Source organism: Carya illinoinensis, chromosome 13 (genome assembly GCF_018687715.1).
Source record: "Carya illinoinensis cultivar Pawnee chromosome 13, C.illinoinensisPawnee_v1, whole genome shotgun sequence".
In the NCBI taxonomy this organism is placed as follows: Eukaryota; Viridiplantae; Streptophyta; class Magnoliopsida; order Fagales; family Juglandaceae; genus Carya; species Carya illinoinensis.
The window spans coordinates 12,161,670-12,287,248 of NC_056764.1; the positions used below are offsets into that span (position 1 = coordinate 12,161,670).

Below are 125,579 nucleotides of genomic sequence, written 5' to 3' on the forward strand. Positions count from 1 at the left end.
TTATAATCACATGAAACTTGAAACCTTAGGTTCAACAATCTCCCCCTTTTTTATGATGACAAATACTTGATAGAACTTGAAACCTGTATTAATACTTAAGCTCCCCCTGAAAATATGCGTTAGTTTTTCAAGCAAAAGTATAAATATAATTTCAAGCATATATAACAAGTTTAGTAATTTAAACAATGTTAATGTTCTAGTCTAAAACCTCTCCGCCTTTTGGCATCATTAAAAAGGATCGGCAGTAAGTAAATGGACTGAAGAAAACGATGCGTTTAATAGTCACTGTAGATAGTTAAAAAAAGGAGCCATCCGTGACCCGACAAATGCTGCAAAGTCTTGAGGCCTAACTCTATGAATTTAGTGCGGCTGGAGATTTAAACAATCGCCTGATGTTGTTGACAAACATGATTGAAGGCTCTGAGTTGCTATAAAAAAATGATCATTTTCATCTATCGGATGCCAAAAAAAAATAGTCGCTTCTTGACCTGAGTTCTGTTTTCCCACAACGATAGAATGGTTGAGCAATTCTCTTCCACTAATGTTCCAGACTTGAATCAGGAATCCTTGACGCATCAATCATCAATCTTCTCTCCTGAGGCCGTCAATATCATGATAGGAGCAGTGAACCGTTTTTCTAGTAAGGCTGATTCTGAGATTATTGCAGAATCAAGAATGCTCAGTAGTCAATATGCTGCCTCTGTTACGATCATGTCCCGGAGGTTAATGGCGAGGGTGAGTGAGATTGATCATCTTAACATGCAAATATTTGAGTTACGACAGAAGCTTGCTAATAAGGATAGTGAGAATAAAAGGCTAAAGCAAGAAAACCAAGAGTTGAAAAAATTTGCAGATTGGTATGCTTATGATCTGCAACCACGAATAAAGGAGCTGGAACGAGAAAGGGTTCAGATACAAGGTCAACATCGGCAGATAACAGCAGAGGTTCATCGTTTACTAGAAAAATAGGGACAATCTACTGTTAATCTCGCTGGCTTAGTAAGAAAACTTTTGACAATGTGTGTCCAGCATATCTTGTATTTCTTTTGACTAAATAAGATTTGAAGAGACAATAGTTTGTCTTATTCTTTATGCTATCTCTATCAAATCAATCCTGAAGTTCATCCAATCCGCATCAAGTTTTCATCTCATCTCTATAACTTATCTGCATTCCTTCAACATTCTCGTTTTAAGCCTTCTATTCTTTTCTCAATGGCTCATTCTTCTAACATTTCTCTAGATCCATCCATGAGGCATTCTGCATCTCAACCTCCTGTCCTTTCTGCAGCTGCCATTGGTGCCATGTTGCAGCAAGAAAATAATAATCTGACTAACAAGTCAGATTCTGATGCTATTTATGACTTGGTGAGTCTTGGGACTCGCTACTCTTCCTCTATTGTTGCTTTTTCTCAGCGGCTACAAGTCAAAAATCACGAAGTTGAAAAGCTCAAAGAACAAATTGTTGTACTTCAACGAATTGTTCAAGAGTCTCACACAAGGGAATGAATCATTCGGCAGAAGAATAAACAGTTGAAATCTTTATTAGATTCTTCATTCTGCTTGCCGGTTCTCATGGATAAGAATGACATGATATTGTATGAAGAGAATGAGCGTCTCAAACATGAGGCTAAGAATCTCAAGTTTATGTAAAAGTGTTTAAAAAATCTATCTCTATTTTTATTGACTCTGGTCTATCTTTTAAGAGATATTCATATCATGCATCATACATATTTCTCTTCTGATCATACATAATCTATCTTCTGGTAAAAGTTTTGTGAAAATATCTGCTAACTGATCTTGTGTGTTTGTGAACTCTACTATTATATCGCATTTCTGCACATGATCTCGAAGAAAATGACACATTATTTCAATATGCTTAGTTCTAGAATGTTGTATTGGGTTCTTTGAAAGATTTATAGCACTTGTATTATCACATTTGATTGGAATGTGATTATACATGAGTTTAAAATCTTCAAGTTGTTGCTTCATGTAGAGAACTTGAGCACAACAACTACCCGCAGCAACATATTCTTCCTCAGCAGTAGATAGTGCAACAGAATTTTGTTTTTTACTAAACCAGGAAACTAGTGCATGACCTAAGAAATGACATGCTCCACTAGTGCTTTTTCGATCTATTTTACAGCCAGCATAATCTGCATCTATGTAGCTGATTAGATCGAAAGATGTGTGCACAGGGTACCATAACCCTAGGTTATTTGTACCACTAAGATATGTAAGAATGCGCTTAACTACAATTAAATGTGATTCTTTTGGAGATGATTGAAAGCGTGCACATAAGCACATACTAAACATAATATCTGGTCTACTGGCTGTTAAATATAATAAGCTACTAATCATACCTCGATATATTTTCGAGTCAACTGGCTTATCGGATTCATCTTTATCAAGTTTAGTTGATGGGCTCATTGGTGTTCCAATTTCCTTAGCATTTTTTATCCCAAACTTCTTCAGTAATTCCTTAATATATTTTGATTGATTGATGAATGTCCCACTTTTTGCTTGCTTAATTTGCAATCCGAGAAAGAATGTAAGTTCTCCCATCATGATCATCTCAAATTCTTCCTGCATAGTCTTAGCAAAAACTTGACACATATTTTCATTAGTAGCACCGAATATTATATCATCAACATAAATCTGAATCAAAAGAATATCATCATTTTCATATTTAATTAAAAGAGTTGTGTCGATTTTTCCTCTTGAAAAACCTTTTTCAATCAAGAAACCACTGAGTCTCTCGTACCAAGCTCTAGGAGCTTGTTTAAGTCCATATAGTGCTTTTGTGAGTTTGAAAACATGATTTGGGGAAATATGATTTTCAAAACCTGGAGGTTGCTCAACATATACCTCTTCATTTATAAAACCATTTAAGAAAGCACTTTTAACATCCATTTGAAAAAGTTTGAAATCTTTATAACAAGCATATGCAAGTAGCATTCGAATAGCTTCTAATCTTGCGACAGTTGCATATGTCTCATCATAATCGATTCCTTCTTCTTGATTAAAACCTTGGGTTACAAGTCGAGCCTTATTTCTAGTAATGACTACGGACTCATCTTTCTTGTTTCTAAAAACCCATTTTGTTCCAATAATAGTATGATTTTTGGGTATAGGAACAAGTGTCCAAACATCATTTCTTTCAAATTGATTCAACTCTTCTTGCATAGCTAGAATTTAAGATTCATCAAGAAGTGCGTCATCAATATTTTTGGGTTCAATTTGAGATAGAAAAGCAGTATGATTGCAAATATTTCTAAGAGATGATCGAGTACTTACACCTTGTGAAGGTTCTCCCAAAATTTGTTCCGCTGGATGATCTTTCACAAATTTTCACTGTTTGGTGCATCTTGTATTAAATTTTGATGATCTTTCCTGATGGCTCCATGTTGAACTTCCTCTATTGTTTTCTCTTTGTTGAGATTGAGACTTTCCGTATTATTTATACCTCCTGTTTCTTCATCAATAGATTTCTTGGAGAGTGGAGAATTAGATTCATCAAATACTACATGCATAGATTCTTGTACAGTCAAAGTCTTTTTATTGAATACTCTATAAGCTTTACTATTAGTAGAATACCTGAGAAAGATACCTTCATCAGATTTTGCATCAAACTTGCCTAAATTATCCCTGTCATTCAAAATAAAATATTTGTATCCAAATACATGAAAGTAACCAATGTTGGGCTTTTTCTCATTCCAAAGCTCATAGGGGGTTTTATCTAACTTAGACCTTAGCATAACTCTATTTATAACATAACATGCAGTACTTACTGCTTCGGCCCAAAAATAACTAGGCAAGTTGTTCTCATTGAGCATTGTTCTTGACATCTCTTGAAAATATCTATTTTTCCTCTCTACTACCCCATTTTGTTGAGGAGTTCGAGAAGCAGAAAAATTATGCACAAAACCGTTTTCATCACAAAATGTTTCAATATTTTTATTAACAAACTCTTTTCCCCTATCACTTCGGATACTTGAAATAGTATAGCTCTTTTCATTTTGAATTCTCTTACATAACTTGGTAAAAGCATTATGTGCCTCATCTTTATGAGCAAGAAAGATGACCCAAGTATATTTAGAGAAATCATCAACAATAACAAATGCATAATATTTTCCTCCTAGACTTGCAACTCTATTTGGTCCAAAAAGATCCATGTGTATCAGTTGCAATGGTCTAGTAGTGGAAATATATTTCTTAGTTTTAAAAGAAGTTTTTGTTTATTTATCAAATTGACATGCATCACAAATTTTGTCTTTCAGAAAATTTGTTTTTGGTAAACCTCTCACAAGATCATTTTTTGAAAGTTTGGAAATAAGTTCCATATTGGCATAACCTAATCTTCTATGCCATAGCCAACTAGTTTCATTTTGAACTGAAAATCAAATAACATGTTGTGAGGTAATTTCTTCAAAATCGATTGTATAAACATTATTGTTTCTAAAAGCAATAAAACAAATATTACAATCATAATCATTCAAAATAATGCATTTATCCATTTTGAAAGTAACTGTAAATCCTTTATCACATAATTAACTTATACTCAAAAGATTATGTTTTAAACCTTCAACAAGTAGAACATCTTCAATTATGAGAGAAGATTCATTACCAATTTTACATATTCTCATGATCTTCCCTTTCGAGTTGTCTCCAAATGTCACGTGTCCTTCTTCTTTAGATCTAAGATCAAAGAACTTAGTCTTGTCTCCCGTCATGTGTCTTGAACATCCACTATCTAAAAACCACTTGTTTTCGCTTGTGGATGACTTCATGCATACCTATAAAAACAATTAAAATGATTTTTCTTGGTACCCAAGTTCTTTGGGTCCTTTATTTATTAGTATTAGAAGAAACAAGATTTTTAGGTACCCATATGGCCCTAACAGTCATTGTATGATTTCTTCTAATAGGACAAGTATGATAATTATGACCATTTATATTACAGAAATTGCAAATAGCATGTGACATATATGAAGAACTTGAATGATTATAATAATATCTTTTTTTGACAAAATTATTTTTATGAAAATAATTTTGATTATTGGTCTTTGATATAGAAGGATTATCAAAGAAATTTTTATAAGGTTTGTATTTTTGTTTTGGCATATATCTCAAGTCTGCCTTGTCAAAAACATATCTTTGACTACCAAGAAGTTTTTCAAAATTTGTTTTTCCATTCGTAAAGTTTTCAACAATATTTTCTAAATCGGTTTTCTTCTTATTCAATTCAAGATTTTCATCTTTCAAAATGATATTTTCTTTTCTTAAAATATCAATTTCATTTGTTAAAGAAAAATTTTTCTTTTTCAAAGCAGTATATTTGATACCCAATTTTTCAAATTCCTCATAAACCTCTTCTAAAACATTTTGCAATTCTTCATATGAAGGATTTTCAATATTATCAAGATTTGTTACCTCAATGTCATCTTTAGCCATAAGACAAAGATTTGCTGATTCTTCATTACTTGCTTCACTATCTGAGCTACTTGAATCATCATCCCATGTAGCTTTCATTGCTTTCTTGCCCTTGTTTCGATCTTTCTTTAGCAGAGGACAATCTGGCTTGATATGACCAGGTTTATTGCATTTATAACAAATTAAAGTGTCATTTTTACCTGAATCTTTCTTGAAAAACTTTTTGAAGGATTTCCTAGGAGGAGTTCTATTTTTCTTCAAGAACTTCTGAATTTTTTTTGTTATCATAGCAACTTCTTCATTTTTATCGTCATTTTCCTCATCTTCATCACTTTCACTTTCATGAGGAACAGCTTTAAGTGCTAAGCTCTTGTTTGACTTTCCTTCTTCTTCTCCTCTTTTCAATGTGTATTCATGGGTGATAAGTGACCCAATGAGTTCATTGACTTCGAGCTTCTTGAGGTCTCTAGCTTCAAGAATCGCTGTAACTTTTGATTCCCAACGTTTTAGTAAAGAGTTGAGAATTTTTCTTACTATCTCCACCTTGGAATAAACTTTGTCAAGAGCTGTCAAGCTGTTTATGATGTTAGTAAAACGAGTGTGCATACTAGAAATTGATTCATCATCATTCATCTTAAACATTTCATATTCATGAGTAAGAATATAAATTTTTTATTCCTTGACTTGCGAAGTTCCTTCATAAGTTACTTCCAAGTTATCCCAAATTTCCTTTGCCGTAGCGTAATGCATTATTCTATTAAACTCATTTCCATTAAGAGCATTATATAATAAATTCATAGCAGTTAAATTTAAAGTATAAAGTCTATCGTCTTCACGATCAAACTCTTCTTCTTCCTTTTTGACCTTTACTCCATCAACCACTTTTGTTGGAATATAAGGTCCATTTACAATACATTTCCAGATTTCTCTACCTTGAGCTTGAAGAAATATTCTCATTCTAACTTTCCAGAATGAGTAATTATCTCCACAAAAGAGTGGAGGCCGACTGCTAGATTGACCTTCACCAAATGAAGCTGCAATGTTAGTCATAAGATCTTAACTCAAAAGATAGTTAATCTTATAATAGAACTCTTAACTCTGATACCAATTGTTGCCCAGATGACTAACACAAGAGGGGGGGTGAATTGAGTTGTATTAAAAAAATAACAATTATAAACCAAATATATAATATAAAATATAAACAAAATATGAAATAACAATAAATATAAAGAGTAAAGGTAAGAAAGAAGCAAACTCAGTATGTTAACGAGGTTCGGCCCCACTGCCTACGTCCTCGCCTCAAGCTACCTCTTGAGGATTCCCAAATTCACTATTCAACCTCTTTCAGGTGGAGATAGAAACCTATTACACCTTTGAATAACACCGCTACAAAGGATCCGTGTAGAACACCCTCTACACTTGCAATCACCTTACAAGTGATGATTCAACTATTCCCCGTATCGAATACTTTCTACACGCACAAGGATTATACACACCCTTTTTCTGATACAAAAGCTGATAGTGGGTAGGTTATCAGAAAACACTCTTCAATGAGTGAAATAAGAACAATACAGCGCAAACTATATCTCTCAAAATGAATAAGGATTAAGGCTCAATGCTTAGAGAAGAGAGAATGAAAGCTTTGAATGAATGTTGTATGCTCTGGATGTTGTGAATGTGAAGCTCTCAAATGATCTATTTATAGGCATATGAGACTTCATATTCAAATTTAAAAAGATTCACATGTCAAAGACAATATCATTCACTTTTTAAAAAAATTCAAATAAAAGGTTCTTCTTTTTCAATTGTCAAAGACAACATCATTCACTTTTTCAAAAAAAATCAAACCTAATCTTTTACTTTTGGCATATGACAAAATGAGCACACTTTCCTTTTCAAAAAATTCAAATCTAATCTTTTACTTTTTGTATATGACAAAATGAGCACACTTTATTTTTCAAATTTTTCAAACAAAATCATCTACCTTTTGTATAAGTCTAAAAAAGTATCAATCACTTTTGAAAATATTCAAATAAAACATACATATGTGAAAGATGACAATCAATCATCTTTAATATTTTTAAAGTTCAACCCTTTAATCAATGCATGCACATGCAAAAGATGACAATCAATCATCTTTCAAAATTTTCAAATTTAATTTTTAAAAATATTCATGCACATGTGGAAAATGTATTTTAATACTTTATGATAAAATATTAATTTTGAGCATTAATCCTAATTTCGAATTTTAAGAGATTTACAACATTACTCTATGACTTTAATGTGAACTTGTTTCCTTCTTGCTCATGCTTGGTTCTTTGATGTGTTTGATTCCATTGTGTGAACAACTTAAGCTTGAAACTCCTTTATTCTTTGAATTCATTTGTTATCATCAAAATCCATGTGTAGATTTATAATCACATGAAACTTGAAACCTTGGGTTCAACAGATGTAATTGAAAGTGATGCCAAATTAAGGGGCCAACTACTGTATTTCCATAGTATTCGAACCACAGGGCATTCCAAAAAAAGATGGAGCAACATTTCTATTGTCTAGTTGCACATTGAACAAAATTCTTGTTGCAAATTTAAAATAATGCTGCTTAGCTTAGCCATGGTAGGAAGGATGTCCCATACAATTTTTCAAAGTAAGAGCTTGTGACGGTCATGTATTTTCAAGCTCCAGAGATTTTTGAAGCTGGGTGCTAGAAAATCTTGGAAGCAATATGAAGCCTATATATTTTGCCGTCAAATGATAAGCTGTCTTAATTGAAAATTTACCATTGTGATTTGGGAGCCATATCAAAGTATCGCTTTTTTGGTTGCTTTGAGCAAGATGAATTTTTTAAATGTGTTCTATGCTTTCTTGTTCGAACAATGTAATCATTTTCTCAATATTCCAAGCGGTTATTGGTTATGATATCATAAACTTTTAACAGGGTATATACCTCGTCCATGTTCCAGATAGGTTTTAGCTTAAAATCCTCCATGTCTGGTATCCAAGGTTTTGTCCACACATTTACTGAGAGACCATCAAATATCTGGAAGCATGAGCCTTTTGCTAATAAATCATCCACATTTTTTAACATGGTTAAGTTGGTATTTTTTTTTATAGGAGCTTGTACCATAATCCATTTTTTCTTTGACTTAATTCCCAACCTGTTTTTGCTAATAATGCTAAATTCATCGTTTCCATTAGTCTGATGCCTAATCCACATAGATAATTTGGTTGGTATATTGATTTCCATGATTTCGTAGACAAGTTATGAATTTTCCCTTTTAGGAATCCCCACCAAGATTTTTGAAGCTCCTATTCATAGTCTTGCACACTGGCTTTGGCAATAGGAATGACTATATTTGATAGGTTGGAATTGAGCTAGCGACTGATCTGATTAACATTGTACATCTTGCTTCAGATGGTACTTTAGATTTCTAGCCTTCTACTTTGCTATTGATCTTTTCCATACGTTCTTTTAAACTTTCCTTTTTTCCGCTTGAGAAGGAGGTTGGAAGCTCTAAGTACTCCATTCTTGCCGAAGATGCTCTATATGGTAGAATCTGAGTGATCATTGATTTTGTCGCCGAACTCGCATTCCTTGTAATAAAGATAGAAAATTTGTTGAGGTTGATTCGCTATCCTGACCATGCCATGTATTTTTCAATATTATTAGATAAAGTTTTGGAACTTCGCTTGTTTTCTTTCCCAAAAACAATGAGGTCATCTCCAAATAATAAGTAAGAGACTGGTGGATGGCTTCTACTTATTTGGATTCCCTTGAATTTTCCTTGCTCCTTTGATTTGGATATCAATCTAGATAATACATCTATGCATAATGTGAATAAGAATGGTGAGATTGGATCCCCTTGTTTGAGTCCTCCCTGAGCATGAAAAAAACCTCTAGGGGTTCCATTTATATTGATAGAGAAGGATGTTGTCGTTATGCATTCCTTTATGAGATTAATCCAGGTAGCGCTGTATCCAAGTACTTCCATCACTTCAAACGAAAAATCTCATTCGACATAATTGAAAACTTTTTCCATATCAAATTTGATTTCCATTAATCCTTGTCCCCCTATCTTTTCCTTCAAGTGGTAAAATAGCTCATGAGCTATCAGTGTACTTTCTTTTATGTTCCTACCAGACACAAAAGCAGTCTATAAAGGGGAAATGATGCTGGAGAGTGTAAATTTAAGGCAGACAGCTAGAATTTTGGTAATGATTTTGTATCTCATGTTGGTCAAACTAATGGGCCTATAGTGTTAGGGTTGATTTGGATTTGGATTTTCGGGATAAGTGCAAATTGGTGTGGTTCATTTGTTTCAGCAATTTACCACTCTAAAAAAGATTTTGCACCGTTTTGATGAATTCGCTTTTGATAACATCCCAATAGTGCCTATAGAAGAGTGCTGTCATTCCATCCGATCCAGGAGCTTTTTGGCAAAAGATTTATTTTAGTGCTTTGAATATTTCTGTTTCATTTGGTATAGCACTAAGGAAATCATTTTCTATGTTTGATATCTACCTTTCAAAAAAGTTTTCTAGATGTCCTAGATTTATTGGATTCAAAGAAGCAAGTATGTTCCAGAAGTAATCAAGAAAAGTGGTTTCAATTAAAGATTGGTCCATCGACCAAATACCGGGACCAAGTTTGATGGAGTCGATTACATTCCTCCTCCTTCGAATGGTTGTTGAGAGATGGTAGAATTTGATGTTGAGATTCATTGTTGTCAGCCAAGAGATCCGAGATTTTTTTCCTTCACAAAGTTTCTTCATTTTTCAACTGCTTTCGAAGATCATATTGGAGTTGTTGTTCTCTCATTTTATTTTGTGGAGTTAGAGATAAACTCTTCATTTCAAGAAGATCTTTTTCAATTTTGTGAATGTGGAACTAAACTTTTCCAAAATGAACTTTAATACAGTGTTTTAAAGTTGCTTTGGTTGCCTTAATTTTTCTGCACAGAATGTAGGCTGGAGTTCCTCTGAATTGCTTGTTTCACGCTTCTTGAATAATTATCCGACTGAGAGGTTCATGTATCCAAAATTTGTCAAATTTAAAAGAATGCAACCGACTCTAATGGATAGTTGTACTTAAAATGAGAGGACTATGATCTAAGGCCGTAGAAATCAGATTTTGTAAAATGGTGTCCAAAAAAAGCATTCTTCATTCTTGGTTAACAATCGCTCGGTCCAGTCTTTCTCTAATATGTATGCCACCATGTCTATTATTACTCCAAGTGAAAGATAGGCCCAAATATCCAATGCCAATTAATCCAAGGATATGTATTAAATTCTTTAATCCTCCATTTGAAATTGTCGCCACTGGGCGTCCCCCATACTTTTTTTATTGTTTGAGTAAATCATTAAAATATCCAATGCAACACCATGGTCCTGGAAATGATCTCAGTATGGTTTCCATGTATTTCTAGAAATTTGCTTTGAATTGTCATTGTGCCGGTGTATAAACAAAGATGATAAGCCATGGATGATAATGAAAATCAGAGTAGATTAAAACAGATACTGCATTTATATTAATATTGAACCGTTCAATATATACACACAGTCGCCATACAAGTAGAAGGCCTTGTTACCTGTGGCTGAAAAATTCACAAAATTATGAAAATCCAAACTATTTACAATAGTTAAGGTACGATTAGACGACACCATAGATTTCGACAAAAAGATAATATCCAGATTATGATTCCTAATATTGGCCCTTAATGATTTGATTGCTTTAGGGTGGGCCAATCACATGCAATTCTAAACCAGTGTTTTCATATAGATGGAGGAGACATGTTAGAGCTTGCCTCTTCAGCATTTTTAGATTTTTTGGAGTCAGATAAATCTAATCTGAGATATGGGGCTCACATTGAAGAGCCGCTGTCTGCCTAGCCTATTAATCTTATCGAGTCTGCTGTTCACCAAAAGCACTAACTTTTGTTTCTGATGTAGATGTCCTCCTTTGAAAACTGTGCGAGTTGATTGTTTTCTGGTTGTGGTACCTAGTGGTAGAAACAATACCCCCAGTTGTGCCGCTTCTATCAAGGATTTTAAAGAGAGATTTCCTCTTTTGGGAAAAGATGGTTTTGTCTCTTTTGCTAATGTAAAAGTATTAATAGTGTAGAGATTAAACTCTTGATTGAGTATTGTACCCACAGATCACTTATTCATGACAGCTTTAATGCCGATTTTTCATCTTTCCTTCTTTGCAGCTCCCTCTTTACTGTAGGTCAAACTTCAATAACCCATTTACTGTATTTGATGGGAGATGGTTCAGCATAACTTTATTTCCACATTGAGAGACCCAGCGGTTGGTGATGAAGACTTAATGCCAACAGTGGAATGATTTATTTCAGTGAATAATTGCTCGATGGAGGAAGTTGCAACTGCTAGGTTTGGTGCGTGTTAAGGAGGCAACCTACTATGAAAGTTTGCTCGTCGGCGCAAGATGTGTTAGAAGCCACCCACCGTGAACAGGTCTGTTCATTAGCGCAAAAATTGCAAGAAGTGGATCAGTGTGGGTTTCTTCTACCGATTTTGCTTTTTGAGAGAAACCACTATTGGAAATCAGATCACGCTAGGAAGAAACTCTCGCTGGCTTCTTGCAGTTCAACAAGGCTGCAATGATGATGGGGCTCAATAAAAACGATTCTACTTAGTGGGTTTTGACCTAGAAGATCGATAGGAAAGCTTGGTGGGCTCCAACAGCATGAGAAGCCGATGAGAAATCAGTAGTGTTTTCTAATCGGATTACTCCAAGCAAAAGGGCTTCAGGGAGTTCACTAATTAATTTACCAATTTTCTCTTTCCCATTTTTTGCTTCCTTTGATATCTCGATTCCTTGTGATATATTGCAGCTTGTGTTTCTCGGTTGTTCATTCAAGCAAAACATTTGTGTGTTGTTTTTTAGAATAGTCTGTTCCACTCTTTTGTTGAGTTGAATTGTTGCTTGAATAGATGCTTGACTTTGCTATGCTGGTGGGTTTGATCATGTATTATGCATATTTGCTCTAAGCCATGTACCAAAAGGTAATTCTAAGGGAATGGTTTTTATGAATGTGCAAAAAATCTGTGAGTGTCCTAGCCTCCCACATGTATAGCAAAAGTCTGACAACCTTTCATATTTGAAAGAGACTCATGTGTCTATGCTATAATCTCTAGGGAGCCAGAATCCTTGCTTTAGTGGTTTGGTTATATCTATTTCAACCTTCATCCTAATGAATTTTTTGCAAGCTATCCCAAATTGTGGGTCTACATCCACTTCCACTAACATTCCAATAGCATTGCCAATTGTAGTAGCATTTTCAACTGTCATATGATCCAACGTGAGTCTATGTATTTGGACATGAAACATTTAAGAGTTTAAACTTATCTCTTCAATAATGTTTTTCCTCCTCACCTTCCCATTCTCCGTAGTTTCCATTCTACGCTCGCCTTCTCCATTCCTAACTTCAATGCCATCATTTTCAACTTTTCTAATATCATACCACCCATCCTACCTCTTTTTGTGCTTCTTTCTCTCGCTCTCTATTCCCATATTGCCATCATTTTCCTGCTCCATTTCTCGAAACGGCTTAACACTCTGGGCTTGATTCTCTTCCACCTAGGTTTTCACTTTACCCCCATTATCTCCATCATCCCCATATTCACTACCATTATCCCAAAAAATACAAAACTCACCCCTCTGTTTTTTCTTCCCATGCTTCTGTATATTACTCTCCACTACCACAAACTCGTGACTAATTTCCAGACCCGAAACAACACTTTGAGTCGATTTATCACCTTTTTCATAAGGTTTTCACCAATATATCTGTAATGAACCCACTTTACTACAACTAAGTCTGAGATAATCACTCTCCATAATGTAGAAGAAGAAGAAAAATGAAGAAGAGAATATAGAGAATTGAAGAAGAAGAAGAGATTGAACTTCAAAGATATTATTCCCTCCTTTTTCCTCCAACTATCTACTTTCCCTTCAATAAAATAGTATTCACTTATTCAGAATGTAAAGATACAAAACGTCAACGTATTAGCTCTACATTTAAGTAACAATACAATGCACAATGTTAAAACAACGTCACTCAACTTATTCTAAATGACACCTTCATCAACATACAATTGCACATCATACTTCACTTCAAAACAACTACGTTGCACCAGAAAGTAACAAACTTAATCAACTCTTCTCCTGCATTCCCAATGTTGGTGATCTCCCTTCTAATCTTCAACTTCCATCATCTTCATGACTCCAACTCCTCTTGCAGCCCCTGACAATATCTATCTGCATGACTTTTTATTTTTTTGCTCCGTGCTTGACTCACCTCGACACTCTGAGTCGGTTCTCTTGTACTGCCTCTAGTTCCCTAACAATCTCCGGATTGGGCCTTTTGTGCTTTTGCTAGGACTGTCAAATTCCAAGCTCTTTCTCCTGAAATCTTAGCTCTTTGAAGGAGGCTAATGCGCGTCGGAGATACTTGGAGATGGCCAGAGACGCACCGTTTCGGTGGAGGAGAAGGTGAAAAGAATGGAAGTCAACTTCTTGAGTAAGATTGGCTTCAACGAGACTACCATACCCAAGTCAACTACATTCTCCAAGCATTGTTCCCCAAGGTTTGAGAAAAAATAGGAAGGGTGAGGGAGGCTTTTCTAGGGTTTACGAATTTGTGTAAAAGCTAGCTATTTTGCAATGAATTCTTCTTCTTTTTTTCTTTATTAAATCGATAAGCCCCATGACTATATCTCATTTAAAAATTATTTTTCAACATATTAGAAAATAAAAAAATAAATCAATGTGATCATATTACTCACTTAAAACTATAAATTTTTGTTTAAGTTCAAATTTTATATAATTGTCTTCAATGCTTCATTTTCATATGTGATTTTGAGAAAAAATAATTATAAAATAGTTTGTATATGCATCACTCGGTTTAAAAAATTATCAAAATATTTTTAGTAATTTGTACCTTGGACAAACATTTGATCAAACTTTGAAAGTACAGTTGTTTTATTTTATTTTATTTTTTGGAAAGAAAATAAATGGAATAAGCTCAATGTCGGATGGGTGCCTTCCCAACTTTTACACCAATCATTGACGCGTTGCCAAATAGAAGGTGCAAGAAACTCCATTCTACATCTGCATGCATGACAAAAATAAAAATAAAAAAATCATTCCTCTTCCCCTCTCCCTTGCGTAGTATCCCCTCTCATTTCTCCTCTCCCCTTCTCCATTTGTTTCTCTCCCCAATGCCCCTACAATACGATGTGAAACATTTTGATAGAAATTGGTCTAATGCTACTTGTTAGCATAAAACTATGAGAAAAGATTTAAACAACCTGTGTGAAAGAGTTAAATCTATGAATCTAATCACCCAGTTGCCTAATCACATCATCCATTACATCCTCTTTCTCCTTCATAATACAAAAGATGCAACTCAAACTAGTATCTTGTCCAAAAGGTGGAGAGAGCTATGGACTTCATTCTATAAAGTTTACACAGAGTTTGGCTAAAAATGCTCTTGTATTGATTTTTTTTTTTTTTTACAACTAGTCTTAACATAGTACATGGTTGTAGCTAATTAAGGAATACACAACTATAGAAGGAAAGTGCTATACAAATTGATTTACAAATCAGAGAATCCATGATTTGCATGAATCATGTGGATTCCCCTTATACACCCCCTCAAAATTAAGGTACCATCAGCAACATTAATTTAACCTTGCAATTGATTGAAATGAGACCGAGCAAGAGGCTTTATCAATAAATCTGCAAGCTGATCATCTATGTGAACATGAGCAACATGTAAATGAACACGACGAACAAAGTCACATACAAAGTGAAGATCGATGACAATATGTTTCATCCTAAAATGCAGAACAGGATTAAGACTAAGTTGGGTAGCACCAACATTATCACAATAAAGAAAGGGAGTGGCACATAGCTTGATACCAAGTTCATCAAGTAGAGAGTGAATCCAAGCAATATCCAAAGCGGCAGTGGCTTGAGCCCGATATTCAGCTTTGGTTGAGGAGCAAGCTACTGCCTTCTACTTTCAAGTACGCCAACTGATAGGATTGTTGCCCATAAAAATGATGTAGGCAGTAGTGGACTTGCGATCATCAAGATCACCCCCCCAATCAGCATCTAAGAATCCATGAAGAATTGGATTCATTTGGCATCACAGCAAGAGATCAAAATGAATGGTCTGTTTGACATAGCACAGTAGATGTTGAACATGCTACCAATGAGTGACAATATGTTGATGCATGAACTGAGCAAGGCGATTTACAGCAAAGTCAAGGTTTGGGCGAGGGAGAGACAGGTATTGGAGGGAATCGATCATGTGTCTGTATTCGGTAGCATCACAGCATGCAGTACCATTGTCAAGTATAAGCTTAGTAGACACAGACATGGGAGTATGAACCTTATTAGCACCAGTCATCTTCAACCTAGTGAGAAGATCAAGAACAAAATAGTTCTGAGAGAGGAACAACTCCTGCTTAATTGGAATGACTTTCACCACAAGGAAATAATGTAGGTCAAATAAATCTTTGAGAGAAAATTTGTCAACTAGAGACTTGACTACATGTTGCAGAAATTCACTGTGATTGTCCATGAGAATTAAATCGTCGACATACACCAGCATATAGAGAAGAATCCTGACAAGGTTAAATATGAACAACGAGCTATCAAACTTAGAATTAATGAACCCAACTCTAACAAATCAAACCGCAATGCATTATATCAAGCGAGGAGCCTGCTTGAGACCATAAATGGATTTGTGTAAGGCACAAACATGGTTCGGATAGGACTAATCAATGAAGCCAACAATTTTCTGCATGAATATTTTCTCAGTCAGGTGACCATGTAGAAACGCATTATTGACATCAATTTATTTGAGAGGCCAATTGTGCGAGAGAGCCAAGGAGAGTATCAACCAAATAGTGGTAGGTTTGATCACCAGACTGAATGTCTTGGTATAATCAACTCCAGGGCGCTAATTGAAACCTTTAGCAACAAGTCTTGTCTTGAATCTATCCCTGTGCCATTAGGGTGGCATTTGACCCTAAACACTCATTTACAACAATCAAATTATAATTAGGAGGTTTGGGAACAATACTCCAAGTTCCATGGGAAACCAAGGTAGTAAACTCATCGGCCATAGCTTTATGCCATCGCGAGTCCTTAAGGGCCTGAGAGGCACAAGTTGGTTTCAAAGTTAGGGCAATGGGATGCCTGGTAGTAACAGAAAGTTGCTAAGGACAGAAAATGTTATTCTAAGCCCAAGTTACCATGGGGTGTGTACAAAGAGAAGGTGTAGGGACTATGGGCAAATGGTGACTCAGAACAAGAGGAATTGCTAGGAGAAGTAGAAAAAGCTAGGAGGAGGTTCATGGACCTACAGCACAAGGCGCGGGAACAACAACAAAAGCAAGAGCTGGTGTGTAATAGCCCATATTTTTCGTGTATTTTAATTAAATAAGTGTTTAATTTATTATTATTATGGGCTTTCTTGTCTTAAAGTTTATATGATTTTAGTGGTATTATTTTATGATTTCTAACTGTGAAATTTAATTCAATGTATTTTATTGTTATTAATTATTGTTCATTATTTAAATTGGTCTTTATTTGAAATTATTTTATTATTAGATTTTATTATTTTATTTTACTTAGTCACTGAGTTTAAATTATTTTATGTAAATTTTCGTTTTAAAATTCTTTTCGTTAGATCAGTTTTGAGACCCAAGGTAAAAAAATTGGATCTCATTTCTTTCCATTCCTTTCTCTGTTTTCGTTTTCTTTTTCCATTTTCCTTCCCTTTTTCTCCTTTTCTTCTTTCTTTTTTTCTTCTTCTCCTTTTTCCTCCCCTACTTCCCGTGCGACACCCTCCCTTTCCTCTCACGTCATGCACCCCACCGCCCACCTCAACCGCTCCCCCTCATGCCAGCAAGCCTCCACCGTCGAGCCCAACCTTCACCTAGCCGCCTTTCCTCCCATGCACGCATGCAAAACCCACGGGTTCCAAGACCCACGCTATCGTCCGCGATTTCCTAGCCACAGCACCATGACCAACAACCTCCTAGCCTCACTGGCAACCTCCCCTCCTCACTGGCAACCTCCCCTCTAGCCTCCCCATGCCACCCCGAAACTCCTAGCTGACACACTCTCCCCCACTCTCTCAAGGGCTCCCTCTCTCTCACATGGCCAGATTTGCTGTGAGCTACCACCCACGGCCTTCAACCACCATCACCAGCTTTATTGACCTCCATAAGCCCCTCCATGACCAACTCAAGCCTCTTGTACCTCCCCTTTGAATTTCTCTATTTGTGACCCACAACTAACACTTGTAAAATCTATATTCGCCGTTGCTCTGCCACTTTTGGCAGAACCTTTGATCTTCCAAAGTTGTCTTTCATCATTATAAGTAATTTTTCAAATGATTTCTTTATATTTAAATATATTTCTACACTAATATGTTTTCTGCAGTCTAATTGGTCGTACCGGGCCTTAGGTTCGAGGAGTATGGATTATGGACTGCGGTTTATTGTGGAGTTGGTTTGTGGATTTGTGCACTTGGAATTGTTGTTGGTGTATTTTATCTAATATGCGATATGCCATGACATCAAACATATCGTTTGCATGCATTTTCATGTGTCGTGTTTGAAAACTAGATTTTCGTGTTAAGAAATGATTTTGCGTATGTTTGTAATGAATGAAAGAGAGGAAAAATAAACTATAGAGATGGTGGTAAGCAGGGATAGTGGTAGAGTCTCACATATGATTCTCGTCTATGATGTACGTGGTAGGGATGGTGATAAGTCTCACCTATGATTCTCGCATACAGTGCTATAGGGATGGTGGTAAGCAGTGATGGTAGTAGAGTCTCGATTCCCACCTACGATGCACATTGTAGAGATGGTGGTAAGCAAGGGTGATGGTAGAGTTCCGTCTGCGATTCCCGCCTACAATAACTGATAAATGGATATATTAGGCCATTTTTTGATAAAATGGCGGTTTATGGTTAAATGGATATAAGGACCATTTTCTAAGAAAATGATGATTTATGTTTGGGTCATTTTTTAGAAAAATGGCAAATGGTATTTAATAGCGTGTTTTGGAAAAATTGTCATTTTTGGAAAACGTGATGGTTTTTGGTCTCATGTATGTTTCAGCATGTGCATGCATTTATGTTGGTTGTTTAAATATGTTTTTATCTCTTGGGTTATTTGATTAGTTACTTTCTGAGACTTATAATCTCACGTAGTATTCTTTCCCACGGTTCCATTTTATTGAATCATAGATTTTGATGTAGAAAAAGATATTGAGTATGAGAGATTGGCTCCGCCAGAAGAGTGACATGTGATCACTTTTGGATCATGAGATTTGTTGCCCTTTTTGGCTATGTAATTTGGAAAATGATACTATTACTACTCAACTACAACTTATCTACTATTCTTTTTGTATTTGATTTTTTTTAATTTTTTATTTTACTTAATGATTAAGGAAATGAATATTAGTAAAGTTATATTTTTTTTTAATTTTTTCTTAATGATTAAGGATGTTAAAAAATACTTAAAATAAAATAAAATAAAAATAAAAAAACTTGAAATGCACTTGAGTGGTGGATGGGTAGTAATAGAGTGGTAACCCTATCACTACCCATTTAATTTTGGCTTTTACTTTATTTTGGCTAGATAACTGTATAATTTTCTGAAATGCTTTTATTTTGGTAATCATATATTTAAAATTTTGGTACTTAGTTGACTTCTTTTATTTATCCGCTGAGATTTTTGTTGTACATTTTTTATATGTGTACACACTTAGCACTTGTTATTTGGCTGTGTGACCCGTATTGTAATTATCTCAATATCACGATTCCTGTGTTTTCGTATGTGGGAGTTGGGGCATCACATAGTGCACTTCTGAAAGGAAATAGATTTTCATCAAATGTGACATGTTGAAAAAGATATAGCCTACTTGTGTGAAAGTCCAGGCATTTGAAAGCATGTTGAGTCAGGGAATAACCAAGAAAAACACATGATTGAGACTTGGTCTGCAGTTTATAAGTGTGATAAGGAACAAGTCAAGGATAGCATTGGCAACCAAAGATGCGTAACTTATGATAATCAGGGACCCGACCAAAGAATGCTTCAAAGAGATTTTGAAGGGAGAGCAAGAGAGTAGGAAGGTGATTAATGAGATAAACTGTCATGGCAAAGCATAGGACCAGTAGGTAGAGGGAACGGAAGCATGATGTAAAAGAGTCATGCCGGTTTCGACAATATGTCGATGGCGGCGTTCAGCCGTGCCATTTTGCTTAGGAGTATGCGGAGCAGTGGTATATTGACTGATACCATGGGCAGCTATGAGTGATCTAAGTTTGAGGAATTCATCACCATGTCTGAGTACAAGTTTTTAATTTTTTGGAAACTTGATTTTCGACCATCGTAGCAAATTGTTCAAAAACAATGTTCACATCAGATTTGATCCGCAAAGGGTAAAACCAACAATATTTAGTGAAATGATCAACAAGAAAAAGATAATATCAACTGAGGAAATAGGGAAGGATCCCCAAATATCAACATACAGAAATTCAAGAGAATTACTTTTAAGAGAAGTAAGACTAAATGGCAATTTATGAGATTTATTACATTGACACGAAATACGGGACATGAGGGACTTAGACGAGGACACAGCCAAGGCACGACTCCTAAGTAGTGACGACAAATCTTTGGAGTAGGATGCCCCAATCGATGATGCCAACAGTCGAAGGAGACACGAGTTCCAGCCAAGGTGATGGTATTGACCTGGGATGAGGAAGGACGAAGGGCCACAGGATAAACTCCACCTTCACACCTACCACGCATGAGCACTATTCCCGTCATCCGATCCTTCACAAGGCAAAAAGAGGGATGAAATTCAACTATGACATTGTTATCATGAGTGAATTTGTGAACTGAGATTAAATTTTTATGAATGAGTGGCACATGCAAAGTTTCTATTAAAACAAGAGAACGAGAAGGAGAACCAATGGTAGGAGAACCAATGTGAGAGACTGGCAAACCTGTACCATCTCCAAGATAAACCTCATCTTGACCATCATATTCAGAGTAGATATGGAGATTAGCCAAATCAGATGTGATATTATGAGAAGCAACGAAATCGAGAAGCCATTTTCCATTCTTTGGAGCCGAAGAAGTAACGCAATTTGCTGTTGGAGAAGACGTAAGTTTGGCACAATTCTTTGTTGAGTGTCCAAGCTGATCGCAAAATCGGCACACAACAGAGGACTTCTTAGAAAAAAAAATTTGTTGTTTGAATTTTGCTTGGATCGGTTCTTGTCGTTTTTGAACCGATTATTGGATGGCTTTCGTTGAGAAGAATTGGCTGTTACAACAGGGTCGAAGCATTTCCATCCATGCATTTCCATCGAAGCATTTCCATCCATGCGAAGAATTAACAGATCATGTAATTCTGCCAAAAATAAGGCAGTATCATGCGTTCAAATAGGCACCATCATATCACGAAAATCCAAACCAAGGCCATTAAGAACATACAACGCCAACGTTAAATCATCATCCGAAACTGGGGCATCAATCAAGGACAATTCATTAGCGATCACCTTGACCGCATGAAGAAAATCAGACACCATGCAGGAACCCCGTTGAATAAGGGTTGGGTCCTCTTTTAACTGCATAATACGGGCCCAAGATTTGCTAACAAATAGACGGGCTAGATGCTGCCAAGCATTGCGACTTGTGGTTGTCATGGCAATGAGAGGCATAACGGCTTTAGAAACCAAAGAAATGGCATTGAGCAGCAACCGGTCCTGTCGGTACCAATGCGCATAGCTTGCCACAGCAAATGCAAAAGAACCAGCAGTAGGTGTGGGAGGACACTAAAGAGTGCCATCCAAATATCTCATCAGATCATAACCAATAAGGATGGTTAGAAAAGTTTCACGCCAGGAAGGATAATTTGAAGATGTAAGTTTGTAAGGTAATTGGCTGGAAGTGTTGATAGTAACGAGTAGAAGCTCAGACGCAGCGTTGGAGCCTTGCGGCATCGAATGAGGAGTGGTATTGACACTGGACGACATGGTGTTGGGAAAGGCTTTCATGTTCTCATGAGAGATTAACCTTCTAATAGCATATAGAATTTACGCAGAGTTTGGCTAAAAATACTCTTGTATTAATTTCCTTTACAACTAGCCTTAATATAGTACATGGCAGTAGCTAATTAAGAAATACACAACTATAGAAGGAAAGTGCTATACAAATTGATTTACAAAGCAGAGAATCCGTGACTTGCATGAATCATGCGGATTCCCTTTTGAAATTTGATCAACACAAGATTCAATAAGAGGGAAATCTGGATTTGAGGAATGAGAACTTTTAAGGACTTCATTGACAATTCTCTGAAGAGACACCTCGAGCAAAAACCAAGTATACGTAAATTGGTTCTTCGTGTTACCTCTTATGATTTAGAACTGGCCCTAATTCATATGGATCAGTGGATTAATTGGGCAGTCGAAAACCACTTGAAAGAGCTAGATCTCCACTTGTCGTCGTGAAAAACATACATTACACTTTGCCCCGGTCTCTTTTTGCTGCAAAGACACTAACTGGATTAAGGTTATATGGGTGTAAGTTGAAATCTTGCATTTATATAAAGCTTCCACATCTGCAAAAACTTTCTCGTACCTATGGGTCGGCTACAAGTCGTCATTGATATACGGACAACCAGGAATCTGATCTCTGGCTGCCCTTTGGTTGAGGATTTGAGATGACAAAAAGTTTTTCAAGATCGGTTTGCTAGTTTTCCTGTACTTGAAAAATTGGAGCTAAGCAAATGCAACCAATTGAATAATATAACGATTTCTAGTACACGGCTTAAACAACTTGTCTCGAGAGGATGCAAAAATCTGATGGGGACTGACATTGACACTCCAAATCTTTTGAACGAGTAGGAGTACAAAGAGCTAGCCTTGAATTCCAGCTTAGAATTAGCGATGCTCTATGGTTTGATAGATTGAGACAATTTCTTAAAAAGCTCAAGCACTCCAATGGATTAAAATTATTCATGAAGAATTTAGAGAAATCTTGCTTCCTCGGGTTCGCAATCTCAAGTTTGAAATTATCAAACCATCAACAGGCTTTGAAAATCTATTAGATTAGTTATTAAGGACATGGCACCCAGAGAGACCCTATCAATAGGGTCGCCTTCCAACAATAGAAAAAAAGGGGGGAAAATAGGTGTAGAAAAAAACTTTATCATGCATGTAGGAGTAGAATGGAATTTCCGGCATGTAGCTTCTCCCTAAATAAATGCTCCTTGAAGATTAAAAGGAAGCCTTGTGATCCTCTCATATGCTCTACAATTGTACTTTGCAGGAAGCTTGTAGCAACTAGGAGGACTTCATGAGTCTCTGGCTTCAATTATATAATTCCAAGCAAACTTACATTTTTCACTTCTTATTACATTTTGCATTTTTGCAGCATTTTAAACTGTAAAAAATTATATCTTACACCCAGAAGTACCAATAAGATTCGATATGTGCCTCAATAAATATGTGACCTTTAAAATGAATAAAAATATATATATATATATATATACAATTTTAATAGTCGACTCCTAAAGAAAAATGAGATTAATATCGCCTTTTAAAACGTTAAGAATTTAACAGTCAAACTCAATGAAAGGTGCACATTGAGACCTACCTATGTACATACATTTATAAACACTGTAATGTACAGGTGTTCTTGGACCTTCTAGACTTGGTTAGGATATCCTCCAGTTTGGATAATTTACTCTTTTCACAAAAGATAATCTGCTGCCGGAATTACCCAACTCTAGCCACGTAGTCTTATCAAAGCTCTTTTACCCCCTACCACAAATGCACTCTAATAAGAAAAATCGATCATACAGTCAAACTCAATCGATCATACAAATGCACTTTAATATCGCCTTTTAAAACGTTAAGAATTTAACAGTCAAACTCAATGAAAGGTGCACATTGAGACCTACCTATGTACATACATTTATAAACACTGTAATGTACAGGTGTTCTTGGACCTTCTAGACTTGGTTAGGATATCCTCCAGTTTGGATAATTTACTCTTTTCACAAAAGATAATCTGCTGCCGGAATTACCCAACTCTAGCCACGTAGTCTTATCAAAGCTCTTTTACCCCCTACCACAAATGCACTCTAATAAGAAAAATCGATCATACAAATTTATATTTTATATAGGGCAGTTTCTTGTCACGGTACGAACCAATTTCTTTGAATAGATTACAGTCCTTCCTCATCTTTAAGCAAAAATATATGTTCTCTCAAGAGCAAGACGGTAAATTCATACCAATAGCCACAGAAAAGTTGTGCAGTTTCTCTACTGAATTCCCTCGCAGTTGGTGGAGTTTAACCGCTCTTCTTTTTCTTTTTTTACAGACAAATCCAGAAAATGGATTAAACCAGGAAAACAAAATTTGACAGACAGCTAAAAGAAAAAGAAAATGTACAAACAAGGCCTAGACTTTTTTGACCTGGGCGACATACCTTTCAATTTTGATAGTCACAAACAGTTATTTGCAACTGGGAAGAATCCTGATCAGCCACATATTGTCTGATGAAGGCTCTTCTCCACCAAACCTCAAATGCCCTCTGAATATTGGGGCAGTCATCTCCTTTGCTAAGAAACCTATCAAACCAATTAAGCAAGATAGCCTGTTGTTGCGGCAATGGCAGAGTAAGAATTGTTTGACTCAATCCATCCTCAACCAGCTTCTTATCAACTGATCTAGAAGCCCTTCTCATCCATCCAAAGTCTTCATAAAGCGGTTCCAGCCATGTGGACAGCAAAGAAAAGCGGGTTTCTTTTGGCACCAAGATATGTCCTCTCCCAATAGCAATACAAAGCTGTGCAGTGATTCTGCTAATTTCATGCCTATAAATGGTGGGGATTTTTGAATGGAGAACTGCAAGCTCCTTCTGATCTGCCCATAATTTCACAAATTCGTCTCCCGCTTTTTTTTCAATTAGAATATCCACAATCCACTGCATATTGTCAGCCTCTCGAGCTATTTCACTCATTAAAGCCCCTCGGTCTCGCTTCTCATCCACACAAGTAGCTTCGGATAAGCATAGGATAAGAGAACTAAGACATCTATGGCAAAGATGATAAAGTACATCCTTAGAGACATCAAGCCTATCATTAAAATTTGTGGCATCTTCTCTAAGTAAACGAGAAATTAGAGATTTCATTTCTCGACGAGCTTTTACATCTTTTGCTTGTAGAACACCAGTCAGCAATCTCAAGAACACGTCATCAGATCTTGTAGAAGTAGATGGTTCAGATGATACTCTCAGCAGAACTTCAGCACCAGAGTCACGAAGCTGAAGTTCATTGAGATGAGATATGATTTTTTCCTCTTCATCCTCAGACCATGGTACAGTTTCCAAATACTCCAAGCATGATAAAATCCCAGCATCAAACATGATAGCTGCAGAGACCTACAAATATTTCACTACGGCAAACTCAGAGGAGAGGAATCAAAAGGGAAATGTTACAGTCCCATATGCAGGCAATAGCACTACAAGCAATTTAACTGGTCCAAAACAAAATATTGGATTCTTATAGTCGTGTTTTGGTAATGATCAATAAAATGTTTGGAGCTTATCACCATTTGGTATGTGGACCAGTGAGAAAGAGAGAACATAGATAGTATCATAGTACCCATATTTGACATTCTTCTTCTTTCCAAGAAATCCAGGCAATTTAACAGTAACCTAAATTTGAATCCTTTTTTTTTTTTTAGAGAAGTAATAGAAGTAACCTAAATTTGAATCCTATCTTCTAGGTGTCCTAGTTTTTAACAAGAAAAGCTTGAGGAAACTATGCTCCACTTACATATTGAGGTGACCTCAGATGATTTGTGAATAGTAGTAAAAAAATTAATGAATAGCAGTAAAAAAGTAGTGAATAGTTTGTGAATAGTAGTGAGTTAGTATGAGGTGATCATCACCTCACTAACTAAACATAGCCTACGCCAAGAAACTTTCTTTCTGATTCATTGCATTCAAGATTTCAGTCCCTAAAACTTAAGATCGCTAAAACTTTCTTTCTGATGGATCATAAAACTTAAGATCCGGTAGCCAAACTTTCAGAGTTATCCTCTCCACTACATTTTTCAAGTACCTGAATGGGTCTCGACTCTCATCAATATGGGAAAAAGAACATCATATAACCAGAGCTAAAACGTACAGCCAGTTAACATATTCCAACGCCAAATCTAATCAAACTCAAAGGCAAGTAAATTATAAGGTCAATATCTCATTTCCTCAAATTTGCTACAGTAACTCAGCACCCAGAATAAAGTACTTATAAACAATAATCATGCCAAAACGCCACCCACGTAACAAAAGATTGATAGTAACAGTAACCATGAAACAGGGAACAAGAATAACATTTTTAGTAAGAAACGAAGCCAAGAAAAGGGAAACGAAGCCTTGTACCTTGAGCAAACCCAAGACCTTGGACACCTCCTCTCCCATCAACCTCCTCTTCAAGTCCTCACAGTACATCAACACCACAGCCTCGACGTAGACCTCCACGTCATCACAATCGCTGATCTCCACCGAGTGGGCCACCCCACGGTCCCGCCTCAGCTTCTCAGCAAAGAACCGGCTCTTCTCGGCGAGCACGCTCTTGTGAACGTCCATAGAGACGCGAAACCCGTCCCTACCAACAACGGAGAGCCTCACGTCGCCGGCGGCGTCTCGAAACGGGGCCTTGTCGAGGAGTTTAGAAACGCGGTCTTGGAGCTTCCGGCGCTTCTCCTCGGAGAGCTTGGACTCCCGGTGCTGCTCCTCGGACATCATGTCGTAGAGGGTCTGGGAGTGAGGCGGCCGAGTCAGGGTCTGAGCGGAAGTGGACGAGGAGAATGGGGATGGTGGAGGGGAAGAGAGGGTTTTGGAGTTGGGGGAGGAAGTGGGAGAGTAAACCCTAGAAAGGGTTGCCGTAGCCGTCGTTGTAGCCGTTGTTCTTGAGGGTGAAAAGGACAGCGTTGGAACAGAGATGAAGCCTTGCTTTATCATCGTCGAGACCTCCCTGGATTTCAATGCGTTTTCGGCCGCCATTGAAGCCCTTAATGCGACAAACCCACACCCCACAGACAGCCACACAAAGAAATTTAAGAAAGCAAGAACTCGATATCAAGCGCAGTAAGAGATCAAGAAAGCCAAAACAGAAGTTTTCTTGGAAAAACTAAGGTCAGAGAGAGAGAGAGAGGAAGAAAGGGGAATCCAAGAAGAAAGTGTGAGGAGGAGTTGGATCTGTGAGGTGGTATGAATGATTAAATTAGAGGGAAGGGAGGGTGGTAGAGGGAAGGGATCATTTGGTTCCACGTGCATCTGCATTTTCCTTGCTTGCTCTGCCGCTTCCTTTCATTATTACAGCGTACTGGAGGTGGGAAGCGCTCCTTTCGATTTCTGTTTATGAAAAATGATACTTTCCAATCCTTTACCCCAACAATGCTTTAAAATGAGAATTATTTTTTTTAAATAAAATTTATATTATTTTATAAAAATATTTTTATTCTATAATATGTATCATAAAATATGTTGGGGAGGTATCGTTGTTTATCGTTTATATTCTTAACTTGGTCAATAGAGCACATTATTTTTGTTATTTAAATAATAAAATATGATCAAATCTTATTTTATTGAATTTTTTTTATTTAAATGATGTAAATATATATCATATTCACCGATTTAAAATAGGAAGAACTAATTAGCTAAGACTGATTATATAGGCTATGAAATTTACAATAAATAATAATATTTTAAAAATAAATTATCTTTATAAATTGATATGGAGGATATATTTTCGAAATAGTTGAATTTGATTTTTAAGAAAATTTTAATGACTTGTAAATAAAATTGCCTTTCATGTTTACATATACTAAAAATATGAAAAATAGAATAGAGATATGTAAATGAAATAGATATTTAAACATTTATTGTTAACTAAGAAATTTACTCAACTACTTTCAATATAATGGACAGTATCTATTTACTATTTTTCGTGATTATTTCTCTCCTACTTTAAACTCTAAAATTGGTTAAAAAAATAAATAAATAAAAGATGTCAATCCATCTATTTGTGCAACTAAATCAACTTGTTCATTAAATTGGAGAGAGAAATAGGATTAGTTCAAGTAATTATGTTTTATTTTGTGTTCATGATGTCTTTTTAATAATTTATTTTGGGGTCATTATCTTTTTTGGTGCTTTTTTTTGGTTGAGCTGCGAGTAAATGTTGCTGGCTGTTTCTGGACCAGCAAACAGAAGGGGCATCTGCCAGTGAACCCTCCGCGATGTCTGGGCCATGGCAACCTCTGAAAGTGTCTGCAAACGGTGGGGGCGGTTGGGATAACTTTATGCAATCTTTTGGAATGTAATTCGTTTGTTTTATGAGATAAATTGAATAAAATATTATTAAAATATATTATTTTTATATTAAAATTTAAAAAAATTAAATTATTTATTTTATTTTATATAAGAATTTAAAAAAGTTATAATGAGTAAAATAATATAAGAGTTTTGTGAAAGTGAACACCTCACAATTCTCATATGGTAAATACTCTTAACTACAAAAATATTATATAAAAATAATCATAAAAATTTATATAGTTTGATATAGTTCGTCAGAATATAAAGTTATTTTTATTATAAAGTAAATTTAACGGATCAGATGAAACCATATTAATTTATGAAATTATTTTTATGTAATTCATTTGTGTATATAACAGCACTCTAATATTATTATCATTTCACAATATATATATATTTCTATATATGTCTCTAATAAGTTTAGACCTTATCTTATGAGAATTCATGTGATTATTTGATCTAAATTACTCTTCTGTTAATCTCATCATGGATTGAAATATCCATGCTATAAGTTATGATCCCACCAGAGTGTCCTTAGTATAGCTTTAGGTGAGACTAAGACATATTTAAATAGTGAAAATATTTTATCTTATTTCATATGATGATTACAATTTTTTTAAATTTTTACACAAATAATATAATAAGCAAACATAATGCTAAAGCTACCTCTGGAAGGTACTGCTGGCCATTTATTTTTATTTTTTATTTGTTTTACTTCTTGATTAAGGACGTATTTTTTTAATGATTTTGTGAATTTTTTTAAAAATATATATATATATAAAAGTATTAAAAATACATATAATAAAAAAGCTAAAATAATACATGTAAAAAAAAGCTAAAAAAACACACTAAAATGACTAACGGTAAGAGAGTTAGGAGCGGTAGTTGTAGTGCCACCCAATAAATTATATAATTTTTTTAAATCTCAAAATAATAATAACAGTAAAAGATACTATTTTAATAATATTTTATTCAACTTTTAATTTTTATTTAAGAGAAATGCTTGGAATCTCGATAATGGGTTCCAAGCATTTCTCCCTAATGTGTATTTTTGTTAAACTAGACAAAAACATCTATGGTACAAATCAATATATCAACTAATTCTCACTATATTAGTGTTGCAATAGGCATACACAAAATTTATCTATTTAAAATTTTAAAAATTTTATATACAGTCACTTTTGTGTATTTTTTTACGCACTCGACTGATGTGATTGATTGTATATTAAAAAAATTAATACAATCAATCACATTAATAAAATATATACAAAATATACAAAAGTAACTATATGTAATATTTTTCTTAAAATTTATACGAAATCATTATTCTATAAAAAGTATTTTTTTAAAAAAAAAAGTATTTTTTATTTTTCGTTATTGGAGCATTGGGGGAATTTACTGGCAACTTGACGAGGTTAACACACTAGTTTACAAAGGATGTCTCAAGTTAAAGATTGGGTACGTTAATTTTCAAAGATGATTTTAGACATGGAAGGGACGGGGGGAGGTCCAAAGTTAATAACGCCAGTGACAAGAGTGGTCTTGTCTGACAGTAATTGGTCCCTCCATGATTAGGGTCTGCCTTGCATCTGTACAAAATAATATTCCACTATGATTGCATTTCATTCTTTAGCCAACTTCTTTTGAAAATTAAAAAGGGAATTTCAGTATCAAAATGACATTTGAAAGAGAATTTGAGTATATCATAAGAAAAAGAAATGCTAGGTAGACCGATGATGAATTCAGCATTTGCACCTATCTAATTGATGACTCATCTTAATTTTTATGAATTAATATATAAAATATAATAAATAATTTAATTTTTTTAATTTTAAAATAAAAATAATATTAAAAAAAGACCGTGCTATTAAAACTGATAATTTAATCAAAGAAATCAACCCAGTAAGTGCAAATAATGTACTTTTTTTCCCTTTTCTTTTAATCATTTTTATACCTCTTTAAACATTTAAAAAAATGTTAATTTATTAATAGTTATTTCCTTAATTATTAAATAAATAATAATAATAATAATAAACGCAATCGATCACTTTTATCGGTTCAACTACTATTTTCTATTCAAAATAATATTATAATAATATTTTATTTAACTTTCATTTTATCTCATCTCATCTCAACTATCTATCCAAACCTTCCCTTAAAATTGTTTAGAGTCCCTGACTCAACTCAATCTCAATAAGAAGAGTTAAAAGTCCAGTCACAACAGAATAATCAGGATGTATGCAAGGGGCATAGTCATACTTATCATTTGTAATTACTTATCAATTGTACTTAGATATCTATAAATACAAGTATCTCAGCAGAAATAATTATCTTAGCCTTTTCATTCAATACAAAAAATAATATTGATAACCTAATAGCATATAATCTGATTCTTCAAATAGAAAATCTAGATTCAAAACCTCCCACTCCCTTCTAAAAAAAATATATAATAATAATAAGGTAAGGTTGAATATTGAAATAATAATGGTCAGTATAGTTTGGTAGATAACATGAGCCATTGAGCTCAATTTTTTTAAGGAGAAAATGGCACCATGATTATTATTATTATTACTATTATTATTATTATTGTTATTGTTATTAAAAGCCTTTCATTTATGACAAAATAACAAGAAGACAAAAGGTGTTAAACTATCAAACAAAAAACCTTAAAATGAACCATACAATCAATCTCATCTAATAAAACAAACATGAGTGATTCCATGAAATGGACGATAGCACAAAATTACAAATGGTACTTCCACACTTTATGGGGGGATCGTTATATTGGTTGTGGTTGAGCTAAATGAAAGGAGGATGAATGGTAGGAAAGGAACACAGGACATGCTGGATGTAGATGTCCATGTCACAGATCAAATAAGACTGCATTGCAGAGATTTCTGACATGTGAAGAACAGCTAGCTTCAAGAATTCAATAATTTGGTGCACAATCAAGGTGCCGACAAACCTTCAGGAAATCAAACAACCACCACCACTACCACTTGTGGAGGCATTTGATAATGTTGTGCAGATAGATATGTCCAAGGTTACATTCCTGAGAGACCAACTTAACTATAAATTATCTTAGATGCCATTTTTTATTGTCTTTTTAAATTTTGTCATTTTCTATATGACATATTATAAGTAACCTAATATCTCTATCATTTAAATGGACAATCACTTAAAATATGACACATCAATATAAACAACCGAAGATTACAAATTTATGATGAACAACATCATTTCTCTTATGCATTGGATAGACATTGAGACATGATGTATAATGGACGAAGAACAAGCAAAATACAAGGAATATTATATATATATGTATGTGTATATATATATGCAAAGGAAAGTGTGTGAGAGAGAGAGAGTGGCGACACCTCCAAGTCCTTAGGGACCATGGGGTCCATGGTTGAAGGTATAATCCCCACACTTACAGGAGCAATAGTCTCTCAAAAATTTGCCTAGAAAAAAAAGTGTGTGTGTGTGTGTGTGTGTGTGTGTGTGTGTGAGAGAGAGAGAGAGAGAGAGAGAGAGATCAATTTACACAACTTTTTAAGTTCAAACCAACTGGGATTAAAATTACAGGGGACACGTCGTACAAACATTACATGGGACACAACTGAACCTTAATTTCCGCCTACCAGCAGCTACCAGACTTAGCTGTCGATCAAAATGCTTGGGGCCAAGAAACACAAGCCAAGTCAAAGAAAAACCCAATTCCTTGACGGATCAAGGAGCTCTCAGAGCCTCCATTGCGTTTCCTTTCTGAAGGAGATATGGTTCCCATGCTCAAAATCTGCAACACAGAAGTCTGTAATTAATAAGACCAACCAAAAATGGAGACACATTTATCATAACATGATCGTAATTCATACCATGGACCAGGCCTACTAGAAAACATTTGTCTGGAGATCCTCTAATTCAGGATCCACAACTTTTGCTTCCTTCTCAGCCTCAGTTGTGTCAAAGAGAGGAGCATCAAGCTCAGGAGCTTTCTGGAAACATATTTCTATGTCAGCAATTGAATTCCAATTCATGCATTAGTTCCACTTCATGCCTTTCAAGGTTTAGTATCTTACCTTGCAGCGAACTAGAGCCCAATTGACACCCCGGAAGAAAGGGTGACACTTAATCTCATTTGCCCCTTCCCGAGTACCCAATCTGTTTTTGGGATCCCTGTGCAAGAGCCTATACATTAACTGCTTTGCTTGGAGACTTACCTGCAAGACACTCACTTTCTGTCAGCACCAAGCCTTGTTCTTCTATGCGACTTAAGGTGGTTTCCATGTTCATGCATAAGGTATGAAGGCGGGAATGAAGTTTTGTAAAAATAAGTCCATTTGAGAATGCCTAACACCATGAGTCTACTTCTACTGTGCATCATATGCTCTCTAAGATTTGTAAAAACTTCTGCAAATGCCCCAAAAAATACATACATGTTTCTGAACTTTGCTAGTTTTGGTTTCTATACAGGTTCCAAAATCGTTTATAATGAAATTTGGGGGTCTTCATGTTTAATTGTCTTTGAGCTTTCACCATTCCTTTTCCAAGCACTGACTACGGGAATTTCATGCAAACTGAACTCTTTTTTATTCAAGGAAAAAACACACTGTCCACATTGAATAGTTAAATTAATTCCAGAATGTTCTCTTAGAATTATGCATTTTTTATATAAAAAAAAAAAAAAAAATCATGTCAGTTGAAAATTATTAAGCATTAAATGTGAGAAACTAGTTTAGTAGCAAGATATATCTCACCTGTATACTTCCTGGAAATTTAAGATCTTTTTGAAGAATATTGGCAAAAGTCTTTTGCCTAGTCTTTCCCCTAAATGGTGTATATCCATAGAACATCTCGTACAGAAGAATACCTGAGAAAACGATGTAGTAAATGAGCAAAGAGTGTCACTTATACATAAACGATGTAGTCAAATAATAATGAAAGCAACACAATGATAGTGGTGTAAAATTGATGCATAATCAAACATGATTTTAATGGTTTAAATGCTTCAAATATGAAGACGAACATATTTCTTATCATTCTTAGGCACAACTTAGGCATTATATTTTATGAAAATCGTCGAATGGTGGAGTTTACTTGTCAAAGTGGATGATCAAGATCAGATGGTAGATAATCTAACTCTCAGCCTTTTAGACCATGCATGTAAATTTTTTTATCACTCTGACATGAGGGTGGAAACTTGCCTATCACAAAGATATCTGGATTTGAACTAAGAAACAATAAGCTTGGCTTACGTTAGTGTTAGCATGTTGTTTGATATTTTTCATATTTTTAACTGAATTTATAACGGGAATAAGTTCTTGCAGTTACTATATGCACTTATGGTGCATCGTTTCATCAATAGTATTTAAATTTACCAAGAGCCCACCAGTCCACCGCACTGGTATGGCCGGCCCCAGTGATGATTTCCTGCAAAGAATTAAAAGGAAAAGGACACATGAGTTGAGGAAGAATGAAAAATTAGATGCACACAATCTTCTCTCAACAGGTAAAGAAACAATTTCATATTAGAAATTACACAAGGTGACAGAGTATATGACTGGAGTTGAAAAAGAAAAGGCTGTGTATTCTCCATGGTGAGGGTATTTCATCTCTCTTCTCTCCATGTAGAATCTCTCCACTTAAAATGTTATTTACCCTTAAAATCCTTCAAAATGCAACACTTTATGTAACATATGTATTTCATTTTGTCTGGAATCTATTGGTGCAATTCCTCTAAATAGACTCATGTAACATGCATATGCTAGGATCCAGAATCTGTATTGGTATTCTATGTTGACAAACCGGAGCTATGTATTCCTCGGTGCCAACAAAAGAGTTTGATGCTCGCATAGGTTCTGCCATGAAGATTGGATTCTGTTGACCTTTCTGTTGTTTTTTCTTTTCATTTGTACTTGGAATCAAAAGCTGCAAAGAGCACAGGCAACCCATAAAATTTATTCTAATTCTCAAAATATCTGGGATTTATGCAACTATTTTGCCTTTATTTTTTCCCGGAAAAGATTTATGCTAAAGAAGATTCGATAACTAGAATACCTGTGGTTTACAAGATGTCAAACATGACAAATCAAAATCTGTCAAGGATACGTGACCGTTGCTCTGGAGTAAAACATTTTCAGGCTTTAAATCCCTGTAAATTATCCCTGTGAGGAAATTCAATGGAGATTCAGTAAAAGTATGAAGATGCAAGTATACTTTGATCGTAAACTACATCAAAATATGATGTCATGCTTTAGGTACTGGAAATTTCAGTTTTTGAGACTACTTTAGGTATCTAAGTATCATTATGCAGGTAAGAGGAACACAGTTCTGGGGGCATGATAGAAAATTAGGGCCATCTTGACAAAAGCAAAATTCATGTGATAAAATCAGATATTGGAATTATTGGACAAAATAGTTCCTTCAATGAATCACTCAATGACTAAGGATAAGTTTTGAAATACCACTTATCAAAATCATCCCTTATTGTATGATGTATTACTTAAAAGAAAGACATAATGGCATTGTTTACCCTGGCAGTGAAGGTACTCCAATGCAACAACTACCTCTGCTGCATAAAATCTACAACCATCAATTGTATGAAGTCAGTTCGGATAAAACCTAGCAACATTACAAGTCACACAAATAATATGACACCGGTAGATGACCAACAAATTGGTCAGAAATATATTGTCCGCTTAATGGATTCAAATTACTTTTTGCAGAATTATTTGAAATGTTTGTAAATAATCCAATATTGTAAAGAAAAATTATCACGAGTGTGATTTTTCATATGAAAATAATTCTTTTGGTGTATTTAGTGCAAGGTCATTTATCAGAACAATATGTTGCAACCGAATACCAAATCAAATGCCTTTTTAATAGTTTTTGAGGTATTGTTTTCACATTTGAACATCTTGGCCAGTTGGGAACATAACCAAGTAATTCTTACCATCAAGAATACAACATGAAATCATGCGCAGTTTGAACTTTGCATGCCAAGATGAATACATGCAAGCATTACATTTATTTGGGGGAAAATACATGTTCCACCCTATTAATAGGTGTTTTTAACACTTTGCATCCTTAAATTATTAGCAATGATGCATTGCATCCTCAAACTACCCAAAAATTGCAAATAGCACTCATGTTTCAATGTTGGCCATTAAGATAAATGAAAAATAGGTGAGAATAGGTGATGTAGCACAACATTGATCATTAGATCTTAACATCTAATGACTAGTTCACATTGCAACCTTTTAGTAGTTTGTGGGTGTAACATGTCAATGTTAGTAGTTGAGCTGCAAACTGTACACTGTAAAACAGTTTTAAAGGTGAAAAGTGTATTTTCCCATTTATTTTCTATGCATGCGCATAACCATCTATACTCTTCAAAGTTCATGCAGCAAGGTCCTCATCTGTTTGCAACTTTGGGCCCTCCAATGAGGAAAAAACATGCAAAAAAGCAACTTTTTATTCTGGTAAAATTAGAGTGGCCTAAAAAAGTACAGGATAAGCTTGAAGAATTTTTGTGCAGCTACAAGAGCAGTATCTTTAAATCCTGATGCTGAGATCATGCTTTCTTCACTAACTCTCAAATCCTTGTGCACTATGATTTTCTGGTTTTTTTTCAGCTCTTTTATCTGTTAAATAATTTACCTCACTGCATCTTCCTTCAGGACCTTCGCGGGCTGTCTGTCTAAAAGCAGGAAGAGTTCTCCACCAGGGCAATAATCAGTTATCAGACAAACATGTGTTTTGGTCTGCAAAGTAGACGACCCCAGATCAGGAATTTTACAAATTCCTTATCCTTTTTTTTTTTCTAATCACACTCATATATCTAAGCTTTCTATGCCTTACTAGTATCTAAACATTCTATTCAAACCACAAAGATGTACACGTCACAGCACTAGAATTAAGTAATCAAAGAATCAATTTAACTCCCGTAGCTCATAGAATTCCCCCATTAAAAACCATCTCATTCCTTACTGAGATTTATAGAGAAGTTTCTAACCTGGAATGAAGCATACAGTGCAGGAAGAAAAGGATGATCTAACATGTCAAGAATTTCTCTCTCTGCACAAGCTCTATGCACCTGTCGAACATGGAGCAAATGAGATATTAAAAAAAATGTCGAAGAGTGCCATGAGTAAATGATATCTGAACTACTAAAAGAACTTTACTCAACGTCTAGAGAAAAACAAGGAGAAAGCTATAAAATATCCAAGCTTTGCATGTTGATTTTTGCCTTTGAACTGAAGCTGTAAAACTAAAAGAAAATTCCCTTGATTGGCCTGGTGTGATGTAATATCTTGCACTTAAATTCTACAATTAGTTTGGTTGGCATGGCTGGAAGGTAGTATCTTCCACTTAAAGTCTGCTATTAGATTAGATTTAATGGTGAAAAAAGAATGGAGGACTTCCCATGATCTATCTACAGGAATCATTTTTGCATTTGCCCAAGTTTAAGCGGTAGTATATATAACAGAATGTAGTGCACATGGAGCCGAAAAATCATAATTAAACTCAATCAATGCGCAAGAACAAACACGGATCGCTAAAAGGAAAATAAAGGCTATCTAGAAGAGTACATAAATGTAAAACAGGACCAGCTGGAGCCTGTTTGTTACAAGCACTAAGCAGTAGTGGCAAGTCAATTAAATGAACAATTCCAATACCGCTTGAACTTGGTAAATAAGAAAGAAAGAAAGAAAAAACATAGGTAAATAAGATGTATAAGATCAATTTCAATACCTTGTTACGGTTGAGCATAACATTTTTATCCATAGCCTTCATGGCAAAACACAGACCAGATCCACACAATTCCACCAAATGCACACTGCCATGACAGTCGTAAGTCAAAAAAATTTTCCAAGATTTAAAAATGGAAAGGGGATATTGGCTACAGACAAGAAATTACCAAGCAATTATGAGTTCAGATTTCATTTTCAGGTAGCAGATACTAATTTAGAACTACTTAGATTTATACTTTTAGCATATAGCAGCACCCGTTATGAAGATCAATTAAATGAACAATTCTGAATCCAATTTCTGATTCATGATTAAAATTCTTAACCTGAATGCCAAGTAATGATATCACTCTGAAGTTGAACCACGAAAACCCAACAAGAGAATTTAATATTGCGGAGTCATTAGTATTTATATATTGTATCGTCATTTGACCTGTTGTAACTCGTAAAAAGAGTCATACAAATTTAAGTTTCCAGGGCATTAATAGTCCAGGACTCCTCAACCTGTATATATATATCATGATTATCTTTACTGATGGGAAAGTGGAAAAGAGGTTCAAACCTCCCAGTATCTCCGCATCCCAAGGGCTTTATTGGCCTGAAATGTTTCAAGCCTATCTGTTCTCCATTATCGAGAATCTGCAAACAGGGGTTCCATAAGAAAACTAGAGAAATAAATAGATGAATGAAATTCAATGGCGAGGAAAGAAAATCCAAATACTTAGAGATAATAAGGAGTGTAGAAAAATATAGCAGAAATTCTAACCACGTATATCAACTAACTGCAGAAAGTGTGGAGTAAAAAGTCTTGAATGTCATGCATGTCTATACTTCAAATTTTTTTTTTACTAGAAAATAGATCATCAGAAAAGAAAAAAGAGAAAGGAACAAAAAAAAATTAAAGTCAAGCTTTATCATTTTAATGAGACTGAGGGCACATATATTCCAGATGAATAGTAGGATGTATTATGAACAGAAAGAAAATGAAAAGGCAAAAAGAAAGGCAGGGTCTAATGTTTTTATTCCTTCCTTTTTGTACTTTCTTAATTTCATTATTATGCACATTTTCTACTACAATATGCAACTCAAAGCAGAGAACTTTGCTTTAGTCCAGCCACATCATCCATTTTGCCATTATCCTATTCAATTAAAATTAAATGTTCTGTGTTATTAAGTAAAAATTATTAAATGAAAAATAATATATATAATTAAATTATTAATATTCATTTTTATTATAATTAAGTTATTAATTCAACTCATGCCGTTTTAGTTTTGTGACCAATGTATTTATAAAAGCCTATTGAATTTTAGCCTAAAATCTTACAAGTTACGAGTTTTGATGGCCATGGTAATTTTGCTAATATTATATAAAGAGATTTTGATCTCTCTCCACTCGAATACAGTTTGTGAAGTTTTTTGTCGCTAACATAGAAAGGAACAGGAGTAAGGAAAAAGAAGATCAAGATGTTTAAAATTTTAGAAATCAACGCCATTTTAAAAGTTTTTATTTATGATTGAAAACTTTATTTACAAGAATATTTAGGAAAAAAAAAACTATAATATATGAATAGTACCTTTTGGATAGCTCTCCATGAGGGGCTGTCCTTCCTATGAGGTTTTGGATGAACCACCTTAGAATGGTTACTCCACAAATCCTCCGGTTTCTACAGATGATCAAATACCCTATTCATAATTTTATACCCAAAAGCTTTTCAGAAATGTAATTGCAAGGTAGGACATTACCAAATTGGCATCAGGAAGCTCTCTCACAGCATCATCAACATTTTCTGCAGTTTCTTTAACCTGAGAGAAGATGTCAATCAAGTAATTAGTTTCATAGGTTTAAGCTGTGACCAAATCAGAAAGAGATCTAAAAGCAGAACACAGAAAGAAAGAAAGAAAGCGAGACCAGTTGTTCACTCTCTTTTGCAGTGTCTTCAGGAATGCAGTTGCGAAGTGGCTCAACATGCTGACTTCCATCTAACTGTACCCCAATAAAATATTGTACTTCTCCCTGTTGAACGTGTACAGAGTGTGATTAAAGTTTCTCTTGTAAACATCATATCATGTACTTGTGAAGATTATTTGAGATTGTACATACTTTTTGATCCCGCATTGGTTGCAAATGAAACAGGTTCCAGAACTTTTTACCTGGAATGAGTGCAAATGGTCTTTTACTAAGGAGAGGATAAAATCTATTTTGTTCTGTAAACATTTCGTTTGGCGATTTTATGCAAAGCATGGAAATTTCAGAAAGCAAGCACACCGCTCTTTGTGTAGTTAATGAGTTGGACAGTGACATCTGTCTGGTTGTCAATTGCCTCTCTTATTTTCCTCACAGTTTCCGGATCAGTTTCAGGTCCTTGCAGAAACCTATAGAATCCAAACGAAATAGATATTAAGAACCGTAATACTATCTAAAACTGGATAAGATACTTTCTTTGTGGCATGTTAAATCATAATTAAATAAGTTTAACACATGAAATATTTAATTAAATCAGAGTTTGAACCGTCTATACTCAAATATCATGCTTAATGTCTCAGAAGTTTAAGCTAACATTTCAAAACATCAAACTATCTTGAGGCGCACCTGCAATTTCTTCCCAGGATTTCTTCACGACTATACTCTGTCAGTTCTAAGAAGCTATCGGATGCAAAAATCTGAAGATTTGAACAAACATTAAAGGAATATTCATCTCCAACGTGGGAACTGAAATCCAAAGAACATTTTGGAGTGAAACAGATTGTTTTAAGTCGAAATCTTACAATGGGATTATCGGGAAGTCTTGGATCCGTAATGACAAAGTTCTTCTCTATACGCTCAAGTGTAGTAGCAAGATCAATACCCTTTCTCATATCCTTCTTTCTTACTTTGTCGTCAACATTCTCAGGCCTCTCATCATCATCATCATCAGTCTCATCACCATCCATTGGAGTTTCAAAATCAAGGCTGTCCTTAATGTTCGACTTACTTTTCCTAATCACCCTGATCACATTTAGAAGAACCATATGTAAAGGAAACTTACATGCTATAAAAACTCATTGACAAAAATGTGAAATACAGACAGTACAAGAAAGCCTTTGCAAGCATAGTTATCATTCATAACAAGAAATTATACCCCATAAAAGAACGGCGACCAGATTTTTTCGGTTTCTTTTCAGGTAACTCACTGATGCGCTGCATTGAACTTCTAGTACCAGCATGTGAGTTCCTTCTAGGTGGAGCAACGCTCTCAGAGTTTCTCCTTGTTAGTGATTCAATTCTCTCCTCTTCCTTCCCACCTCCTGATTTTCTCAAGGGTCGATTTATCGATTCACTGAGTGCACGAGGTCTCTTCACTGCCTGCACAAGCTCAGATACTGAACTTGAGGCCATCTCTTTCTGACGAGCTGCAAAAGACAGCAGATTAGTGTATTGAATTAAGCCTAAAACTACTTAACTTCTTGTTTAGAAGTACATCTTGAATACCCAACAAAACCTTGAAACAAAAAACCTCTGACTAAATTTGCATAATGCATTGTCTTACCACCATCAAAATTTTCATGGAAAAACACCCATTATCTAGTTGCCTTTTTCCCCTCCTTACTCTTCTCATTGCCAAACTGACAATATTAGTGTTTGGTTTGATGGAAATAAACCAGTGCACAAAGAGTGACTGCTACAAAGAATCTCTGGCTAAAAAGGAAAAAGAAAAAAAAAAAAAACTATGGTTCTATAACCCATAGTACTTCCATATGGTTCTATAACCCAAGAACTGAGCATCATTTGAGATTCTTTCCCTAATATAACTCATAGTACTGCCAAATGATCTCAGTTCTTGGGCAAATGTGGTTCATATATTAGGGAAACATGTCAGAAAATGTTTCTATAACTCATGGTACTGCCATATTTGTTGTGTAAGGAAATCAGTTGAAGAGAGTAATTATGAAGTTTTCCAGAATGGTTGAAAAGTTAGCTTCTGTTTTCATGTTGGAAGACTGCTTGTGTTATTTTTATCATATTCATGACAAATATACTTCAATGGGTCCTCATTTCCTAAGATTATATGTCATAGCTGGAACCAATGGAGCTTTGTGCCGCACCATTTGGATATTGAAAGTGTTTAATCTAATCTTATCATTACAATTTTTTCAAAATTCCTCACAAAATATAATAAATAATTTAACTTTTTCAAATTCCAAGACAATAATATTATTAAAAAATAATATTCTAATAATATGTTATTCAACTTTCAATGTTCATCTAAAACTATCTCATTTTATCTCATTATTCAAACCACACCTAAATGTATGATCCCAATATTCTTATGAATGATGTTTCTTTTTCTGATGCATTGGAAAATGACTTCCATTTTTTTTAATAAAAAAAAATGAAATTTCATCCATTCTAGGACCATTGGCAATGACATTGCCAAATGCAAGTGAAAATTAAAGAGGAATATGATAAAGCCCCCTGCATTGGCCTAGTGAAAATTGAAAAGTTTTACGTATCAACTACAGTAAATCTTAAGTGCCCTCCATCTATGGCTAGGGACTGTACAAGGATCAAATATTATTTTATCTTAAAAATGTAAATCTTCCTTCAAACAGTTTCTTCCATTAAAATGTAAATCTTAAACCACAATTCTAAATGTAAATCTTGGGTAGAAGAAATGTTGGTATGGTTGTATATGTGATTGTTGGGTGAATGGTTGGCAAAATATATTTATTGAATAATTAAATTGGTTGAGGGAAAAAATAATTGAAAAATAATAATTTTATTTTTTAATAATTTATCAATTAATATATGAAGTGTATTTGTAAAATATTAAAAAAATTATCAAATAAAATTATCAAATATTATTAAAATAATTAAGATTATATTATTATTTAGAATTTAAGATAACTAGTCTAATATGGACTAATCTAACTAAAAGTCTATATTATAACTAAAATGGCACATTGAAATTCCATTTTAGACCTAGGCCATTGCCAATGCTCAGGGGTGGGAGCAACACTACTGTACAAGATTGAAACAGAAAAAACTCCCTACTCTGTAATTCACCAAACACTTTACACCTCAAACAAGAGAACCCCTCTTTTTAAACCTTCAAACAACCTTGAAGTTCCTTAGTTGTACTTATAATTTTAACGTTTAGTTTTTTAACATAAATTCTAATTCTTTCAGCTGACTATCAACTAATTATTTAATTTTTTATTTTTCATTTTTGGAGATTTTGTATTGCCCCACTATCTAGTTTACAATAATTCTCGAGCCAATGTTAACATGAGAGTTTTTCAAGTAAATGGTAGATGTATTTCCACCTTCCAACTATTGATCAGAGTTTGACATTAGGAAAATGCTAGGTTGTCTCCTAATTTTGCCCCTGGCTTTACATTAAGAAAATGCACTAGCGGTCAAAATCAAAGGGCAAAACCAGGGGCTTGTAGCAGGACCCTTTACATCATGTGGCTCAATATATCAAAATTATAAAAAGTTATTTTAATTATTAAAACCAGACAATAATATTATTTTTTTTCAGTTATTTTTATAGAGGGTGTGATATGTTAGTTTTGATCATTTGAGGCATAAAATATAAAATAAAAAAGAATATCAGTTTTTGTTAATTTTTTGAGATATTTTTATTCTTAAATTTGATTTAAATTTTAAAATATAAATATTACAAATTAAATTTTATTATTTAAATAATATAAATTATGCACTCTACACATTATTCAGTTAAGAATAGAATAACTTTTTAAATATATGAAACTAACTTTAGTTGAAATCGACCATATTCCAAGATGAAAGTTATGCTTCCGTCAACTACAAAAGAGGATATGGTGTACTATATATACCATCATATCGAATCAATGATTCTGGCAATCCATTGGGACGCACCATCTTATCCTTGAATCCCTCTGTATGCTTGCTCACCTCCACTTGCATTCTGCCATTTCACCAAAACCAACAACAAATATTTTATTAATTAAAAAGAAAAAAAAAAAACAAAACAAACAAAGATAGCATCCCATTATCATTGTCAAAATCATAAATTCCATCACCATCCATCCACAATTGGACAGTCTTATAAACATAAATGTTTTGATTCCATACGTTATATATATTTTATAGAAAAAAAAATATATATATATATATATATATATATATATATATATATATATATATAAATCCTATCAGACAAGGCACTGGTAACTCAAACAGGCATTATTCAATCACAATCAAGGAAGAATTGGATCCGGCGAGTGACATTGTTGTGTGGCCGCCCTGGGGACGACCCAGTTGGCCGAAAAGTTTGGTTCATTATTGGAGTGGCATTTCTGACATGTTTGCTGACAACATTTACAAGAGGCATTTCCCAATGTTTCTTTTTATTATTATTAATTTGGTGTGGCCAGAAAAATCATGTGGTATGTTCAGAGAACATTATCACGACCACATCTATCAATCATGGGATTCTTGTTTCTGGATTATTCTTCTTTTGGCGCTTTCCCTTGATCAGGTTTCTTTCTCCTTCTGATCTAAATGTCTCAATAATTGAGATATCTCTCACTCCTTGTAAACCGGGCAAAATAAAATTAAAAGAAATGTTACTTAAACTCTATAGATTGGCATTAAACTTCTTTAAAACGAGTCGCGTGAAAATGGTCGTGAAATTTTGATAATTCTAGTTATTTTAGAGAGCATATCCAATTGAATTGAAAATTCGACAAAGGAATGGAAAAATAAATAAAAAGAAATCTCTGTTTTAAGGCTTTTTATGATGATTTTATCACTCAATTCTTGATGGGACTGCAATTTATTGTCCCATCCAACCCGATTTTCGCATTTACAAATTCATGCATTAGTAGGACCCTAGCCGCTTTATTTGTCTTACTCGGAAAGTTTTATAAAGAGCAATAAAAATAATAAAAAGAAGAAAAATGTTAAATAATATTAATAAAAATTTATAAAAAAAATTTATTTATCTATATGTCAATTATTAATACATTGAGAATTATTAAATTTAAATTTTAAATTTTAAAATAAAATTAATAAAATAAATCTTGTAAATAAAAATTTAATTAAAGTTGTAAATATATGTATTATTACTTTTTATAAAAATAATATTTACAACCTTAATCTTTGCGTATACCTTATGAAATAATTAAATAAATATAAGATTTATATAAAATAGTTAATTATTTAAAGATGAATTATGCTCTTTTAAAAAATATATATATATAAGAAATTTATATATAAGAAATATATGCTCTTTTTCATATAAATTTTATATTTATTATATTTTTAAAAATAGTAAACAGTAAATATCATTTTTCTGGTAAAAAAAAAAAATTGACGTAGTAGCAGTTGGAATGACTGGCTAGTGACTGACCCGATAAATTTAAGGACTTGTCCAGCGTCATCTTTGATAGGGGAAATGGTGAGTAAATTCCAAAAAGGGGTCCCATCCTTCTTGTAATTCAACAGCCTTCCACAATAACTCTTCCCACTCTCCAATGCTTCCCTTATCTTTGCCACGTCCTCTGGATCCGTATCCTTCCCCTGTAAAAATCGGCTGAAAATACAACCCATTTACCACGTTTAAATGTCGCAAACACCCTCCCTTTGGCCGTTATTACAGTTTGAATGACAGTTACAAAACAAAAACTAAGACCTCAAAGATTAATGCTCAGCCGCAGTTCCGTACGTACCAGTTCCGACCGACAACCTCTTTGGATGTATAGCCGGTCATCTTGAAGAACCCTGCACTCGCGTACATAATTGGATAATCAGGTTTTGTCGCGTCCGAGACCACGAATGTTTGCTGGAATGTCGATAACGCGTCCTTTAAGTCCTCTGATACCCTCGGAATCCCTCTCTCTTTCCCTCCATCTTCCGAGAGATCTCCCGAGCTTCGCACCGAATTATTCGAGTCTCTTCTGGAGTTTCCCGGCCTATTGTTCGAGTCATCTCCCCCGCCACCTGAATTCCTAACAGAGACCCCCTGTGGCTTGCCGGTCTCGGTGTCAGTTTTCAACACCAAACCCCACTCGGCCGCTCGTTGGGCTGCGGAGCCGACTTCTCCCGATGCTGATTGCATCTTCCCCGTCGGTTTCTCGCGATCGTCTTGATCGTTGAAGATGGCCGAGAGGGTTTTCTGGGCTATCGGTGATGTTTTCGCCGGTTGTGGTGGCACTGGTGGGGTGGTGTCCTTGAGGGCCATCCATGAGGTGGCGGTTACCTCGGCGAGACCCGAATTGGGGGAGAGCTTAGAGGAGGGGTCCGGTTCGGGACTCTCAGGTGGCTCTACCCAGCCCTTCCACGATGGCTGCGACCGGACGGCCGGGTTGGTTGGCCTGTTGGAGTAGGTTGAAGGATTGAATACCTCAAGAGAGCCGCGAGAGTCTCTGGGTAATGGTGGTATGAGAGACGATTGCTTCTCCAACTGCTCCATTTCTGCTTGAAAATGATCCACACAGAACAAATAACATTATCTTAACAATAATATCATTCATATTTAATTCAGAACATGCACGATGTATAAAAGTATAAAAACTATTTGGCAATATAAATCTGAACCTTTATCTGATGAGACAGTTTGAAATCTAGGTCCAGCGGGATTCTAGGCTACCCAGCTAGTATTCGTATGATGGATCTGTCTGGACCCCAAAAAGAATCCTAATAACCAAGACTTCTGCAGCCTCTGAAAACGTGTTTATGCTGTTGCTAGCTTGCAAGTGGTAGGGTATATACGGCTGTGAACTGGACTGGGGACTTGGGAGAGTGATGTTTTTGCCAGTGGCCAATGTGAAAACTAATGAGCAGTAATTTTAGAAGTGAATCCGGAATTTTGTTCATGCATGAGCAGTAATTGCAGAGTTTTTGTCTGTTCAAGCTACTTTCCTTGAGTAAGTTGTGTTGGTTATTATAAGGTTACTGATGAAAGAAACTCTATGCAGTATGCACCTCATATTTTTTTAGGGTAGTTTTGTCCAGTACGGGGATCGGGTCGGGGGACCCGCAAAATGGACAAACGTCAGAAAAGAGCAAATATTTCAAGTTGTAACAAGGATTTCATGTTTTATCCAAGCTAGCTAAGACAGTGTCTGGGAAGGTTTCCAATTAAAGCCATGCTTGTTCGCTGCCGGTTAGAGTCAGAGAAAACAGATCATCAGAAGCATCTGCAACTCATTGGAGCCATATTAATTATAAGAAGCATGCATAAAACACGCAACAGAGAAACAAAACTATTCATCCCAAAGAACAGAAGAATGAAAAGGAAAAAGTGTACGATTATGTGTAATGAACCTTAGAAAAAATGGTATCTCCAACCCGGCCTGGTGACAATAACTTGTCACGAATAAAGCTAGCTAGGGAAATTGAATACTACGCAATCAGTTGCAGTTTATGAGTAAAAAGGACGTAGAAGCTGTACAAGTACCTCAAACAAAGATGAGTCTGCTGAATCAGACTTCGGTTTTTGATCTGTAAAAGTAATTAAATTCCAGAACAAGCTTGATTGGATGGGTTATATTCGCAGCCAGCCCCCTCGTTCAGGAACGAACGGCCTTTCACACAGAGATCAGAGACAGAGAAGTGCCGAGAAGATGAGCGGAGAAAGGACCTTTTTAATGATCAGGAAAAGGCTGGAAAAAGAAGTGGAGAATGATTGTCGAAAAGGTTTGGCTTCCCATCCCGGACACCTAAAATTCACGTGGATCCTGCACGGATTCCTATGCCTCAATTATATATACATGAGACATAAATACGATAACTCATGTATACGAGAGAAAATAATTACAGAAAGAAAGCATGCAGCAATCACTTACCTTCAATATTGATAATCGATCTGCTTTTTTCTTCTATTAATTACGGACTGGAAATGGGTTGGCAATATTAAGAAAAGCAACAAAAGTAGAATCAGCACGAAGCAGAGGGATGGGGGTGATCTTCTGAATTTGCACGTTCAGAGTTGCAGAAGCTACCGACCAGTTGTTGTGCTATGCAATGCTTTTGTGTTTCCGAGTCACAAAAGTGGCATCGAAGGCTACATTTGAGGACAAACCGGGCGGGCACACGGGAGGCCCATGAATAATTTTATAATAAAAATTATTTTATAATATGATAAACCATGATACATTAATTTATGATATTATTTTTATATAACTTTTTTGTAATTAGAGTATTTTTTATTAATATATTTAATTATTATGCTAGATTGAGTTTTAAAATATATAAATTTAACACATTTTTTGAAAAAATAAAATTTATAATTAAATAAGTAATTTTTTTTTAACATGTATCTCATTTTTATCTTCTTTTTTTTTTAAAAAAAAATCTACAAATTTTATACAACAGTGTAAATATTTTTTTTTTCATTTTTATGTAATAAACTGAAATTTACTTTGCATTGGGATCGGAAGGGAAAGGAAAATAATATGCTATTCTGCTCATCTCCGAGCTAGCCTGCATGGTCACTTTGAAAGGCGCCGCAAATGGACACGTGGCATGTATCTGCTCATGATGCTGGATTACAAATAATCACCGCAATTCCATCGCACTAACATTATTTTTCTAAAAATATTTGGATACTTATTTATACATAAAAATGCGAATTAAATATCGATTTATATATTAAAGAATATGTTTTTTTTTTTCCAAGATGCAATAATAATTACAGCTAAAGTACAGGTAAATAAAAAATAATAATGATAATTAATTATCCCATGGGTCATAAAAGAGTTTTTTTATTATTAAAAAATATGACAGTAGATGTGATAAATATATATATATATATATATATATATAAAATAAGGAAAAAAATTACAGTAATTATTTATGAAATAATTAATTTAGATTGATAAAGTGACACGGATGGAAGTGGGGCTGGAGATGTGGTCCCAGAGCCACGTGAACAACTTTCTGAAGGCTCTTATCGCGTCACGTTTGTGTGGGGGCTGTCGCATCGGACACTCCCTGTTGGGTAAGTATTGTCTTTTTCGTTGGTAGACCCCACCATAATTAGATATACAACCTAAGGCTAAGGTGGTCCCCGCCTTATTTCCCCTTGTCCCGAGCGTTGTTTGACTCTCGTGGTCCTTTTGAGACTCTGGATTTTGTGAGAAATGACAAACAAGCTATGGACCCGCCCATATTTTGCGATGACCTAAGCAGCCCATATCTAATATCTTCAACAACTGGCAAGTTTTGGGCCCCAATATGTAGGTATGACCACTAGACTCGGCTGCAAGCCCAATCGGAAGGCTTGCCATCTAGCCTAGCTTAATTAGTGATAAAACTGATTATTTGTTTTTTTTAAATAAAGAAGAAATTAAGAATTTAAAATCTGTCCGTACCCTACTCATATATCCATGATCACCACCCATGATTTCATGTTACCCGCATTCAAATTCGGCCCATTTCGCAACGAACTCGAAACAACACAACCGATAAAAATGGAGAATTCTCAGATGATCAGATCCCAACAATTCTCAAAACCAAGCTCTCTCTCCTTTGCCTCCTATCTCCATGCCCACACCTTGGAACTGAACAAGCCATGGGAGGCAAGAACGTCAAAGCTGAGAACTCTGACAAAAACTTAACTCGTTGGGACAGAATTAGACAGCAAATAGGCTTCAGAAGCTCCCAGATCACCTGGTTATTTCTCATTATCTTCATGCTTTACATCCTCTACTCTTCCAGCCTCCTTCTCACCAGTGACCACCAAGAATGTTCCACCTCTTTTGATTCCTCCATTCTTGAGCACCTTGAAGCTATCACCAACATCTCCTACACCGATGAAGAAGTAGAAGATAAAACTATGGAGCCTGTACTTCCACAAAGATCCCAACGCTACGACACAGAGCTCAAACACATTGTTTTTGGGATAGCAGCTTCGTCCAAACTGTGGGAGAAGAGGAAGGAATATATAAAGGTATGGTGGAAGCCTAAGGAAACCAGAGGGTTGGTTTGGTTAGATAAAAGAGTGAGGACCAGATCAAGAAACGAAGGGCTGCCGGAGATTCGGATTTCCGGGGACACATCGAAATTCAAGTACACAAACCGTCAAGGACGGAGGTCGGCGTTGAGGATTTCGAGAGTGGTTTCTGAGACGTTGAAGCTTGGCATGAAGGATGTGAGGTGGTTTGTTATGGGTGATGATGACACGGTTTTCGTGGTGGAGAATGTGGTGAGGATACTTTCCAAGTATGATCATAGGCAGTTCTATTATGTCGGGAGTTCATCGGAGAGTCATGTTCAGAACATTAATTTCTCATACTCCATGGCGTTTGGTGGGGGTGGCTTTGCCATAAGCTATCCTCTAGCGAAGGAGTTAGCAAAGATGCAGGATCAGTGCATTCTGCGGTATCCGGGGTTATATGGAAGCGACGACAGGATTCAGGCTTGCATGGCTGAGCTAGGGGTGCCACTGACCAAGGAACCTGGGTTTCATCAGGTAAGACTTATGACAATGCTCTTATATATATATATATATATATATATAATTTCATAACAATAGAGGAAAATGAGAGAAACATCACGAACGTATAAAAGTAGCAACGCTAGTTAATATGCTGCAGTTTGAGTGGTTTCTCACATCAACCACCTAAATAAGTAAATATATAGAAAGCTGCTTACATCAATTGGTGTGACTGGGATGATCGACAAGCTCATGCATGGACATTAGCTTCGTTTCTGTTTAAAATGGATAATATTGTTCGGTATCGTGTTGAGAAGGAAAGGTATCTAGCTTAACAGAGACAATATCTACTGATGATCTTAAATTCTCTTGTGCAGTATGACGTCTATGGAGATTTGTTAGGCCTTCTGGGAGCCCATCCTGTCACTCCATTGGCGTCACTCCACCACCTTGATGTAGTGAAACCAATATTCCCACAAATGACCAGAGTCAAATCCTTACGACACCTAATGCAATCCATCAAGCTTGATTCGGCAAATATAATGCAGCAATCAATCTGCTATGACAAAAAACGGTATTGGTCCATCTCGGTTTCATGGGGCTATGTGGTTCAAATATTGAGGGGAGTGATTTCTCCCAGAGAACTGGAGATGCCCACAAGAACCTTTCTTAATTGGTATAGAAAAGCTGATTATACAGCATATGCATTCAACACCAGACCTGTGACCAAGCATCCTTGTCAGAAACCCTTCATTTTCTACATGAGCACCTCTCAATACGTTCGACCCAAGAAGCAAATAGTTGGGGTTTACTCTCGTGCTAAATCTCGCTCTCCTGTCTGTGGATGGAACATGGACTCACCAGAAACAATTGAGTCCATAGTTGTCTTAAAAAGACCAGATCCTCTTCGCTGGCAGAAGGTTTGGCGTTTGCAACTGTGTGATTTCTTTTGTTTTCATTATCTTAGGAAGCATTTGTTAACCTGTCTTACTTTGCAACAAACACATTAGATTCATTATATGCATTGAATAGCCTCTTCGTAGTCTCTAAAATATCCACTATATCATTAAGATTGATGTTTGTACTAAGTGATAAAAAATTTCTGATGCAGTCACCAAGAAGGGATTGTTGTAGAGTTCTGCCGTCTCAGAGGAGATCAGCAATGTACTTGTGGGTGGGCAATTGTCGAGATGGTGAAATTAGTCAGTTGTAGCAGCATCAAGAGGTGTGCACTTTTGTCTTCTAGTGCTGTTCTTATCTTCTTATTTCCAGTTGTCACTGGCATATAAGAATAAAATCAACGGTAAGGGTATTATAAATCCGATCAGAGCACAGGAGAGATTTGCAAACTTATATTGCAACATTAAATCCACAGAAAAGCAGCAACTTTGAACAAAAATCACTGATCTTGTAATTAGTCAAACCAGCTGTTTCTTGCTTTTTTTGTTGTCCTTTTCTTTCTGATTTTTGTATCTTGATACAAGAAAGTATATATCTCTATATTATCTACTTGGAAAAAAAAAAAAAAACTCTTTGCTATACCCCCCCTCATGGTGAAAGGGGAAAACCATATTGTGATACTCCCCTTGTAATTCAGTATCAAAATGTGCTTGGTGTCCTTTTGTACAGCAAAAATGTTGAAGCACAATGCTGAACGAATCCTTATTTCCTGACAGGTGCTTCAATCAGTTTTGCTCGCCGGATGCACTTCAGCCTCATCATTGCTTATGAGATTAAGTGGAACTGAGGCAATTGATGACGTAGCCACTGCCAGGACAAGAAGGTCAATCTGAGTATCATTGACGGGGGCCGACCTCTCAATTCGATGTATAGATGTAATTTTACCATCCTTGAATGTTATATTCACTGTTAGCAAGCAAAGATTACAAATTTATTAGGTACCTTGAAATAAACCAATATCTGTTAGTAGTTATCCTAATGCTGCATTGCTACTAACTTACAAAAAAAATGATGCACTGCTACTAAGGGTTGCAAAGAAGAGCAAAAAGAGGAAAGAGTTGCAATTTCAGACTGTAGACCTTAGAGATATTTGCCCCTCCTTAAATTGGCCACGTTCAGTAATTACTAAAGGTGTTTTTTTCTTCAATGCAATGAATGCATTGAGAACCAGAAAGCAAAAGAGAAGACAGATGGTAGAAAATATGAACAAGAAATGAAAATGCAAAAGGATCAATCTTGTTATTAATCTCAAGCGGTTTCGCTCTTCTAAAATTGACACTTGCTAAACTCTGTCTCCATATACAACTCTGTTTTGTGAATGAAGGAAAGAAAAAAACAATAATACCATGGTATTTCACCATCCCTTTGTACCCGAAGTACTTAAAAGATTCCAAAGTTTTTCTCTCGTTTACTTCTTTTCTGGGGAAAATTAAGAGCCAAGTCGTCCAATTCTCATGCAAACTCAGCCTGAACTGCCGGGTAACTGAAATGCATAGCTATGTAATGAGAAAAGAACTAGAGATTTTTTACACACTACAGGAAAAATATAGACGAGTCCATAAATATTGAATCAAAGTAAGTTACTCAATTTTCAATTCAAGAAAAACTTAGAGAGGGAGAGAGCAAAATTAGGAAATCCATCAACCCTAACAGGAAATAGATAAAAAAAAAAAAATATATATATATATATAAAGAAAAAAAGATCCACATGCAACGACATCATTTCCACGTAAATGATACATTAAAACAAGAAACGCAATAAAGAAACAAAAGAAACAAAACCAAACCATTGGTGGGTTCTTGATATTTTTCCTTTTCTTTTAACCAAACAGTTATATACCTGTATAAGAGAACCACCAGAGAATAAAGAAGCAGAGCAGCACAATCACAGGAATGACATGGATCCACTTCTCGGCCACCCGCGTCCGCGACCGTGGAGTCTCCCTCTTTGGGGACCCTGGATTGTAAAGCGGAAGACACCCGCCAGTATCATCCTTCCTTCTTATCGGAGAGCGCTTTACATGTGGCTGCTGGCCGACGTTGATGAGGTAGCCCTCATCAAGTCCTCGTGACGAGCTTGAAGACGAACTTTGCAGCATAGTTGGGGGAGAGAGAGAGAGAGAGACGAAGGTTTGTTTGTTGCGTGTTAGAAAGAGAGGGAGTGGGGTTGTGACTGACTTCGGATGCTGGGTGTTCGTTGAGGTTAATTCGGTGATCTGGGTTTCTAGTTGCTTGCCTTGCAAACATTGACTTTGGGCGGGAAAGTTCTTCACTTGCCGTTCCCCGGTTAGGGGTTGGTTGGATACAAGAGGGCTATCAACTCAACTCATCCGCTAATTATTATAATTTTTTTAAATTTTAATATAAAATATAATAAATAATTTAATTTTTTTAAATTTTATAATAAAAATCATATTATAATAATATTTTATTCAATATTTAACTTTCATATCATCTCAATTGACTATCCAAACGTTAGTCGAAAGTTCCAAATATTTTAGTTCTACTAGCTCTAGAGAGGTTTTTTTAAAAATGAAAATTTGTGAGGGGCTCTCTCTCATGTTTTTTTTTTTTATTTTTAATAGGTTTTCAATTTAAGAATTCTACCCTTCAATATCTTAAAATTGTGTAAAATACACTTTACATTGTGTAATTGATGGACGGTTTGCAATAGGAGTAGTGCATTCATCGTCATTTTATCCATCATCTTTTCATGATCTTACGATAAAATATCATATTAAAAAATTATTTGTCATTTTCCTACTTTTTTTTTCAATTTTTTTAATGAATAATGATAGGTTTATCACTATTTTACCACTCTCTTACCACTTCTTTTAATTTTTAAATTTTTAAATTTTTTTTTTTACTTAATGATTAAGCAAGTGACTATCACTAAAATTATATATTTTTAAAATTTTTTCTTAATGGCTAAGGATGTTAAAAAAATACTTAAAAAAAATGATAAAAAAATAAATATACTACAAGTAGTAAAATAATGGTAAAAGGGTCATAAGTGTATCATTACCCTTTTTTAATACCACATACCGAATGATGAAAATTTGATTAAGGCCTCATTTGAAAAATGAGATTTGATGGAGAAATTTGTGAATACTAAATGAAATAACTTGTTCATAGTAGTAAATGATTTAAATTAAAATATTTTATTAGATTTTAAAAAATGAAAGAGAAAAAATTGAATAAAAATATTATTATAATATAATTTTTTAATGCTATTTTTGTTTTGGAGTTTGAAAAAATTAAATTATTTTTTATATTTTGATTAGAAGCTTGAGAAAATTGTAATTGTAATAGCCCGCTAGAAATTCAATTGTGAAATTTCTATTAACTTTAGGAATCTCGTGAAAAACCCATAAGTTTTCACAAATCCATTAATCGTATAGGTTTTTGTCTAACTACATAGTTAGTGTTATTATTTACTATGGTATCAGAAGTGTATTTTTGATTATTGGAGATAGTTAGAAGTGTCAAAATGTATTATGGCTTGTGCCATTAGACTCGGAGGGTTATTTAAAGTCTTATGGCGCAATAACATTTTTTTCATATTTTCGGACAAAACGTCTGTTCAAAACTGTAGATATTATTGGATAAAAAGAAATATTTTGAGGTAATTTTCGTGAATATTACTGTGTAAAAATATTTTGAGTTGATTTTTATAGATATTATTAGATAAAAATATCTTAAGTTGATTTTTGTAGATATTATTGGATAGAATATTATGAGATAATCTTTTATAGATATTTTAGGTAGGAGAAAACCACACTTAACTCTCAACTCCAGCCTTATCACCTCCCTTATCTCGTCCATAAATGTGTCCAGCCAGCACCCATGAACTTATCTTCAATTACTCCTTCTAATAAAAGATTATCAAACACTCTCTCTCGGACAGATTTTAGGAGATCTTTTGCATGCCCATTTCGAAGCTGTTGTAAGTGTTTTATCATAAAGTCTCCTTCATATAAGTTGTTCCTTTTTTAGTCTAGTTTACATGGATATCTTATTTGCCCCATTTGAAGATCATTTGGTCAGTCAAATATTGTGTAAACTATAGAAAGGTCATTCTGGGAGATAAACTGGAGAATATGTTATAGTTTGGAGTTTTTGACCAAGCTAATGGATAGATATTGGTCCGAAATTTTTATGGAGTATTTTTAACATGTATATATGACTATTGGTTGAGGATTTTTGCATGATTGAAGGTTTTGATGAAATATTTGCTTAGATTTAGAAACTTAGAAACTGGAAGAAGAAAAACAGTTTCTATTTTGAGAAAGTTTAACTCTTTGGTGGTCTAAACCTATTCTAATGACTTTGATAATTTTATTGGAGGATCCTAAGCATCTTATATACATGTTATATTATTATTTTGAAGATATTTGATGTTAGTTTCAAAGATATGAAATTTTATACAAAGAGATATTCAGATAAGCCAAAGTGTGGATGTTCTTGGCTAAATTTATGTTTTGGTTAATTTTTAACCATGTGATCTTGAATTAGAAGCTTATATATGTTTTAGGACATCTTTTTAAACCATGTGATGGTTTGGTTTGAAGATCACATATTTATAAGTCATAGATCAAAAGGTTGATCAAAACAAGTTAGAAACAAAAATCAATAGAAATAGCATATGAGAATTTCGGCCCTATGGAGTTTTAATAGTTGTGATTAGTTTTAAATTTTTCTAAATTGATATTTGAGTTGAGGATAAAATTTACATGAGGCATGTAAATTTTGGTGACTTTTGGAATTAGTATGCAAAATCCTTAAGTTATGGGTAAAACGGTCATTTTCCTACATGTAGGAAGTAAAATGGAAATTTTACTCTTTAAGTTAGTATTTTTCCATATTTCAAATTATTAGTGATTTAGTACTAACTTTTAGAATCACTAATTACAGTTCCTCGTGATCGCGCTTGAGGTTTTATAAGAAACGCGGAGATCGAGGTAAGTTAGCTTTTAACTTACTAGCAGTCTACTGTGTATGTGTGCTAAGTAAAAGAATTACAGTGTATGTATGTATGTTATCATATATGTCATGCCATGCCAAGTTATCATGTAATTGTCTATTATACAGAATTTATTCTGTCATCAATTTTTATCTGTTACACAATATATTCTGTCATGTATTACTATACATTACAAATATGTCATGCTAAATATGTTGTTTGTTATATGTTATGCCATGTTACGAAATGTTACTATCTCAAGTTGGTTATGTATTTCAAATTATGTTCAAGTCACGTTATGTTACGTCAGGGCTTCAGTCCTTTCATATTCCAGTCACGTTTCATCTTGAGTATATTCAGTTTATGTAGAATACATGGGGCCACAACAACTGTGGAGTATGTATTTAACTGCATAGTGATGTATAGAATACATGGGGCCACAACAACTGTGGAGTATGTATTTTTAATGTTAAGTCAAGTTTGTGTAGAATACATAGGGCCACAACAACTGTGGAGTATGTATTTACACGTAGAATACATGGGGCCACAACAACTGTGGAGTATGTATTTTTCATGTTAATTCAAGTTTCAGAGCAAGTTCATGCTAAGTCAAGTTTCAGATCAAGTTCATGTCAAGTCAAGTTCAGTTCATGATTCAATTTAAGCTATGTCAATTATGTTATGTTGTACGCTAAGTTATGCTTTAATTACTTATAAATTTGATTATGCATTTATGCTTTTACTGTCATACATGCATCATTAGTCTGTATGGAAGTTTTTTGTTAACTTGCTGAGATTTGTAATCAAATCTCACTGTGGTAGTCCCAACTACCATTCCCCCCGAATGGTAGATCTTGTTACAGGACCTGAAGGAGGATCAGGAGCTGACCAACTAGATACAGTCGACTGAACGACGGTGCGTCGTTAATGTTAATATAGTAGTTAAATTACTACTTGTACGATGGAGTTGCATCTCCAGTACTTTTGGATCATAACTATTTTGGAATAGTGCTGTGATTTTAGTTATTCAATGGATCTTTTATGTATGAAGTATGTTTTAAGTATTGGGATATTTTCAGTTTGGTGTATAGTATTGCTAAAAAAAAAAAAAAATTTATCCGCTGCGAATATTGCATAATGTTAGATGCATGTTAGGATTATTGCATCTTATATGTCATGAACGGGGGCAGGTAACCTTGTGTTGCATGTCTCGACGCTTCAAATGTCCGTCCGATCCCAAACGGAATTTGGGGGCGTCACAGTAATGATTAAATAAAAAAGTTGAAAATTTAAAATTAAAAAAATGTTTGCATTTTAATGATATTTGATAATAAAATTTTGATAGGACAAAATATGTGTTCCCAAATAAAGCCTAAGGTTCCGTTTGACCACTGAGAATTCTCATATAAGAATTTTGAATTTTAAGATAGAGTATTAAAATATTATATTTTAATATTATTATTATTTTAAAATTTGAAAAAGTTAAGAAAAAATTGAATTGTTTATTATATTTTATATAAGAATTTGGAAAAGTTATAATAATGAGATGAAAACTTTATATTTGGCCCAGATTTTGTAATGATGATATGAGATTCGAATTGGTTACCAAAAACCAAACAATCTCATTTCATCTCATCATTATAATTTTTTCAAATTCTCATACAAAATAGAATAAACAATTCAATTTTTTCAAGTCTCAATACAAAACTAATATTAAAAAATTATATTAAAACAATATTTTATTCATTACTATTCAAAACATTTCATCTTATCTCATTTAAACTGTGTAACCAAACGAGACCTAGTGGCCAAACCGAACCTAAGAGTTTTTCTTGGACACAATTGTGTCCTTCGAATATTTATCCTCGAATAACATTTTTGTCTAATTTTTATATTTAAAATGAATGAAAAAATAGATGATAGTAGATAACAAAACAGAACCTCAATGATCCAATTTTAAGAAAAAGTGTACATTACATACTCCAATTACAAAAAATTTAAAATTAATTAATTTTGATATTTTAAATTTAAAAGAGAAATAATTTGTACAAGTTCCAAATAGACAAAATCACATATAAACCCTTGTTAAAAAATAAATCCCACTTTAAAAAAGTGTAAAAAAACCTATTCTTTATAAGTTGAACCCACTTTTTTACAAAAAAATTATATTAAACTTGTTTATTTGAAACTTGTACCAACATTGCTCAATTTAAAATATATTAGTTTTGATAGTTTAAGATGCATGCTATGTGTTGGGTGTAGAAAATTCTCTCTCCCAAAGATATCTCACAAATTAATGTTTGTAGCGAATTAGATTGTTAAAACATTTTTATTATAAAATAAACCTACCATATCATTTCTAACCTAATCAGTTTGTAAAGTTCCTGAGATTTTTTATGAATCTAATAGAGCTCTAAATTTAATAAACTATGGCCTAGTAAGCAATAACTTTGTATTGGACTTGGGCTTTTATAGAGGCCTGCAAGTACATAAACGGTCCAATGGTAAGTCTCATCCATGGCCAGATTGAGACTTACCAGGAGAGGGATTCAGAACTCTTATGTCACATTTGTCTCATTTGCCTTCTGAAAACACAAATATTATTTTGCTGTCTGCGCAAAACTAGAAGAACTGCACTCTTCTCCTTCTGAAGGATTTTCCCATACAACCCATTTCTATTTTTGACATCTCCAAGCATAACATGCTGAATAGAGTGAAATAAATGGCTGGAAAAGATATCACAGGAAGAACTTGAGACATGTCATTATTACAGTAAGTTAGGCTAAACTATGAAAATGGGAAAAGCATTCCTAGAAAGAGGCATCTTCTTGCATACAAGAATCCGAGCTCACATGTACATTGAAGAAAGGAATGAGAAAAAGGGCAGAAGTTCCATGTTTGTATATATTAAGGTTCAAAGCAGCACCTGTTATCTCCTATGATGCAAAAATTGATAACTAGGCACACTATATATGAACAGTGCAAAAAGGAATTGAGCCACTTTATTCTTAATTTAGACCTCCTACTCATTCTCTCCCTCTTGTCCAGTTCCTGCAACTCGTCTTTTATCAGTGTCCCTTCTAACATTAGGAGATGATGAACTCGTCCGAGAGTTTTGGACTGGATGGATTTGGGGATCAAATTTTTGAGAAGCAAGGTAATTAAGAGCCGTAACAACATCACCTATGACAGGTCGCATGTTAGGCTGCTCCTGCACGCACATTGCAGAAATTGCAAGAGCTTGGTACAAACCTCTCATAGGATATTGACCTTGAAGCAGCGGATCAACCATTTGTGAGAATTTCTTCCGATCTTTGAACAAAGGCCGTGCCTGCAATCAAATCCATACACAACATCAGATCAAGATTAGTTTTTTGGACAATGGTTTTATTTGAGCTCCAAGAAAAATTAGCATATAAAAGTTTGACAAGTTTTAAGGCAGGGTTTTTGACAAAAAATGAACCGAGGCAAAAAACTAGACTAAGTCACAATTTCCACCCATGACTTTCTTTAAATTCAATGATTTTTCTCTTCATAAAGTCAACATAGTCTAGCTTCTGCTTCCCTAGTCTAGCTAAACTACATTCTCAAGTTATATGATAACATAATCAACTCATGTTTAAGCCAAGACTAGCTGATACACATTCTGAACTTGATCACAAAGCCATTTAACGAGATCAAGCTGAAATACAGTTAAGTCCATGGTTCATATTACCTAATTTCAACTAGGTTTTAAGAGTAAGTGAGCCACTATATTGGCACTGAGAAAATCAAGAATGAATAAAAAACACTTTCATCTAGTAATATAGGATACAATATATAAAATGTTTGATTTATATAATGAGCCTATAATGCACATGAAGTCCCAAAGGGAACCTGAGTCAGTTCGTTCCCAGTTTACCTTTACAATTATATGAATCAACTAACGGTTAGTTCAATACAAGCAATGGTCAGCAATTTGATCGGCTATTTTCTGCTTAATGTAGAGGTCATCAACAAATGAAACTGCTTAACAAGCTACTAGGGACAAAAGCAGTAGTGTTACTATGCAACTGGGCTGCTCAACTAAAGGTGATTCTCTTAGTAAAATAAACAGTTATATCATTAAAACAAAACAACAAACAACAAAAACTATTCTGATCATTTTACATCTCAAATACTGGCTCTTAAGCACCCAACACACAGCTACAAACATTCAAGAGGGTGATAAAGATAAAGATATGTAAACTATTCAGACCTATAGGCTGATTTTTACACGTGAACTAATATTCCTTAGCACAAAATGTATACATATGGACACAATTACAACTAATGCAATTCAACCGACATTAATATCAACAGAATATAGTGGCATAGTAGAGTTATCTTATTCTTACCCATGCAACCAGATTTTGCTCCCTAGCAGTTTTGGTAGGATCAATTGCTTTCCTGCCTGTGATGAGCTCCAAAAGAACAACCCCAAAACTGTAAATATCTGATTTAACTGTCAACTGGCCTGTCATTGCATAATCCGGTGCACAGTATCCATATGTGCCCATAACCCTTGTGGAAACATGGGTCTTATCGCCACTCGGCCCAACTTTGGCCAATCCAAAATCAGATAGCTTTGGGTGATAACCTTCACCAAGCAAAATGTTCGAGCACTTCAGATCACGGTATATAACAGCAGGTTTCATTTTATCATGCAAATACTCCAAGCCCCTTGCTGCACCAGCTGCTATTTTCATTCTTGTATTCCAATCAATTACTTTCCAATGAGGTGGTAGATCTGCCATCAAAAGTCAAGGGGTGAAAAAAAATACGAGACATAATTTTAGAGATGGACAAAAAAATGAAAAGAAGATGGGAAATTGACATAACAGTCATAGGAACGACAATGCAATGGAGATGGGAAGAGAAAAGAATCATGTGTGGGGAAAAACAAGTACCGTGCAAATGGTTTTCCAAAGATCCTAACGGCATGTACTCGTAAACCAATAGCCTCTGATCTCCCTCAGCACAAAAACCAATTAATTTGACAAGATTGGGGTGGTCAACTGGACTTAATGTCAAAACTTCAACAACGAATTCCCTGATCCCTTGGCATCCATTGCGGTCAAGTTGCTTGATAGCTACATCCTACACCAAAAACAACCACATAACTCAGGTCCTACCACCAGCCCATGGCATAGAATAAAGCACAATACTAGAAGAAGAGGTATTAGGAGCAGCACATATAAATCAGCACGTTTAGGCCATAGCATATCATGGCACTCACAGTAGCCCAGGGCAGCAAATTTTCTTTTTTTTTCTTTGTAAGTGCCCAGAGCAGCAAAATATGGACTGCAACAAATCCAACTTATGGAAAATAATTTTAAGGGTTAAAAAATTTTTACGAATTTTATCTGCTCTCTATATAAGTTAGTATTATAAATTGTTCCGTTAGGTTTCCGGCTGATTGACTATTGCAATTTTTTATTAAAGGACTCCTAGATTTAGATTAACTCGAACCAACCTGATTGATTTTGTCCAAGTGCCCCTTGTAAACTTTTCCAAAACCTCCTTCGCCCAGAAAGCAGTCTGACCGGAAATTGCCAGTTGCAGCTGCTAGTTCGTCAAAGGTTAACGTCTGTTGTGCTAGATCGCCAATAGTTTTTCCATCCTTTGAAATCTCCTTCAAATTTAAACCCTTTACATCCAAAGCTAGTTGGTTATCCTTATACTCTAATTCCATTTTCACATCAGACTCCTTTACATCCACATTTGGGTTGACTTTCAATGCACCTAAAACAAATTAGAAAGACATAAGCATGACACACACAGGAGAGAGAGAGAGAGAGAGAGAGAGAGAGAGAGAGAGAGAGAGAGAGAGAGAGAGAGAGAGAGCAAATAAGACACATGGTGAGAAAGGCAAAGAAATGATTTTGTGATAATTCTTTCAAAAAGTAGGGGATTGGGAAGAATCACCGTCATCGGAAAGCAAACAAAGAACACAAAATGACAAAACCCAACCCTCGAGAAAATTTTTGGCTTTAGGGTTGGACCTTTCCAAGCATGCAAACAAGCGAAAAAAAACAGAGCATTTGGTTAAATCATACAATTAGGAATTAGCAATTCAAATTGAACAATTCTGAGAAAGCACCAATTGCATTCTCTAACCATTCAGTTCGCCGACAACGTCAGAATTAATATAAAAGAGTTTGGAACGTTTATAAAACAAAAATTAGATAGAGTAGAGCATACATCCATTAAATTAAACGAAAAACAATGGCGAGACTTCGCTTGGAATTGGATATGAAACACGGTTGGGCACCGATTATCGTTGACAAAAATATCAATTTGATTGCCTTGCAAGATACCGATGCAAAAGAAAATTAAGAAAAAACCCAAAAATAACATCTTTCTTTTTAAAATATATATATATATAAGAATCAGAAAAATAAAAAAACCAAATGTATATTGTCCAAAATTTAATCAAGATGGAACACGGAACTACCTGAAGCGGTTCGATCGCCGGGCTTACTCTTCTTGTTACTACGAGTTTTGTTCTTGTGCTCCGAGTTTTTGCTTGATTCCCCTGTGCAGCGAAAGCAACCCATGCTTATAGCTTCTCTTCCACTCCACCGCTTTCCCTCTCTCTCTCTCTCTCTCTCTCTCTCTCTCTCTCAGCTCTCTTTCAGCTCTCTCAGTCAGCTATTCACAGAATAACTGAGTCGAAAACATAGACCCTAAACATAAAATGCCTAGAGAAAATTTGCGACTTGTACAGTCAGAAATTGAGTGAGAGAGAGAACAGGCATTTCTCAAATTTGTATATTTTGGGGTTTCTCTGCGGTGGTAATTCAACGGAAATATTCAACAAATACCGCATCACTTTTCTTTTGTCTTGTTTTACTCGTCGGTGACGTTTCGAAAATCACGGTAGCCTCTTTTATTACCGTTATTTGGAGAAAAAACAAAAAAACAAAAACAAATTATTAAAAAAAAGGGGAAAAACGAAGGTCAATGTCTCGAGCACCCGGGATGGGTCTCACACTGTTAGTACACGTGGGCCCACTGGCTACACGCGTTTCCTAGTTAAGGTTTTACAGCACAGCAAGATCTATATTCGAACGGCGATCCACGCGTTTGGTTTTAATGCGACAAACTCTCCCAATCATAAACAGACACGTCGAGATTGTAGAAGTACGTGAAAGCAGGTGATTGTATCTCAACTGTCAAAAAAACGAAAAATAAAAAGGGTTTTTGCTAAGTTGGTCAACGACCGTGAATTTAAACCGACGCGCTTTGTGAGGGAACTCGGGAAGTTCAGAATTGAAGGTGATTTTACTATTTTAGGATTGGAAAAAACTATACACCCATAAAAGATCGTTTGATTATACAGCTAAAATATAATAAAATATTTTAAATAATAATAAATAAAATAATATTATAATATAATTTATTATTATTAATTTTATATTAAAAATTAAAAATTTTAAATTATTTATTATATTTTATATAAAAATTTAAAAAAATTATAATAATAAATTGAGATAAGACGAGATGAGATAAGATTTTTTGTTTTAATTAACCAAGCGGGGCAGCGATTTCACATACTGACATGACATTATTTTAATTTATTTTTTTTCTCCCAAATCCCCAACTCTTTCCCTTTATTGTATTAGAATAAAATATTATTTTAGAGATGAATAATAACAGACCAAATTTAAAGAATTATTTGACTTTATTGTAACTCAAAACAGAGTAACTACTCCAATGGACCACTTTAGTAAAAGGTTGCCAAAATTGACTATGCACCGGCATATGCCAATGCTCTAAGTACTTCTTGCATTCGTTAATTTTTTATTTAAAAAAAAAAAAGTCTGTAAAAATTGCACCTAAATTTATTTTAAATAAAGACATACATTATATCATGAAACATCTCATAATTATTTAATGCTATTTATCGAATATGCATTGGATATATATCCTTAATTAATATTTCTGCTAATTGCTTTTTCTTTCGATCTGTAGGAATTATCAGATTTTTTTCTATTTATTTCGAAGTAGCCCAAATTCCAATTTCTTCAAGATAAGTGGTGGTCGGCACTACTTTGAAAACGACATATTTTGGCAAGAGATCCTTGTATTATATATATGGCTAAAGAGATTACTTTAATTTGTATGCATGCATGCATGGTACTGGATCTTCCTTGATACCGGAGATAATTACGTTGAAGATCATGCCGATCGACCTCCTTTAATTAATTTTTATTTCCATATTTAATGTTTTCAAACTTCTGGCGTACATACATATGCTTAATTAAATGCAGATATCAAGGAACAAGACGAAGGTTAGAATTTCCATATGCCCTTAATTTCTTTTTCTTTTCTTTTCTTTTTGTTGGTAGTGTATATATGAGATATTACAATATGATCAAAAGTCATATATGTACACTGACTTTTGAATTCCTTGACCAGTTTTTTTTTTGTGTGACAGGAGTTCTATTTTTTTAACATAAAATATATAGTACCTTATTTTCTGCATGGAATACCGAGTGATCAACTACTAACTACTACGAACTTCATGAGTTTCGTGTGAATAAAAGCTGTTCACCAAATTAAAAAGAAATACATAAATAAATAAACCAATAAACTATACATAAACCTTGATCGATGATCATGACTTGAATCGATGTGCGTACGTAGTTTGTGACTATATAAATTAAGGTTGTTCGCCAAAAAAATAAAAAAAATTAAATTAAATAAATAAATCAAATGATCAGACCATTAATTACGTACTATGATCCCTTCTTATCTTAATCAATTACTTTCTAAAGCATTTATATTACACATTACTTATGTTGTATCATTTAATTTAAATTTAAGTTTTTTATCATTTAAATTGTGCGGACGGTGTATTTACCTACCAAATTTTATTTTGTTCATTAAAGTTTTAACGTATATAAGGCACCTATTATTCCCTAAAATAATATAAGCACGCATGAGAGAGAGAGAGAGAGAGAGAGAGAGAGAGAGAGAGAGAGAGAGAGAGAGAGAGATCTAGAATGTTCAGCTGTAAACACGTTGGGCTACAAACCCAGAAGCTTCCTTCACTTGGATGGCTATGATGGACAGATCGAAAACATTATGTACAGCTAGCCCCGTGTTATATACACCAGTCATTAAAAACTAAGATCGATCATATTAATTAAACAAATTAATAGAAACCATATATATTTGATTTGTGTAAAATATTGGAAAGTTAAGCTGAATTAAATAGGGTTGGTTTTGAAAGAGACACGTAGCAAAGGTAGGTAGTCCTGGCCGTTTTTTCAGGTATTCAAGAGCACAAAACATTAATCATGATTATCTTCAAAGATTTTTTGTTATCAAATAAGACAACAGACATATATGCCTGCACGTGGGATTAATCGGCTTGATATTTGGATCTTAATGAATATATAATTTGTACATGTATCTTTATGAAAGATCATGTCATGAAGCCCTCAAGTACTCCTTTTAACTTTTAATTAAGATTTCCATGCCATGCCAGTTAATAGGTACAGTATCTTGGTTTTGAAATATTATATAAACAAGAAGTTTATATAATATTTATTTTTTAATTAAGACTTTTCACTATTTCTTTTTTTATATTTTATAAACAAGAAGTTTAAGAAAAATGAGAAAGTCTTGAATCTATTGCCTGGAAGGTTCCGGCCATTAATTCATAAATATGCAGAGTAATTGAGTTAATAAATTGGAATCCAGTTAATCACATATATAAAAGGCGCGCACGTACATCTTATATAAAAATTAAATATGATAGCTGATGAGGGTGATACGCGGTTCCATCTGTCCTACTTAATTATAAGTAGCTATCTACGCCCATAACTTGCATTAATTACACATTAGAGACATACGGCCACTAAATCATGAATTCGAACGCGCGCATCTGCATGTAGGTGCATGTTGCAATTTATGTACAAGCATATTTAATAAATATGGAACCCTTTTTTTTATAAAAGATTTGCATGATATTTGTTTATTTAAAATAAAAAAAAAAATCTATATATTATTTATTTTATTATCTTCTCATTATATAATATTAGATGATCAAAAATTATTTATTATATATACGTACAAGCTGCTAGTGCATGCAAGGTTTTTCCCCACACATTAATCTATCTCGAGGGCTAAAGACAAAAAGAGAGGAAAATGGAAGGAGTGAGTGTTCGAAGGGTCATTAGAACTCGAGGGCAAAACACAGCACCAAAATAGTTAATTCGACATAGGGAGAGTTCGAAGAAAAATAGAGCAGATATTAAACGGTACACAAACCGACTGTCAATAGCTTTTTTCACTGATACTAATCCTTGAAAGAAAACGATTGATCGGAAAACGCTTGCTTTTTGGTATATAATTCATAATTCATTTATAGAAGGAACCGTGAGTTGGCTTTATATATATATCAGTTGAAAACGATCATCATGATCCAAAATATCCCAACCCCAACGGCTTTTTTGAGAGTTGACGTTCATTTATGACTAACTCGTACGGTTGACGGCCCTACATTTAAAGGCATTCCATTCATTACTTGCAGCTTGCTAGCTTTAGTGTTGTTCGGTCCCGATCGAGAGATGATGGTAATAAGTCAGTGCTAGCTACGTACTATCAAGGAAAGAAAAGAAAAAGAAAAATATGTACCTGAGAAAATCCAAGAAAAACCGCATGACTAGAACACAGGTCGGGTGGGATGAGCTAGCCAACTCCCTAGGAAAGAGTTTCGACTTTTTGAGCTACAAAGCCTACATTAATATTGGTTAATATCCTATGCTAGCTAGCTAGGATATGCAGCATCATTCCTTAATTTGCCAGTCGCAGAGACTGAATTTAGAGGCGGCTACATAAAACCTGAAGAAGAACGTAAGTGCTACCTACGATATAATACTAAAGAACATGTGCGCGGTTGGGCCTCACCATCTTTTTCCAACGTTTGTCCTTCGTTTATCCAGAATTGGGCTTGAGAATTAAATTCGATCCACCATGAATGATGAAGTTGCGATTTCAATATTGCTAATTAACAATTCAAAACGATTCTCTCTCTCTCTCTCTCTCTCTCTCTCTCTCTCTCTCTCTCTCTCTCTCTCTCTCTCTCTCTCTTTTTGTTTTTTTGGTAGATGATGTATATTACTATTAAGATATAAATTAGGAGCTGCTAATAACTTTTACATATATTTTGAATATTGTTAATAAACCTTCATAAATGATAATATCACCTCATTCTTGAACAAAGGTCTATTTTTTAAAAGGCATGTTTGGATCTTTAATTAGTTTAAATTATTTCAAATTTTTGTGAATAGTAGTGAAATTATTTTAATGAATATGTTTTATTAGATTTTAAAAAATATGAGAGAAAAAATTAAATAAAAATATTTTTTAGAGTAAGTATTATAATGAAATTTGTAAAAATGAATAGATAGTTAAAAATTTATTTGAATATAATTTTTTAATATAATTTTTGTTTTAAATTTTATAAAAATTGTATTGATTTTTGTGTTTGAGTAATGATTAGATGAAAAACTTTAAATTTTAAAACTAAAAAATATTTTATATTTAAGTAATGTTTAATAATAAAATTACGAAAAAATTGAAAATTCTATGGTTACAAAGTGGCTGCGGCAGCTGAGTCCACTGCTAAAACCTTTAAAACCCTCCTTAATTTAAGCATGATATTAAGGCCTCCAATGGATCTTTTATTTATGGGTTTTCCTTGTTCTTGGGCCAAGACCCTAACATTTTTGTAAGGCTTTCGGCTAATAAAAAAAAGGATTACTCATATGCTACCAATTGAATGTTAATGATTTTCAGGTGCATTCAGACTCATTTAGGGCTGCAAATGAATGGAGCAGTTTTTAAACAGTTTAAGTTCGGTTCATATATTTTAGTTCGAATTCAGTATATTTAACAAATGAACAAAGCAGTTCTTAAATAGTTCAAGCTCGGTTCATATATTCAGTCCGAATTTGGTATATTTAATAAATGAGATGTTCGTAAACACTATTATGGCCCAAATATTAAACAAACAAAACTTATATAAACTTAACTCAACTTGATTTAGGCTTATAAACAAATTTTGTATAAACTCGACTAATTAGCTGGTTTGAACTCATTTAAAAAACTCGTAATGTGTTATATTTGTATGTGCCATTTTTATTACATGTTAGTTGTATTTTATATACTTTTTCCAAAGTGTGGATATGATACTTTGTATAATTATTTTTATAGAAGACATTTTATGTCATTAGTTATCTTCTTTATTTAGTTTTGTGGATTTTATGAAAGGTTACAAGATATATCAAGCTATTTTTTATGTTTGTAATACAAGTTATTTTATAAACATAGTTAGTTATGTAATATAGCATTAATATTATATATCAATTATTTGCTAAGTGTTATATAGATTAAAGACTATTGATATGGCTATACTTGAATGAGTGAATGCATATTTACTTGAAACGGTTACCAAATTAACTTTATCTGATTAACTATAACTTGTATAAATAATGCATATCATAACGTAGGTTGACAATATTTTTTTCAGTTAAGAAATCGTATCATTAACTTAATTTATACACAATATAGTTTTCATCGTAAATGATAATGCGTATTATAATTTATTACTATGACTTATTGTTTGAAATTAAAATACTCATAGGATAGTTCCTATTATGGTATGATCATATTATGATATGATCAGTTTGGACTAAAATCCTTCGTTCTTTCTATTCTTATACATTTAAATAGTTTAATTTATTGCATTTTATTTTACGTATTAATTTTTTAATTTATAAATATAAATTAATTTATTTTATAAAAAGTTATAACATAACAGTCTTTTAATCAAAATTATTCGGTTGAATTCGGATACGAGAAAAGGGTAGTGGTAGACTTACTATTCTATTACTACCTATTCACTACTAAAGTGCATTACAAGTTTTTTTATTTTTATTTTATTTTCTTTTAAGTATTTTTTTAACATTCTTAATCACTAAAAAACATTTAAAAAAATATAAATTTATTAATATTCACTTCTTTAATCATTAAATAAAATAAAAAATTAAAAAAAAAATTAAATATAGAAAAAATAGTAAATAGATTATGGTAAAGTAGCAAGTATATCATTTTTCACGAGGAAAACTCAAAATACGTTTTAGCCGGAAGGAATTCAAAACCTAAGACCAAAACGACACATCGTTTGAACGATTAGCATAAGAAAAACTGCAGAGTGGATGGTACGGAACGGAACGGAAAGTACTGTGATTCTGGGAGTTCACAGAGACACAGAGAGAGAGAGAGAGAGAGAGAGAGAGAGGGTGATGGCGTCGTTGCGATCGGTGGCTCTGAAAGCTGTGAGTGGAGAATCATGGTCCCGCATTGTTCCGCGGGCCCGAGCCCTAATAAGAGTGCGAGCTTTCTCGGCCATCATGTCACCTCCATCCAAGGCCGTTGTCTACGATCACCACGGTCCACCAGATTCTGTCACCAGGTCCTTACTCCCAACCCATGGTACCTAGCTTTCTTCTTTAATTCTTTAATTTTTATTTTGGTTTCTAAGCTTTTGTTTTTATTTTGTTTGGGTTTGTATTTCGGTTGCAGAGTGATAGAGCTGCCGCCTGTACAAGTGAATGAGAACGATGTGTGCGTGAAAATGCTCGCTGCTCCTATCAATCCCTCCGATATCAATCGCATTGAAGGTTACCCTTCTTCCCATTCATTTGCTCGCTGCTCCTATAACCCTAATGCCTTGATTATGATTGAAAACTAAGAGATTACCCTCTGCTTGGTTGCTCGTTAACCGGTGGAAAATATGAGGAAGTAGAAATGGAGTTTCTTTAAGAGAAATTACGCATTATCATCTATCAAAACCGGCAATTAGCACCCAAAACTCTCAAATTTTAGGAACTTGTGTACCCTTCTTTTAAGATTTTACCTTTTTATTTTTTGTCGCAACGGTGTCCTGGAATAGCATCCCAACTAATCCGAGGGTGCACAGGCCATTGGCAAAGAGTTTTTTGCAAGTGTATCTCGGGTAATTCAAGGGGAAAATCCGTGGATCCTAAGGCCCTAGAGATTGATTGCACCAAGCGGATTTGAACCTAAAATCATGTCACACATCTTATCTTTTTTCAATTTTAAGGATCAGAGCTTAATCGAAGGTGCAAATTTTCAAAATTTGGTAGTTTAGGTCGTCAATTAGCAGTTTTAGTAGTTTTTGTAGATTGAAAAAAGAGTAGTAATTTGGGAGTCCCAAAGGTAATATCCCCCTGTAAAATAAATTCTTTTTCTTCATCTATCTTTCCCAGAAGAGAGTACACTCTGTCTAACTGAGGTAACGATGGTTAAGATTGAGGGAAATCTTTAGCTTTGTCTTTTCCCAGATACTTCTTTTGATAAACATGTCTCTAGTACTTCTAAAAGTCTATGAAATTGGATCTTGAGTTATGATCGGTGAATCAAATCCAAATGCAGGGCAGTCATAATAAATTCTTTTACATAAGATGTTAAAAAAAAAAAAAAAAAACATCAAATTTCTGGTTACTTAAAACTGGCATATAAAATCATTAAACTAGCACACATAAGTGACGCTCTTGTGTATATCCTGTATACACGTGCCTCTGTCTATTTCATGCTCAATAAAATTGTTTAACGATAAAAAAAATAAAAAAATAAACTGGCTTATAAAAGAACGCATATTATTATTTTCGTTACGGACATACATCCTGACTGGATATTCAAAATGATTTTGGTTTTAAAGTTAAATGCGGATGCTGCCATAGGTGTGTACCCTGTGCGACCACAAGTGCCTGCAATTGGAGGATATGAAGGTGTTGGAGAAGTGCATTCGGTGGGCTCTGCCGTTAAGGGTCTCTCACCCGGAGATTGGGTCATCCCATCTCCACCCTCTTCCGGTACACTTGCTTTTGCTGATTGATTTTTCTTTTTGTTTGACAATTTGAGAAGTGTTATCCTGTTTATTCCATTAAGGCAAATAACAAGGAATAGAGAGAGTATTTTATGGATGGAAGACTTTTCATTCAGAGGGATTGGACAAATATTTTTCCTCTTTTTATATTTTCCCAGGGACATGGCAGACCTACATTGTGAAAGATCAGAGTATTTGGCACAAAGTTGTTAAGGATTCACCTATTGAATATGCTGCCACTATTACTGTTAATCCTTTGACTGCTCTTAGGATGCTCGAAGACTTCATTAGTTTAAAGTCAGGTATTGACATTACCTCATTTTAGTATTTTTCTCTTTACCTGCTTAAACTTTTCTTTTAATAAGTCCCTGTACCTCTAAATTGTTACTAGTTTGGTTTGAATAGGGGATTCTATTGTGCAAAATGGGGCTACAAGCATTGTGGGGCAGTGCATAATTCAGCTTGCACGATATCGTGGTATCCATAGTATAAATATAATACGGGACAGGTGCTTATTTTAAATTTTGGGTCAAATCTCATGAGCTTGTTTACTTCCATGTTTGCCAGCATCTAGATAAAATCATAAACATTTAAGCTGTGCATGTTAGATTATCATTATCTTCTACTTCTAGAGAGAACTTTTTGTGGGGAATCTGATTTTCACTTGCCATTGTCTACTTCCTACAGGGCTGGATCAGATGAAGTAAAAGAAAAGCTAAAAAATTTTGGTGCTGATGAAGTTTTAACTGAGAGTCAACTGGAAGTGAAGAATGTCAAAGAGCTTCTGGTATTGTCATATATTGACTCATAGTTGATACTTTCTGATGTTAATTTTTTACATATAAAAAAAAAAAAAAAAATTGATACTTTCTGATGCTGTGGGAATTAGAGGTGTTTACTCTTATCCCATGCGGATTGGATGTCGAAGGCTTTGTTCTGTGGCAGTTACTTTGTTTCTAGAATGCAAGATGTCTAACTGATGTTTCTTGGTTTTAACATGTCATTAATATACTTCCCTAACCATTACTTGTTTAAATCTGATGTTATTGAATTTATTTGTCATAAATATTATAGGCTAATCTACCTGAACCCGTTTTGGGATTTAACTGTGTTGGCGGAAATGCTGCTTCTTTGGTTCTTAAATTTTTGAGGTATGGTATGCAATGCGTTATTTTTTAGAAAGTCAAGCATGTTTCATTTGGCTCTAAATGATTTATTTTCTTCAATGTGGGTAATGAGTTTTTGTTTTCAGGCATGAAGGAACTATGGTAACTTATGGTGGAATGTCTAAGAAACCTATTACTGTATCTACCTCATCTTTCATCTTTAAAGTAAGCCGTGCTTTCCTTTTTCTTTATCAGTTCTAGTCTTCTACTTGTTAATTTACTCATAAAAAAGTCCTCTACTTGTTAATTAATAGAACAAGCGTCAGCAATTATGAACCTGTATGTTTGTACCTCACGGTAAGCTGAGATGAGGAGTAAATGTGACTTAAAACAAACATTAGAGAATGATCAATTAGAAACAAGTAGGCTAGGATGACACTTAAAGTGACCAAAGCCTTTCTGATGTAATGGGCCCTGATTGAGAAAGTCTGGTCACATGAAAAGAAGGCTAAGCACTCTCATCGTATCAATATGAGCAGAACCAGTTGAAGTTATTGGAGACAAGTAAGTTATGATACTTTCATTATGAAATGTAATGAGTAGACAATACAAATAAAGCTGAATTCACCATGAACGGGCCATATTGTTGCTCAGTGTGTTTGCACCGTTTGCATTTTGCTTTCTTGAGTAGGTAGGACGGTACACACTGGGTCTGAGCTGGATGTATATAAGCTGAACCAGGCTCTATTCGAGCTAGTGATGCAACAAACTTAGTCCAATGCTATCTTCTAATATTAATAGCAGTAGAGAATGATGCCTGCTGGACTTCTCCTTTTATTACTAAGCTGAGATGAGTGGTCATTGATAGTTCACTCTCATGGACTAATCTGTACTAATGGAATTACATGAATCTCCATTACTGTTTGGAAATTTTTTTCATGGTCATAATTAATTAAGATCTTGAAGATAGAACCAAACAGAAGTTTTGGAGTTCAGAAGCTTAACACAGATCTGTTCGACCATGCATTTGTAGCAGAAATGAAAGGGAAGATAGGACTGACACAACGTGATAATTTTTGGTTGCCTTGTTGGCAACGAGCCTTGGGATGGTTTCATATGTCAAAGTGAACAGTCTTTATACTTTTCGATCTTGATATAATACTTTTATCTAACTAGAAAAATAATCATCGCTACGACTATCATGAGATTTATGTCTGAGTGTGATCTAAAGTTGCATCTATACATTAAAATCCATCCGTTTTGCAGGACCTTTCTTTGAGGGGATTCTGGCTGCAGAGATGGATGAGTGCGGATAGAGCAAAAGAGTGCAGAAGTATGGTAGATTACCTGCTGAACCTAGCACGAGAAGGGAAGTTGAAATATGAGTATGTTCTACTTCATAAACAAAATTCCAACCATCTTTTGGTTTACATCCATCTGATCATATACCATGGCATTGATTGCACATGTTAATATATTGATGTGCCTATCTTTGCAGAATGGAACTGGTTCCGTTTGAGAATTTCCACGGTGCATTGGATAAGGCACTTGGAAAACTAGGCAGCCAACCGAAACAGGTCCTCACATTCTAGTTCTTAATCTCAAGTTGACCAAAGGTCATTGCTGTGTCAACCTTGATTCTGTATATTGTGTTTAGGGTTCGGGCCTTGGATTTTGTATTACACCATGTCATTATACACTCCTGTGACGCAGGATAGTCTGAACTTCCAGAAAACTTGATTTCGTTATTATTGGGGGATTAGCAGTTAAATTGCTTAACTTTGTAATCAGTTCTTTTAATAGCAGATATGGGGGAGATAATATGATAACAGAAAAATAAAATGCCAAAACTAGTCCATTTTGCACGTGGAAGGACTTCAATAGTTCTTTGTCCAATTAGGTTTTCATGATTAAATGGCAAAAGCAGACAGTCGCCACTTGTGACAAAATTGTAATGATGGTAGGCCACTCCTCCGCTAGGTCCCTCATGTATTGGCTAACTAGCTTTCCCTTCTAATTGCCCCGTCTTCACCTCTTGCTCCCCTCCCATACATTTTTTTTTTTTTTCCTCTTTATGGTTTTGGTAGCTAGATCTGCCGACCACCTTCTTTTTTGACCTAGACATCGCCAGCTCGCCATATCCTTGGCGTGAGCCTTATGTACCGTCGTGTGCGATCGTGGATAGTGCCATTCTAACTAGTGACTTGCACCATGTCCAGGTGAGACTCAGCCACTGCACACCATTTCCAAGCAGCCTCTTGAGCGACCTGGATCCTGGTCTGTCTTCTGCAAATAATGGAGGCACACAACTTTGGAAACAGTCAATCGTACACCATTTGCTAACCAAAAAAAAAGGGAAACTTAATTTTAAATTAGTCAATTTCATAAATCGTCATCATTACAAGAATATATATAACCTCTTGCTAGGCGAATAAATGACACAATGAGTTCATGAGATTATGCAAAACAAGATCTAGTTCATCGTTATTCAATTTGGGTGAAATTCCTAGACTGATTTCCCCAGACACCTGTTCAGTGTCACAAAAGAAAACCCAAAACTGAGGAAAAACAACTAGTTCAGAAATTTTACGAGATGCGTTCCTTTCTCAATATATAGTCCACCACTTCTTCCACGGTGTCAACAACCTGCACTAGCAACACAAGGGTTCAGATAATTTATCCCAATTGAAGACACAAATTGGTTGCAAATTTATCAAAATTTTCATCTCCATTAATATATTCTTCAGGAAGCTGTGCTTAGTCTGCCCCCAAAACTTTTCGTTTGTTCCAAGTAAAAATTAAGAAGCAATCCAAGATCAATTAGATATTTCAGCAACCACCTTCTCCATTATCCCTTCTTCAGCCCACTGCTGAGGCAGGGTTTAAGCTCGGATTGGACCAAAATCTTCTCCCAGTAATTCCACACCCCCCCCCCCCCCCCCCCCCCCCCCCCAAAAAAAAAAGAAACGGGTTCTTGGTACTCTTAAAACTTGATTTCCTCAAAATATTAACAGATATAACCCGGGCCCTGTACCCTATAAGAATTTGCATCCATGGAATTGCAATTTATTTTATTGGTTTTTCTTGATTTACAAAACACACTTCTATTGGAGTTGATCAAACATTTACCAGATCTGCTGGAAAATCAGCATCATTTTCCTTTCCCTTAAAAACCCCTGTCCTCGTCAGAATGGAAAACCAGGGATGCCCGGCCTGAAAATGCAAAATGTTATAACCTATTATGCCTATTATGGTATCTTCAGACACCTAATGTAGATAATGAACCTTGGTATTCCTAAGGCATGAAAGAATGAAATCAAGAGACAAACCTGCCTTGCACCTTTGATGTCAACTGTAGGATTATCTCCAACCATATATACTGTCTTGAAATGACTTTCGTCAATTGCATGATCAACATGCAGCTTATGGTCAAGAGATGACAGAAGCTGCTTTAGTACAGTTTCAGCATTCCTAAATACAAATGAATTTGGCTTCCCAAAAGATGTATACTCTAGAGCGTTAGGGTGGATTCTGCATATTAAGACTAGTGCATTTAACTTTGAAAAAGAATTACTGCATAATTCAGACAATAGATACAAAAAAAGTAAGCAACCATCACCTTTAACCATGTTCCCTATTACCTATTGAAAATGGATTCTAATGCAATTCTGAAAGCTCCCATGCCAAATCGCTCAGAAGGAAAAGTAGCCTACCTTTGGTGACACCTTGTTAGTACCTCATTAGGTTTTACAGAAGTAGTTACATAGAAACTCAAGAAATTAATTTTGTGACTGATCACAACTAACCTGATACTTAAGGTCATCATGCGCAAAATATAGAGGTGGTTGGTTTCCAATTTCCCTTCCAGGAAGACCTCCGGTTCTTAAAATGTCACATAGAACCTGGTACCAAGGCCATTGTGGTCAGTTGAGAACTTGAAAGTTTCCAATATCAAGAATATTACACTTGAGATGCAGGGCAGGAGACCACCTATAATAATTCTTGCATAAATAAATAAATAAATCAACACACTAAATGCGCATTAAAGTTTATATGATCAGATAAGCTATGAATTCAGGATAACCTGATTGCCTCTGCCCCAGTAACTTCCCACACAAGTAAATAAATAAATCAACACACTGAATCACATAAAAGTTTATATGATGAGATAAGCCATGGATTCAGAATAACCTGAATGTCTCTGCTCCAGTCTACAGAATCACTAACAACAAATGCCGCCTGAACCCTCTGTGAGTAAAGACTCTTTGTTTGAGTTATCTTGTTAAAAGTGCTACTCTGATTGGCAGCCAACTTACTTGTCCATTTCTTATATTTTGCCAACGGATCAATGTCTTCAAAGAAGGATGCATACTCATCTATAGAGAGCACATTTCTGAAAATAAAAAATATGTCAGCACAGAAGTCCTTCAGGGACTCCTCACGCCATATTTGAGAGTTTATACAGACGTATTAATGGCGTTCAACAAGCAAAAGCCTTACTTAAACCCATATTCAAACATCACAGCAGCAGGTTCACCTTTTCCCACAGCAACAATGAATTCATTCTCATATCTGCACAACACATAATGTAAATACTAAAGAGAGTACTGTAAGATATGATTTTATTTTATCAATGTAACAAATTAATTCTCAATTTTACTCAGATGTTTTAACTTTTTATGCCAATCAAAGCTACAGTTTTCAGCATTTGGGTTTTTATCTTTTTTTACTATTATTAGTCCATCCTTGATTAAAAAGCGCAAAAGACACAACTCCAGTACAAAGGAAGTATACAAAAGAAATGCCAAGCTAGAGAATCAAAACTTTTATTATTGGGGTAACATATCATAAGATCTACATCTTTGTTCAGCACGCCTATTCTTGCATTGGGATCTAACTCTGTCAAACAGCTAGTTACCCCAATAAGATCTAATTCTTTCAGTTAGTTCCTTCTACAAGGTGCTGAATGCCCAACAGCTAGTTTCTTTTCTGTGGAAGAGCATGTGGAGGGTCCATGTTCCTTCTAAAGTGGCTTTTTTTATTTGGACTGCTGCACTTGGGAAGATTTTGACAGTTGATAATCTGAGGAAACGTGGCATGATTGTTCTGGAGTGGTGTTGTATGTGTAAGAAGAAAGGGGAATCGGTTGATCATTTACTTTTACATTGTGAAATGCCTAGGGAGTTATGGATTGGCATTTTCAGTAGAGCTGGGTTGTGTTGGGTAACTTGGGTTATGCCTAAGAGTGTGGTGGATTTATTAGCTTGTTGGAATAGGCATCATACTAGCTCTCAACTGGCTGAGGCATGGAGATTGATACCTTTGTATTTAATGTGCTGCATTTGGACGGAAAGGAATGATAGGTGTTTCAACAATAAGGAGCGAGCAGTTGGGGAATCTGGAATTTCTTTGTGCTTTCTCTTATTCAGTGGTTTTCTGCTATTGTTCTTAAGGGAGGGAATGTTAATGAGTTTTTGTCTTTTTTTAGCTTTCTATGATGAAATTAGGTGTCTCATTTTGTATACTTTCTGTGTACATGGGCTTTGCCTAGTTTCATTCCATTCAATAAAGTTTATTACTTATATTAAAAAAAGAAAAAAAAGAAAAAGAAAAAAAGTCTGTCAAACCCCTCTAGGTCTAAGCTTTGAATCCTCTTGAGTGCAAACAATTTTTAGGGGCCATCAAACTGGGAGAATTTTTGCTTGAATTACCCGATATGCACTTGTGGGAAACTCCTTGCCTAGAGCTTGTGGACCCCTGGAATTAAGTCTAGACTATGCTCCCCGGTGCCAATAAAAAAAATATATAATTCTGCCATATAAATCTAGTAAAATAAAATATAATAATTGAAAGTAACTGAATGTATGTGTTTTTCAAAATGTTTTAAGCAAGTGTATGCATGGGTTGCCATCAGAGCCATATATTATGGGGCATTAATTCACCAGCTGGAACTTCAACCCATCTATTACTTCAGCACGAAATTATGTCCTTGTCATCTTTATGTTGTTTTACACACTCCATGAATGTGTGAAGAGATGCATGAAATCAATTGTATTTGACTTTATTGCACACCAGTGATTTGCATACAAAACTGGATATTGATGATAGATCACAGTTGGTTTGAAGGCATACCTATCCACTAGTTGTTTAAAAGGAGAATGACCTTGTAATACCTGCATGATAATTGTGGTTCGAAGATGAAACAAAAAGCAATCATCAAAGAGAAATCAAACAAAGGTTCGGGAGTTTGAGGGTCAAATGATAAAAGTTTTGATATCATATTATATTTATGTGATCTCTCAACAGGTCTGATTGCTGAGCAAGAATGATAAGTAGATGACAATAGAAAAGGAAGGATAAATAGCACTTAAAAATTATTTCTGAAAATCTTCCTTAGCATTACCTGTGAGGATAAAATGTTTACACCCAACAGTTCACTTAACTGGAAGGCTCTTTTCGATTCACGAAAACCACCTCCTGTTTGATTACAGAACCAACACTAACCGTTAGATACTTCACTGAGGTAGCGCTTCACGTGCCTATATTCAATTCCAGATTCCCAGGTCTTTGGGACAATGCCATACAATCACTCGGGTCTCTGCCCAGACATTGAGCCTAACACATTTAACTTTCAACCTTAGACCATATCTAGGATTTGGACTCAGAGAGCTATGAATTCGTTCAATTAACATTATTGTAAGAAGGACCACAGAATACTCATGGATGACTTACCATTTGTCAAGAAAACGTAAGGAATCTTCAAATAACCTTCTTGCAAAATAAAAACAACCGATTACATAACTATATAGTGTTAGAAAATGCCTTTAATTATACGAGAAAGCAAAAGTTAAGACTTAAGACTACCAATTTACGAGATATGAATATTATCCCTGGGCACAAACTAATAATCAATCATCAAAATGTGAAATCAAGCAGATACCCAAAACCAAGTAAACTAAATGTCGTGCATATATACGTACACCCACAAACACAAACACATAAATTAAAGCTTAGTACCAGAGTCATCATATAACCTTCTCAGAGCCTGGGGGGAGCCTCCAATCGGCGTGTCTTCGCGCAGAACGACGCCATCGATATCGAACGCGATGCCAAAAGAAGGCCTGCAGTTCAAAGACGTAGAACCAAAGCATTAGGCATACACGAATGTCTGAAAAGATAAAACAGACAATTACAAAAAAAAAGAACGCTGAGAGAATGACCATTGAGACTGTGAGGAAAGCTGAGAGATTGAGCGAGAGAATAATAGGGAGAAGAAAAGCGAGGGCAATTGCTTTGTATTTGAGCGCTGGGATTGCGAAGCCCTTCTGAGTATTCCAAAGCTTCCCATCTTTTTCTTCAATGGACACAGATTAACAAAATAAAAATGAGGAAAGAAAGCTCTGGAAAACAAGGGAACACAGAAATCTCTTTCCTTTTCCCACACAATTTTTACCGTATAAATTTTTGTAGCCGATGGAGTCTTTTTAACACTTTTGCGTACATTTATTTATTTATTTACATTTCCAACTTTTATATAATTTTAGATATTTAAATAGGATCATCCTATTGGTTTAAGAAAAATGCTATTTATCTCCTCAAATTTATCATTTAAAGTAATCACTCAAATATTTTATATTTCTTTTTTATTATTTTTTTCTTAATAATTAAGAAAGTAACTAGTGATTTGTATTTTTTATTAATAATTAAGGATGTTAAAAAAATATTTAAATGAAAATGAAAAAAAATTATTTTTATACTAACAGTACGCTTGGTTTAATGTGAATTGAGCGGGAAAACAATTGTATATATATTATTACTCATTAATTATATAGTCATTTAAAATCTTAGAGCTTTCATTTTTAGTCACTTAAAACCTTTTAAGTAGTTGTACCATTAAGGGTTGTGCTTCAATGGTTCTAGGGTTATTTCCAAGTGATCTAGCATGTACTACAATGTTTTTAAAACCGTTTCACACCGACTGGTACGACTGAAATTTGTCTTACCAAAACAATCACCAATACAAGACATATTGATATTTCATTTCGTTTTAAATTTTAGTCGATTTCAACTTGTTTTGAGTGCTTAGGTCGGTTTCCAGTAATCCTCAAGTTATAGTAATTGTAATTTTTCGTACATGGTTTAAAAACCCATTCTCACTTTCTCTTCTTTCAGGCAACAAGAGTTTTGTTACTTTTCTCATTGCCGCAAATTTTGATCAAATCACTCTAAGTTTAAGAACCACTCCACATGCATGCTGCAGCTTTGATCCCTTAGAGTACCCACCACATCTAACTCCCCAAACCTCAATTTTCTCTAAATTTTAGGGTTTAAATTTGGAAAAAAAAAACCCCAAGTGCATGCTCCATTTGCCTCCTGAAAATAATGCTTGGGTTTGGGATGCTATAGTGGCCCTCCATACATCCCTAATCCTCATTTTGGTTAATTACTCCCATGCAGCTTCTCTCTTCGTGTCCTACTTGCTACCAACCCTTGTTCGCATCCCAATCCAACAGTCCCTTTAGTCATTGTCTTCGGCAAGGTGTAGTTGGCAAGTGTATGCACCTCCCACACACACACACACACACACTCTCTCTCTCTCTCTCTCTCATTAGAATGCTCTATACCGATTATATATTTTTTCACCTATATTGGTTCATTGCTCTAGTATTCCTTGAGATTTACATTACACTGTGATTTACTCGAATGTGTCTTTGATTATTCCTTATTATTTATATTTGGGTCTTTGATTTTGGAGATGTAGTTATGAATTTGGAACTTGTCATTTCTACAGCATTGAAGCTCTGATTTACATGTTACTTGGATGAATCTCTGATTTGAGTTTTTTACAATTTTACATTTGGGTCTTTGATTTTGTTATTATAGATGCGATTTCTAGGTTATGATTTACATTCTCATACATTTGGGTATCTAATTTATATGTTACAGGCTACGAATTTGACACTTGTCATTTCTGCAACATTAGGGATGTAAATGTTTTCATTTGGGTATCTAATTCGATTATTCATTGTGATTTACATTTGGATATCTGATTTACATGTTACTATAACTATGAATTGGAACTTCTCATTTTTGTAGCATTGGGATTTACATGTTCCCATTTAGGTAGATGATTCAATTATTTCCTATTATTTACATGTTACGATAGCTGTGAATTTCACTAGTCTTTTCTACAGCATTGGGGCTATGATTTAGCATTACTGTGGCTGTGATTGAGGTTAAGTGTAATTTTCAAATTATGTGGTTGGCATTCGATTGGAGTTGTTGTTGGGATTATATATGTAAGTGCAGAGGTTGTATATATAAGTGCAGGGGCTGTGATGATGGTAGGATTGTTGGGTGTACCCGAGTATAATGTCAAAAACTGTAGTGAATGCTCATTGATCGGTATGGCAAGGTAACCCAGATGGCTATCCTTACTATGAAATTTTGACAAAGGCAAATGGGATTTATAGCCATCCTATCTTACGTCCTTTGTTATACTTGAAATTGTACCATTCTAAGCCTATGTGATATATAAATATAAATTGGTTTGGTATTTGATTTTATCCTATCTTGTGCTTTAATGGCTTATTAGGTGTGCATGAAGGCTTGGCCCTTGTTGGTTCATGTGGCATATATTTTCTGTTTTAAATTGTACCTTATAACTTGTTTAGGAGTTTGATTTTGTGATTTCTGGGTATTACTTGGTTGGTTGTGCTGCAAAGAGCCTTGGCCCTTGTTGGTTTATGTGCAAGCTGGATGTCATTAGTTTTGGCAGCGACTTTGTGCATTGTTTTCAGATTTGGTGTGTTTTTCACATAAAACTTGGTTGGAGAGTTGAATGTTGTGAATGCTCTTAGTTGAAGAGGAGGAGAAGACAAACTGATGCTCAATGTTGTGCCTTATATTTTGTGACATTCTTATGATTTTTTTTATTTTTTATTTTGTATTAGATGGTGTATTCTTACTAGTATAAGTTTGTTGATTTCTTCTACATCTAATATGGGTTTTGAGAGCTCTCTTAGGTAATGAGTTCCCAATTATAGTGGATTAGAAAACTATGTACGAATGGTGCATAATATAAACTTGCGGCAAGTGTATGCATTTTGGTTATGTTAGATTGCATCTTCTTTCAAGGATATTACATAGATTTTGTAGCAACCTTCATGTATCAAACAAAATATGAATTTGTCTATTTGAAAGTAAGTGAACCACACCTTGCTTGCATATCAACTATAATTTGTGTAATTGTTTTGATTATTTCTAGCTTTTTTTCATGTGTTTATTGGGAGCTTATTTTGTAGTCTCTTCTTGTGGTTTTTCTTTAGTTACCTACTCCACTAGTTGAATTGTGATTTGAATCATTAATTCTTTGCCCAAGCTTTTTTTATCTCTTTTACTTTTCGAGAAAACCTATCCATTGAAAGCAATGTGTTCCACTTCTTTCATGATGTTCTTGTTTGACCATTTTATTGTTGTTTGTTCCACTTAGCATGTTGTTTAGTTACATTTTGCATGATGTTCTGTTCCAGTATTGTTGGTTGGATTTGTTTGTTGATTGCTAAACTATATAGCCTTCGGCTACTATGATGGCAAATTTGAGTGAAGACAAAGAAAAATTAGGGAAAGTACTCAATGGCTGGGTAACCTAGATGACAAATGAATACTGGCAACCGATTGTATCAACTATTGAGAAATTTGCCAATTCCTATATGTCACCATTAATTTCTTGAGCCGGTTTGCAATATCTTGTCCCCATTACTTTTGAGTTTCTAACATATTGCAATCCACTATTCATTGTCTATAATTAGTATAATGTGATTGATTCACAAGACCATGGACATATATTCTTCACGAACCTCCTCAATGAGGACCCTAACACCGGTCCCAATGAGGACCCTAACACCGGTCCCATTTACTTAAGTCAACTCAATGCTCTCCAGTGATAGTGGAAGACTATCCACCCCTACCCTAATTAGAGATTCTATCCAGGAAAAAATCTTGCGAATTTCACCCAAGAAGAAGACAAGCTACTTGTCTTCTCATGATTGAATACTAGCATAAATGCCATCCAATGAATTTAAAAAAAAAAAAACATGCCCAACTTTGGGAGAAAATTAGCTAATATGTTAATAAGTATAAACAAAGCATAACGGACCAGATTGTTGGGTCCTTAATACATCAGTGGTTGGCGATTCAAAAAGTGACAACCAAATTTTGTGTAAAGCTGCAAGACAAGATATATTCAAGTGGAATGTTTGAATCAAGGTGGCATGACCAAGCAAGAAGAGGTATAAGGTCTCAATCTCTTGTACTTGCTGTTTTATTTAAATTTTTGGGCCATTTTGCTAGTTTATTTTCTAGTTGGTTCTATTTTGTAAGTTTGACAAAACAAAAATTATGTACCGATTATTGGAGAAAAGCTCATTTCTATTTGAGCATTGTTAGTACCCATTAAAAGATCAACTAGAATGGATTAAGCGTTGCTTAAAGAAAAGTCCAAAGTAAAAATTGATGATGTCATTGACCCCAACTCGTACCTCTAGTAATGTGTTTGTAGATTCAAAAAACGATATCGAGGTGGAGCATATTTTTAACAATGGTATTATTGAGTTGGAGAGGCTAATGTGAATGAAAACAAAGAAAGCAAAATTGTAGGCCCTAATTAGACCAGCTAAAAACATTACCAAAATCTCCAGAATGAAGTATACTCTTCTTGAGGAGTCAAGCGCTTAAGAGAAAGAATTTTTTTGTCTTAAGAAAGAGAATATGCAATATGATCAAGAAAATGAGGGTTCTATAATACTATAAGAGTACGAGTATCTCAGGTTGGAAGCCAAAAGACTTAAATTTGCCTTGTTTATAATGGATGAGAGCGGTTGCAGTCCGGTTAGAGAGAGAGGAGTGGATCATATTGATGGATGTCACTAGCTTACCTGAAATACAACACACACATTTTCAACAACGTCAAAGGAAGATTATGGTGAAGTGTAATGCAAAGAAGTAGTGATAGTTATTTTAAAATATTTATTGGCTTTTTTTGAAAATATTTTTTTACTACTTTCACCAATTTTAAATCCTTAGTTAATTTGTAACACATTATTATTTTTCATATGTATGTGGTTTTGGAGGAAATTTAGAAATAGACATATGTTAAACTTGTGCATGGATGGAAAGATGGTAAAGAGATCTTACAAACATTTCAAATATTATAGATAGAGAAAATACAACCAGATATTTTGGCCAATGTTGTTATGCCAACATTTTTTAGGGAAAATAAATCATACAATTAAATATTTAGTCACTAGTGACAACATAAATTATAGTGGATTGCATGTTAGATTTGAAAATATAATTTGCATTGATGCTTAATTATGTCTGATTAGAGGTGATGATGAGCCAAAGCGTCTCTAATCTCATGGTGACGCTGAATGAACTCCATGAGTTCAGTTGTAAGATTGCACAACAGTTCAAGCAAATCCTCATCAAGTTGTTTATATTTGAACTCAAGAACTCTATTATCATCACACTCGTCTTAGATGATCATATTATGTAGAATTACACATACTTTTATTATATATTTTTTAAAATCATTGATTTTGAACATTTGAGTAGGTCCACGAATGATTACAAAGCGTTATTGAAGGACCATAAATGCATGTTTTATATCATTTCTTGCTAATTCCTGTGCTGCAGCAAAATATTTCTTGTTGTTCCCTTGTGGAGATGAGATTATCTTTATAAATCTTGATCACTTTGGATTGATACCATCGGCAATGTAATATTCCATAGTGTAGTCATTGTCATTAATTAAGTAATTCACTAGAAGAGCATGCTCTTGGGCAAGTTTAGTGAAAATAAAATATTTCTCTAACACATTGATATCATTATGAGAACCGAGTAATCCGAAAAAGGCACGCTATATTCAAAAACCATATGAAACAACTGCTTCTAATATAATAGTTGGTTCACGACTGTGGTCGGAATACATACATTTCCATGCAGACAGACAATTTTTTTGCTTATAGTGCATGTAATCAATGATTCATAGCATTCTTAGGGATCCACATTGTTCACCAACAGTGAAGAAGCGAGTAATATCATTGACATTTAAAGAAATCAAATATTAATTAAAAAAATATTTACGATTGCAGTTACAAAATCTTTCAAGCTCTCTATTGTGGTGCTTTCTCCAATTCGTATGTATTCATCCATAAAATCAGCAATTACTCCATACACAAGCATTTTAAGTGCAATACTTATCTTTTAAAAGGAAGATAGAGTGAGTCTTTTAGTATTATCTATTCTTTGGATGAAGTATGGCTTGTAAGCATCTGCCTTATACTGAATATGAAGAAACATAGAACAATCTGTACGAAATCTTATTCGAAATAAATTTGAGGAATATATTATTGCTTCTAAAAAAAGGTGTAAAATAGCCATTTGTTCCCTTCAATATGATCACACCTAATGTACTTACAACATTGGCAAGGACCACGATGAGTAGATGTTGATTCTCCATCTTCATTAAGAACAAACACCAACTTATTTTTAGAGTCTAACAATTTGTGAAAAAAGAACAAGCCATTTAAGAAGTGAGTGGAAAATGAGGATAGAATGAGAATTTTCTCTTACGATGAAATGAAACTTAGGCTACTCTAAATGTGAATAGATTCATAAGTACTCTTATTTATACATAAAAATGTTACCGTTTAAAAATATATCCGCTAGGAAAATGACAAAATAAGTTACCGTTGCAAATTGGAAAGGATGTGTTACCATTAGATAAAGAAAAAAATTACCATTAAATAAAGGACAAAAAATGTTTCCATTAGACAAATGAAAAAAAAAAAAACATATTACCATTAGATCTAAGTGAAATTCATAATCTTAATTTTTATTTATCTATTAAAAATAAAATACCATTGGAAAAGATGAATTTTTATTAAAAATAAATAAATTATTTGTAAAACCGTAATAACTTCAGGACTATTATTGTATCCCAAAAAACAAATCAACTTCGTGTTTAAAATATTATCATATCCACAAAAAAAAAAAAACATATTTTCTATAATTTTCTCCTAAATTTTACTTATTTAAAAAAAATCTCATACATCACATTTCTTATTATTTCTCTATTATATTAAAATAATATTTTTCTATTATTTCTTTATTAGTTTTTTCTCACCTCTATTTCCATTCTTAACTACTAACTCTTTTGTCTTTTTCTCTTATTTTCAAATATCACATTCTACTAATTTTGTAATCATATCACATAGAATGCTTGCGTATAAAGTAACTGGTGATTTTATGGTTGAATACATATACATTGGAGAAAGCACCGTGCAATGGAGAGCCTAGAAAGAATTTGTAACTGCAGTCGTCAATATTTTTTCAAATAAATATTTACGGTATCCAAATTCCAATGATATTGGTTGTGGTTTCTGAATAACATGGATTCTCAGAGTTGCTGGGAAGAATTGATTCCATGCATTGGAAGTAAAAAAGTTGTCTTACTTCCTAGAAAGGTACTACAGCCACAATTGTGAACAAATTATTATTTTAAAAGCGGTTGCTTCATATGATCTTTAAATATGGTATGCATTTTTTGGTATGTCCAATTCGCATAACGATATCAATGTGTTAAAGAGATCTTTTATTTTCACAGAACTTTCCCAACAGTATGCTCATCTACTAAATTACTCAATCAATAGTAATAATTACACTCTAGAGCACTACTTTGCTGATAATATTTATCCAAAGTGGTCAACGTTTATAAAGATGATTCCATCTCCACAAGAGAATACGAAGAAAAACTTTACAGCAGCACAAAAATAAGAAGAAAGGATGCAAAGAGTGCATTTGCCTTCAACAATGATTTGAAATTGTTTGTAGACTTTCATGAATATTCACAATGGAGAAGCTAACAAATATAATAAAAATATGTGTTATTCTACATACCATGATCATAAAAAACGAGCATGATGATAATCAGGGATCGAATATCGAGTATGATCAAATTGATGATGATATTCTAGAATTGTCGCGCAATCCTACAACTGAACTTATAGACTTCATTCAGTGTCATCATGAAATTAGAAATAGATTGGCACATCATCATCTCCAAACAGATCTAATTGAACATGAATAGTAATTATATTCTCAACAATAGACTAACAACAATCCATTATATTTTATCCTCTGATTAGTAGTGACTATATATTTTTGCTTCTTCAATTTCCATTTCCTTAAATATGTTTTTTTTAAGAACATGTAAATTAATGTAGTAATATGTTCATTATTTATAATAGTATGAGCAGTTATAATGCCAAACTTATTAATAGATTCTATCCATATAGAAAATCATTGTCTAAATCTTTAAGCTCCTAGAATAATTACCACCAAAGGTACAAAGTATAATATACATACATCTAAGTGTTTAACAATAACAGCCAACCTTAGTGTCAAACTCACTTATTAATATTGGAAAAATTATACAAATTGTACTTTGCCTGAATAACAAACAAATTACATAAAAAAAAAAAAAAAGTTAGTTTTGTTTAGCATTACATCTCGCCATGATTTCCCTTAGACATTACTAGAAATATATCTGTCGTAGTCTAGGCACGGTACTCACATTAATTAACATGATTCGCTCCTCTCTCTCTAAGTGCTAGCTCTGCTCTCTCATATGCTTCCTTCTTGGCAAGTTCTAGTTTCTCGTCCTCCAACCTCAATCTCTCGTTTTTTTGTTAGATTCTATTTCCCTCTCTTTCTTGATCATATTGCATCTTCTCGGCCTTGAGCAGAAAAAAAATCTTTTTCCTGAGTGCATGACTCCTCGAAAAGAGTATACTTTAGCTTGCTTAGCTCACCAATCTCTTTTGCTAGTTTACCTTGAGTCTTACATTTTGTTTTCATAGCTTTCCTTCCCACTAGCCTCTCCAATTCAATGACATCATTGTCCACAACATTCTCAGCCTCGATACCATAAATTGAATCTATAGCAGCAACTAAGGTACAAGTTGGGGTCGGGGACATCGTCAACCTGTGCTTTAGATCTTCTTTTGTGCAATGCTGAATCCATTTGGGTTAGTTTTTCAACAGGTACTAATAATGCTCGAACTGAAAGGAGATTTTTTCCAATGATTGGTACATGATCTTTGCTTTATCAAACTTACAATTAAATAATAAAAGAGCAAAATTAATGATCTAGCAGATAAAGAAAACATAACTTATAAAAAAGTAAACGCCAAAAGCATATAAAATTGGATGGTTATAACTTATCTTGCCCAGTCATGCCACTTTGATTCAACCATTTGACTTCGGCTAGTTTAGCACATAATTAATTGGTCACCTTTTGAATAGTTGACCACCGATATATTAATGACCCAATACTTTCTATATACTCATTACAGTATTGACTAATTCTTTTCAAAGTTGGGCATATCTTTGGTCCATTACTAATCACAATTGAGGGGGTTAGAGAAGGAAAATCTAATGACAACAAAACTCTAATCCAACTAAAAAAAAAAACTGAACGACATTACTAAATCACAACATAACATCAAGAAATATAATTTATAAATCTAAACAATATTGAGCAGTATGCAAATGGATAAGACCATAAAAATATAAATGAATGCGTAATATATTGATTAAAACAGAATATTGTAAATGAACAAATAGAGCTGTCACATGCATGTCAGAGCAGGAAATCAGCATGCAAATATCATAAAGGCTTTAACAAAATAGAAATGAGATACACAATATATGGTACAAAATAGAATGTTTTAATCCAATAATGAGCAGTATGCAAAATGAATAAGAACATAAAAATAGAATTGAGAAAGCAAGAAAGTTTTGGTCAAAATATAAATAAGAAAATAAAAAAGTAATGAGATTGGTAGAAAGTAATGCTAAATGGCTATGTGTCAAATAAATAAACATCACATGAATAAATCCTAGTTAGTCAAGAAACATATAGTGATAGTTAAGAAACTGAATCGAAACTAAATGAGTAAGAGCATTCTCATCCGCTTCCATAACGAATGTGTTTCATGGAGCTCAAAACAGTTTTTTTATTTACAACATGCATAAGATAGAAGCTCGATCTTGAATGGCTGCAAAACCTTAAACCACAGTTTTTTTTGTGTGAAAACTATCACAAAATATTTAGTGGCCATCATGGTTCAGATTACCCTACCATATAGATTTAGCCCCATTAAACACTTGTTGATTAGCCTCCTCTCATGGAGTAATTAGAACTATCATCACAACTATATACTAGATATGTAACCCCATAGAATAGGCCTAAATAGATAGCAAAAGTTGCAAAGGACAGAAGTATAACTAAACACAAAGGAGAAAAGCAATATATTTAAAAAATAATGAGGTAACTTTATTGAAGGTGCTTGCATAATTATTGAGAAAGAAAACAAAAAAACAAAAGAGTCTTGGAGAGAATCCATAAACATTTTTTAAGCTAAAACAGTCTACAATGCAAACCAACATATAACCTCGAACGGTTGCTAAACAGTCTATGAATGAATTGAAATCAACAAAGAATTCAAACCAACATCAACTCAATTAGTCCAAACTAGGTAATATTAACTCAAATGGTTGCCATGAATGAAAACAAAGATGGTGAAATCAATTAAAGTAGTATAGAGAATCCATAAACAAAGATAATTTCAAACATTGAAATGAAATCAATTATAGCAGTAGAGAGGATCCATAAACATCTTTAAATTGAAACAGTGTAGAATGCAAACCAATATATCACCTCGAATAGCTGCCAAACAGTGTATGAATGGATTCAAACCAACAAACACTTGACTCAAACCAGAATAATGCAATTTATGATAATGATCCAAACTAAAATATATCAACTTGAATTGCTGCTTTGAAGAAAAACCAAGATTCAAATTCAAACCATTGAGCAGCAGATAAAATGTAGGGTTTTCGACTTTGAGTGCCCAAAAATCTAAATACATACAACCAACAAGTTGAAACTGTGTAATGTCTCAAATGAAAGACATTACATATTCATATTTGAGTGTGTTTGATTTGTGCGAGAGAGAAGGACAGAGTCCAGCCAGGGAGGAAACCAATTCAAGAAGTGTATTTATGTGAGAGAGAATGATAGAAACTTACATATATTTCGGTTGATAAAGAGAGGCTACTGTTGATGTTGGCAAACAATGCGAAGGAGCGCCGATATGAATGAGGGCAATTGGGAGTGGAGAGAGATTTTTATGCGGGACTGATAGCAAGAAATTAAACGGATGGGTCGACTGAGGATGTACAATGGTTCTCCATATTTGGATAACCATTGTAGCAACCCTAAATCAAATCCCTAATTTACGGATCAGATGGGAGGGGGTTTTTGAGCTTTCCCCAATGTTTTTTCTCATAATATAGAGATAACGAATATTTAGGGAGCTGGATGAGAATGCTCTTAAGTGTCTGTCTGTGCGTCTCTCTCAGCCTCACATTATGATTTGAAATTTTTCTCTATGTTAATTCTACTGCTGGCTCAGAGTTGTAATGATGTATAATCTTTGTACTGAATCTAAAAGGCAAATCCTTTTTTATTTCTTTAGCATATAATGGTGGCTAATGATGGGTTAAATTCTTGTATTAAGTAAAATTAAAGAACATAAGATTTGTAAAATTTCAAACAAGGGATTTAATCAAACTTTCCAAGAAATAAAGTGATTTAATGTCTTATATTATTTGACATATAAAATTATGTTTATTTGATGATTATTTTTTTATAAGTATGATATATATATATAAAGTAAAATTATGCAATCTCAAAACGGTATGCTAGTACATATTGATAGCAAAATATTTTATTGTAATGTCTAAACCGAAATGCTGTCCATAATGGAATTCAAAACTTTGATGTACAAGGTTATGGGTTTTAACCCAAATATGGATTCACTTTAACTATTATTATTAGCCATCTAATGATTCATTGAATTTTTTAGTGAAATTAGAGTTTAAGCTATGGTTCAAACCTGACTTGAGGGAGCGTATGTGGCTTCTCACCATCTAGGTCTCTCCTATCTGATTTACAATGGCTATGGTGCTACTATGATCATATCCAAATAGGAAAGTCACTTTCAATCATTCCATCCTATCATTTTTTGTAAATATGATTAAAATACTTAACGTCAATAAATATGATTGAAATGAAAAAATTATGATGATAAATTTAATATGACAAAATAAAAAAACTACCATTTATATATATTTATGTTGTACTTGTAGCAAACAATTATAGATAATTTTATTCATAAACAAGTGAGAAAAAAGCTGAGAGGGTGGCTTTTCAAGTAGGGACGGCTGGCCATTTGATAATTGGTCGTAGGTTTCAAATTTGAACATGAGTTTTTTGCTTAAATGAGCCTAAAACTCTCATTCTTGAGGAAATGATAATCATCTAGGGCTTGTTTTGATGAGGAGATATCATGAGATTTTCATAAACAATTTTGTATGGAAGAGTATAATGTCATTCCAAATGTACACAATGTATTTCATATTATCATTCCAAACTTGGTCTCTATATTTTCGTTTCTTTTCTCTCTTTGCATTAATGTTCAATTAAAAGACTTTTTAAGCTTGGCAAATGAAAGAGAAAAAATTTTCTTTCACTCTGCGCCTCCCCATTTCTCCCTTTTCCATCACACAACCCTACCTAAACCATCTTTAGACAAAACTAATCATTATTAATAATACATATAAATAAATTAATTACTCTATCATTATAAAAATAAACCAATAATTAATGGCATCCCTCACTTTTTAAAGTTTTTATAAAAAATTAAAACTATCTGAATTTATTTTATACATCTACACATATCTCAATGAGACGTATACTCTTATACAAAATTCACTCAAATATCTTAACTTACCACTATTTACATATATTCTGAGATACTTTGTATCCAAATGGATCCTTAGCCAAGTTCAAAGCTTGGAGACCAATCCAACATCTTAAGGCCTTGTTTGGGAACTCACATCATCTTATTTCATCTGATCTCCTTTCCGAATATCATTAAAATACAAACACCTTTAATTTTAAATCTTCAATTTTTTTTATCTAATCATTACTTAATCATTATAACTTTTTCAAACTTTCAAACAAGATACGAAAAACAATTCAACTTTTTTAAATTCTAAAATAAAAATTATATTATAACAATATTTTAATTTTGTAATATTTTTATTCAATTTTCTATCACTCATTTCCCGAAACTCAATATAATATCTTAATTTAAATCATTTCACTATTATTCACAAACCATTTCAATACTAAGAGGGGTATTTCTCTATTGGCCCATCCTAATTGGGCCTGGGCTCAACATTGTAGCCCCGTTCCAGCTTGGGTCTCCCCCTTCTAAGGCCCCATAGTCGTCAAAGGGGTCCAACCTTCAAGGTTGCATCAGAGGAGGGAGGATGCATAGTGTGGGAAGTCGAATAGGGGGAACAAATGGGACACATCGACTCTGACGTCCCCTGTCGCACCTAGCATTAAAGGACTTACGTCAACAGGTAAATAGAGGACGCAAACAACCCTCTATTCTCTGATGAAGGAGACTAGAGAAGATCACATTGTTCACCCACCGCCGATATTTGCCTTGGAAGCCATGCCACATTCAAATCGTAGTCTCAAGAGCCACGCCACATTTAAAGCTTTGCCTCATAACACTATGTTACATTAAATACCTAGACTAAGGATAGGGGTGAGACAACTTAACCTTGACACGGAAAACAGAATGTTCCCTCGTAACTTCATATAAAATCTACATCCCAAATACAAATAATTCTCTTTGAACACTATGATTAAAAAGACAAGATTCTAAGCACTCGAGACTAACTGAGACATCGGAGGTTCCTAGGACCACCTGAACCCACCTTCTCCCTTGTGTTTGTAGGTGAAGATCTCGGCCCGAGTTGTCAGAACCTTGTTCAGGCATACAAAATATGACGTTAACAACTACTATTAACATATTTAAGCAAGTCCCCCTTCGAGGAATTAGTCTAAACATTTCCTCCAACGAATTTAGCTTGGTTTGGACTTACAATAATTTAATGATTTAGCTTATTTAGTTATTTGTATATTTGGAATCATAGAAGTGAAGATGAATTTCATTTTCACACGATAAGCATCATTTTATTTGATTGAGATTTTGGGTTCTTATAACTCCTAAATAAAGCCACAAAGACAAACATATCTAACTTTAGGATAAGAAATTCTCTCCATTTAAAATGAAAAAATGCAGTGGCAGACCCACGTTAGTCTTGAGGGGGGCCATGGTCCACCCAAACTTTTTGAAAACACAATATAATAGATTAATATTATTTCATGAAACATTATCGTCATAATCTGAAATAAATATTAAGTTGTGTTCTTATAATTTTATTTCTACATGAATGTAGCAAATTATCGAGATATACTTTTATATGTAGTTATATTTTTATGATTTTTTATTCTCTTTTTAATTTACATAAGAGAAATGATGTTAGTAGTTTTAAGATGTGCAAGCTTCACATACTCTCTTTTAAAAAAGTAGGTAAATATACAACTCATATGAAAAAATTAGTTTTTAATGGTGGACCTCGCTCTTTTTTCAAAGAGAATATGTAGTGCTTGCAACCCTACAACTGTATTTATTATTACTATTTACATAAATGTGTCAAAGTAGAAAAGTTGGCCTCTCCTCAACATAATTACTAGTCCCGCCACTGAAAAAAATGATTGGAAATGGAAATGATGATGATATTTCATATTTTATACTAACATTTTGAAAATAATTATTGTAAAAGTACCTGACAGATCATAAGGCTCCCTTCGCCAAACTCATCCAAACCTAGAAAATAGATTGAATGATAAGGGATTGTTTGGAAATAATTTTCATCTCAATTCATCTTATTTAATTTTCTTTTTAAACACAAGCACTTTCAAACTAATAATTACAATTTTTTCAAACTAATCAATACAATTTTTCCAAACTTTCAAATAAAATACAAAAAATAATTCAACTTTTTCAAACCCAAAATAAAAATAGTATTAAAAAATTATTCTAACAATATATTTTTAACTTTATAATATTTTTTATTCAGTTTTTTTTTCTCATTTTCTGAAATCTAATTAATATTTAATTCAAACTATCTCATTACTATTTATAAATTATTTTATTAATATTCACAAAATTATCATATAATCTTATTCTTCATGCATTCCTTAAACAATTCCTTTAAGATGGGTATTATTTTGGATTGGGATTGACGTGTCCTCTTGACGAATTGGGCTGCATGATGGGTATATGCTAAAGATGTTTTCGGCTTGGTTTGGGCTAAAAAGAGTTTACAATCACTTAGCCCATCCAAATAAATAATATATATATATATCGATATATTCTTTTCTTTTATAACGGGCCATTGTCTTCTAACATCCTTCCGAATATGTTTGGCAACAAGAGTTTTTCTGTCTAAGATTTTCTTATTATTCGAACATCTTTATATCAAAATAATCTAAATTACCCAAAAATTTTATCTCTGTTTTTTAACTATAAAAAGCAAACAACTTTTACAATACCAAATATAAACTCGTACAAAGATATTCTTCCAACTTCCAAATATATTTTCAATGAGTTCTATCACTATTTCAAAAAGAAAATGTTAATATGACTATTAGATGTGCACATTCATATATTTTAATTTTTTAATTTTTTTATGGTTAAAGATATTTAAAAATTAATTAAAATAAAAAGAAAAAGAAATGAAAAAAAAAACAATTTGCATGGTGTGCATATTTGAGATGCATATTTAGTTTGCACCCTAGCATTGCCATTTTCAAAATCCAATAAAAACATCTTAATCGTAATATATTTTTATTATATTCTACTATTTCCCAAGACTTCATAAAACCCATCTTTATAAGTATTTTTAAGGTTTTATAGATTTTCAAATAAGAAAATTTCATTCTAAACATCCCATTACTTACTCCCATCTATAACAAGAAAGAGAGGTTTAAGGGAAGAGAACAAAAGGAAAAAAAAAAATATAAAAGTAAATTCTCATAGAAAAGCAAATATTATCGGGCTTTCATTTTAATGCGTAATGAATTTTTATTTTTCACAAGATTTTCATTTAGGAAAAAGATAGTAAAAATATCAAATATGTCCAACAAATATGTTCACTTATATATTTTTATTTTTTTTAAATAGTTAAAAAAATGACTATTAGTGAATTTATATATATATATATATATATTTTTCTTAATAGTTAAAGATGTTTAAAAAATGATTAAAGAAGAAAAAACTTATTTATGCTAGTATATATATTTGGTAGGTATATATTTTTTGGAAAAATCTTCTTGTCATCCTCACACTTCACACACCACACTTATTTTAATTTTTTTTTTATTTTTTCTATAATAAATATGTAGTGTGTGGATGAGAAATAGAATAATTTAATTAGTTTAATAAGAATAAAATAAAATAAAAAATAAAAAAATAAAAAATAATATTTTAATATATAAAATGTGTGGTGTGTGATGTATAGTATTATTTCTCTTTTTTTTTTTTCCTTCAAATTTGGGATTTTAAAAATAAAATATTTAATTTAGATCATATTAAAATTCAGATTTAAATATTCATCACACATACGTGGTACTTCCTTTTTTCTTTTTGTTTTGAAGTGATCATTTATACGTATCTTACTTGCTTGTTAGGCAAGCAATATGTATGAATCGAGAAGGATAGCCACTTTCAAAAGCCTGCCGTGAGCATGTGTAAAACGACATGATTGGTTAACAGTCTGTAATGTTTACCATTCTTTTCAGACTTCAAATTTCTAGATGCAGGACAAGTTTTGCTGCACGAAATGGACTCTTTTTGCAAGTTTCTTTTTCTTTTTCTTCACACTGCATAGCCAGGAAAATAGAAAATATGTTTGTGTGTGCCTGTCTGTCAAATAAAGACTTTAGACCATTCCTTATCCTTTGCACCTCTGACCTCCCCCAGTTATGGCCTACAAGGAAGAACTTTTATTTGTACCATGACTTCTCCTCTGCTGCATTCGAGAGTCAAGCCCTTACTTTTAATTGAACGTACACATCCTGTTCCTGAATAGCATCTGCATCTTATCCGGATGCACCCACCCAACTCCAAAATCATATCATATCTTTATCATTTGGGCAAATACAAGGCTTTTATTTATTTATTTTTTAATTTTTTATCTGCACGACTGATCTAGCACGAGACTGAAAAGTTAAAAAATAAATAATATTTATAGTTATAGAGTAGTGGCACTTCTTTTAAAAAAATTAATAAATATAAAATTCAAATAAAAAAATTAATTTTTTAATAATAAATTTTACTCTTTTTTTTTTTAAAAGATCAAAGCACCAACTATCATAGAGTGGTTCTTCTTTTAAAAAAAATTAATAAATATAAAATTTAATAAAAATATTAATTTTTTAATAATAAAATTTACACATTTTTTAAAAGGACGTCAGAGCGCCAACTGTAGAATAATCACCCATTCCGTCCGGCGTCAAATTTTAATTATAAATTTTTTTGGTTATAACGTGGCTCCTAGAGGATGAGAGACCACCCTCATTGATTTTGACTTTTGGTGGTCAAACGGCCTACGCCCCTTTTGGTAGCCGACCGATCAACGTAATTTTTTAAAAAATAATTATGAAAATAAACTTATATATTACACATTTATCCATGCAATTGTTATTCTTTCCATTTTTGGGAAGAATGGCCATGCCCCCATATTCCCATATTCTTTCCATGCTATTCTCATAAAACAAAAGGATATGGATTGACTAATATTCCTTTTCTAGGGCCATATGTGGCGAAGTAAACATACCTTAAGTAAAAAATGACTGTGTTGTAAAAAAAAGGGAAGCCTCCGTTAAAATTTTAAATTATTTATATCTATTGATATAGTTTTTTAAAACAAAATTTATTCTTATATTTGATTTGGATTTTAAAATTTAATAAATTTTTAAAATAGCTGATCTCTAAAGTTTACATATTACTAATGCATTGAATGAATAAAAAATTATACTTTGTAATATATTTTTCTTTTTACGAATAAAAAATTTTGCTCATCATCTTTATATACTATACATTATACATAATTTTTTTTCTATTATTAAATATGTGATATATAGATAATGAGTGAAAAAATTTAATTAGTTTAAAAATAAATAAAATTAAAAAAATAATAAAAATAAATATGACGTATGTAACGTTTGTGGATCATGAGTAGCAAATGGTTCAATACACATGCATCATTCTTATCCACTTGCCTTTGCCAACTCATGAAAGAATTTTTCCGACAAAAAAACAAAAAAACCAATGTCCTTACTAAGATCGATTGCTCAAACCTTGAACGTAGTCCGCAGGTGGGAAATGTGGCATGAAACTCTGAACACAACTGTCTTGCACAACTTAAAAGTTATAGTTGTGGATCTATAATTACTGTATAATTATTTTAAATAAATATGAAATAAAAAATTTAAATAAAAAATTAATTTTTAACCGTAAACTATATATTTTTTTTAAAAGAGACTATATAATATTTATGTATTTTATGACTATACGTAACATTAGCCATGGCTCTAACTTAATTGCCATGCAACACAATTTCATATCTATATACAAAGGGTTGTATTTTAAACCCATCCGAAATATCACTAAATTAAAAGATCTAAATTAGTTGGTGCTTCGATAATTTAAAAGGAAAAAGAAAACATTTTAATGAAAATGAAAATATGATTATATCTTGAACACGCGCAACCCAACCCTCTTCCTCCGTTCTTTACTTTAGGAAAATTTTAGAAAGTTAAATTTCTAAAAATTTACAAACAATATGGTTCCGGTAGACTAGCTACAATAGATCTAGAATTCGGAGTGTTGTAGACAACAAACTATGTTCACGAATAGGGTGGGGAATCCAAGTTGTTCCCAGTTGGAGTTGGGCCCGAGGTTGTGGAATTTGAGGTGAGAGAGGGTACAGTTTCAGTGCGATTCTGTCCGAACCTAGGCACCAAGGAGCAGAGTGTGGCCTCCAGGCTTTAGAGAATGTTACCCTTAATCCCATCTCTCCTCAAGGTTCAATTTGTTTGTGGGTGTTCTTGGCTTTCGATTCTGTAACCGTCATTTTCGTGGATTGGACATCCATTATTTGGAAGGCAGAGAGAAAGGATGCTGAGAAACAGAGGTGTACAGGGCAAAGAACATAGACAAGATATGGAACCAAAAGAGGTACTGCAAAGTTATATTTATAGGGAAATCCTACTCTAGGTGGTGCTAGATTTTGTTACATATGTTGATAAGATTCAAATTTCCAATAGATACATATATGTGTGTGTGTATATATATATATATATATATATAATTGGAATAATAAAATTTAGAATAAATTATAAAATTCAAACAAAGAAAAATACCCAAGTCGTCAAAAAGAACTACAAAAATAAATCCTATAAATTGAAATGATATAATAAGTTACATCTTTATCAAAATAAAGAGATCTGCAGTTTAATTTATTACATCATATTTAGAAAATAAATGTTCAAGATTCACTCCCCACAGGAAAGGAGTATTTCTCGAAATAAGACAATTTTTTTTTTTTTTTTATTCTTAATGAAAACAGATGTCAACCTCGGCGTGTTTCTGCAAGTTGCTTGCTTACCAAGGAACTTTTTAGGGCCATACTACGCAGTTCTAACAGCTATAATTTTGAAGTATTTGCTTTGGTTTTTGTCCGTTCTCGCACTTAAATAAAAAGATTTTGATTTTTTAGAACTTTTTAACCAAACTCTAAATGTTAGAGTTTAGGAAAAAGATAAATGCATGGAGTGGTTTCATAATATTTATTGAACATATATAATTGAACGAGAAAATTAAAACTTACCGCACGGGACTTAATCCCAAAATAAACGTCGTGGATGGCACAAATATAATGAATTTGGAGGTCACAAAAGATGACATCAACGCGGTATTTTATGATAACGATTTTCAAATATATGAGTGTATTTATATATATATATATATATATATATATATATATATATATATATATATATATATAATAAAAGATACTATATTCATTGTTATCTGTTGAGAGATTTTAGACAATAACTTGATAGCATATGATCTTTTAAATGCACATAAAAATTTGAGTGAATACCTTTTCATTTTCGGTGCATGTTCACGTTTTATTGATAAATAGACAATAAACTCATGCTTAAATGAGACTTCTTACTTCTTAGCATCATAAAAAGATAGGAAAATACAATATGTCCCGAATGAGTGTCGCGAATCACTTTTTTTTTTTTTTTTAGCAATTAAGGAAGTGTTTTTAAATAATATTGTGATTTATTTTTAAATCTTTATAATGATTAAAAATGAAAAAAAAAAAAAAAGGAAATACACTATTCGGGACACTTGTTCAGGCGAAATGTTCGGTACCTGTAACATCACTCAAAAAGATACGGACATTACGAAGAGGTTATTCAAACAAAGAAAACACAGAATATACGTACAAAGCAATATTTGGCTACCTTCTTTAAATGCCCACTTTTTATATTGAAGGTTGACACAATCGTTTTCAATTTTTTTTAGAAAAATCTCATCATAAAGATCGTAAGACACCATCTATATTTGACTTAAATCTCTTGACCAAATTCCATGTTTTAGGGAAAAAAAAAAAAGAAAAAGAAAAAGAATTGCACCAAGTGGTGTTAACATCAATGAAAGCGTATTCAACTTTTACAAGAAATTGTGGAGTGTGATTTGTTCAGTAAGACAATGAAAAGCAAATATACATTAATGAAAGAGAATATATGGTCTACTAATGTGGACGTTAGATTCCTTTTCCAATTTTAAGTAAAGGATAGATACAAAAATGTTACTTTTAAAAAGTATTTAATGATGTTCTAAAGATCCGGATAGATAAAAATAAGAGTAATGTTAAGATACAATTTTTAAGAGAGTAAGTAATGTAGATTCCTTTCAAAAACAAGAGGAGTCTATCATTAAAAAATAACTTTTTCATGTATATTTGAGATTTATGTACTTTTTTTTAAATGAATGTTTGAGAGTTTCACACCCTAATGGTACATTTAGATGTTTTTTTTTTTTTTGAAATAAACTTCAATTCAATTCATGAATAAAGAAAGTTACAGTTGTGATTAATAAGTTCGGGTACCAACCCTGATTACAAGCCAACTACTCGTCTGTTATAAGCTCCCCCACACACAAGTTTTATTGTGTCGGACACTGTTTAAAAAGATTTAAAAAACTCTCCAATGACACAATCCTTTTAAGATGCGAGACTCTATATAAACAGAGGTGTCCATTTCGGCTTGTCTGTAAGACAACAACTCATATCATTCCCACCCTCCAAAAGAGGAGGAAAATTTCCATCCTCATCCTCCAAATAAGGATAGGGACTCACTACCCTACTCCTCCAAAAGAGAAAAGAGACTCACTACCCTACTCCTCAAAAAGAGGAAAGGAAATTGTCTATTTTAATTATTTTCTTTATCCTAACAACTGTAACTGAAAATAAAAACAAAATAAAGTTGTACGCTACTAACCCCACTAATTGCACTGCATGCACTACTACTCAAAACCACTAACAACTGTAGTTGAAAATAAAACAAAAAAATGTGTACGCTACTACTCAACCCCACTAACTGCACCGTGCTCTCCACTAACTGCACAATAGCTGCTGCCCATGTTCGTCTCCATGCCCATGTCCGCTGGTGCCCATGCCTAGGAAACCAGCCCCGTTGCCATCACCTATCTCATTACTGTCAACCTCCGATCAGGACAACTTCCGGTTTGGGCTGGCATAGACAAAACCCAGAGACGAAAACCTCCTCTTCTTCGTTCAACACCCAGGAGCTTATTTCCAGACCACCAACAACACTAACATAACTAAACAGATTTAACAAAACAAAAATATGAAGGAACAGAGGACACCGTTTGACCTTATTTTTATTGAAGCTCCGACCATCATCCCCAAGAACATCCACCGTGAAACTATGGCTGAATCCACCCCCAAAGGTTCTTTATCCCCTCCATGCCGCTCAGCATGCAACCCAAAAAAATCCCTGTTTTCCATAGATAAGACAGAATACATATACCCCATGGAGGAGCACCCCAAAACAGCAAGTTAAAATCCACCTCCAAAAGCTAGATTCCCTAACCGAGCCACATCGTAAATCCTCTCTGCTATCACCTCAGAAGACCACCACAAACTGTCAGGAAAGCCGGCCATACAAAGCCAAAACAACTCCATTTCCAGCGAGGAATGACTCTCCATCCAGCTGGGTGAAATGATATGGAAATGGACTCGGTACCAGGCTTGTGATGGCCTTTCAATGGAACAAAACTCAACCAAACAGATGCCAGAAAACGCCTCTTATTACATGCATCCCCGAGTGGTTGGCTTTGACCACACCATGCCACAGCAAAAAAAAAAACGAAGTTGAGGCCCTCCTCTTCCATTGTGCAAGCCTCACTTTGCTAATTGCGAGATATAAAACCGGAGGAATGACTTTGGCCTCCTTGACCGAGGTTGGAGCTTTCGACCACCAAACTACCTCCAAACCAATGCTTTATTATAAGCAGAAAAACTAAAAGCAAAAACCAGAGAAAAGGAAACAGAAATGGAACTTAAAAAAAAAAAACCAAAGAGATGGAGGGAGGGGAAGCCTAGGCTCCCACCTCCCTCGGACAGAAGCACTGCCTTGTTTTCTAGAGAGAAGGAGGAGCTTCTCTCACTAAGAGTTGGGCGAGAATTCTAGTCCAACATGGTACGTTTAGATGTTAAATACTTTATAGATAGTAGTAAATTAAAACTTTTCAATTTGTAGTAGATCAAATGCAAGGGAAATTGATTGAAAGCAAAAGCATCCATCATTAATTTGGTTAATTACCTTTAGAGTAGACCAAAGATGTGAAAAACATAAAAAGTTAAAAACAAAACTCTTACTATATTTAGTTTGATGAAATCTTTAGTAAGCCATTTCGTTGAGATTTCAATGTAAGATAATAAATATAAAATATAAAATATAATACATTTAACGATACAATTATTTATTCTTCCCACTTTGGTAAAACCTAACAAAAAAAAGAAAAAAAATATTTTCCCAACTTTTATTTTATATGAAAATTAAAAACACAGATAAAAAAATCTCTAATAGGGAGCCAGGTCCGTAGGGAGAGAGGGTGCTTTCTGCTTTTTTGAGAAGAATTGGAATGGGATTGATGTGTTATTTTTCTATTCATCGTGATACTTGAAAGAGGAAATATTGGCATCCTTTGAATTTACACAACCCACACCTTATGTGTCAATTGATTTTATTATTTGAATTTGTTTCTCCTCATTGAAACCAACAGTTTGATGTGAGAGAGAGATAAGTGAGAGACGTTGAGGAGAGTCTGAGAGTGAGAGCTTGATGAGAGAAAACACTTGAGGAGAGAGAGAGGTCGGATAGAGAGAGAGAGGAATTTGTTGAGAAAGAAAGTTTGATGAGAGAGAGCTTATGAGAGAGGTCAAAGAGAGATCTTGAGGAGAGAGAGAGAGAGAGAGAGAGAGAGAGAGAGAGAGAGAGCTTGAGGAGAGAGAGAGTTCAGAGAGAGGTCGAAGAGAGAGAGAGAGACTTGATCAGTGAGAGAGCTTGATGAGAGAGAGAGAGACTTGATCAGTGAGAGAGCTTGATGAGAGAGAGAGAGACTTGATCAGTGAGAGAGCTTGATGAGAGAGAGACGTAGATGAGAGAGAGGTGATGAGATAGAGGTCGAAGAGAGAGAGAGAGAAAATCTATGGAGCAGATTAACCGGATATTCAAGGAGCAGAGAGAAAATACTGACCGAGGACTGTATTGCTACCTACCAAAGGCTGGTAAATCGGATGTTCAAGGAGCAGATTGGAAAATCTATGGAGGTATACGTGGATGACCTGTTGGTAAAGAGCAAAGGGCTAGCCCAGCACCTTGTGGATTTGCGAATGTCGTTTGGATTCTTACGCTGTTACAAAATGAGGTTGAACCCATCGAAATGTGCTTTTGGTGTCCAGTCGGGGAAATTCTTGGGCTTCATCGTATCGGAGAGAGAAATTGAAACTTCTCCAGATAAGATAGAGGACATAATCAATATAAATCCGCCAAAAAATCTGAATGATACTCAACGACTGGCGGGAAGAGTGGCTGCCCTGGGAAGGTTCATAGCCATGTCAATAGACAAGTGCCTCCCATTTTTTCAAGTATTGTGGAAATTGCATCCTTGGAATGAGCAGTGCGACGAAGCGTTCGAAAGATTAAAACAGTATTTGGCCAATCCGCCCATTGTAAAACCACCAGAGAAGGGAGACGTACTCTATGCGTATCTAGCAGTCTCCCCGCACGCTATATCTGCCGTCCTCATTGTTGAACCCAAGGTTTCAAGTTTCATGTGATTATAAATCTACACATAGATTTTGATGATAACAAATGAATTCAAAGAATAAAGGAGTTTCAAGCTCAAGTTGTTCACACAATGGAATCAAGCACATCAAAGAACCAAGTATGAGCAAGAAGGAAACAAGTTCACATTAAAGTCATAGAGTAATATTGTAAATCTCTTAAAATTCGAAATTAGGATTAATGCTCAAAATTAATATTTTATCATAAAGCATTAAAATACATTTTCCACATGTGCATGAATATTTTTAAAAATTAAATTTGAAAATTTTGAAAGATGATTGATTGTCATCTTTTGCATGTGCATGCCTTGATTAAAGGGTTGAACTTTGAAAATATTAAAGATGATTGATTGTCATCTTTCACATGTGCATGTTTTATTTGAATATTTTCAAAAGTGATTGATGCTTTTTTAGACTTATACAAAAGGTAGATGATTTTGTTTGAAAAATTTGAAAAGTAAAGTGTGCTCATTTTATCATATGCAAAAAGTAAAAGATTAGGTTTGAATTTTTTGAAAAGGAAAGTGTGCTCATTTTGTCATATGCCAAAAGTAAAAGATTAGGTTTGATTTTTTTGAAAAAATGAATGATGTTGTCTTTGACAATTGAAAAAGAAGAACCTTTTATTTGAATTTTTTGAAAAAGTGAATGATGTTGTCTTTGACATGTGAATCTTTTTAAATTTGAATATGAAGTCTCATATGCCTATAAATAGATCATTTGAGAGCTTCACATTCACAACACCAAGAGCATACAACATTCATTCAAAGCTTTCATTCTCTCTTCTCTAAACATTGAGCCTTAATCCTTGTTCATTTTGAGAGATATAGTTTGCGCTGTATTGTTCTTATTTCACTCATTGAGGAGTGTTTTCTGATAACCTACCCACTATCAGCTCTTGTATCAGAAAAAAAGTGTGTATAACCCTTGTGTGTGTAGAAAGTATTCTACACAGGGAATAGTTGAATCACCACGTGTAAGGTGATTGCAAGTGTAGAGGGTGTTCTACACGGATCCTTTGTAGCGGTGTTGTTCAAAGGTGTAATAGGTTTTTATCTCCACCTGAAGGAGGTTGAATAGTGAATTTGGGAATCCTCAAGGGGTAGCTTGAGGCGAGGACGTAGGCAGTGGGGCCGAACCTCGTTAACATACTGAGTTTGCTTATCTCTTACCCTTAATCTTTATATTTATTGTTATTTCATATTTTGTTTATTTTTTATATTATATATTTGATTTATAATTGTTATTTTTTTTTAATACAACTCAATTCACCCTTCCTCTTGTGTTAGTCATCTGGGCAACAATTGGTATCAGAGCTAAGAGCTCTATTATAAGACTAACTATATTTTGAGTTAAGATCTTATGGCTAACATTTCAGCTTCGTTTGGTGAAGGTCAATCTAGCAGTCGGCCTCCACTCTTTTATGGAGATAATTACTCATTCTGGAAAGTTAGAATGAGAATATTCCTTCAAGCTCAAGGTCGAGAAATCTAGAAATGTATTGTAAATGGACCTTATATTCCAACAAAAGTGGTTGATGGAGTAAAGGTCAAAAAGGAAGAAGAAGAGTTTGATCGTGAAGACGATAGACTTTATACTTTGAATTTAACTGCTATGAATTTATTATTTAATGGTCTCAATGGAAATGAGTTTAATAGAATAATGACTTGTGCTACGGCAAAAGAAATTTGGGATAACTTGGAAGTTACTTATGAAGGAACTTCGCAAGTCAAGGAATCAAAAATTTATATTCTTACTCATGAATATGAAATGTTTAAGATGAATGATGATGAATCTATTTCTAGTATGCACACTCGTTTTACTAACATCATAAACAACTTGACAGCTCTTGGCAAAGTTTATTCCAAGGTGGAGATAGTAAGAAAAATTCTCAACTCTCTACCAAAATGCTGGGAATCAAAAGTGACAGCGATTCTTGAAGCTAGAGACCTTAAGAAGTTCGAAGTCAATGAACTCATCGGGTCACTTATCACCCATGAGTACACATTGAAAAGAGGAGAAGAAGAAGGAAAGCCAAAGAAGAGCTTAGCACTTAAAGCTGTTCCTCATGAAAGTGAAAGTGATGAAGATGAGGAAAATGAAGATAAAGATGAAGAAGTTGCGATGATAACAAGAAGAATTCATAGGTTCTTGACGAAAAATAGAACTCCTTCGAGGAAATCCTTCAAAAAGTTTTCCAAGAAAGATTCAGGTAAAAATGACACTTTAATTTGTTATAAATGCAATAAACCTGGTCATATCAAGCCAAATTGTCCTCTGCTAAAGAAAGATCGAAACAAGGGCAAGAAAGCAATGAAAGCTACATGAGATGATGATTCAAGTAGCTCAGATAGTGAAGCAAGCAATGAAGAATCAGCAAATCTTTGTCTTATGGCTAAAGATGACATTGAGATAACAAATCTTGATAATATTGAAAATCCTTCATATGAAGAATTGCAAAATGTTTTAGAAGAGGTATATGAGGAATTTGAAAAATTGGGTATCAAGTATATTGCTTTGAAAAAGAAAAATTCTTATTTAACAAACGAAATTGAAATTTTAAGAAAAGAAAGTATCATTTTGAAAGATGAAAATCTTGAATTGAATAAGAAGAAAACCGATTTAGAAAATATTGTTGAAAACTTTACGAATGGAAAAAGAAATTTTGACAAACTTCTTGGTAGTCAAAGATGTGTTTTTGACAAGGCAGGTTTGGGATATATGCCAAAACAAAAATACAAACCTTATAAAAATTTCTTTGATAATCATTCTACATCAAAGACTAATATTCAAAATTCTTTTCATAAAAATAATTTTGTCAAAAAAGGATATTATTATAATCATTCAAGTTTTTCATATATGTCACATGCTATTTGCAATTTTTGTAATAGAAATGGTCATAATTATCATACTTGTTCTATTAGAAGAAATCATACAATGACTATTAGGGCCATATGGGTACCTAAAAATCTTATTTCTTCTAATACTAATAAATAAAGGACCCAAAGAACTTGGGTACCAAGAAAAATCATTTTAATTGTTTTTATAGGTATGCATAAAGTCTTCCACAAGCAAAAACAAATGGTTTTTAGATAGTGGATGTTCAAGACACATGACGAGAGACAAGACTAAGTTCTTTGATCTTAGATCTAAAGAAGAAGGACACGTGACATTTGGAGACAACTCGAAAGGGAAGATCGTGGGAATATGTAAAATTGGTAATGAATCTTCTCTCATAATTGAAGATGTTCTACTTGTTGAAGGTTTAAAACATAATCTTTTGAGCATAAGTCAATTATGTGATAAAGGATTTACAGTTACTTTTAAAATGGATAAATGCATTATTTTGAATGATCATGATTGTAATATTTGTTTTATTGCTTTTAGAAACAATAATGTTTATACAATTCATTTTGAAGAAATTACCTCACAAGATGCTATTTGCTTTTCAGTTCAAAATGAAACTAGTTGGTTATGGCATAGAAGATTAGGTCATGCCAACATAGAACTTATTTCCAAACTTTCAAAAAATGATTTTGTGAGAGGTTTACCAAAAATATATTTTCTTAAAGACAAAATTTGTGATGCATGTCAATTTGGTAAACAAACAAAAACTTCTTTTAAAACTAAGAAACATATTTCCACTACTAGACCATTGCAACTGATACACATGGATCTTTTTAGACTAAATAGAGTTACAAGTCTAGGAGGAAAATATTATGCATTTGTTATTGTTGATGATTTCTCTAGATATACTTGGGTCATCTTTCTTGCTCATAAAGATGAGGCACATAATGCTTTTACCAAGTTATGCAAGAGAATTCAAAATGAAAATGACTATACTATTTCAAGTATCCGAAGTGATAGGGGAAAAGAGTTTGTTAATAAAAATATTGAAACTTTTTGTGATGAAAATGGTTTTGTGCATAATTTTTCTGCTCCTCGAACTCCTCAACAAAATGGGGTAGTAGAGAGGAAAAATAGATCTCTTCAAGAGATGGCAAGAACAATGCTCAATAAGAACAACTTGCCTAGTTATTTTTAGGCCGAAGCGGTAAGTACTGCATGTTATGTTATAAATAGAGTTATACTAAGGTCTAAGTTAGATAAAACTCCCTATGAGCTTTGAAATGAGAAAAAGCTCAACATTGGTTACTTTCATGTATTTGGATGCAAATGTTTTATTTTGAATGACAGGGATAATTTAGGCAAGTTTGATGCAAAATCTGATGAAGGTATCTTTTTCGGGTATTCTACTAATAGTAAAACTTATAGAGTATTCAATAAAAAGACTTTGTACAAGAATCTATGCATGTAGTATTTGATGAATCTAATTCTCCACTCTCCAAGAAATCTATTGATGAAGAAACAGGAGATATAAATAACACGGAAAGTCTCAATCTCAACAAAGAGAAAACAATAGAGAAAGTTCAACATGGAGCCATCAGGAAAGATCATCAAAATTTAATACAAGATGCAACCAAACAGTGGAAATTTGTGAAAGATCATCCAGTGGAACAAATTTTGGGAGAACCTTCACAAGGTGTAAGTACTCGATCATCTCTTAGAAATATTTGCAATCATACTGCTTTTCTATCTCAAATTGAACCCAAAAATATTGATGACGCACTTCTTGATGAATCTTGGATTCTAGCTATGCAAGAAGAGTTGAATCAATTTGAAAGAAATGATGTTTGGACACTTGTTCCTAGACCAAAAAATCATACTATTATTGGAACAAAATGGGTTTTTAGAAATAAGAAAGATGAGTCCGGAGTTATAATTAGAAATAAGGCTCGACTTGTAGCCCAAGGTTTTAATCAAGAAGAAGGAATCGATTATGATGTGACATATGCACCAGTCGTAAGATTAGAAACTATTCGAATGCTACTTGCATATGCTTATTATAAAGATTTCAAACTTTTTCAAATGGATGTTAAAAGTGCTTTCTTAAATAGTTTTATAAATGAAGAGGTATATGTTGAGCAACCTCCAGGTTTTGAAAATCATATTTCGCCAAATCATGTTTTCAAACTCACAAAAACACTATATGGACTTAAACAAGCTCTTAGAGCTTGGTACGAAAGATTTAGTGGTTTCTTGATTGAAAAAGGTTTTTCAAGAGGAAAAATCGACACAACTCTTTTAATTAAATATGAAAATGATGATATTCTTTTGATTCAGATTTATGTTGATGATATAATATTCGGTGCTACTAATGAAAATATGTGTCAAGTTTTTGCTAAAACTATGCAGGAAGAATTTGAGATGAGCATGATGGGAGAACTTACATTCTTTCTCGGATTGCAAATTAAGCAAGCAAAAAGTGGGACATTCATCAATCAATCAAAATATATTAAGGAATTATTGAAGAAGTTTGGGATGGAAAATACTAAGGAAATTGGAACACCAATGAGCCCATTAACTAAACTTGATAAAGATGAATCCGGTAAGCCAGTTGACTCGAAGATATATCGAGGTATGATTGGTAGCTTATTATATTTAACAGCCAGTAGACCAGATATTATGTTTAGTGTGTGCTTATGTGCACGCTTTCAATCATCTCCAAAAGAATCACATTTAATTGCAGTTAAGCGCATTCTTAGATATCTTAGTGGTACAATTAACCTAGGGTTATGGTACCCTAAGCACACATCTTTCGATCTAATCAGCTACATAGATGCAGATTATGCTGGCTGTAAAATAGATCGAAAAAGCACTAGTGGAGCATGTCATTTCTTAGGTCATGCATTAGTTTCCTGGTTTAGTAAAAAACAAAATTCTGTTGCACTATCTACTGCTGAGGCAGAATATGTTGTTGCGGGTAGTTGTTGTACTCAAGTTCTCTACATGAAGCAACAACTTGAAGATTTTAAACTCAAGTATAATCACATTCCAATCAAATGTGATAATACAAGTGCTATAAATCTTTCAAAGAACCCAATACAACATTCTAGAACTAAGCATATTGAAATAAGATATCATTTTCTTCGAGATCATGTGCAGAAAGGTGATATAGTACTAGAATTCACAAACACACACGATCAGTTAGCAAATATTTTCACAAAACCTTTACCAGAAGATAGATTATGTATGATCAGAAGAGAAATAGGTATGATGTATGCTATGAATATCTCTTAAAAGATAGACTAGAGTCAATAAAAATAGAGATAGATTTTTTAAATACTTTTACATAAACTTGAGATTCTTAGCCTCATGTTTGAGATGCTCATTCTCTTCATACAATATTATGTCATTCTTATCTATGGGAACCGGCAAGCGGAATGAAGAATCTAATAAAGATTTTAACTGTTTATTCTTCTGCCGAATGATTCCTTCCCTTGTGTGAGACTCTTGAACAATTCGTTGAAGTACAACAATTTGTTCTTTGAGCTTTTCAACTTCATGATTTTTGGCTTGTAGCCGCTGAGAAAAAGCAACAATAGAGGAAGAGTAGCGAGTCCCAAGACTCACCAAGTCATAAATAGCATCAGAATCTGACTTATTAGTCAGATTATTATTTTCTTGCTGCAATATGGCACCAATGACAGCTGCAGAAAGGACAGGAGGTTGAGATGCAGAATGCCTCATGGATGGATCTAGAGAAATATTAGAAGAATGTGCTATTGAGAAAAGAATAGAAGGCTTAAAACGAGAATGCTGAAAGAATGCAGATGAGTTATAGAGATGAGATGAAAACTTAATGCGGATTGGATGAACTTCAGGACTGATTTTATAGAGATAGCATAAAGAATAAGACAAACTATTTTCTCTTCAAATCTTATTTAGTCAAAAGAAATACAAGATATGCTGGACACACATTGTCAAAAGTTTTCTTACTAAGCCGACGAGATTAACAGTAGATTGTCCCTATTTTTCTAGTAAACGATAAACCTCTGCTGTTATCTGCCGATGTTGACCTTGTATCTGAACCCTTTCTCGTTCCAGCTCCTCTATTCGTGGTTGCAGATCATGAGCATACCAATCTGTAAATTTTTTTAACTCTTGGTTTTCTTGCTTTAGCCTTTTATTCTCACTATCCTTATTAGCAAGCTTCTGTCGTAACTCAAATATTTGCATGTTAAGATGATCAATCTCACTCACCCTCACCATTAACCTCCGAGACATGATCATAACAGATGCAGCATATTGACTACTGAGCATTCTTGATTCTGCAATAATCTCAGAATCAGCCTTACTAGAAAAACGGTTCACTGCTCCTATCATGGTATTGACGGCCTCAAGAGAGAAGATTGATGATTGATGCGTCAAGGGTTCCTGATTCAAGTCTGGAACATTAGTGGAAGAGAATTGCTCAGCCATTCTATCGTTGTGAAAAAACAGAACTCAGGTCAAGAAGCGATTATTTTTTTGGCATCCGATAGATGAAAATGATCATTTTTTTATAGAAACTCGGAGCCTTCAATCCCGTTTGTCAACAACATCAGGCGATTGTTTAAATCTTCAGCCGTATTAAATTCATAAAGTTAGGCCTCGAGGCTTTGCAGCACTTGTTGGGTCACGGACGGCTCCATTTTTCAACTATCTATAGTGTCTACTAACGCACCGTTTTTTCAGTCTATTTACTTGTTGCGGATCCTTTTTAATGATGTCAAAAGGGGGAGAAGTGTTAGACTAGAACATTAACACTGTTTAAATTGCTAAACTTGTTATATATGCTTGGAATTATATTTATACTTTTGTTTGAAAAACTAACGCATATTTTCAGGGGGAGCTTAAGTATTAATACAGGTTTCAAGTTCTATCAAGTATTTCTCATCATCAAAAAGGGGGAGATTGTTGAACCCAAGGTTTCAAGTTTTATGTGATTATAAATCTACACATGGATTTTAGTTGAATCACCACGTGTAAGGTGATTGCAAGTGTAGAGGGTGTTCTACACGGATCCTTTGTAGCGGTATTGTTTAAAGGTGTAATAGGTTTTTATCTCCACCTGAATGACGTTGAATAGTGAATTTGGGAATCCTCAAGGGGTAGCTTGAGGCGAGGATGTAGGCAGTGGGGTCGAACCTCGTTAACATACTGAGTTTGCTTCTCTCTTACCCTTACTCTTTATATTTATTGTTATTTCATATTTTGTTTATTTTTTATATTATATATTTGATTTATAATTGTTATTTTTTTTAATACAACTCAATTCACCCCCTTCTTGTGTTAGTCATCTGGGCAACACTCATAAAAGAAGAAGAAACCGTGCAACATCTAATATATTATGTGAGTCAAGAACTCAGAGGAGTAGAGGCAAGATACTCTCGAATTCAGTTGTTGGCATTTGCCTTGGTAGTGGCGGCTAGGAAACTCAGTCCTTATTTCCAGACCCACGCAGTGAAGGTATTGACGGAGGCTCCATTGGCGAAAATAATGAGGAAGCTAGATTGTGAGGCTGATAGGTTGGTTAATCAAGCTGAGTGAGTTTGATATAGAGTATGAGCCATGGAAAGCCATTAAAGGGCAAGCAATGGCGGATTTTATAGCAGAATTCGCAAATTTTCCCCAAGAGCCTCGTGATAGCACCGTCAGGAAAGCCCTATATATTTGTTTATAGACGGATCATCCTGTCGGATAGGCGGAGGCCTGGGGATACATTTGTTGAGCCCCAATGGCCAGGAGCGGTATTACATGGTCACACTGGCGTTCAAAGTAACGAACAACGAAGCTGAGTATAAAGCACTGATAGCGGGTTTGTCTGTGACCGCCCAGATTAGGGCAATTGAAGTAGATGCCAGGTCGGATTCACAAGTGGTAGTAAATCAAGTTTTGGGCTTGTACACTGCTAAGGGCGAAAAGTTGAAGAAGTATTTGGCACGAGTTTGGGAAATACGCGATCATTTCTCATACTTCGCTATAATCCAGATACCAAGGGTGGACAACGAGGTCACAAACAGATTGGCACGAGTGGTATCAGGAGGGGAGGAGGTGCCCCTACCATGGCCAGTCGAGAGAAGGGTCGTCGAGGTCCCAACTATAGGCGCCGAGGTAGGAGTTCTGGGGTCAAGTACCCAAGATTGGGAAAACAATGTAGTGGAGTACTTGGATGAAAGAAAATTGCCGGAAGCCAGGAAAGATGAAAGAAAGATAAAGAAAAGAGCGGCAAGGTTCCTACTCATCGATGTGATCCTTTATAAAAGAGGCTTCTCTGTTCCTTTGCTACGATGCATCTTCATACAAGAAGCACAGTATGTCCTGGCTGAGAAACACAAAGGGATATATAGAAACCACAATGGGGGAAGAACTTTGGCTAGGAAAGTGTTTGGGCAGGATATTACTAGCCTAATGCTCTAAGGGATGCACAAGAGTTCGCTAAGAGGTGTGCAAAATGCCAGACTTACGCACCTATACCGCATGCCCCTCTGGAGGAATTAGCATTAGTAACAGCATCATAACCATTCACCCAATGGGGGGTAGATCTGGTGGGACCCTTCTAGCCAGAAAAAGGTGGTGTTAAATTCATGATAGTCGCTGTCGACTATTTTATAAAATTAGCAAAAGCAGAGCCGTTAGCAACAATTACACGCAAAGTCATGACAAAACTCTTGTGAAAGAATATCGTTTGTAGGTTTGGGATTCCCTAGAGTATTATAACCGATAATGGGCACCAGTTCAACTCAGATCACTACAGAGAATGGTGTGAGGATTTGAGGATCAAGGCAAAATACTCCTCCTCAGGCCACTCCCAAGCAAATGGTCAAGCTGAGGTGACAAACAAGGCATTACTTTCAATCCTCAATAAAAAGGTCGTGGAGAAGAAAGGAGATTGGGTGAACAAGCTCCTAGGGGTACTCTGGGTGTACAGAACTATAGTAAAAACTCCAACAGGGGAATCCCCATTTATGCTGGCATACGGATGCGAGGCGGTTACAGCAATGGAAGTAGTGCTGCCAACCTACAGAACGAGTCATTTCTCGGGTATCCGGAATGACAAAAAGATAGAAGAATACCTCGACTTACTCGAAAAAGAAAGAGAGATAGTTGAGGCTTGGATGCTACAAGAAAAGAGGAAAGCTGCGGGACCCTGATGGGAAGGTTCTTATCTAGTAGTAGCCAACAACCGGCCTAGATCATACAGATTAAAAGATAGTGAGGGCAAAGAACTACCGCACCCATGAAATGCAGAGCACTTGAAGAAATTTTATCAATAATGTTTGTAGTATTTGTTGATTTAAACATTCTTTATCTTTATTTTTGTTCAATGTTTGCGACATCACTATTTATGAATATATTCCATTTTGGTCATTGAGAATTCTTTATAGAGAAAAAAGTTCCCAGGGGTGAATATAAACGCCATGAAAAAAGGGCGAGAAAGGTTCAAGACCGCTCAACCCTAAACACTAAAGACAAACCATAACAGCTTGTGGTGCCATGAAAAAATGGCGCGTAGGTCCTCAGACCACGCCGACCCTAAACACCAAAGACAAGCCATAGCAGCTTGTAATGCTATGCAAAAAGGGCGTGTAGGTCCTTAGACCACGTCGATCCTAAACACCAAAGACAAGCCATAGCAGCTTATGGTGCCATGAAAAAAGGACGAGAAAGGTTAAAAACCGCTCGACCCTAAACACTGAAGGCAAGCCATAGCAGCTTGTGGTGCCATAAAAAGGGGCGCGTAGGTTCTCAGACCACGCCAACTCTAAACACCGAAGGCAAGCCATAGCAGCTTGTTGTGCCATAAAAAAAGGGCGCGTAGGTCCTCAGACTGCGCTGACCCCCCTAAACACCAAAGACAAGCCATAACAGCCTGTGGTGCCATGAAAAAAGGGCGCGTGAGTCCTTAGACCACGTTCGACCCTAAACACCAAAGACAAGCCATAACAGCTTGCGGTGCCATAAAAAAAGGGTGCGTAGGTCCTCAGATCACGCCAAACCTAAACACCAAAGACAAGTCTTAGCAGTTAGTGGTGCCATGACAAAAAAAAAAGGCGCGTAGGTCCTCAGACCACGCTGACCCTAAACACCAAAGACAAGCCATAGCAGCTTGTGATGACATAAAAAAAGGGCGTGTAGGTCGTCAGACCACGCCGATCCTAAACACCAAAAACAAGTCATAGCAGCTTGTGGTGCCATAAAAAAAGGGCGAGAAAGGTCAAAGACCGCTCGACCCTAAACACCGAAGACAAGACATAACAGTTTGTGGTACCATAAAAAAAAGGCGTATAGGTCCTCAGACCACACCTATATGCCGAAGGCAAGCCTCAGAAGCTTGTGGTGCCATGAAAAAGACAAGAAATAAAAGAACACAGTAGCCAAAGCGTTCAACAGAGCAAATCAAAGTCCATTGTTACGAATGTATACCAAGAAACAATATTATTATCCACAGTCAAGTACAGAAAAGGAAAAACTAGTCAAGGGGCATCCTCAAGTGGGAAGGCTCGAGCACGTTTGCAAAAACATTGGCCATCTCTTTCTGCCCAAACTCATCAACCATGAGGAGGGAAGCTTCCTCAGGGTAGAATAACTCCCGGTCGAGAATCCTAAGATTGGTGGCAGGATCATTCATGAGACGGTCACTCAGCCTCAAAATGCCGCGGCCATACACGTAAGTAAAGGCATCGTCCCTTGTAGCAGGGACGTGGGCCAACTGGGCATGAAGCCGTGCGACCTCCTCCCGAGTAGCAGTCAGCTCCTCCTACTTCTCAGACAGACTCTGCTGACTGGCTCCAAGGGCCAAATTTGCCTCCTGAACACTCTTCTCGAAAGACCTGCAGCTGTCTTGAGAACGGGCCAAGTCTACACGAAGAGAGGACAGTGCTTCATCATGGGCGGCAAGCTCGGAGTTCAAACGAGAGCTCTTAGCCTGAAGGCTCTCCTAAGCCTCTGAAAGTTGCCGCCTGGCTAAGTCCCTCTTCGAAAGAAGAATTGACGAGGCGAAATCGTCTTTGGCCTTGGCCTCATTTGCTAGGCGGACCTCCTCGCGCAGCTCCAGGAGTTCAGCCTCGCGCATCTCGAGATCGCCTTGCAAGGAATGGGAGTGACCCTTGGATTGTTCCAGTAGGATCTTCAACTCCTCCCTAGCCTCGGCCAAAGCTACCAATTCAACTCTGTCAACCTGCCATCTCTCAGAGGCAAGTTTAGCTATGTAGCACAGCTGGCAACGCTCCCTGACCTCCTCCTCAAGACGGGAACGGTCAGCAACAGCCCATGAAGCCAAGTCATTGATCCCCTCTAAAAGAAAAACAGGCAACCAACATGAAGAGAGGCAAAGATATGAAATAAGTATATGCAAAAGAGGACAAAAAGCATAATACCTCAGAAAGTTAAGTTTTCAAACGATTAACCATCTAGGTAGTGGCCTCTGCTTGGGAGTGGATTGCTGTTGAAGAATCGCTACCGCTAGCCTCTCCTCTCACAATCTCGCCAAGGGCCAGAAGGTTTTTTCCCTTAGGCCTCACAGACGAAGCCATCGTCCTTCTCGATGAATCAACCAAGCGCAAAGAGGGCAGAGGAGGTGGTGGTTGAGCCAAGTCAACATCACGAAGGTGAGCATCTTTCTTCAAGAAATTCACCCATTCCTCTTCAAGGAAGGAGTCAGTATCCCCGCCAAAAGAGGAAGCATGGGTAGGAGGAAGAGAAAGTCCAGGCCTGCTGCCAATGGGCGAATGAGGTTTTTCCCCAAGAGATGGTGTCTGGTAAACTCTCTGGGAAGTTTGGCGTGAACCAACCTTGCCGCTAGGGCTATACACCAAACCAATGAATCGACCTCCACCGACGGAAACTGGCCGCCGAACGCCGGAACAAGCAGAAACCGGTGAAGAACCGGTCGGCGTTCAAGGTAAATATATAGAAACCGACGTCGGCTGGTTTGGTTTCGGTTCTCCTGTGCGAAAAACTGCTGAACCAGCCGACTGGTTCTTATATATACGTTTTTCTTTATTACGTATAGAAACGACGCCATTTCACTCATGGAAAATTGAAACGGCTTCGTTTTAGATCCAGGAAACACAAAAAAATATAAAGGAATAGTGCCATTTGGCTTGGCGCCGTTCCAAAATGAGATTAAAATCGTCCTAGCCCCTCCTTCTTCCTCCCGTCTCCTTCTTCTAGCCTAGGTTTTCTGCAACATTCCTCCAAGAACTTTCATGGCAGACGACGGCACCGCTTCCCTCCTTCGTCACAGAGACGCTGACGGCGGACCGAAGACCACGCCGACGCAGTCGAGACCGATGGCATCGGTTTTCTCTCCCCCAGTCGATCGGTTTCGACTGGTTGGAAGAACCCCTCTCCCACGTCAGTGGGGTTTCGGTTTGGCACCGAAAACCGACGTCGACGCATCAGTTTACAACCTTACTTGCCGCCTGATTCTACTAGGTGTGGAGGGACATCTCTTGTGGCACCTTTCGCCCCATCCGAAGGCAAGGTGCCTGGCGCTTCCATGTGGTTTCATGTGGGCAAAACAGTGGCCATCTCAGCATGGGCACTAGTAGAAGAAGGGGGCGAGTAAGCTCCTGTCGAAGTGATTGAGTCAAGATTAAGGGCCGCAACTACTCTTGCGCCCAGCTCGAACTGACTCGCCCACCCCGCCAGCATAAGAAACTCAAATGCAGGGCAGGTGTCGTGGCAGGCTCTTGTGTCCTAGGCACGACCTGGGGGGAGGTGGCCAAGTCAAAAAGGGTCAGGTTGACTAGGCTCTCCACATCCCTCAGTTTACGAGAACGTGGCGGCGATGGGGACGGCAAAGTGAGGAAGCCATAGTGGTACCGGGCGGGGTAGATCCCTAGCTGTGTTTTTCCCTTAATGATGTTGCAAGGACCTCCGGTTGGGGCAACGGAGGCTCAACGGCAGCCAGCTGCGAAGACTCCTGAGAAGGAGTACCCTCCTGCAGCACCAAGCTCTGGGGGCCCCTTGAGGGAGCCAGAATCTCCTGTTGAAGAGAAGAAGGTGGAGAGGGATCTCCAGAACGAGCTTTCTTTTAGCGACCGCCCGCTTCATTCTTTTTCTTGCTCCTCTTCTCTCTCTTCTCGGCGACCACCTCATTCTATCCATCGTTCTTTTTCTTACTTCTTTTTTCCCTCTTTTCGACGGCCTCTTCCTCCTCCCCATCTTCCGAATGTTTCTTCCGCTTAGAGGGTTCAGACCTCGCAGTTTTCTCAGTGGGCTTCGGCAGGGAAGGAGGAATGGTGTCTGAAATCCAGAAGTCACGCCCTTGAACAAAAGATTGGTTGGGAGACCTCAAGAATCAATCAATATGGGCGGAGGTCAGCAAGTAGTCAGTCCAAAGCACATCTGGATTAGCTTTGGCCCAAGAATCAACTGTTGTGATTCGAGCCAGTTCACGACGCGACAGAGGCGGCATTTTAAGCCATAGATTCTTCTCGTCAGGAAGAGGGCGCAAAATCGATTTAATTGGGAAATCATGGAAAACTTCTTCCGTGCCAAGGTATTCAAACCATGGCTGGAGATGAAAAAGAACCTGGTGGTCCACGCCTTGGCATTGGAGTGGCAAGTCTCAAACCAGGCCAACGTTTACCCATCATCTTTCCTACGGAAGTTGAGAATGTTGTCTTTTGAAGCTTCCCTCAGGTTATAGAATGCTAAAAATTCCCAGGCGGTTAGATCAGAATAAGGATCCCCAAGAAGTTCCAAAGCCATACAGAATACAATGCAAGCGCAGAGGTATGCCCTCAGTGCGAAAGGATGTAATTGGGCGGGAGCAAGATTAAGAAGCTCTAAAAGGTCGCGAAGAGGGCGGCAAAAGGGGAGCCTCAACCCATTCTGCAAAAGAGAAATAGTAATAGCCACTTTAGTGGCAAAGCCCTCGTTATCACAAACTCCATATTCAGGAATGCTTAAGATAATGGTTTCAAGAATACGAAAGTCTTCCCGAATATTGGAAAAATGTTTCTCTCGGATGCCTGAACGCCATCGGTGTCCAACAAAGATTGTGCCCTCTGGGATCACAAAAGGGTTTTTAAAAACCTCGCATTTGCTGTAGGAAGCCATTGGAATCGTTGGGAAGAGGATAGCAAGAAAGAACAAGATGAGCAAAGAGCAAAGATAGGAATGGAAAGGTAGAGAGCTTAACAGGGGAAGGAATGAGAGGCAACAGAAAAGTGAAGTTTTGAAGGGTAGTGAAATGCAAAAAGCCAAACGGAAAGAAAATGTAACTTTGCAAGAAGGCTAACCGGCGCAAGAAAACTGTCTATCTTCTCTACCACAATAGCGGGAAATGATATCGAATCTACGATTCTTCATAACAAAGTCTTTATGGGGGGAAGGAAATAGTGTAACCAGGAAACACCGAAAGGCCGTGGGTGGTTTGGGCCCATAACCATGACTACATATTTTTCGAGTATCCAGGCCCATACAATCACACCTAACATTTTCACAACAATGGGTTTGATTAAAAATAAATTCTATCTGCCAGAAAGGCGAATAGAATTGGCGGAGTAGCCCAGAGGGCCCTGGAACATATAAAAAAGGCTCATAATATATTAAACACTAAGAAGCCCAGAGTATGGGCCCAGAAGTCACAAAGGGATAATCAAGAGGAATTCAAAAAGAGATATGCATGGTGCCACCTTTAACGAAAAGATAAAAACAGCAAGAAGTGATAGGAATATTTAAAATCTTAAACTTTGATCTGTTCCGATAAATCCTAGATGAGATATGTACAACAAACAAACCTATATATACAAGTAATCTTTGAGGTTTCAAGAACGATCACTTCTTAACTAACTTTAGCATCAGACTGTTTGTAGGAGGAGCCCCCCTCGAGTTTCATCAATGAAGATCGATTAAGTAGTGAAAGATTGAAAGTGAGATACGTCCTCAACAATGAGATTATTCCAATAAAGAAAACACAGAATATGCGTAGAAAGCAATATTTGGCTACCTTCTTTAAATGCCCACTTTTTATGTTGAAGGTTGACACAATCTTTTTCCTTTTTTTTTTTTAGAAAAATCGCATCATAAAGATTGTAAGACACCATCTTTATTTGACTTAAATCTCTTGAGCAAATTCTAGAGATTAGATGTCTATAATAAAAGAACGCGTTTTAGGAAAAAAAAAAAAAAAGAATTGCACCAATTAGTGTTAACATCAATGAAAGTCTATTCAACTTTTACAAGAAATTGTGGGGTGTGATTTGTTCATTAAGAGTCCAATGAAAAGCAAATATACATTAATGAAAGAGAGTATATGGTCCAATTTTAAGAAAAGGATAGATACAAATATATTATTTTTTAAAAATATTTGATGGCTCTCTAAAGACCCGTGTAGATAAAAATAAAAGTAACGCTAAGATACTTTTTTTAATAGAGTAAGTCATGTAGATTCCTTTAAAAAAACAAGAGGAGTATATCATTAAAAAAATAACTTTTTCTTGCATATTTGAGATTTATTTACTAAATCTCAAATTGAGTATTCAAGTGTTTCACACCCTAAACATACGTTTAGATGTTAAATATTTTATAAATAGTAGTAAATTAAAACTTTTCAATTTGTAGTAGATCAAATGCAAGGGAAATTGATTGAAAGCAAAAGCATCCATCATTAATTTGGTTAATTACCTTTAGAGTAGACCAAAGATGTGAAAAACATAAAAAGTTAAAAACAAAACTCTTACTATATTTAGTTTGATGTAATCTTTAGTAAGCCATTTCCTTGAGATTTCAATGTAAGATAATAAATTTAAAATATAAAATATAATACATTTAACGATACAATTATTTATTCTTCCCACTTTGGTAAAACACAAAAAAAAAAAAAAAAAAAAAAAAAATCTCTTTTTCCAAATTTTATTTTATACGACAATTAAAAACACAGATTAAAAAATCTCTAATAGGGAGCCAGGTCCGCAGGGAGAGGGTGTGCTTTCTGTTTTTTTGAGAATAATTGGAATGGGATAGAGGTGTTATTTTAGTATTCTTCGTGATACTTTAAATAATAATTTATGGAATGTCTTTTTTTAAGAATTTTGTAATATATCACTTATTATAAAATTCAATATAATTTTTTTATTAAAAAATTTAAATATTAATATTTTTAAAATAATTAATATAGAATGCTTTCACATCAATAATATATTAAATGTGTTAAAAAAAACTTTGTAATTTCTTCCATTTTTGAACACGCAAAATGTTTGGCCTTTGAAATTTTTTATCTTAAATATAAAATTTTCATCTTATTATTATAATTTTCCTAAATCTTTATACAAAATATAATAAATAATTTAACTTTTTTTTATTTTTTTAAATTTTTAAATAATAATAATATTAAAATATAATATTTTAATATTTAATCTTAAAACTCAAAATTCTCGTATGAAAAATCTGGCCAAACAGAAATGCACCAATACACCAAAGCCATAAAATGCACCAAGATGTAACCTTAAATGCACCAAATCCATTTTCCTTTAAATTCAACGAACTATTTCTCCTTCTTTGGTCCCTCCCTCGCAACTTCTCAAGGGTATACTCCGGGGTCAGAGGAATCAAAAATTATAATAAAAAAAATAAAAAAAATAACCATAACATTTGGTGGTTTGCCTTAATGAAAAAGAAAACCCAACGCAAGGAGCATCCTCATATTTGCAGAAACTGTTGGATTGTTTATAACTATGAACGGTAAATCAATCAGAATCCATCTTCTTCAATAATCTCACAATCAACGAATTATATTGATAGGGAAACAGCTGAACCTAAATTACTACAAACTAATTACAAATATGAGCCATGCCTGGACAGGATCTTCAACCTCCTTCCCAATATTCCCATCCATATCCTGAGCCCTTTCAACCCAAATCCCTTCTCTAATCTTATTTATAATCACTTTCGAAAGGGAAAAAAAAAAGAATATAAAAAATGAAGAAATTCTGTAACAACTACAGATACAACAGTAAGATTAGCCAGCAATAGTCTCTAAATCAATCAAAGCTTCTGAAGTTATTGTTCTTGCGTGCATCAACCACCTGAGTGATCATGTTTCAGACAGAGCATCTGAATGATACTCAGTTGGAGTTGGACCTGGGGTTGTGGAATCCGAGCTGAGAGAGCCGCCTCCAGTCTCCTCGGCGTGCTTTTCTCGGATCCCAATTGCTACCGCGATTTCTTTGAATATTCGAATCATGACCCCGCCTCGCCTCGGAGGTAGACTCTGATTCTTTGCGTTCTTCGCTTTCGGCTTTTCGATCATCATTTTCTTCAAGACTGTATCCATAGCGTCGAAGCTAGCGAGAGAGAGAGAGAGAGAGAGAGAGAGAGAGCTGAAGCAGAGACGGAAGAACTCTGAAGCAGAGACCAAACACACGCAGAGAGAGAGAGATGGAACAAAAACGTACTGCAGAGTGATATTTATAAGGATATTATTGCAGTCATTTTTATTTTTTATTTTTATATATTTTATTAAAGTAATTAGTTATATATTAAAAAAATTTAATATATCAATAAAATATATAAAAGATATTGAAAATGATCGTATATAATAATAAGAAAAGTCTAATTATAAATACACTTATACATTAATATATATTAATTTATTATGATTAATTAAAAAATAAATTTTATTAAAAATAATATTAATTTAAATTTTAAATATAAAAAAATTAATATTAATACATAAATTAATACATAATTTTATTTATATATAACAAAATTCATAATAATAATATTACTTTAATATCGGCAATTGAAACTGCAGTAATCAGTTATTTTTATTTTGTTTATTTCAATTAAAAAGAAAGAACCCACCAAAAAGAGCGGGACCCACCAATGCTTACTCTTTTGTTTCTCTTTGGTTTGCCAGCGACGCCATGAGCAAGTCAATAGGCCATATGGGTTTTGCTTTCGAGGACTATCGACCCTGTCACCCTCGTCTTAAAAATGAATTACAAAAATAAATCCTATAAATTGAAATGGTATAATAAGATACACCTATTTCAGAATAAAGAGATTTATAACTAGTTTGAGTGGTGGAGTGTTTTAAAGTATTTTATTATTATTTTTTATTTATTTATTTTGTTATTATTTATAAAATATTTAAAATCACTTCACTATCTAAATCTAAGTTTATAATTTAATTTATTTCATCATATTTAGAAAATAAAATTTCAAGATTCACCCACCCACTGGAGACGAGTTTTTCTCAAAATAAGGCAATTTTTTTTTTGTTTGGTTGTCTAAATGAAAACAGATGTATCAACCTAGGCGTGCGCGTGCTTCTGCAAGTTGCTTGGTTAGAGTATTGGTATCAACCTCGGCGGCACCGTGCTTCTGCAAGTTGCTTGGTTAGAGTATTGGTATTGAACTGTCTATCCCAATTCTTAAAATTTGAAAAATATAAAACTTTTTAATTTTTAATTAATCATTCAACACTTAAAATTTATATTAAATTAGTTATTATATTCTCTATAATAATAAAATATTATTCTTTTTATTATTTATATCTCTTTAATAAATTTTTATTTTTTAATTACTTTTTTATTTTATTTCCTTAATCTTCGATAACTTTCAACAATCGTATTCATTTTCACAATCCAACGATCTATAATATAATAATCTCATATACATAAAGATTATAAAATCTCATATATAAATAAAAATTCTATATGTACAATCCATAAAAATCTCACATCTATAATATAATAATCTTAAAATATAACAAAATAATATAAGAGAAAAAGATGAAATTAATAAACAATTGATATAGACTTACTACATGACTTTTTATCTTTGGAGAAAAAGATAAAATTATTGTAGCTCATATTTGGGATGAAAATGTATTGGCTAATTCAATGTGGGTCAACTTTTGATAAAATGAGTTAAATTTAAAGATGCAAAGTAATTTAAAGAAATCATGTGGATGGTCTAAGTAAGAACTTTTTTGGGCTCTATTATGTAGTTCTAACAGCTTTAAATTTTTTATTTAAAAAAAAAAAAAACAGCTTTAATTTTGAAGTATTGGCTTTGGTTTTAGTATAAAAATAAACATAAAAGGTTTCAATGCTTAGCAAAATACATACGTGTATGTGTATATATATATATATAGAAGAAGGTTCCAATGTTATGGTTAGCTGTGTTGGGCAAGTCAACACAGTTATCTTCACTGTTTCACTTTATATCTTCACTTGTTTAGAGTAACAGGTAGCAGACCCATTGCCTTAGAATATCATATCCATTATAGAGTCTTAAGCACTAGTCTTGAGCCAAAGGCTAAGATTAGTCTCCCAAAAATCAGACCCTTCTAATGCATAGCTCAACTTCAAATGCTAACATCAGAACTCCCAAAATACTTTTCTGGAAAGACATTGACTTACCAGAAGAATGGATTCTTAAACAAGAACTTCTCCCTGCAGAAGTTCTTCCAGAAGATCCCTTTCCTAGCTACATGGACTTGCACATACCGGAGGGCCACAACATCAAAGCAATAGCTCAATCCCAAATATCCCTCAAACGCCAAACCAAGGCTAACACGGGAACCACGTGAATCCAAAGACTTGATGTATTCGACTGCGGTGGCATACAACAGGTTGAAAGCAAAGAAACTACATTAGGAAAAATAAAGTGTTTTTAGAATTTATCAAGAAAAGAAAGATATAAAGATAAAGCAAATCTATCAGTAACCAGAACTAGAAGTGGCTCTGATACCATTAAAGGCGGAAGCAAGTGAAGATATAAGAGAATGAAGACATCAGTATTGAAAAGTAAATATAATCAGAATATGTGGCGGCTTGGCTGTCCAATGCATGAAATGCAAAAATTGAAAAGTAAATGAAAATAAATATAACTTCAAAATATAACTTGAATTAAAACTTAAAAAATATTCAAAAGATTACACAGAAACTTGGGAAACTTTAAGAGATCAGGGTGTGAGAGGAGAGTATTAAAAGCTTGTGGAATGATTTATCTATATTTATATATATATATATATATATCGAAGAAGGTTCCAATGTTATGGTTAGCTGTGTTGGGCAAGTCAACAAGGTCAATACATTTGAGATGTCATCTTATGTAGTAGATTTCTTTCTATTATATCATAAGGAATGAGAATTGTAATTGTGAGTATACAAGTACAGTACAATAATTTTGAAAAAAATGAATAAATATAGAATTTACATGAAAGAAAATTAAATTTTTAATAGTAAACTCTAATTTTTTTTAAAGCGACTGTACTGTATTTATTCACTTTATGATTATATGTAACATTATTCTTATATCATAATTGAGTAATGTTACATAAGGAATGGACAAGCATTATGTAATTATTTTAAAAAATAATGGAAGTTACTAATAAAAAATTATTTTTTTTATGGAATGCGCAAGAAGTATGAAAAAGTGACTGCATATAAAATTTTTATTACAAATATCATTTTTTATCATAATTTTATATTTATTTTATTTTTTCGGTTGATATATCTTTTAATAAACACTATTTCTTATAATTTTAAGATCCTTTTTTTGGTTTTATAAAAGAGTTGTGAGTTCTAGTATCCGTTGATTGGTCATTTTTTCACTTATCACCCGGCTTGATACTCCCCTAACTCAAAATCAAGGTTGGGAAGGTTGGTTTGGTAAATGAGATGAGATGAAAAATTTTTACATGATTTTTTTAAATATTATTCAAATATAAAATAATTTTTAATTTCAAATATTCAAGTTTTTTGTTTAATCATTATCAAATTATTATGAATTTTACAAAATTTAAAATAAAGCACAAAAACCAATACAACTTTTTTCAAACACTTCAAAATAAAAATGATATTAAAAGACTATATTTAAACAACTTTATAACTTTATAATGTCTTTAATCAATTTTTTCTCTTTTATTTTTCAAAATTCAATATAATATCTTAATTCAAACGATTTCATTATTATTTAATTTCACAGACCATTAATACGATACATATGAGATACTCTAAGCGTCCAGACAAGCCCTCACTTTCAATTTGAATGTCTTGCATTCTCTTTTATAAGGACATTTCCACTAAATTTATAACGGTTGTTTGGCAAACAAAAGAAAGGTCTTTGTCCGTTGTCGCACTTAAATAAAAAGATTTTAATTTTTTTTTAGAGCTTTTTAACCAAACTCTAAAGCTTAGTGTTTAGGAGAAAGATAAATGCATAAAGCGGTTTCATAATATTTATTCAACATATATAATTGTATGAGAAAATTAAAACTCTAGAAAATATAAATCCTAAATAACAATCCTTTTAAAGATAAGGCTTACAAAACTATCACATAAGGAGTTGTCTTACTAACTAGAAAATGTCAAGCGTTTGTTTATTTATTTATTTATTTTTAATGCCCATTTATATCCTATTTGTATTGCTTTCCTAAGCACGCGGGTCGGCCGTAGGAGACTTAATCTCAATATAAACGTCGCGGATGGTACACATATAATGAATTTGGAGGTCACAAAAGAAGATGACGTCAACACGGTATTTTATGTTAACGATTTTCAAATATATTTTCCATTGTTAAGGGATCAAAACCTTATCAATATGGTAGATATATAAAATGAAAGATACCATATTCATTGTTATCTCTATAGTGTTTTTAGACAATAACTTGATAGCATATCCTTAAATACAGATAAAAATTCGAGCGTATACCTTTTCATTTTCGGTGTATGTTCATGTTTTATTTTTATTTTTTTAAATAAGTAATTTTATTACTCAGAGAAGACTTACACTGTGTCACTTAAGACAATAGACTGAATACAGAAAAGAATTTATTCCAAATCCTACAAGTCTTCATTCAAAAGTGCATCTCTAGCTAAACTATGAGCAGCCTTGCTACCCCGTCTCTTGACCTGGCAAGAAGACCATGGCAAAATAGTTGAGCATAGCTTTTTCGACTACAATCAATAAACCACCTTGGTTTTAATTTACATAATTTTTATTGTGACATCCTCAACTCCCACGTAGAAATATGTGAAAATCGAGTCGTCAGGATGATGACAATACGGGTCACACATCTCATCGCATTAAGTATGTGTACATGCAATACATATACAATAAAAATAATGCAACTAATAAAAGTCATTCAACTAAGTACTAGAATTTTAAATACAGATTTAAAATCAATCTCACTTAAACACAAGTGTACC

The 125,579-nt window shown here is 34.4% G+C and overlaps 8 protein-coding genes across 18 annotated transcripts; 2 read left to right on the forward strand and 6 right to left on the reverse strand.

The window, feature by feature from the left end:
- Positions 1-15,137: 15,137 nt before the first annotated feature.
- Positions 15,138-23,216, reverse strand: LOC122290954. Its single transcript, XM_043098615.1, has 4 exons — positions 20,490-23,216; positions 19,976-20,316; positions 15,714-16,083; positions 15,138-15,470 (listed from the first exon to the last, which is right to left on the reverse strand). Exons 1-4 carry the CDS (start codon positions 20,871-20,873, stop codon positions 15,138-15,140), a joined length of 1,428 nt encoding a protein of 475 aa, XP_042954549.1. The 5' UTR covers positions 20,874-23,216.
- Positions 23,217-23,636: 420 nt separating this feature from the next.
- LOC122292396 (BTB/POZ domain-containing protein At5g60050) lies at positions 23,637-26,944 on the reverse strand. 2 transcript variants are annotated; one of them, XM_043100733.1, is made up of 3 exons: positions 25,940-26,944; positions 23,984-24,937; positions 23,637-23,863 (listed from the first exon to the last, which is right to left on the reverse strand). In XM_043100733.1, exons 1-2 carry the CDS (start codon positions 26,561-26,563, stop codon positions 23,987-23,989), a joined length of 1,575 nt encoding a protein of 524 aa, XP_042956667.1. In that variant the 5' UTR covers positions 26,564-26,944; the 3' UTR covers positions 23,637-23,863; positions 23,984-23,986. The 2 variants fall into 2 exon arrangements, with proteins under 2 accessions (XP_042956667.1, XP_042956666.1); XM_043100732.1 differs by having other exon boundaries at positions 23,637-24,937.
- A 4,475-nt stretch (positions 26,945-31,419) lies between these two features.
- LOC122293013 (phototropin-1) lies at positions 31,420-46,625 on the reverse strand. Of its 3 annotated transcripts, XM_043101621.1 has the most exons (26): positions 46,444-46,625; positions 46,056-46,335; positions 45,194-45,795; positions 44,326-45,070; positions 44,007-44,189; positions 42,469-42,560; positions 39,750-40,020; positions 39,397-39,616; positions 39,221-39,291; positions 38,897-39,003; positions 38,732-38,781; positions 38,540-38,644; positions 38,374-38,433; positions 38,205-38,294; positions 37,193-37,269; positions 36,635-36,719; positions 35,895-35,975; positions 35,540-35,643; positions 34,413-34,462; positions 33,938-34,044; positions 33,686-33,808; positions 33,259-33,310; positions 32,638-32,750; positions 31,960-32,100; positions 31,756-31,875; positions 31,420-31,676 (listed from the first exon to the last, which is right to left on the reverse strand). In XM_043101621.1, the coding sequence occupies exons 4-25, from the start codon at positions 45,066-45,068 to the stop codon at positions 31,771-31,773; spliced, it is 3,030 nt and encodes a 1,009-aa protein (XP_042957555.1). In that variant the 5' UTR covers positions 45,069-45,070; positions 45,194-45,795; positions 46,056-46,335; positions 46,444-46,625; the 3' UTR covers positions 31,420-31,676; positions 31,756-31,770. The 3 variants fall into 3 exon arrangements, with proteins under 3 accessions (XP_042957555.1, XP_042957554.1, XP_042957556.1); XM_043101620.1 differs by lacking the exon at positions 45,194-45,795; XM_043101622.1 differs by lacking the exon at positions 45,194-45,795 and having other exon boundaries at positions 46,056-46,347.
- Positions 46,626-47,973: 1,348 nt separating this feature from the next.
- Positions 47,974-50,967, forward strand: LOC122293014. The gene is made up of 4 exons (XM_043101623.1): positions 47,974-49,070; positions 49,412-49,954; positions 50,146-50,259; positions 50,711-50,967. The coding sequence occupies exons 1-3, from the start codon at positions 48,171-48,173 to the stop codon at positions 50,245-50,247; spliced, it is 1,545 nt and encodes a 514-aa protein (XP_042957557.1). The 5' UTR covers positions 47,974-48,170; the 3' UTR covers positions 50,248-50,259; positions 50,711-50,967.
- LOC122293016 lies at positions 50,716-52,178 on the reverse strand. The gene is made up of 2 exons (XM_043101625.1): positions 51,835-52,178; positions 50,716-50,900 (listed from the first exon to the last, which is right to left on the reverse strand). The coding sequence occupies exons 1-2, from the start codon at positions 52,091-52,093 to the stop codon at positions 50,716-50,718; spliced, it is 444 nt and encodes a 147-aa protein (XP_042957559.1). The 5' UTR covers positions 52,094-52,178.
- Positions 52,179-57,666: 5,488 nt separating this feature from the next.
- On the reverse strand, positions 57,667-61,779 carry LOC122293015 (probable serine/threonine-protein kinase PBL5). The gene is made up of 5 exons (XM_043101624.1): positions 61,433-61,779; positions 60,452-60,720; positions 59,886-60,075; positions 59,334-59,725; positions 57,667-58,288 (listed from the first exon to the last, which is right to left on the reverse strand). The coding sequence occupies exons 1-5, from the start codon at positions 61,533-61,535 to the stop codon at positions 57,980-57,982; spliced, it is 1,263 nt and encodes a 420-aa protein (XP_042957558.1). The 5' UTR covers positions 61,536-61,779; the 3' UTR covers positions 57,667-57,979.
- A 6,432-nt stretch (positions 61,780-68,211) lies between these two features.
- On the forward strand, positions 68,212-72,875 carry LOC122291908 (enoyl-[acyl-carrier-protein] reductase, mitochondrial). 2 transcript variants are annotated; one of them, XM_043099954.1, is made up of 10 exons: positions 68,212-68,487; positions 68,578-68,675; positions 69,759-69,890; positions 70,063-70,206; positions 70,310-70,412; positions 70,592-70,691; positions 70,979-71,055; positions 71,157-71,235; positions 72,277-72,395; positions 72,509-72,875. In XM_043099954.1, exons 2-10 carry the CDS (start codon positions 68,630-68,632, stop codon positions 72,600-72,602), a joined length of 894 nt encoding a protein of 297 aa, XP_042955888.1. In that variant the 5' UTR covers positions 68,212-68,487; positions 68,578-68,629; the 3' UTR covers positions 72,603-72,875. The 2 variants fall into 2 exon arrangements, with proteins under 2 accessions (XP_042955888.1, XP_042955887.1); XM_043099953.1 differs by having other exon boundaries at positions 68,213-68,467.
- LOC122291907 (uncharacterized protein YKR070W) lies at positions 72,834-78,474 on the reverse strand. Of its 7 annotated transcripts, none has more exons than XM_043099945.1 (13): positions 78,231-78,474; positions 78,028-78,131; positions 77,743-77,778; positions 77,414-77,487; positions 77,143-77,183; positions 75,511-75,582; positions 75,202-75,403; positions 74,817-74,912; positions 74,652-74,719; positions 74,340-74,541; positions 74,140-74,223; positions 73,601-73,656; positions 72,834-73,296 (listed from the first exon to the last, which is right to left on the reverse strand). In XM_043099945.1, the coding sequence occupies exons 1-13, from the start codon at positions 78,356-78,358 to the stop codon at positions 73,203-73,205; spliced, it is 1,257 nt and encodes a 418-aa protein (XP_042955879.1). In that variant the 5' UTR covers positions 78,359-78,474; the 3' UTR covers positions 72,834-73,202. The 7 variants fall into 7 exon arrangements, with proteins under 7 accessions (XP_042955879.1, XP_042955882.1, XP_042955880.1 ...); XM_043099948.1 differs by having other exon boundaries at positions 73,601-73,661; XM_043099946.1 differs by lacking the exon at positions 77,743-77,778.
- Between the last annotated feature and the right edge of the window lie 47,105 nt (positions 78,475-125,579).

Excerpts from the sequence above, each read along its gene's own strand:
- LOC122292396 (XM_043100733.1), bottom strand. The coding sequence starts at position 26,563 with ATGGCGGCCGAAAACGCATTGAAATCCAGGGAGGTCTCGACGATGATA. Across the intron at positions 24,938-25,939 it reads AGGTCTTGGGTTTGCTCAAG|GTCTCTGCAGCTATCATGTT; the intron begins GTACAAGGCTTC and ends AAATATTTGTAG.
- LOC122290954 (XM_043098615.1), bottom strand. The coding sequence starts at position 20,873 with ATGGATGGAAATGCTTCGATGGAAATGCATGGATGGAAATGCTTCGAC. Across the intron at positions 20,317-20,489 it reads TTATCTTGGAGATGGTACAG|GATCGGATGACGGGAATAGT; the intron begins GTTTGCCAGTCT and ends TGCCTTGTGAAG. Across the intron at positions 16,084-19,975 it reads GATCCTTCCCTATTTCCTCA|GATTCTTCTCTATATGCTGG; the intron begins GTTGATATTATC and ends TAACCTTGTCAG.
- LOC122293015 (XM_043101624.1), bottom strand. The coding sequence starts at position 61,535 with ATGGGTTGCTTTCGCTGCACAGGGGAATCAAGCAAAAACTCGGAGCAC. Across the intron at positions 60,721-61,432 it reads CGGCGATCGAACCGCTTCAG|GTGCATTGAAAGTCAACCCA; the intron begins GTAGTTCCGTGT and ends AATTTGTTTTAG. Across the intron at positions 59,726-59,885 it reads TTTGGAAAACCATTTGCACG|ATCTACCACCTCATTGGAAA; the intron begins GTACTTGTTTTT and ends TTTTGATGGCAG.
- LOC122293014 (XM_043101623.1), top strand. The coding sequence starts at position 48,171 with ATGGGAGGCAAGAACGTCAAAGCTGAGAACTCTGACAAAAACTTAACT. Across the intron at positions 49,071-49,411 it reads AGGAACCTGGGTTTCATCAG|TATGACGTCTATGGAGATTT; the intron begins GTAAGACTTATG and ends TCTCTTGTGCAG. Across the intron at positions 49,955-50,145 it reads ATCCTCTTCGCTGGCAGAAG|TCACCAAGAAGGGATTGTTG; the intron begins GTTTGGCGTTTG and ends TTTCTGATGCAG.
- LOC122291908 (XM_043099953.1), top strand. The coding sequence starts at position 68,298 with ATGGCGTCGTTGCGATCGGTGGCTCTGAAAGCTGTGAGTGGAGAATCA. Across the intron at positions 70,207-70,309 it reads CTTCATTAGTTTAAAGTCAG|GGGATTCTATTGTGCAAAAT; the intron begins GTATTGACATTA and ends TGGTTTGAATAG. Across the intron at positions 70,692-70,978 it reads AGAATGTCAAAGAGCTTCTG|GCTAATCTACCTGAACCCGT; the intron begins GTATTGTCATAT and ends TAAATATTATAG.
- LOC122293016 (XM_043101625.1), bottom strand. The coding sequence starts at position 52,093 with ATGCTGCAAAGTTCGTCTTCAAGCTCGTCACGAGGACTTGATGAGGGC. Across the intron at positions 50,901-51,834 it reads CTGGTGGTTCTCTTATACAG|TGAATATAACATTCAAGGAT; the intron begins GTATATAACTGT and ends GCTTGCTAACAG.
- LOC122293013 (XM_043101620.1), bottom strand. The coding sequence starts at position 45,068 with ATGGAGCAGTTGGAGAAGCAATCGTCTCTCATACCACCATTACCCAGA. Across the intron at positions 42,561-44,006 it reads CAAGTCCTTAAATTTATCGG|AATGCAAGTGGAGGTGAGCA; the intron begins GTCAGTCACTAG and ends GTGAAATGGCAG. Across the intron at positions 32,101-32,637 it reads AATTTCCAGGAAGTATACAG|GTAAGTCTCCAAGCAAAGCA; the intron begins GTGAGATATATC and ends AGTGTCTTGCAG.
- LOC122291907 (XM_043099945.1), bottom strand. The coding sequence starts at position 78,358 with ATGGGAAGCTTTGGAATACTCAGAAGGGCTTCGCAATCCCAGCGCTCA. Across the intron at positions 78,132-78,230 it reads CTTTCCTCACAGTCTCAATG|GCCTTCTTTTGGCATCGCGT; the intron begins GTCATTCTCTCA and ends TTTGAACTGCAG. Across the intron at positions 74,224-74,339 it reads ACATCAAAGGTGCAAGGCAG|GCCGGGCATCCCTGGTTTTC; the intron begins GTTTGTCTCTTG and ends TTGCATTTTCAG.